Below are 144179 nucleotides of genomic sequence, written 5' to 3'. Positions count from 1 at the left end.
GTCAATAAATTTGGAATTAAATTGTAGATAACTCAAAATTTAATATTATATGAGTGAATTCTTAATTTAAAAGTAAATATTAAAAGAACACATACAAATATACATTTCGGTGAGTCACGTGGTATGTTGAATGCAGCACTTTAAAATTAAATGTTTATGATGTCAAAACACTAGGTCTATATTTTTGTACAAATTAGGAACTCAAATTACTAATACTGGCAAGCTAGCATATAAAATAGGAATCTCATATCTTTTTACTCTAATAAAATATGGCTTATTCACTTAATCAAACACAGTGGCCCCACTCCACTCTTTCGATCTTTGGAAATGGTCCCTTACATACACTTACTTCAATATATAACATATGATAACCAATCTACAGCTTAAAATATTTCCAGAGTGGTTTTCTCATACATGTTAACCTTTTAAAAGGCTACCATGTTCTTTCAATCCAAGATTTCAATGAGGTAAGTTGAATCTTTAGTCTGCTTAAAGTTTTATATTTTGTTATATATAAATACATCTTAATTACTATGCTTAATAAATTACAGTAGAATTCTATAGTATCAGTGTAGTTATTTATAATTGTTTGATTATTCAATTGTATACAGAAAATCTAAAAAAAAAAAAAAGTTTTCTATCCTCCACATGCAAAATTTAGAAAGGCTCAGCAACCTATGTCCAGCAGCAACTGAATTCAAAGGTCCTGGTAAAAAGAGATAATTATTTGCTGTACTTCTTCATTTATTATTAAACTTATTTTTCTTAAAATACAGAACAACTTATTCTAAATAGTAATAATTTATATACATATATATAATGTATAATAATTGAAATGTGATTATATTACAAAATACTAGTCCACTAAAACACTGCCAAGACAGGAAAGACTAAAGGTCAGTTTTATATGTTTTATATTATTGGATGCGTATGTGTATCGTGTCAGTGCAAATTATGTAATGTTGGTTAGGCATGACTGGAAGGTCAGTATAACAAAAATATAATAAATATACACATAAATATATAGTGTTACAACAAGAATTATGCTACTCAGACTAAACATTTGTATTTTCATGTTATAATAGGTAGTCATTTTAGTGTGAAAAAAGTATAATTTTTTCCTAATTTTTTTTATTACATTTACGAGGTTAGTCAAGTGACAGACCCCACATAGTTTGAGTATAAAATAGCATAAAATATAGTTTCACTGCAAACAAACATTTGAAATATATTTAAGAGTTTTAGAGATTATGCAAATATTTGATATTTTGGAGAAGAAAAGCATTTTTTTTTAATCACAATATAAAATCATTCTTTTTTCAGACTAGTGATAAAACAGACTATTTTCAGTAACATATCTTTAGTAAAAATATTTCATTAAAAAAATGACTTTTTTGATACACTAAAAGTCTACTAAATTTTGTGAAGATACACAAGCTGCATCAAAAATTATGGTGCAATTTTGAATATCACATATATCTGATGCTTAACAAATGTACAAATATGCAGACAAACTCGTGAATAGTTTTCCAAGTCTATAGTAAAAGGGTTAACTGGTCTTTCTCCTGTCAATGCAATTTGCTTAGATAATCTTTTATGTGATACCTTATCAGAAGCATTTGCAAACACAAAGTGCACCAAGTCCACACACTTTCCTTCATCTTGATAACAAGTACCCTCAAAAATATATGAGAGGTGAGTAATGCAAGATCTCTCTTTGGTCCATCCCTTTTGAATTTCATTTATTATATAATATTTCATTAAATTATAAGATTAATAATTTTTTCATTGTAGAAGTAAAACTGACTTGTCAATAACTCCCAAGTCAACTTTTATCATTCTCTTAAAACAGGAGTAATTTAGCATCTCTTACATCTTCAGAAATTATCTTAATATTTGTTGACCTTCCTAAAATAAAACAGAAAAGTGTGCATGTGTGTGTGATCTTTGACCAACTTTAAAACCATGGTGAAAACACTGTTCAGCTTTGATGCTTTATTTTTAATCTCTCATCCTTCTGCTTACTACCAAGTACTTATTTTTTACATAATTTTGATCAATTCCAAAATATCCTAAGGAAAACTTAGGGTCTGAAATATTACAAATATCTTCTCTTGTAAAAACAGAATATTTAAAAATTCAACCATCTCATGGTCTTCAACAACAGCCTAAACATCAGCATCCTTTAAGAGCTCAATATATATTTTAATATGTGCAAGCTGTTTTTAGTTGCTATTTACTCACCACAGTGAAACAATACATATAAACATTTGAAGAATATGTAACACTAATGTTAGTAACTTACTCTTCTGAATTATGTACTAAAAATTCTGTTTACTTTCATTTGCTTTTACCAATTTTATTAATTTACTTACTATTAACTTCTTTAGAAAAAAAAATCTCATTCACAACTTCCCCTAAAACAACATTTACCATAATTCTTTCCAAAAATCTACCATGTCTCCAAAGCCTTTCTTTCTAGCAAATGGATGTCAAATTATTTTACTGTATTCTCAAATCCTAACCTTTCCAAATTTGAAACTGAATGTGAAAAGCTATAATGGCTTTTCTCTTAACATTTATCAACTGAAACAAAACTCTAGAAATTACTATTGACAGTGGTAATTGATATAGCTAAAATGTTACCTGGTCATGCAACTCTTTATCCAATAAGTTTATTCCTGCAATCAACTTAGCTAGTTGTTCAGCTATGGCCACTTCTTGAACAGCATTGGATGCCACATTCTTAACATCAAAATTATCAATTAAAAATTGTCTGTAGAAATCTGTACAGAAAATGAAAAATACAGTTTAGTCTACCACAGATGTTTATAACTGGTGTATGTGTTTTGAATAACAAATTTTGTTTGAAAACTAAATATCTAAAATGATTTAAAAAGCATCTCACAAACTTAGAGCATTAGTAAAATTATCATTTTCTCCATTTCTTAACTTTTATGAAAGTAACCTCAAATCATATTTGGATATTAATATTAAACTGTAATGTGATTGCATTAAAAACATATAATTTGACTTATTAATTAATAACAGGCTATTTATAATAATGCAAATATTGATATGGAAGGATTTCAAAGGTTACATAATAATAGAATTAATATGATTTTCTGAAGAAAAATAATCTATACAGATCAAAACTAAAGATGAACTTAAAATTCTATCATTAAGGCAATTTTATGTAATTGTAACATGAAATATATCACATATATAAAACCAGTGATTAAATTAAGGATAAAACTAAGAAATCACTATAAAGAACTTCCATAACTTTACGGAACACAAGGTGAAGAGAAGCTAAAACACTATTGAAAGTTTATACAAATATATGCAATACCATGCCTTCACTGGCCAACACAGGAACTCTAGCGAACCATCTACAATTAGAAGTGATGACCGGATAAAATATTTTACCTTGATATGCAAAGTCATCTCACTTTATTCTTAAATCGCACAACCTTCATTGATGTTAAAACTGATGTTAAATATTTCTTCTCTAATGCTCAGTATATAAAATGTACTGGATTACCACTTTTTCCTAGTTTTCTTGAGTGAGTATGAGTATACTCATAACTTTAGTAACAGAGAACTTTAAAATACAAAAATAAACGTTCAACTCTAAATTTAAAAACACTTATCCCTAAATATTCAAAATTTAATTATGTAAATTTTTAAATCATATCAAAAACACTGTAACTGCATTTCTCTGCAAAGGCTTACCGTCTTCTGAAAATTCAGCAAAAACAGAAACACTATCTTCGGCCATATTTTTATAAAAAAAAAACAATTGGTTTTGTAAAACTTATGTTGACACGATATACTAAGATGCGTCACACACCATGATGTAGCGGTTGTTGTAAAAAGAATCCTGTTTATAGTTTCATATTGAGCCAGCAGATGAAGTATATCCAATTTGACTTTCCTGTCAGTTTATTATGGACGAATAGGTAGATTCCGGCTCTAGAGAAAAATTGCACATTTGGTTTGAAAATGCTATACAAAATATTTATTTATTTATATACATAAACTTAAAATAAAGTCGCTCTTCTTGATATTGAGTTGATTTGAGCTCGCCCCAAACAAAACAGTTTCTTTGCAATTATACTTATCATTTTACAATATTATGTTTTAAAACACTATATTATTTACTTAATCCTTTGGATTAATTAGAAAAGTTATCAACAATTTGGTGTTCTACGATGAGCGGCCGCATGACAACCAAACCAATGCCACACTTCATTATTCCGGTCGCGTACACCGTGAGTAGTGAAGGTCCGGTATGGGCTGGGCGTTAGGGCATTCAACAATTAATCTGAGGGTCGCGGTTTGAAATCCCTGTCCTTAACTTGTAAGCTGTATACTACATATGCAAATAACGTTTTACAAAGTCTTTAGTCTTTTGTCGAAATTGGGTGATCTATATTTTTCATCCCCTCTACAAATGGACACTGATTCATTATCAAGTCTCTTGTTTTTCTTGCTATATAAATTCCAAGTTTTATTTAGCTCATTCGTTATTTTTTTGAAATTATCTAAATGCTTTCTTCATGTTGATAATTCATAAACAATATTCTCGCATAGCGAAATTACTGTAAAATCATTAACTTTCTATGTTACATTATAATATGCAACAAGCTTAGAATATGTATTAAAAAGCAACAGCCTACATGTGGTCGTGTCCTACTACTTTCATCCGTGGTGAATCCCTTTGCCCTTTACTGAGAAAGAAGTCATTTTCAATTTGAAGAAAGATGGCACAACTGCTCAACATATGACTTGTACTGAAATCTCACAGCCTAATATATATGGTGTAATGGTGTTGCTGATTATCTCCTCCAGCATAGTGTATATATTTATAAACAAAGACATCAAGTAGATGCTTCGAGGTCATTGCCTCCTCAACCACTTCACTGTAAAAAAATATCTCATCTACAATGCTCATCCAACTTTTAAATATCGTTATAAGTTCATTTGTACAGATTGTAGAGACCTTAATCTTGTTAGATCGTGGGATAAATTGGATTCTACACCTGCTTGTAATAGTTATCTCAGAAATCACCATGCCTATTGCTGTTGATTTCTGCCAGGTTTTGTAAGGCCTAATTCTATATGGTAAGCATCTGTAACTTGTTGGCGATAAATTTCAATAATAAATGGACAGCACACAATCTATTTGTTTTCAAATATATCAAAAAACTAGTCAAACGTACGTACAAAACTTTATTACATTATTAATAATCACACTTATATTCAGGATTTAAAATAATCGTCTCTTTTCTCGTCAAAATCTACATAGTATGGTTCAGTTACTTTAGAAAACAATTGACAAGATGAATTATTTTTCTATACTCCATTAGTGCAATATAGTATGTGATAATTTCACTTTAAAATTTACCAATATGCACTCTTTATCGCTAAATTCATAATTACGCAGACTCGAATAAGATCTAAATAACGATTTTTTGACTATATTTGATTTATGCCCCTACAAAAGTATAGAACATCCCACACAATGCCAGATGTTCTGTCGTAATAATACTATATTAAATTAACGAGAAACTAAAAATTTCTAGCCAAATGAAGCATAATTTCACAACTGTATTAAACTTAAACTGAAACAATCATGTATATATAACAAATTCCAGGGAAACCTTTACCAAATTCTAATTATCTTACTATAGTTTCTCCTACTGGTATCGTACATCTAGTGGCACTACCTAATAATTCTATTACTCAATTTCCCGCCATTTAACACATTCTAGGTATCATATATATATTACTAAGTATAATATTTATTCACATTAACGTGCATTTGTTATGAACAACATTTATCGTGCATCTAAGCCTGTTTTTGAAATTAACTTACAGACAAACTATCCTGGAGTTAATACCCATTTTCATTTCAGAGTTTTATGAGAACTACGATGACCAAGTCGATTGAAGACGGATTATTAAAATTCATTTTCATCAACATCCATTTATTACTCAATAATTGACTATTGTTCAAGTACTTCTGTCTACCAAACAACGCTGTTTGCTTACTTAACAATGAAACTTTCCTTAAACCATATCAGAACACAAGGTTAGTTATTTCTTACTTTGCATTGACAATCCCATGGGTATTAGTAGAGTTGAAGTACATAGTAGCACTATTTAATTTCTAATGCAGATAGGCTACGACCGTCAACAATTCATATATACTGTTTACTTGACTTCTAGGGTCATATCACTTTCTACTATCTAATTCAACATCGATATTCTTTGCCTCATTATTTTATCCTTTAATTGTGTCATAATTTCTAAACATATGTTTTTATAGCTGATATTTATTATTGTTGTACATATTATTCTAAAGTATATCATTTTCATTCCAAACTGTGAAATATCGACATATGTCTTTTGTTTCTTTTATCCCATGCTTTACCTAAATGTAATACAATTATTGATGTTGTTGCTATGTTGACATATGTGGTTGCACTAGTAAAGGTTTACACCATTCCTCCAGTTGCTATTCATCATTTTCCAATTGTAATTAAGATATATCTATTAATTTATGTAAAAAAATCAAAGTGCTTTTTGAATTACTTTGGTACACACTACCATGCTTACCAGATCCATGTAAACAGTTCTTTGTAGCATACAACTGTAGATATATCCTCACATGAACCTGTTAAATCCTTTGCTCAAAAACGTTAAACTATAAATGCTTTAGCCAGCTACATGCATATCCCAACTATTTATTATAAACTACATAAATCACCATCATCCCATCAATAAATGTTATTACTTCACTTTTCCACATCCTTAATTCACAAATATTCCTGATCCACAAACCCAGTCATTATCCAGCATCATACGAGTGATTGATGATAATGATGGTTATTGTTTGTGAGTAATATCATTTTCTTTAATGGATGTGTAGAGGACTGATAAGGCTGATCCGAAATCTACATATTTTGTTGCAATGGGGACAAGTGTTTACAGATGAAATGAGTGGATTATGGTTGTTTAGTCAGGCTATTGCTCGCCTCTTTCCTATTTTGATTTCTCACTAAGTTGTCAATGAGTCTCAAAGTAACCAGATACCTGCCACAAGGTACTTCTCCACTGAGAATGATTGGAACCAAAGGTCTCTTAGGTATTGGTCACAATATTGGACGTCTTTGAAATGTTTCATCTCTTATCTTCGTGTCTGCTGGCTTTCACTTAGCAGATAAAAGAAAACTTACTTTGGAAAACAGGAACCAAGCTTATGGATGATGTGACCAGCCCATTGAAGTTGATGGCAAATTATCATGGGCTCAGTATTGTAGTGTAACTTCAGAGAATATGCTAATATTGGTTTGTCTTTCTATCCACTTGATTCAAGGAATCTTGAGAGAACAGCATTGGTAATATTTCTCTAGTGCCTTGAAGTACATTCGACATGTTATCCAAGCCTCTAATCCATACATCATGGTTAAAATTACGATGGTCTGGTATACAAGAAGTTTTGTCTGATCCAGAATCTCAAAGTCCTTGAATAATTTTTTTAGAAGTTCTAAACTATGATTGAGCATTTGAGATGAAAAGTGACTGTGAAGATATGGAAAAGTGGTTTAAGTTCTGAAGAGTCTACACTCTTATTTGGATTACTGGAGCTTGTATGTTTGAAGCTGCCTCTTGGGAGACTTGATTTTTCTTGGTGTTCAAAGAGAGACCTATCCTTTTATAAGCTTTACAAAAAAAATGTTAATGATGATCTAGCCTTCTTCAGAATGAACAAAAACAATAGCCTACCCGTATATGAAAGTTCAGCAACTGGTTTGGTAGCGCTATTTCTCTTAGATCAAAATTGGCTGGGGTTAAATAGTTTGCAATATATCTTATAAATGATTCCAACCTATTTTGAAAGCTTTTCACTCACAAGAAATAGGATACTAGCAATGAAGATGGAAAAAAAAAAGTAGTGATGACAACAGTTTTACTCCCGTCTTGACCTCAAAGGAATTTTTTTTACTTCCATTGATGATGACAGCTGCTGTCATGTTGATCGTAAAAATGTCTCAAGATGGTGATAAATTTCTGTAGAAATTGATTTTTGACATGATTTTTCACAAGGCCTTGCAGTTGCCTTCATGAGGTTGATAACTGCTATGAAGAGTGGACAGTATCGAGAAATTTCTCTTGTAGCTGTAGTTTATACATTTCATTTTATATGTTTATTATTTAAACTAACAACAATATAGGCTATACTTTTGTTACTAACAATACATTCCAACATGACATAAAAGCCAACTATGTGTGTGTCTGTTTGTTTGTTTTAGATTTATCTTTGTAATATGAGAAATCACTTCTTTTGTGTGTTTTTCTTAGCTTGTCTCATTATAAAAATACACGCATGCACGTGGATAAGTAATATTATCCAGGAGCAAGCTCTCAGGATCCACTTAGCATGAATTGAAAAATTTGGGTTACTAGGTTTCTTCCTGTTGGAGCTACGATGGCCACATATTCTTTTCTATGTGGTTTTTTTGCTTGTTTACCTCACAGACAGATGCTCACACACGCACACACGCACGTGGATAAGTAATAATACCCAGATGCACACCATCAGTGTCCAGTTAATATAAGCTCTTTTATCTTGAAATTATGGTGGTCGTGAGGCATCGCTCGATATTTTAATGCCTCGTATAATTATGCGTAATAAGAAGAAATGCGATACATTGATACAATGAAGTATAGGTACAGAAGTATGTAAAAAATGATGATTATATAATGACGATGAATCAAAGGAAACATGTTAAGAAACTTCCCACTGTATGTTTAGACTATAACGAGCTGACGCTATCAAGGTCAGTAAAAGGGTTATGCAAATTATGGACGCTGCATTAACGAAACAAAACCAGGAAAAAAATCTTTGACAACTTGACAACGTAGCTAATGCTGGGAATTATTGATAATTATTGAGCTTAAAACTCCCAAAAAGAAAACCAGGTTGCACTTTGATAAAGTATCGCTAACAAGAATATGATTATAGATACAAGAGAAGAGGCTGGCGATTCACCGTCTCTAGTTGTGACCAATAGATAATCAGAATTGTTTTTGTTGTTAGTTGTTTCTCACGATTATAATAGAATTGACCAATTAAGTATCAGATCTATTTATGTGTAGTTATGCATACTATTTAATAGATCGTGAAAATCGGTGATGACGAGAAAACCCACTTGTAGAGAAAAATATATGTTTCGCTCCTCTACATAAAAAAAAAAAATTGTGAATCCAAACCAGCCGTTTTTACATATATAGATCGTGAAAATACAAAGGAAATTTCGAATAAAACCTCATGTAACAGCCAAAAAGGCAGCTCTCCAGCAACAAAAGAAGTTGCTTCTAGACTCCACACAAGCTCTCTACACTTCTTTAACATGTCCACTGCTATAATGAGACAACCAATTGTTTCTCGTCTGAACTCTTTGTAAGTATTTCAATACCAGTATTCATAAGCATCAGCTATTATATTAATTACTGTTACTATATAGTTAAATGGATGTTTAATAAAAGTGTTAATTAAAGTAAAAGAGTCAATATATTGGAAAAAATGTATGCTTTATATAGCCATTAAGTATATGAAAAGTTGATAAAAGAAGTATTCTTGAAAACTTAATCTCAGGCTTCTTTGCTTTAACTGCAAAGCCTCGAGTTAGTAGTGCCTGTGTTTTCCATTCGCCCACTGCATCCTCACTTAAAATAAATAAATTGTGTAACAGGTAGTAGTAGCCGAAGCTCCAACATTTAAACCGAACCAACAACTCGGCCTGCTTAACCTTACAATCGCATAGACACAGACACATCCTTTTACCAGTATAGATGACAAAGCTAACTGCATGAATTCGTCACTTTGCTCTGCTTTTCCTTTCTAAAAGAATGTGTACCTTCCAAATATTTGGGTTGTTCTTTTGCTTTATAGGTTTCACTCAGCGTAATATTATTAATGTGAAATATCCTAAGCTCCTGAGCAATGATGAGAGGTGAGAGTAAATCATTGGTTAAATTGTCAAATATAGTTTTTTCATTTCAAAAACGATTTTATAATTGTAACTACAAACTAGATTTATCCTTCTGGACACAATTATCCACTTAGAGGTTTGGTAAAACAGTGGATACTGCAGCTAAAACACCTTTCTTCCTCTGTCCAAGAGTGAGATAACCTCCAAATAAAGTAAATGAGCACAACGTGTCTTAGTGGGAAGATGCTGTAGAATATCCGCAGCCACATGCTACTTAACAGAATGAGATCCTTGACACGATGACAAAGGTTTAAAACGATCAAAGATCCCTGTTCTGCTGCAGCTTTCTTCTATCGTCACAGTCACTGGGGAATAGGAAATTTTTCATCTGACCCACCAATGAGAACTTATGGTTTTAAATCTGAGTTTTCTCATTCTCCTAAGTATGTAATCCTACTAGGGTGGTGAGCTTTACTTGCCTGAAGTAGCTGGTTTGAAGGCACCAGAACTTACTTTTGACTCAGTATCAGTCAGCAGAAAACAAAACAGCTCCACCATGAGAAGTTCAGGAAGGGATTAGACTGAGAGATTACTTGATACGATCTGCCATATGGAGTATTGGATAGGAAATTATAGTATATCCTCGTCTAAACCCTGGCATAACAGTCCCATTACAGGAGTGTTCAATGTACAGTATGCAATTATATTCTCATAGTTAAAAGACTCAATTGGGGAAGAACCTGTAATAGTCTTTGAAATTCGTCCAGTTCCTCTCAATACTACTATCATTTTGAATTACTACCAGCTAATTACGCTCTCTTGTTTACCTGATCATAAATTACGACTTATCTTGATAAAGCCAATTTTTTCTTAATATTTTATGAGGCAAACTTTGAAACTTAACAGCAGCAACGTCCCTAGATTTTGATATTTGAAACGTTTCCACATTATATGCTATCTGTTTACGTAAACTAATCCCGATTTAACCCTACTCTATCGAACAACTACATGGATTCCCAATAAATATAGTTGCTACTTCTCTAACTCTACCAAATAAGCATGATACTGTGATACGTCTTGGTGAAATTACATACATATATTTCTGCTCTGCCATGCTCTGTCATAGTTTCTTTTGCTTCTAGTAGTGCTCCTAACAGTTCTTCTTCAGAATGGATTTCCTCACAATCTTAGAAATTCTCAGTTTGAAACCTAATAATCCTCTTTCAGTTATTAGCTGCTATAAATCAAACAACTTCACCAGAGTATTTAGTAAAATATTTTAGTGTATCCTGATTAAGCATTTACCTAGAGTTCTTGTAGACCATAAAAGGTTTCTTGTCCCAAATATACAGGCTGAATTTCATTTTTCCTGTCTACATGAGATCAACATTAACTTCACTACCTCTCGAACGCCATTACCAATTATGTATGTAAAAATGGCTCGTTTGAGTTGAGAAAATTTTTACGTCATCGAAGAAGATCGAAACGTTGTTCGCTCCTCTACGTAAAAAAATTTTTCAACCCAAACGAGCCGTTTTTTACATATATATTTTTTCTCTAAAAGTGGGTTTTCTCGACATCACTGATCACCATTACCAATTATTTAAATCGAAACATACGTTTTCGTATGACTGTTTTCAGTTTTGAGGAAGCTTTTTATTTGATCTGGTATAGTGGTTTGATATTCAAGCTCTTTTTTATAGTTATCATATTATCTTAGGTTCATGTCATAAATGTGTTTCTTCATGGAATATCAGGAATGTAAGTTGTATTTTCAAGACACTTTCCCTTACACAAGGTGCAGTTCTCTTACTTTTTCTCTGTATCCTGTATGTTTAGAATACACTGTTCAGAATTTTCAGTATAATATTGTCATATCGGCTATCTGTTTAACCATGGTCGCCTTAAAGATGGTTCTACAAACAACAGTCAATCATTTTTAATGGTACAGACACGGGAAATTACACTTAATATACATGAAGAAAATATCAGTTTTCTATAAATGCTGTTGTCGTTACCTTTTACGTAATTTTATCCACATACACCTATCTATTACAGTTAAAAATTCAGTGTCACCTTAAATAAACATCTGACATCGAAAGCTCACTTCGAAATAGTCAACTTTAACGTCACGTAACAACAAACTCAATGTTTTGCTCTTTCTAAGAACACTTACAATTTGATTTTCTTTATTCTTATAAGGACTTTATTCATCCTTGTATTATTTATGGTCATACCTCATGAATATCTGTCTCTTTTTCCTTTTACAAAAGACTTATGATGCTAGAATTCCATATATTCCATCTAGCTTTCAGTCGTACCCATATCTATTCAGGAGTTGTATGATTACATCACAATTTCCAATATTTTCCATCGTATTCAAAAGCTTTATATCATATATATATATCACATGTGAACTCCTGACGTAAAATTTTATCCTTGTCAACTTGTTAAACTCTGCTACATCCTCTCTGAAAGATGCTTCTTCCAGATGAAAATCTCTCCAAAAACATTAACTAGATGTCTATTCCAGAAATTAATGGAGGGCATGTTGCAGCCCATATTTAAAATCTGCCTTCACATATTTATCTAGCCTGAATATGATCATCATTTCATACCTTTCAGTTGGCATGTTAAATCTTTTTCACTACAATAACATTCATGCTTCCTCATCCATTATCCATAACAATTATGCCCCAAAGTTTTACCTCGTGGTCAAAGAGCAGGTGCAGTCCTCTTTTGGCCCAATAGTCTTACGGGTTGAAATAAAATGACAGTGGAATAAAATGTCTTTTGTCTTTCATCATTTAGACCAACTGATAGGTCCTAGTATTGTGTAAAAATCTTTTTAGTGATTTGTAAAAAACAAAAGAAAGAGTTGAAGTGTTATTTTATTTTTATACACTTGTGATTTTGAGTCGCACCTGCACATTAAGTGGAATTTGAAAAAAAATTCTGCAGTCAACTTGATCCATACTCGCAAAGTTGAGTACAAAAATCAGGGTACAAGCGTTCTTCACGTTTGTACTGTACATATCATGCAGCAACAATGTAGTAAGTGTCCAAAAAAATAAAAACTTTCTGTCTCTTCTAGATGCATCTCCTCCTAAACAAGTAGACCAACCTAGACCAAATTTATCTTGCCAACTTAGTAGTCCAAAGACAAATCAGGTTCATATTATTCCTTCCATGTACAAAAAAAATAATGATATTTTAAAGATAAATTTATACATCATTACTGCAGCAGCTATTGTAAATACCTGAATTTGAAGAAAACTCGGACCACAACGAAATTCTAGAAGATAAAGATTGTAAATAAAATGTTCAGTATTTTGGCTTATTTCCCATAATATATAAAATATACAGTAATTGAATATCCAGATACAGTGCAGAGAATGAAGATATTGCTGCTGTTTAATTCTTCTGCTTTTTGTCTGATTCAGTACTAAAGCTTGAATTAGAAAAGTGTTTAAAAATTAAAATGTATTGAACATATTTCTTATTCCTTGATTTAGAATACAGTTTTAGAAATAAGCAATTTTGAAGAATATTATTAAATTTGACACATTAAATGTTCCAGCTTCAGACAGCAAAAATCCTAACTACATCATTACTGAAGTGATGCAAATGCTTTGTCATTTTTGCTAAGGTTCTCGAGTCGATTTCTACACCTCCTCATTTCCCATCCACTTCCAATGCCTCATAACAGTTTCCTTGGAGAATGAACGCTACTGAAAATCCTCACAGAGATTTTGTTTCGCGTTTTTTAAGAGAGAAAATGAAAGGCAGTATCCTTAAAATAATTTGCAAAAGTCCATTATGAAGAGTTAACTTTTATTTGTAGACTTTCACCAAATATGTTGGGCTTTCACCGAGGGCAGAGCTGGGTATGCAGATTTACTCTAAAAATTAACTGAGTTGCAGAGCTACTCAAGTTTTAATAACAATTTTTAGGACAACTAGTTTCCAATATTTTGTCAGCTTCCAGTATTTAAACTATGAGTATATGTAAAATAACAGCTGAATTATTAATATCATACGACTTAGAAGAGGATATATTGTATGTATGATGTATATTTGTATACTTGTATCAAGCATATTTAAAATATCTGTACTATTCCGCCCTATTATATATCAATAGATCCACATTATCTATCAAAAAATATATATTAGACATCGTGAAAGTGTGAACAAACGTTTTCAAAATTCAAAGAAATTATTATCTCAAGAATACTGTTAGTATCTGAACCAGAGGTCAATCTTCATATTTGTTAATTTAGACTTATTTTTGTTATTAAAACGAAGATATATTAATTTAGATAACTACAAGTTTTAGATAATATCTTAATATTCGTTAAGATATTATCTTCTTGTGGTATCCCAAGTTATTTACTATAATGCTCAACAATAAAAGTATTAGCTTTCAAGATTTGGATGCCATGTACACTCTTGCTCAAAAAGGTTATTACATGTGATATTTTGAGCTTGTTTTTCCCTTATTTGTTATTTTTGTTGTGTTTTTAATGTATGCAATGTCCTTCCTTTGGTAATTATTGGTATGTTTATAACATCAACATTCGTATAATATTTCATGATTACGTTTTTTTATAGACATTTCTGTAGAACTTAAGATGTATACCATCAGAAATGGACTTTTATTTCCCACTTCTAAGTCAAAACAAATAAGACACTCATTTTGTGGAAATATTTAGTATCAATCGGAAACTTTTAGTAAAAGTGCGACAATTACATTCACATCAAAATATTCAACTCAATAAGGTGTGTGTCCCTCACGTGCAGCAATAATGTCCGCTAGGCAACGTGGCATACTCTCAACTAACATTACGAGTCTTTGATTTGGAACTCTGTTCCACTCTTCAAACTGTGGTTGGCGTAACTACTGTAGGGTTGTAGGAGGATCGTGCCTATTCCCGACTGCATGGCCAAGTTCATCCCAGAAATGCTCTATCGATTTGGTATCTGGGCTTACAGGTGGTTGCTCAAAAACTAACACACCACATTGTTGCAAGAAATCTTGCACATTGCGAGCATTATAAGCCGGTGCATTGTCCTGCTGCAGCCGAAAATTGTCCTGGGCAAATGGCAGTAAGTGGCGATACAGGATATCCTGACACACAGCACAAGTGACGTTTTGATCCAGAATGACCAACTGGCTGACAGCTGCAGAACAAAATATACTCCAGATGTGCATTGAACCTCCGCCTCCTGCGACGTTCGGTCGAACAATTTCATCATTCAGCTGTTCTCCAGGAAGCCTGCGTACTTGTATCCGTCCATCAGTCGGGCAGAGAAGAAATCTGGATTCGTCAGCAAAAACTTCATGATTCCAGTGTGCAATCGTGATATTACGGTATCGCTGATCCAACTGCAGCCTGTTGTTGCGATGTCTAGCTGTCATTTTAGGTTTCTTGATCATCTGACGTGAAACCCGGATCTGTTGTTGCACATGTAATTCAGAAGCAATTAACCTGGAGGACATCATACAGTTTCGACAAGCAATAGTGAGGATCCGGCGATTATCGCGTACTGTAGAGGCACGTGGACGGTCCGTCAGTCTTCTGGGACTCACACCTCTTCTTCTGAAAACTCTGTTTACGGTCTGCCTGGATACACATGTAGTTTTGCAGTATCGCCCTGTTTCAACCCAGCGTCGTAGGCAACCATCTGATTTCTCAAACCTACGTTAGTAGGGCCTGGCATAATGTCTAAAATATTTCCAGAGTTGAAAACTCGTCGCCAACAGGTAGGGAACAAAAGTAACACCAAAATGACTGGTTTTTATACCTCACCCCAGACACTGCGTTTGGGAAAAGTCTCAGAATACTGCCATGTTTAAGGGTTTAAACCGACTCAAAATAAACTCAGTTAATGCAGAATAGTAGAGAAATAAAACTTGAAAGTTTAAAGGCAATACGCAAAGTGAATTTAGTTTTAAAATGATATAAATGATCAAAAATCACATTTTCGAACATGTAACAACCTTTTGAGCAGGGCCTGGCAAGGCCTAGAGCGTTAAGGCGTGCGCTTCGTAATCTGAGGGTCGCGGGTTCGGGCCCGAGTCGCGCCAAACCTGCTCGCCCTCCCAGCCGTGGGGGCGTTATAATGTGACGGTCAATCCCACTATTCGTTGATAAAAGAGTAGTCCAAGAGTTGGCGGTGGGTGGTGATGACTAGCTGCCTTCCCTCTAGTCTTACACTGCTAAATTAGGGACGGCTAGCACAGATAGCCCTCGAGTAGCTTTGTGTGAAATTCCCAAAACCAAACCAAACCTTTTTGAGCAAGAATGTACATGTTTAGATACTCTTTTAAGGACAGATCGATATGTTTCTTTCATAAATGTACAAACACATCTGCTTCACGCTACCAACAAACAACGTTTTTTTATAATGATATGAATAATTTAGTTCATATTTAGCGGTTATGTACTTATCGCTAAGTGTGTTAAAGCGTTAGACTCGTAATTTAAGGGTCGCGGGTTCGAATCCCGGTCGCACCAAACATGCTCGTCCTTTCAGACGTGGGAGCGTTATAATGTGACGGTCAATCCCACTATTCGTTGGTAAAAGAGTAGCCCAAGAGTTGGCGGTGGGTGGTAATGACTTACATTGCTAAATCAGGGACGGCTAGCGCAGATAGCCCTCGAGTAGCTTTGCGCGAAATTCAAAACAAACAAACAAACATACTTTTTCACACACTATATTTATTTTTATACACTGATATTGTTGTTAAGGCTAAAAGTAGATAGATACCTGAGTTTTGTACTATTTTGCTAGGTAAGGCTGATTTATTTTACTTATTCACTTCAGTTTCGTTGTGATATTGTAAGTTATATCACACAAGTAACCAAAGTTTCAAGTCAGCATTCATTATTCCTATGGTTAAAGGGAACTGGTTTGTTTTGTTTTTCTATCAAAACTCCTCATGATATGTTTTCTTGTAAGTAAGTATTTTATCGTAAGACATAAATGATTAAAAACGTTATCAGTACTTTAGACAATTATAGTTACATATTTTTATTTTAAGGATAGGGATGGTGAGGAAATGGAAACAAAAGGACTTCAGTTCGTGATTTGATAAGTTTCTGTCTGGTATGGCGCACGTAAGTGCAAATTTTATGAGCTTGAGGAATTTACTCAATAATTTATGAAAAAATAAGTGAATGCACATTATTCTTTAATCACGACACTAAAGCAGTTACTGTAGCTGAGTTGCAGTACTTTCCAATGTCAAATTGGGATTAAATCACGGTGGATTACACCAATAACCACATCGATAACATGCTACGCCGCTTTGCAGAGATCATAAGAATACGAAAAGGACCAACTAAGTACTGAATTTTAATACGAACAGACGCTGTTTATAACAATTTGATGTTATATTTTGTCAATACATTTGTTTGGTAAGTTTCTGTTGTGTTGGGTGAAATGCTGAATTACACATCTTTTTACAGGCATCTGATAAAATATTTTGCTGTTCTAATAAATCATTCATGCTGTCCATAAAAATGTCTTATTATATAAATTACATTATGTAGATTTTTAATATAACATGCATTTCTCAGTTTAACAGTGATAAGTGGATCTGTATTTCACCTTAATAATAATGGTCTGATTTGTTACAAAATATGGAAATATTTTGTCTAAGACTGTACATATTGAAGTTTCCATGTAACAGTATATTAGCACATTCAGAGGGTTGAGTACGTTACATTAAAATATTGTTGAATTTGCAAATTATCAAACAATCTGATAACGACAATGATATAGAGTTGTTATGAAACAAATGTATGAAAATTACATTTTGATATTATTTCGTGCGGCGGAGATAGAGTGATGACACCAGAGACCAATTACTTTTTGGAAGGATATGTAACATAACAACATATAACAGCAACATTTGTAGATTTCGTTTGATTAAAGATTTTTTTTATATCGAAAACGTTGGTAATATAACAGAAAATAGTTTAATTTAGAAACAATTTAAATTTAAAACTGGATAAATATTTTCACTTTCATGTACTAAGTGATCCTACATCTTTACTTGATGCTTATTATTCCAACATCCACTACACATATAAGGTTTCATGTGCCCCACCATGATTGCCTTGCTTCCCGTCGTTAAAACTGTAACAGTAAACAGCCTAACTATTCTACATAGATAAATGCATTTTGATTTTTATGATTCATTCTATTTCCAGAAACGAAGCGTGACGTGACACACATTGGCTTTTGTTTAAGTTAGATGATTCAAGAATAAATGCTTCATTGTAATGGTTTTTCAAATCGGAGAGTTGTGTTTCATAAATATAGTCTTTACTTTGTAAATGAGGGCATTGCACCTAATTGACTTGGCGAGTGTTTCCAGAATTATTTGTTCTCTTAAATCTGCCGTACGAGTTTTTTCCACATCCATTAGAACCATTAAATGCCTATTTCCTTGAACTGCTGTGTTGTCCCTTGCTTCTTTGACAATTAACATACTATATGAAAATCATTACTTTTAAAGAGTTGCAACATATATTACTCTAGCTATGAGAAAAGCTCAGTGGTAGTGCAGAAGTGAATTGTTGGAAACCTGCCATGAAGGAAAAAGATATATACTAAATAAATCACATGTGACATTACTTCCCACAGTGACAGCAACATGTCACTGCCTAAGTCTGTGCAAATTGCTTTTATAAAGTCTAATTAACCTTTTATTTCTTCCAGCTATGACTGAGTTTGTTAAGAAGAAAAAGTCGAAACACAGAAGGTTCACATCAACAATCATATTGAGAAAACACAATTCTGAATCATAATACTGAAAACAAAAAGCAAATATTCGTGTTGTGTGTGCATTGAACTTGTAAGAGAGAAGTGGAGAAACGTTTGATAGATTTCTCTCTCCTTTCTGTACGTTATATTAAATGAAAACAGAAAATGTAAGAATTAACTCTATTCAGTTAACAATGAACCAAACATTGTAACTTTAAACAAAGAAAAAAATCTAAGAAACGAAGAAATAATAAAGAGTTAAAAACTAAACGTTTCAAAACTTATTCTAACTGGGAGTGAAACGCAATAAAATTAACAAAGCCAATTTTAAACATGAATGCACCTCACACACACGACCTTCGCACACTGCAATCCAAGTGCAAAAGTGTGATAGTCCCTAACTATTATTCAATTAATTGACAGAAAAAAAAACTGTCCTTTATCAGCAGGTGTCACATACTATCCTTGTGTAAGAAATATGCTAAGTGCCAGTTACTAGGTGCTCATCTTATTTATATCAAAAAAGAAAAGTTAAGTTGTTTACTTAATCGACTTTTAATATCCCAACTGAACTTTTAAAAAATCATAAATTCGTAAAGTTAAGGGGCTGCTACAGTCGTGCGTCACATTTATTTATTAATATAATTACTAACAATACATGTTGTTTGATATGGATAAATATTCGATTTATTTGTATTTTATCTGATTTAATATACATGCCATTTAATATACATAGCTTTTCCCCTTTCCAAGTATAACTTTCTGTAGTGCACAGTCAAGATAGAGTGGCACAATCTGTAATTCCAAACCACCAGTCATTTTTCTTTCTTTGCCATTATCAGTTTCTGTGTACCTTTTTGTTTAATAGGAAGTGCCCATGTAAATAAGATAATTTGAATATTATTACTTCTGCTGTTATTATATGGTAGAGGAATTTTTAGCAATGGTACAAGTTCTCCCCCTTCCAATACATCTTTCTAGGTTCTGTTGGTAATATTGTTCAATTCAGTTTTATTTAAACAGCATTTTTCCTTTCCACAAGTCTAGTTTCTTGCTGTTTCTAATTCATGTGTAATAATATACATCAAATATTACATTATATATTAAATATATATTATATGATATAATAATACTGTAATAAATAAATTAGGTCTATATTATACATTAGATATTTAAGCATTTTCCAGTTGTTAATATAACTAGAAGTACAAAACGTGGAAGCGTATATTCACTGCCAGGCGTAATATTACCACTTTACGCCTAGCTGTATCTACAGCAATAAGTCTGAAAGCCTAAAACTAATACAGTGGTATCTCGGTTCTCGAACTTAATCCGTTCCAGAAAGCTGTTCGAAAACCGAATCAATTTTTCCCATAAGAAATACTGTAAATTAAATTAATCCGTTACAGACCTCCAAAAATTTTGCATTATGAAGCATTTTAAGTAAAAATATTGCTTATTTATACCTGTATAATAATACTTACATGCATAAAGTCAACAACAAAACTATAAATACAATAAAAAAACAATAAATAAAAATTTAACTGCACTTTAACTGTGCTGAAGAGAGCTGATGGCGTAAGTGAAAGGTGGTGAGAAACGTGGAGAGTTATTATTGTTTTGAAGGGGAGTCACCTTCCATAAAGACGTCAGGTAACTCTCCTTCTGGAGTTCTTTCTCTTGCACCGCTACAACTCGCTTGAGACTCACTGGACCTACTTCACTAAAAACTTGTCTAATGAGAGTAAAGAGTTTTTTATTTGAAGTGGAGTGGATGTTTTATTATTTTCACCTCATAACTTAAAATAATCAAGAAGAATGAATAATTTTACAAAAAGTACGTGTCAGAAGTGGGAATATTTGGTGAAAGTGAAGTAGTACTTTGACTAAATGTCAACTACTGAAGGTGGTCCAAACGATGTCAAATAACACTGTTATTTATTAAAACTCTGGAAACATGCTATAGTTGTTTTGCTTTGCTGTGATACCGTTTTCCAAAATACTTTTTTACTTTTTTACCTGTTCATGTAAGTTTCTTTGTCTTTTTCAGTGACTTACTTTTTTTTGTCATACAAATAATTAAACTACAGTTTTATTACTAATCACATGAAGTGACCTGGCATTGATGACGATAGTATTATTTTAGTATAATCAAATACAGAACATGTGTCTATAGTCATCTGATGAAGTGTAATATTAAATGCAATAAAAATGCACAAAATAATTTTATTATCGTTAAACGAAAATAATATTACAATAAAGGTATTTATTTATTTATTATAACGTACAAAGCTACTCAACTGGCTATCCGTGCTCTGCCTGTACGGGTATCGAGACACGATTTTAGCTCAGAAACTCCGCTGATTTACACTACGCAAATAACTTTATAATCAGCATGTCACTAATACCACTATATCACATTGTGGCGGGACTTTGGTTATTTTTGTCACACCTAACTGGCACCGTGAAACATCACCATGCCCACTGGTGGCACCCTGGTAAACTATCATGCCCATGGTAACAATATGGTACACTATTGGGCCCTCTATCGGTAACATTGCCTATATTTTCTAGAAGTAAACACTGGTATTGACTTGTTTAGCACTTTCTGTCTCTAAATACGATCTCTGAATTATACTGTTGGTACGTATTTTGTTTTTATGTTGCTCATTGACTGTTTTTGTTTTATTTTGTTTTTATTTTCCCTCTGTAAACATCGCTATCGTCTACTTTTTGTCTGTCTTTTACTTTCTGTAAAGCCTAATCTTGAATTCTGTATTACGTAAATTTGCTTATGAATGGCTGTAAACTTTCACTTTCAACGTGTAAACACTGCTAATGATTGGTGTTTGTCGTTTTTTATTTTGTTTTTTCCTTTAGTGCATCCAGTTGCTGTGTCTAAATGCATGTAAATAGTTCGTATGTGACTCGTTTTATAATTTCTACGTATGAGCATTGCCAAACACGGGTCTCTGGTCTTTCAAATTAAGTTTTCAGTTTTATATATCTTAGACTGTGGTTTTGGAGATGATGTATGTTTATTTTTTCTTAAGAAAAGTTAATTTAGTTTCTTTTGTATATCACAAAAATAGTTATCTGTTTTGGAATTTCGCACAAAGATACTCGAGGGCTATCTGTGCAGGCCGTCCCTAATTCAGCAGTGTAAGACCAGTCATCACCACCCACCGCCAACTCTTGGGCTACTCTTTTACCAACGAATAGTGGGATTGACCGTAACATTATCTCTTTGCACCGCTACAACTCGCTTGAGACTCACTGGACCTACTTCTCACTAAAAACTTGTCTAATGAGGTCAATCCTCGTTTTCGCTGGTAAAAAATTAACCCAAGAATAGCAATGGATAGTGATAACTAGCTGCCTTCTCTCTATTATTTAATTACTAAATTAGTGACGGCTAGCGTAGAGAGCACTCATGTAACTTTGTTTGAAATGCAAACCATTTGTCCGTTATAAAGACAAAATACATGGACGTGACCCTTAAGAGGAAGAAAGCACTAAAACTCCAAACAAACAACATCAACATAAGATAGTAAAAATTAAATAATCAAGAAGAATTAAACTTACAGTAGTAGAGGAGAAAAAGAGAGGTAGAAATAGAATACGACCGTTTCCAATACCTAATATTCGATGCAGAGACAATGACGTTACGAAAATTGTCCAATTTCCTTCACTCCAGTAACCCTGTTAACGAATTTTACAAGCATACGCTGTATCGCTATCCCCATTTATGCAATAAAATAAATGCCCAGCACTGTAAGAGTACCTTTGTTGGTCATAATAAAGATATTTACCTTGGTTTGTTGGGAAGTTCGTGCAAATCTGCACGAGGTCTATCTGCGCTAGCCGTCCCTAATTTAGCTATGAAAGAATAGAGGGAATGTAGCTAGTCAATGCCACCCATCGCTAACACTTGATCTACTCTTTTACCGACGAATAGTGGAAGTGACTGTCATGGCTGAAAGGGTGAGCATGTTTGGTGGATGGGGACTCGAACCCGCAACCCTCAAACTGCGAGTAAAGCACCTGTTCATACCGGGCCCAGATTTTACTTAATTAAGTTCATGGCCCCATATTATATATGAGTATATATTTGTCTTTTCTTATTTCCTAGCTTCGGATGTTTTAGCTTTCTTTTGATTTTGTTCTTTAAATGTAAATAATTAATAATTTATGCTGTTTTAATATTTTAAGTAATAGTGTGCAAAAAGAGAAAAACTTTTCTAAAGTAATATACTCTAATATTAGGAAATAAAGCTCATAACTAGGTCTAGATGCTTTTTTTCACTACACACATAAAATTATTTTTTCCCTTTAACAAAAAATAAAAGGAAATTATGAGCAGATTAGAAGAAAATCCAAAGAAAGTCAAGATCCGCTAGAGCTTTACAATTCAGAATAAACAGAAACTGCAAGAGGTTCAAAATCTCTCAAGACTGGCTCCGGAGAAACAAACGGCTCAAAAAATATCCAAGATTTGCTGGTATTTTTTAAGTTGATCATAAAAAATTAATTAAAGACGTTTACTTTGAAGAAATAGAATTAGGAACTAAAGAAAACAGAATGGATATTCCAAACGGTGTGTCGCCTGTGTTACAGAACCCTTCTTCCACTGAAAAGTAACAGGTAATTCTTTCCACTTGTTTATTTTTATCTCTAGTAATAAAGAAATATAAACGTTTTGTAAAATATACCACACAGATTTAAGATGACTTTAGTTTACTTTAATATACAACACTTACTAATATTAAAGCAAAAAGAAGTTTACCTATTTTCAAATTAAAATACCATGAAAAATAATTATTGAGAACATTTCTGCTCTTTTTTTCAATGGTTGTAATTTGTAAGTTTAAAAGACAGCTCCTACATCGAACCACAGAATTCCAAAAGAGGCCCGGCATGGCCAGGTGGGTTAAGGCGTTCGACTCTTAATCTGAGGGTTGCGGTTTCGAATCCCCGTAGCACCAAACATGCTCGCCCTTTCAGCCGTGGGGGCGTTATAATGTGACGGTCAATCCCACTATTCGTTGGTAAAAGAGTAGCCCAAGAGTTGGCGGTGGATGGTGATGATTAGCTACCTTCCCTCTACTCTAACATTGCTAAATTAGGGATAGCTAACGCAGATAGCCCTTGAGTAGCTTTGCGCGAAATTCAAAACAAAAAACCAGTTCCAAAAGATAATAAAACTACCTTCTTACATCACATATGATACTAGAGAGTTTTTTTTATTTTAGACTAGATTTTTTATGTGAATTTGTAAAAGACCAAACTCCATGATATAACAATTCAACTCTTTCGAGAGAATTACTATCAATCTTAAACGTGTCATAATTAATGTGGTTTTCCCAGTTTCAGGCTTCTAAGATTTTTTTCATGTTCAAACAATTTTTAAAAATTAGGTCTGATTTACGTTTCTCTATTAGAAAGGTGGTTAACAAGTAGCGAGAAGTTATAAATCCAGTTAAGAGAGTAAGGAATTGCTAATTAGCAAAAAAGGTTTTGACACTTTTTTGTTTCTTCGAATCTTTTTGTCTCTATAGTTTATTTTCTTTCGCCATGAGAATTAAAATTTGAATCCATGTCTTTTATCTTAATATCTTCCCTTGATTTGAATTTCGCATGACAAGGGAAGTTTCAGTATTTCTTCTATCACACACTTAGTATGTTTAATACTGAATGGTCTGCTTTTTTCTTACAGCCACATAATGAGACTGATTCGGGAATAGTTCCCAGTGTTTTCAAGAGAAGGGTTCCCATATCTGGTGTTTTTCTCGTCATAACTTTTTTTACTATAAACTGTAACAAGCTAAAGTTTGCTATAGACTTTGGATCAACATATGAATATTACTCCGTTGTAGCTAGCCAGTTAGTAGTTTCAGTGGTTCTTCAGGTTTGTCTATCGCATTGTGAACTTGTAGTGATGTTTATTTGATCAGACTCTTATTGTTTACTTAACACCATCTGTTGTTTTTCTGTTTAATGTTGTCTTACCAATATAATTTAAAGGTTTTATAATGAGAAACTGGCAATATCAGAAGGAAAAAATTATGTTTCTATATATTTTGTGCTGTACGGTTACAAACCGATAGGTAATCATATGCCCACTACGGGTATCGAAACCCGGTTTTTCGTATGTAAGTCCGCACACATACCACTGGGTTTCGATACCCGTAGGTGGGCAGAGCAGATGATATCCCACACACAGTAGCTTTATATTTACATAAATATAATAACTCAAACACTGAACCTTTACGTCTACTATAATTAATGATTAACATTCCTAAAATATAAAATAGACAAACCTTAACTTTGACAGCCAGTTTATTTTTATTTGTTTCTTTAGATGTTGAGTCGATATTAAAATAGAAACATCTAAAGAAACAAATAAAAATAAACTGGCTGTCAAAGTTTGATTATTACGTTAATTAAGATGTTTCTATTTTAATATCGACTCTTTGTGCGTTAAGGTTTGTCTATTTTATATTTTAGGAATGTTAATCATTAATTATAGTAGACGTAAAGGTTCAGTGTTTGAGTTATTATATTTATGTAAATATAATAGTACTGTGTGTGTGTTTTCATACAGCAAAGCCACCTCGGGCTATCTGCTGATGTCACATAACTACTTCGCAGGGTGTGGACGGATCTTTGCCAAAGTTGTTATGAAGGTTCGTCAAGTCCATGAGGGGATGCATACAGATTTTCAGTTTTACAGTTTTTATTGGCGTTTTTTACCACTACCTCACCTCCTGTGGATGAATCTTCAAATTTGGCATGGAGGTTTGTTGGGTCCATGCGGAGATACACCCACATTTGGGGTTTCACATTTTGCGTATTTTACAGTAACATATAGGAGAATCAACTTTTCATGACCTAAGATGACCTTTCATTGATCATGAATTTACATATCGTACATCCATGGGACGAGTACTCCATCTAGTTTTTAATAATACTTGTAGTATATTACAAATATAATTTATTATAATTAGGCTTCGCTAACATTGGAAAGGCGTTCACACCATAATAAATATCTTACACAACTATTTTTATGAACACTTGTGTTTATGTTTGTTGTTTTCCAGCTGATTTGATGAGTGATGTACTGGATGGAACACGTTTTCGGCAATCAGTATACTTGAAATGTCGTGGTAATTTTATTTTCACGATATATTTCAGACCTGAACCTAAAACAAATGCTCTACTAACTGAGCTGAAAGAATATCCAAAGTTCTCACTAGTGAGGGACAATTCAATAAATCAAACACTCACAATACTCTGATGCATTCTCCTTCACTTTCGTGAAAAATCCTAAGGGACTGAATAAAGGACGTAATCTTAAGAACATAATAAGCTTACTGAAAGGTATAATTAATTAAATTAATTAGAATCATCCTTCTCCAGCTTAAAAAAGGCCCTTCACTCCATAACAGTTATGCTGACCATTATCATTGTAGTTCATTTTTTATTCATATGTTAATGTTGTCTGTGTTGTTGCATCACACAGTAGGAGAGTGGCATGTTTACGGACTTACAACGATAAAATCCGAGGTTTAATTTCCCGCGGTGAACACATCAGACAGCCCTAGCTATAAAACAAACCTCACTGTTGCCATACGTAATATAATCAATTGCTAGTATTTTTTATCTTTATGGTAATATTCTTATCGTACTCTTCTGTGTTTTATTTTATCTGCATCGCTGAAGTGCTTATGAGAAGCATGCTTTGCTTGTACTTCTGTTATCATATTTGCATTCTTCGTAGTTAACGTATTTATGATCGTGATTTGTTTAATATTATATGACAGACATTATATGTATAGATTCTGATATTGATGGTTTATGACAGTATTAAATACTATAAAGCATTGCATATTTTATGATGTTAAGAAAACACATAAATTCAAGAAATCGGTTTAATACAAAAATATGAAACTCTACAGTTCGAGTGCTTTCGAAATGTCGACCGTTCTTCTCCAGGGACAAACTGAGGAAGAAAGTTCCTTCTAATTCATAGATGATCACAACATAGCCTTCCTGAATGACGACACGTCTACGCGTATAACGTATGCCACTAATACTAGTGACATACTAGACGTATGTCTATGCTCGTACAACATGGGCTAAAAATCAGTTAAATTTCATGTGGGAAAAGATGTAGACAGCGATCATTATGGTGTGTCTTCAATCTCATCCCCCATAAGAATACAATATATAAAAAATAATAATTTGATTACAAAAAAGAAAATTGAAAGGAATACCAAAAAGAATTAAATCATTGGTTACCAAACAAAAGTATAAAAACAGCTAAAAATAAAATAGATATTGATAATTACTGTCAAATAATCACAGAGTGCCTTCAAACCGCTGTAAACAAAGCAATACCAAAACAACACCTCAAAACTATAAATAATACATGGAAAGTACACAAACAACTAATAACACTAATCAAGTATAGATGCCAATTAAGAAGACAATACATGGAGACAAGAGACAGAGAAGTAAAAACACAAATAAACAAAATAAGAAACCAAATCAGAGCAGAAGTAAAATTATTAAAACAAGAAAAATGGGATGATTTCTGTTCCCAACTTAATGAAAAAACAGATCCGAAACAATTTTGGACACACCTAAAAAACTCACAAATGGAAACACAGTCACAAAAAAATTCCCATCGCTAGAACACAATAATACTACAGCACATACAAATAAAAAAAAAGCCGAAACATTCAAAAAACTTAAAAACACGTTTAAAACACACAAAGACCCAGACATGAACGTATATTTTTATAACAAAGTAAACAACTTTATAACAAATAACAGTGAACTATTTGAACCACTTTTCCCAATCAACTCAAATAACTGTCAAATCAAGAACATAAACGAACACACAAAGCTAACAAACACAATTTTCGCACAAGAACTCCAAGAAACAATAACTAACACAAAAAATAAATCTCCAGGAGAAGATGGTATACAAGCCATACTTCTTAAAAAAGACACTCCGAAATTATTTGAACATCTCACAGCAAATTTAATTTATCATTATACTCTGGTTATAACCCGGTTTATTGGAAGCATGCAAATGTATTAATGTTCCATAAGGAAGGAAAGCCAGCTAATAACTAAAATAGCTACCGACCAATCAGCCTGACCAGCTGTGTAGGCAAGATTCTTGAGAAAATAATCAGTAACAGACTCTCCACATTCCTGGAGATAACATCAAAATTACCAGAAGAACAAATGGTTTCAGAAAATTCAGACAAACTAAGGACTATTTAGTTAGATTAACCGAAACACTTGTTGATAGCTTTAATAAACGAGAATGCACTGTCGCTTGCTTTCTCGATATTGAGAAGGCATTTGACACTATGGCATAACGGTCTTCGGTTCCGAATGCAAGAAATGGGGTTACCGCGGGACTATCTAACTTTCTGGAAAACAGAATATGTAGAGTTAATGTTGAAGAGACCTTCTCAGAGTGTTTCACTCCAGAAGCTGGTGTCCCTCAAGTAGGGGTGGTTAGCCCTATCCTATTCATCATGTACGTGAATAATATGCCTCTAAAAGATCCAAATAATGGATACTTTTTACAGTTCGCAGACGATGTGGCAGTCTGGAAAAGTGCACCAACACCAGCAATAGTAGCCACAAATATACAACCAGTTAAATAGAATAAGTGAATATTGTTAAAAATATAGAATCAAAATAAACACAACTAAAACAAAAGTAGTAGTATTTGCAAAGTTAGCTAAACATAAAAAAGCACAACCTATATGAATGGAGCACTCCTTCAGACTGCTACATCTGCAACATTTCTAGGACTTACATTTGACTCAGAACTAACGTGGATAAACCACATAAATAATATTAGAACAAAAATTTGACGAAGAACAAACTATGCTAGGAGTCTAACTAGTGAAAATAGTGGAGCAACGGCAGATAATATCATAAAAATATATAAAACGTAGTTAGACCCGTAATTAACTACACAGCCCCTGCATGGATAAACGTAAGTAAAAAACTACTTCAAACAAAACTACAAACAATACAAAATACCCTACTCACAACAGCTTATAAAGTACCTAGAACAACATCATCAGAATTTGTGCATAAATACGCACACATAGAAACAATAGCAGATAGACTCCTACATAGTACAATGAATTATTTTGACAAACATTTGAGATAAAATGAGCTAGTAGGCGAACTTTACAGGTACTGTATAAATGATGAGAATAGACCTAAACACCTTTCCCCAGTGAAAATATATTTTCTAAATAAATAAATTTAAGAAAAGCTACCTATAAACTAGACTCCACATTGAAAAGGTTTTTTAATGTAAATGCTTTATAATTAATGCCTAACAAATGAAAGTGTAAATAATTATGGAACTATAAAGAGAAATTATTTATTTACACCAAGTGTATGTGTAGATAGTGCACGAACATTGCCCTGAAAAGGGCCTGAGTAAGTGCGGGTTACTCTGGCCCTCGTGTGCAATGTATAAATACACTTGACAGATGCTACAATAAATTTAAAGGAAGGAGGAAGAGGTGGACGAAACCTGACCCTTCCGGGCATATAAACATCAATACCCAAATACCCATACAAGAAAGAGAGATAGAAAAAGCAATTATTATATTACTGATTTTTATATTTTATCTGATAATATATTTTCAAAGAAAGTAGATTGTTTCTAGAGAAAGAGAATAATTAGCTCTATTTCTAAATTTTCCTAACATCATAAACCATTGAAAACTAAAACAATCTAAACATCATTACCTAATGGTATACTAATTCAAATAATCATAAACTTCACCATTCCATAAATATTAAATAATATATCTTTATTCAGGTATATTCTTGTAATATTTTTTCTAAACTTTCGTGCAGTTTCTAGATGTAGTTTCAACATTTCCGTTGACTGAATGTCTGTAAGTCGTAAATATGTTCTAAAGACAATATATTGCAACCTTTGCTTCTGAAAATTCATGCTAGCATACATGTATCGTTAAGAAGTCTATTTAAAAAGATCATACAGAAAACACGAGAACAAATACATAATAAATCAAGTTTTAGTATTTATTATTCTCTCATCGATAATAGTAAAGAAACAAGTAAAATACAAAAGTGATATATTGTTATTTATTATGGAATATTTATTTATTTAAGCGTGTGAAGGGCATTAATTATTTTTGTTTTAAAATTTGACATCAGTGCATGCACATCTTGTTAACAATAGACAATTATTTCTGTTGACCATAAAAAATAACCCAGAATGCTTGTGAAGAAAAAACTAAGTGATAAAAAAAATAAAGCATTATGAAAGAAAAACATTTACTGAAACATCTTCTAGATTAGAAGATGTTGAATGGCCTTTTTCAAGAGTGTTTTCAGTAAAAGAAGAAATTAGTATTTTGTACATACATAATATTTATGTTCATCAAGACGATATTTCAAATTTTTAAATGTTATCAGCTTTTTTATACTTATATGGACAGAGCATTTAACCTTTCTCTGAATTTCATAACTTGGAAAAAGAAATGGTGTCAACGGCAGACGTGGATATAGTTAAACGTATAATACAAAGAAAATGCGATTAAATATTCACCAAACATTGTACTAGATTAAACAGTGTAGATGATAATAAAATTAAAAGTACATTACTAGTACCAAATATAACAGGTACAACTAAACATAGTTAATGTAATCGGAAAGTGGTATTTTTACGAACCTAATATAGCTATAAGCCGCATTCGAAATCCGTGGTTGGTAGAGCACGGATAGTTCAGTGTATAATTTTGTGTTTAACTTGAAACAAACTAACCGTATTTAGAAAATATAATTTTATTCATATTTTTAAACTATTTAACAAAAAAAGTAAACAATGTTCCTAAGTATAAAAGATAAAAAAAGACATTTTAGAGAAAAAAGTATATGTCAAATTAGGTGCGAATACAACAAAACATACATTGGTCAAACTAAACGTAATTTGAAATATCGTTTTAATGAACGTAAAAGTTATACAAGTAACTAAAAAAATACTAATTTCGCTTGCTGAACAAGTCATTCAATGCAATGGCTCGAAACAATAATTTTAAATGAAACTAATATTCAAAGTGAATTAAATATTAGAAAATCAATAGAAATTTTGTGCTATAAAATGAATAATTATTTGTTAAATAGATATGGAGGGTTAATGCACTTGAAATTCTGTTGTTAATAAAAAAAAAAGACAAACATGGAATATCAATGATAAAATTATATATTAATGTATAAATGGAAGAACTTTCATATGCGCGTATATATATCAGTGGTTGAGGTATGAATAATTACTTAATATTTGAAAGCATTAAAGATAATTTGTTGAACGTTAGTGTGGATAACTATCATAAAAACCCTCGGTACAGAAACATTTCTATAAAAAGATATATTACAAGTTCCATGGTACGAAAATTAACATGAGGTGATTTATTACTTAGAGTTTAATAAAACAAACATAAAACTACTATAACTGTTTATACTATTAATTCTATAGTTAGATTACTAGAGACGTTAAACGCAAATTCTACGATTTCCAAGGTTTATGTACATGTATCTAGGTATGTTTTTTAGATCGGTTGCTTTCATGCTGAATATCGTAATGAAAAAGTTCGTGATTGTAATGACACACATAGTAATCAAAGTTGCATTATTTAAAATAGCAGTTTGACGTGTTTCTCGCGAACTTCTGAAATTGTGACATCCAAGTAGAAACAACAACATGCTAGCAGAAATCTAAAAATGATATTTTAAAACTTGTCTTTCGTTGTGTAAATTATTGAAAAGGTGAGAAATTAGTAATTTTTAATATAAAAATTAAGTGTGTCTTGAACACCTTTGAAATAAAAATACATGTATTTGAAACAAAACGTTCAATGACTCTCTGAGTTTGTTGGTGGCACTTTTTATTTATTTATTTTGTATTCATTTTATGTGTATATATACGAGGTCTGTTCAAAAAATACGCGGACTGTTTGAATTGCGCAGCTCCAGTTGGTTCCAGGGGAATCCGCTTGGTGTCGCTAGGTTCGCACAGATCAGCTGATTACGACGCCATTTCCCGATTGCAGATATCTTCATTTGTGTATTAGCTACGCAGTTTTAAGTGAAGTGCGATTTTTTCGTTTGGCGGATTTCAGAATGAATGACCTGAAGGAGCAACGACTTGCTGTGAAATTTTGTGTTAAACTTGGAAAATCTGCGACTGAAACTTTTGCTATGCTTAACACGGCTTACGGTGATGTTGCTATGAAGCGTACGGCATGTTTCAAGTAACATGAACGTTTTAAGGATGGTCGACAGTCCACTGAAGATGATGAGCGTCCTGGACGTCCTTCCACGTCAACTGACGACCCACACGTCGACAAAATCAACACCCTAGTGCGGGCAAATCGACGTCTGACTGTCAGGGAGCTTGCTGAAGAGTGTGGGATATCAGTTGGATCTTGTTACGAGATTTTGACCGAAAAATTGAAGATGCACCGCGTTGCTGCGAAATTCAGCCTCAGAACTCGTGAGTTTTTGGCCAAACACTCGATCACTGTTCTTCCCCACCCCCCTACTCACCTGACCTTGCTCCTTGCGATTTTTTCTTGTTCCCCAAACTCAAAAGACCCTTGAAAGGAAGAAGATTTGAGACGATTCCCGAGATTAAGGCAAATGCGACGAAGGAGCTGGAGGACATTACAAAAAGAAGCGTACCAGGACTGTTTCAACAAGTGGAAACACCGTTGGGATAAGTGTGCGCGTTGGGGAGGAGAGTACTTTGAAGGAGTCCCAGACCTGTAACTTCTAAATAAAGTATATTTTGTTTTATGACGTCAGTCCGCGTATTTTTTGAACAGCCCTCGTACATACATTTGTTATTATATATTTATTATTTAGTTTCATTTCATTCTTTCGGAACCTTAAACCATCGTGCCATACAGTGTCGAATGCTTTCTCGATATTCAAGGAAGCAAGCGATAGTGCATTCTTTTTTATTGAAGCTATTTATTGTAGTTTCAGTTCATCTAATTAAATGATCTGTCGTTTGTCTAAATTTCCTGAATACATTTTATTCTCTTAGCAAATTTGATGTTATCTCCAAGAATATGGGGAGTTTATTACTGATTATTCTTTCGAGAATTTTGCCTATACAGCTGGTCAACGTTCAATGACGTTTCTGAATAGTGGTTTGATTTAAATTTCGCGCAAAGTTACTCAAGGACTATGTACGATAACCGTCCCTAATTTAGCAGAGGGAAGGCAGCTAGTCTTCATCACCCACCGCCAACTCTTGGGCTGTTCTTTTACTAACGAATAGTGGGATTGACCGACACATTATAACGTCCCGAGCGAGCATGTTTGGTGTGATGTGGGATTCGAACCCGCGAACCTCAGATTACGAGGCGAGTGCTTTAACCACCTGGCCATGCCGTGCTTCTAAACACCGAATAAAGTAAAAATAAATAATGAAAACCAAGTTAGCAAACATTTCAATTTACACTGATGTGTTACCATTTGCAAGGTTATTTAACGAAACTACTTAACCTGTCCTACAGCCTGAAGTAAAAAAATAATGTTTATACAACAAAGAAGGTGATGATAGTCTTTACCTGGCCATGTAATAAAGTATTTTAAAAGTAATTTTCTACATGTTAAATTTGTTAATTTTTATATCAATGCTTTAAGCATATTTAGTGAAGATAAGCCCATGGTACGTTTTACTAAGAAATATGCTCTACGACTTTGGCACAATTTATCTAAAAACAGAGCTATATACCCAAAAGGTGAGGAAAAAATTATTTCACGGAAAACACACTGTATCGTTCGTTCATCCAAAGCGTTTGTGTAAGCATATCCCAAACTTTCTCGGTTCACGACGCCCCTAGGCAAAAAGAAAAACCTAACAGTTCCGTTTAAGTAGTTAGGTCAAAACAACTTAATACTTAATAATTATTTATGTCCTAACAACTTAGTAGCCGTTTGAAAGAATAATGCACGTAAATTGAAAGTAAAAACAATATTTTTATTTCATTTTTAAATAATCACAATTACTAATGGGATGTGAGCATTGCGCAGCTTCTCAAACTTTGGAATCAGATTGAACACCGCCACAATCATTTCCTGTTCCACGTTGATTTTCACGCGGCACCTGCTTTTTATCACAGTAACCGCCGAAAATCCAGTTTCGCAGATATTTGATGTGGCAAAGTGAAATATGATTCGCTAAAGTTTATCACTTAGCAGGGATATTCATCTTCTACTGGTATCCAAAACTCAGTTAGTTTCATGCTGCCAAATTTTGTTTTTAATTAGTCTTGTCACAAAACAGCTGAATAAGATTTTTTTCTTCTGCGAAGGTAAATCCAGATGAGGTCTCAGTCTTGAATGGGTGTTGGTCTTGTAGCACTTTTCCGTACTGCCACATCATCAGTTTGTGTAATTGCTTTTGTGTTATGTTTATCCAGGCTGGACATGCATATTCTATAATGGGTCTAATGTATGTTTTGTAGATTTTTATTATATTTTCAGGTGATGTGCCTTGATTTTAACCCGATAGGCTTATGCCGATCTCTCTCTCTTGTATGGGTATTTGGGTAATGATGTTCTTTTCTTGTCTTCCAGGTCGGGAAGTCGGAGGAGTTTCAAGGAGAGCGGACGTACAATGAGGAGCTGCGAGAATAGTACAGCGAACTAGAGTTAATTTGATTTTGTGTTAAGTTTAGTTTTACTAAAAAAGTCAAACCCTTAGTCCTTATAAGGACTAATAAAACTATGAGGAGCAGATTGAAGAACAATGTTGTAACAAGATCCAATGGAGAAGCCATGTCTAATGAAGAAATAATTGAAATGTTGAGCGAGGCGATCGAAGGACCAACCTCAGATATTTCAAGCTCTTCTACAGACAGTGATAATTCGGACTCGGCACCTGAAGAAACAACCAGCCAAGCGTCTAATGAAAGTGAACCAACCCCGGAGAAATGAAGACAAAAGAAGAAAAAGGCTACGGTAAGTATGGTTTTGAATAACTCTGCTAACTCTAACTCTACTGGTTTTAAGAAACACGAAATTAATAACACAACCATTGACACAGACAATACTAAAACTAACAACACTCCCACGGTTTCAAACACTCAAACACACGCTGATCCTGAATACAGAATCACAACTCTGTTTATTGAAGAAATACAGGATATGCATTCCTGAGATTTTTAAACAATTGAGGTTATATTTCTCAGGCATCCAATTTAAAGATATTAGATGACTTCCCAACGGAAGAATCATGATTAAATGTACAGAACCTCACGACTTCGCGCACATTTTGGCTCACTGGCCCAAGGATGCCTTCGGAGTCAAAGCCACGATTCACACACCCAAAAACAACACTGCTCAACCAATAGTAGTTATCAGAGGTGTCGACTTTGACATCGAAGATAATGAAATCACTGAGGAACGCAAAACACAAGGTTATGACATAACAAAAACAGAACTTATCATATCGTTTAGAACGAAACAAAACTCCTCTTGTCAAGGTAACCATGAACACTAAAAACGATCAAAATAAACTACTAAAAGACTGTTGCTTCTTATTCTTCAAAAAATACACGACCAAACTGGAGAAACCACATCAGAAATCAATTTTACAATGTTATAAATGCCAAAGGTTCGGACACACTAAAGTCAGTTGTATGGCCAAACACAGATGTGCGACATGCAGCGGACCTCACGAGGTTGCTCATTGCCCTAATGAGCGAAACCAAGTTACATGCGCAAACTGTCGAGGCCCACATGCAGCCAGTTACAAAGGCTGTCCTAAATAAACACAGATACGTAACAGAATCATATCCAAAGCCACTCACTCAACAACTCACACCACGAAACAACCATTACTAGAAACTTCAACAGCTTCTCTCATCACTAACACAACTATTCAACCACAAACAACACGCACATACGCCAAAGCCACACGCACTAAGACAACATACACCTTCAACCCCACGGAATCACTACAAACTTATTAGTCATGTTAATTCAATTAAGTGAATTCTCCACTTTTGAGTCAAGACAGATTCACTCAAGACTCTCTGTAGCCAAACATTACTTTCACCTTCCCAATCTCAAACCACATCACTTATCACTCAAAATTTATGCAACGGAAATAGCACAGCGCAATGATCCAACACATTAAAATTCTACACATCAACTGCCAAGGAAACCTCAAAGATAAAAGAATTGAACTTTACAACATACACAAACATATACATGCCAACATCCTCATAATTTCGGAAACACTTTGCACAGAGAAACAAAACACCACAATCCCTGGATTCATTACATACAGTATACCCTACTCTGAAAACGGTAGTCATAATAGCTTACTTTGATATACAAATATCACACCTTATCTCTACAGAAGATTCTTTTAAATCAAACATAAACAAAACAATTTGCAACATACACTTTAACAATCCCTATCCCAACTATATATTGTTCCCTTACAAAAGATATCGACATTAACTTCTTACAAAAATATGTTAATTGTAATCCAAAACCAATTATCATAGGGAGCTTTAATTCCCCACACACAGAAGTAAGAGGAAACAGAAACGCGCACAGAGGTCAATTATAAAAACAAAAATCTTTCTACCAACAACATGCACCTAATAAACGACCATACACCTACATACTTTTCAGTTGCCAACGGCTCATAAGACGTACAAGGGCACAGTAAACAGAATCTCTAACTTTAGTGCACATGAAGAAATCACCAGTGACCATTTCTCCATTTCCTGCAGATTCACCCGCGCCACCCTGTTGCGAGGTACGTGACTCCTTCAGTGTACACGTACACCAAAACAGATTGGCTCATTTCCAACGCTTCACTAGATTCCTATTTACCACATTCAATTGAACATGCTAACAATAAAACAGAATTAGACAACTATGTTAAGCAAGTTACTGAAGCAAAACACATATAGCCATTAAAAACACAGTTCCAAAAACAAAGAAAAAACACTCATATAATCAATGGACTCTAACACCGGAAATTCACATACTAATAATCAAACGCAGGCAGTTAAGGCGAACACACTTTATAACACGCGACCTGGCCATCAAATCACAGATCAACAGAACAAATGCAAAAATTAAAATAGCAAAAGAAATAAGTTGGCATAACTTTTAAAAAAAAACTTAGAAAAAACCAAAAACAATCCAAAAGAATTTTGGAAGAATTTTAAGAGTATTTCTTCCGACAAAAACACAAATTACTTACTACAACACATCGCACACAACTTAATCGCGAGGACGGACTCGGAGAAAGCCGACTACTACGAATCCTGTTTCAGTGATCTAAACTCTGCCGACTTTGACACACAACACCGACAACTACATACATACAAATCAATCTTCTTTCACACCACAATTCCCCAGTAGGACACTAGAAAGCTATTCAAGTTCCATCAATAGAAACATCACCATCACTGAACTCAAATTTAACATTAAAAACCTGAAAAACACTATCCCCAGACATGATTAAATACCAAATATACTCTTCAAAAAAAGAAACGCAAAAGGGATATTTTTGTTATTTTAAAGAGAAATATATTTAATAACGTTACAAGCTCAGGGTATGTGATGTTACACGTGTTAAGGCACTGATTGTCAGACAAAAATGACAATAAAAGCAGAGGAAAACATCGAATTTTTCGCCAAAACGCATTCGTGTCCAATAAGTTTGTTTGAGAGATCTGCAAGTGCAACATGTGCAAAATCCCTATAAAAGTGACGGGTTCTCGGTTTCCATAGCTCAGTGTTAAGCCACGGACACTCAATACAGTTACGCCAAGACTGACTGAAGCACAACGCAACAACGCCATTGGTTGCTTGGAAGCAGGCAAATCTCGATCAGATGTTGCCAAAGCTGTGAATGTCCACCCAAGCACCATCACAAGGCTATGAAATCGTCACCAACAACATGGATCAACTTGTGACCGTCCACGATCTGGCAGACCTCGTGTGACCACGCCCGCACAAGATCGCTACATCCGGTTACGTCACCTTCGGGATAGGACCACCACTGTGACGTCTACTCCCTCAACCATACCAGAGCTGCATAGGATTTCCGATCAGACCATACGCAACCGTCGACGAAATTCTTAGGCCCCATGTGCAACCTATCATGGTGAATGTCAACGACGTTTTTTAACATGACAATGCCCGTCCTCACACAGCCCGACTCACCACTGTCTTCTTGAGACACCACAACATCAACGTTCTTCCCTGGCCCTCCAGATCACCAGATTTAAACCCCATCAAACATATTTGGGACGAGTTGGACTGACGTCTGCAACGGCGACAATCTCAACTGCAGACTCTACCTCAGCTTGCAGCAGCTTTGCAGGCTAAGTGGACAGCCATTCCACAGGATGTGATTCGTCATCGTCATCTCATCGCTTCCATGGGCAGGAGATGCCAAGCAGTTATTGATGCTCACGGGGGGCATACTCGTTATTGACGTTGAGTGACGTAAAACTTCAACTAGTGAGTATGGACTTCGCCTTTGGATGTTCAGCAGTGAATGTGCAAGGTTTCACACATGTCAAACTACCCGGAATAAACTTGTTTACAATATGTCTCAAATTTTGCCTTTTGCATTTCTTTTTTTTGAAGAGTATATTATTCTCAAAAAAGGTTCCAGTCTTCTATTACAACACCTCACAAATATCATGAATATCTCATTAACAACTGGTTATTACCCTACACATGGAAAAAGTCATTATCACCACGATACTAAAGAAACAAACAAACAGGACAAATCCTGATAATTTCCGACCCATCAGCCTGTTGTCTTGGCAAACCGATGGAGAAATTCATTTCAAATCGCCTCCTCCATTTCTCTGAAATAAGTAACATCCTACCTGAATCTCAAAATGCTTCCAGGAAAAACAGACAAATAACAGATCACCTCACACGACTCACTAAATCAGTTTACAAAGCACTTAATAACAATCAGGTAACCATAGGTGTATTTTTAGATGTTAAAAAAGCATTTTACAGTGTTTGGCATAACGCCATTAAATATAAATTAACTCATCTGAAAATAAATCACACTGTTATTAAATGGATATCAAACTTCTTAACAGATAGAACAGCAAAAGTAAAAGCCAATAAAACCTTATAAAAATATTTCAAAATAACTGCAGGAGTGCCCCAAGGATCCGTACTCTCGCCACTCCTGTACATTATTTTTGTTAGTGATATACATTTTCCTAGTTTAAAGTACACTTACAATTCACAATACACAGACGACATTGCTATCTGGATATCTCCAGAAACCCACTAATGGACATGTCTCGCTTTCAAAAAACATTAAATAATGTCTCGAGCTGGAGCAACAAATGGAGAGTGGTTTTAAATCTAACAAAAACACAAACAATCACTTTTTATAGGAAATTAAAAGACACAGAAAATCTCTGGAAAAAGTAAACATCTCACTTGGCAATACGCCTATCATCATGAGCAAGCACATCACATTCCATGGCATCACTTTCGGCTCAAGATTAACATGGAAAAACATGTTAACAACATACAATTATCCATCAAAAATGCATTTCACATTTAATGACCATATCTAGCAACCATCAAACTGCTCACCAGAGACCATCATCCAAATATACAAGGCTTACATCCGTCCGTTAATAGAATATGGATCTCAAGTCACATATAATATGTCTAACAACACTATACAGAAGATCCAAGTACAACAAAAAAATATAACATACTAAGAGCAGCAAACACACTACCGTTATACACACCAGTAAACTATGTACACCAAATCAGTAACCTACCAACTCTTAGAAACAGGCTCACAGAAATAGCATGCAAATATTCCTCGACAGCAGAACATGGAAACCAACTAACTGCATCATTATGTAAAATAGTTAGTGCACCTACAAAATACATTTCACCATATAACATATTTAAACAATCACAAATCACTCAACAAAATACATAATCACAGATAAGGTAAGTTCATGTTTATATTTATTTGTATTTCTTTTTCAGATTCGGGCACAGGACAGGTAAAACTTTCGGCGCCTGTCCTGTGAAAGTGAGTTTTCTCGGGGCACTCCCGTTTCCCCCACATCCAGATCTCAAGCATTGGATCTTTAGATCCTAGCCAAGGCAAAACTATTGCCTAGCCCTGAATCGTCTCATTTTACATTGATACCTGCTTGTCGGGCTCTGGCCTGGCTCACTTCTCCGGTGCCACCTTTGTTTCGCTCTTTCTCACCCGTTAATTTTATAATGCCCCATCACACTTCATCACCTTAAACAAGTAAAAATTAAATACAGGCAAAGTTTCAAGTACAGTTAAACAATCTTTCACGCGAGAAGACGAAAAGGAACCACAACGTTCCTGATCACCCCTGCTGGGGAGTGCATTCTTAAGATTTCTCTCTCTGTAAACTAAACCCCTGCCAAATTCGTTTGTGTTTGCACATACTGATCTGAAGACTTTCGAAACGTCGTCCTCTACACTTGTGTCTCCACAACAGACAGTTGCCGTCTATTCTACAAAGTTTCATCGTCTATATACTTAGAGAAATTTGAAGAATGCTCGATAATAAGTCTATATTTAGCTTATACAATCAAAGTATAATTCTCGTGATACACATTGGCTCGCTGTTAAGATCAAACCTGTCTTTCTTCGAGAAATCACCACAATTTTGCGTTTGTGTAAGTTCCCCAAAATCTCTATCTTCCATCACTCAGTAACAGTCTGAGCACCACCTTCTCAACTGTACCCATAAAACATCGACACAGACGACTTCTACACCAGAATTACGGCCTTCATCCCCAGAGTTCTACACATTTCCACAGAAGTACCAACTTTAATGGCAGCTTCTATCTAGTAAAGAAAATTTGTACAGCAGCAACACACTACTTCAAAACAGAAACAGCAAACTTATCAGTAGTCACGTGCTGCCCTAACAATTAGCAAACGCAAACTAACGTGGCAGGGGTTTAGTTTAGAGAGAGAGAAATCTGACGAATTCTCTCTCCACCTGGGGTGGTCAGAAACGTTGTGGTTGCTCTTCGTTCCCTCAGTGAAAAATTATTGAAATTTACATGAGGTTTTTGTCTTTATTTTATTTTGACTTTTTTTAAGGTGAAGAAGTGAGGTTGGTCATAATATAATTAACTGGTGAGCGAAACAAAGGCGGCACCGGAGAAGCCAGCCAGGCCTGAACCCAACCAGCAGACGTCAAAGTAAATATAAACGCAAGACTGGGCTGGGAATTACATTAGCATCACAGGAGACATCTTTATACACCCCTCTCTTCTCTGAAGTAGCCAATGAGCGTGAAGTAGCCCTCAGCACTATTACTTACTACTTGTAACTTAGGTTTACTTCATGCTGTAAAATTAATTTCTGCAACATACTTCACCACAGTAAACATGTAAGACGCTTTTATTTTGTATCGTATAGTTCTTACATGCATGTTTTCAAGGTTTATATAATAAGATGTTTGAACTACTCAATTTATGTAATTCAATTAATTAAAGCAGATATTACAAGCATAAATGGGACTCTAGTCAACGAAAATAATTTTTACTTACCCAATAACAAAATTATGCAAAAATCGAGAACGCTCAATAATAGAAGCAGTGCCTTGCTATATCGAAAAACTCTAACTTCCAATAAATCCCCTCAACCTGTAACAACGAATCAATACTAAGTTAAATCCACACCCCTAACAAATCTACAATAAGACTTTGTAGCAAAATAACATTTAAACATTTACCCAACCAGACACAACTTTTCTGCAATCAGTAGTAAACCAGTGTCCGAAAAATTGCAGAACAACCAACTCAAATGGCAAAAAATTACATTATTGAATAGAAAACAACAATTTCCCCACAATCAATAGAAATGCTGTGACTCATAGATACGTAAACAAAACAATATGTATTTGATCTGGAAACTGTACCTACGGCTCTAACTGCTCACACTTTTAACTTCCACCTTCACAACATAGTCGAAAATTATTCCCAGCAAAGTATTCAACCAGGATATCAAATCCTGAAAATTAACTTCAGAAATTAATAAATTAATCCTACATAAAAGGCTGTTGTTGTTTTGAATTAAGCACAAAGCTACACAATGGGCTATCTGTGCTCTGCCCACCAAGGGTATCAAAACCAGGTTTTTAGCGTTGTAAGTACGCAGACATACCGCTGAACCACTGGGGGCACACCATGAAAGACAACTCAAATGCAACTTTCAGATCCCGCAATAAAACTACCAAATTAAAACAACATTCGTACACCAACAATAGTAAGAAAATTAGGGCAATTGGAAATCATTAGACTATTATAAACCAAGCCCTTCCTTATTTTGGAAGAAACAACAAATCCTCTAATTCTATAACTAATACTCACTAGAATTATTTATTTACTGCAACCGATGGCATGACGAACGAGTTAATTTATTTACTCAGTTCTATGAAACTACATTCACGATCCACAACCTCGCGTCACTTCACAAACTACAGTCTATACACATAAATAATTATTTTAAAACAACAGAGGCCTTTTCACCCCGATCTTACCAACTACAATCTCGTAGGTCCTAGAAAATAACCACCCTTACACATGCCACATTTCTGTAACAGAAATAAAAATCAATTTAAAAACAATAAAATGCGTAATATTAGGAGAAGACGGGACTAGTAACACGATACTTTTGTCCAAGCTTTACTCATACACAACTTACAACTTCCTACAATCGTGATACTACCCATCAACCTTTAAATCCGAAGTAATTAAAGGGAGACCCCAAAATTAGCAAACCAAGTAATCCTACTTGTTACAGACCCATTAGCCTACTAAATACTTTCGATAAACTAATGGAAAAATTCAATGCTAATACATTAATTATGTATCTTGAATACAATAACATCTTGAATGATATTCATAATACAGGTAGGAAAAAAAAGCATACATACCATGGTCCATTTGATTAGATTAACTGAATCAATTTTCAAGGATACAACACAAAGCATACTACGAAAGCCGATAGCAACTTTCCTCGACTCTGTATGGTATAATGAACTGAGATACAAACTACACACAAACTATATCAATGTTCCTATTATACAATGGATATTGGACTTCCTCACTGACAGATTTGTTAAGGTTACAATCAGTAACTCACTATAAAGACCCTTTTCATCAGAGTCAGGTGTACTACAAAGTTTTGTATTAAGCCTGCTACTGTAATACTTTTTTTTTGTTAACGACATACCATTCCCCACTTTGACATACAAGCTAGCATTTCACTGTGCTGGTGATACCACGGTCTGATCTGGATGTAGTATATCACTGATACGACAAGTGTCGAGCAGCCCTCATCCCCTGTAAAACTTGGCCCATTGCCATTCTCAGAAAAATAAATATGCAGAGGGGAAAAAAACACTTGGCCCATTGCCTTTCTCAGAAAAATAAATATACGGAGGGAAAAATCATGTAATGCCGAACTCAAAGGTCTTACAATTTTTGGGTACGACGCTCAGTCAAACTCTCTCTTGGACCAACCACATCAGTAAAATAAGGAATAACACCAGTAACATAATTGCATGCCTTCATCACATAGGGACCATGAGCAATGGATTCAATAGCCAAAGAATTCTCACAATATATATAAAACCCATATCATGCAGATTTTTAATACAGTTGTGATGCATCATGTAATATATTAAACAATCATTTCAAAACAAATTCTGAGACAAGAAACAAAAAAACTACAACAAAAACAGAGCAGCCAAAATGGCTTACAGATTTTCAAGTTACGCTCCTCAGGTATAGTTTGACAAATTACAAGATATACCTCTTATCAAAAAATGATTCTTTGAAGTAGTTTCCATTATTACAAGCACACATTCACCTGTAATTACCAAACCCAACAGTTACCTAAATTAGTCGCTACTCCTGCTTCGTAGCAAAAATATTTATCTGTGATAGATCTGTTAAACCACTTAAAAATCATGTCTCCTTAAACCAGCTTCATTGTTTATTATTCCATCTTTCATTCGGATACGGATACGTATGCTATTACTCAAAAACATGTTAACTAATCAGTGTTTTTATCCTACTCTAGCCACACTGCTCACGTAAAATATGTGGCACTTGGATAGTAAAAGCGAGTTTTCTTGGGGTATTCCCATTTATTGTCTACGTCTAATTCTCGGTTATCCTCATATCCTAACTCAGACATAAGACTTTTAGACCAACTCCTCCCTTTAACGAATCTTTTTCGTTCATTATACCATAATGCTTTCTTTCTTTCTTTTATTCATTCACTGGTATTTGGTTTGTTTTAAATTTTCTGCAAAGTTACCCGAGGGCTATCTGTGCTTCATTGAAGTATATACACGTGTGTGTTTATATATATATATTTATATACTGTGTACTTTCAGAATTGGTGTACTTTAATGATCTTAGATTGTGGATCCTACTACTTTTCACAGTTTTTCCTGGGGCAGCATCGCAAGCTGCAGAACAATATACTTTCAATTATTCAACTAGCAACACGTTAATTCCTTCTTCTCGATCTAGCTAACATGAAGTTCTCGTGTTTTCTCATTTAACCCTATTGTTAACTTAAACCCAACGTAAATGGGATGAAGAGAAACAGTTTCTAAATATTCCTGGTTGCATTTTTCATACTGAAAATGGTTTGAAACTGAAATAAAAACAGAGGATTGATGTGACTAGTTTGTTTGTTGTATTATAGTCAGATTAATGATTCTTGAAATTGACATAAAGGCTTCATTGGCACTGGTAGATATAGTATGATTGACATACTGGTTACATATAGGGGAAACGAGGGGTATTGAGACTAGGCTGGTGGGGCACCTGTGGACAGCCCTCCACGCCTCCCAGCCCCTGTTCTATCATCAGATGTACCCATAAAAAGTGTTCAGAAAGAACAGCAAAAGCGAGGAGAGCCCTAGGGTCTTTCACCCTCGCCAGCTTGGGCTCTACAATGCCAAAAAGACCTATAAGAGGGGTTGCACACAGACCAGCTCCCCACACCTCGTCATGCCTTCCAGAAATTGGAAAAAGAATATGCCCCTGGGGACAGTCCTGAAGCAGCTGTTCGAAGTTTATTAGACTTGCGGGCTGAGAATCACCAGAGTACGTGAATCAACCAGTAGTTTAGGCTGAGAGTATTCTCGGCTGTCAACCGTCCATTTTCATTGCAAATAACCCAAGCCCGTGCCAGAAAGACAGCCCGACATTGACAGTTACAGTGCTGCATGTAATCTTTGTATCATGTGTCTCCAAAGTGAATCCAGACATTATGATAGAGGATGGCCCTGTTTTTGTTTTTGCCAAGAAAGGCCGAGTTCTGTGGTGCCAAAAGAAAAGGTTCACTTGCATAAATTCATAGTTTCTTGAGAGCATGCAAGCTGCAGGAGCAAATTATTGTGCATTCAACTTTTTATAAATCTGGCCTGAGCCTCGTTCCTGCCCCCTGGATGAGGGAGGTTTTCTCTTCTCATCAAGCACCTGAGGTACACATGCACCATGCCCTTTTTGTGACCCAACCCAGATCTTGTTTTTCATCTGGTGGTACTTAGATACCTCTTTGAGAATTAGCCTGAATTCGTCATTTGAGATCTGCCCATCCATCAAGGCAGTGGACACATGGTCAGCAATTGTGTTCAGTTTGCTGTTGGCCAGGACTCTGATCTTGTCATGCTTTTTGGTTTTGACTGTCAGGTGGCGACTTACAAATTTGCCAGTCACTCTGAGAACTCCACAGGCTAGGACTGCAATATCAAGGCACAAGACGACTGGGGCTGAAATAACAGTGGACAGGAGGCCCTCGTTTCCAATGCTCATCCTCTTGCTGGCCATGAGCAATGCTGTGTCAATGTCATCCAGATAATTAACATCACAGTGGTACTTCTTGTACAAAGCTGCCCTTTTATCCTTCTCGTCCTTAAGCTACTTTTCTAGCTGTGAAATCTCCTGGAGCTGGTAGGAATGGCCAGTCTCTTGCAGCTCTGCTGCAGACAGCATGTCTATGGCTGTCATATCAAGTTGTTTTTGTGAAGCAATAATGCTACTACTTACAGGTCCATATCAATTAGGAGATAAACAACCACCTGAAGTTGATTCTGTCCCTTTGAGTCAGCTACAGTGGGGTAGCAAATGTGTTAGTGCCAGAGTACTGACTACCAGGCTTGGTCACCCCATACAATGTATTTTCTGTCCCATTAACAACAACAATTACCAGTCAACCCCATTTGAAGAACTCATGTTCCACACTGGTTATGATTGGTGCCTGAAGCACCATTGCCAAAGGATCACTGATATGCATTACTGCCAATTTGTTCTGCCCACATGGTGATGAGAGGTTTGCAATTAGTAGTTATAGTATCCACGTAATTTTTGGTAGCTTTGTATTGTGCCATCAATGGCTTGGCCAGTGCTGTGATTTTGTGGTTACCTCATCTAATTTCCTGCATGGGGTTTGCCATCCCATCTAGGAAAAGAACCTTGCTTTTGATCAGGGACATCGTTGCTTGTGACAGGGTATCCATGTAATTCTTTGTGGATGCATCTTGAAGGGCAGTGGGGTTTGCAATGTTTTGGATAGGGTTCCTGGTCTTGTACAATGTTCCAGTTATGCTTAAAACCTGCAGGTCGTCTTTGGCGTCTACATAGTTTTTAGTAGCCATGTTTTGTGGGTCTGTGGTGTCGGCAAGGTTGCCCACTGCATCTTGTGCTAGGCTGACTGCCTGGGACCAGCTAGTGACTTCATTGCTCATATACAAGGGTGGATAGGTGGCGGGCATCCCACAGACTAGATTACCGTCCATGTTGAGCTCGCCAGTTACAGTGTCCTCTGCCTTTAGCACCTACCTGCAGGTCATCCTGGGTATCCACATATACCTTTTTTGCAAACTCTGTCAGATCCTTGGGGCTGATGTCTGCACAGGCTTCAGACCTGTAAATGCTCATGTTTTAGCAAATCTTCAGCACTAGAGAGATCGGCAGATCGTAGTTCACTGGAACTTTTCCAGTGTTGTCTTTGATCATTATCTTCAACTCGTTCACCATTCCATTGTGGAGATGCTTAAACCCAGGATGCTCGACTTGGATGATGTTGATGTCACTGAATGAGTGAAAACCAAACTCAACCATTGTCAAAAGCATCAATGGGGCTCCATCCACAACATTTTCAGTGGTGTTCATCTGCTCCATGTACAGATAAAGCATTTTGTAAATGTAAAGTTGATGGGGTGGTCCCCACATATACATCAAGCCACTGCCTCCAAACCACTGTACAGCCCAGGGGTAAAGTTGGTGGTGTTAATGAGGCTGTCAGTGCTTATCCACAAGAATGATTCCCCGTGAAGCTGCAAGTAATAGAGCATAGGCCAACTTGCAGATTACCACTTCAGCTGTCAATGTATTGCTGAAGGCCCACTGCCTCCCCTCTTGAATGTTTGAGTGTGTGTGAAACATAATCAATAATATGGACACCCAAGCATTCAGCTTTAATAGTGAGGTGAAATACCAGATGGGTGGGGCCTTTTCTGTCCATGTTGACATGTCAATGCAGCTAACCCACCCCAAAATCTAGGTTTCAGCAGAGCTGTTGGCAAACACAGGGCATTCCAAACCCAGTTTCCCAACATGTTCCAGAAGTACTGGCTGCCATTTGTCAAGTCTGATAAGCTAGTACAGGCATGGAACAGCAGCAAAATGCAATTCTGGCAGAACCAAATAAATCGTCATCTGGTGTGCCAGCACAAGACCATACGAGTGCAGCTGACCCTTTGATGCAGTCTGTGCACCTCTTTTATATGTATTATCAGGTCTGCAGGATCCTCAACAAGTTGCAGGAATCACTACCCTATGACCAAGTCTGAGATGCTTTCAGCAACCCATATGATCAGAGAGCATATGAACGTATTTGTGGCGAGATTAGGGTGTCCCACACACTGACTGGCACTTTAAAGGCCTGAAACATGGTCTGGGCCAAGTGTACTTCTCTGTGACCCATGTGGGGTACAGCCCTGTTTATGGCACCAGAGACCCTAACCATTATGACATGTGGACTTTATTATGCAGGATACCCTAAACAAGGAGGATGTCTGGACTACATTTGTCTTTGACTAGTCAAGGGGATTGATGCAGCCCAGTGTAGAGCAGATAAATGAAAGTATCAGGACCTGCATGTGGGCAATATTGGGGCACAGGCCCAGATACAACCATATTCTCGGGTAAGGAATGGCATTCGATGTGCAAAAGCAATTCTTAGTCAAGATGGAAGATACCATCTCATCCCCCATGGATCTCCCATTAGCAATCAAGATGTGTTGCAGTATGCTGGTTTTGAGATCAACTTTGTCTTTGTAATTGGGCTCTACATGGCCCCAAGTGACATGCTGCTCTGTATAGGTCAAGTAGCAGGGTACAATAAAATTGTTATTGCCACAGGAGCCCAAACTCTGGATGTGAATGCAAATGTAAATGACAGCTCTGCTATACCACCGAATGCTGCTGGTGACACAAGCGAGATGGTCTCATTAAGCTAGAAGACCCATCAAGCAGGTACCTGGGAACATCACCTGCATATGTATCAACCAGCATTGAGCCACTGTCTGCATTAATATGAAGGCAAAAAGATTGCTCTCATTGTGGTTGGGGTTGCAATTAGCCTAGTGGTGCTTCAGCTTCTCATGCATTAGCCAGTCATGAGCCACCACAAGTAGCAGGTGACAAGGGAGTTTATAATCACAGCTGCTGGACAGCTTTGCAAGGGCATGCCTGAAAGCCTGCAGGTGTTTTTCACCCACTCTTTAATGCCACCCATATCAGATGGTGTTGGGGTGGGTGAATTCCTGCCTCCACCAGTCAGTGCAAGCACCAGGGTCAAAATTGGCATTCCAATTGCCATGAGGATAGATGCAACCATGATCCCTTGCTCCCAGAAGAGGGTGCTAATTCGTTCAGCTAGCGTCGTGTTCTTGTGGAGGATTCAGATTATCGTTTCTCTGATGTGGTTTAGGAGTTTGGGAGTTGAGAGTCTCTCTATTTGCTGTAACTGCCTCCAAGTTGTGCAAATGCTCTGCGACTCAGCATCTGGAGAACTCATCATTTGCCTCATCTAGTTTGCACTTCTCCAGGGCAATGTGGTCATCCAGCTTGGGCAATCTGGCCAAGTTGTTGAGCAGCTTGCCTCGAATGGTCTGCAGTGTTTTGTCCAACACCCTGAGCTCACAGAGGTTTAGTGGAGGGTCGTCCATGTTTTCAAAAATCTCACCAATCTTGGCATCTGTGAATGTGGTCTCCATTTTGTGGACCAAATCTGAGCCCTCCTTTGTAGTTTGCCCCAGGTCCTACAGTTCCACACTACCCACCCAGTTTTTACTCGTCTGTAGGACCGTGATTGCCTTTGAGAGTAGCTGCTTTCTGGAATGTGACAAATCCACAAACCCTAACTCATTTTGGATGGTGTTAGTCCCTTTCTGGCAAGGACATTGTAATAGTAATCAACAGTTGTCTGCAGGAGCTCTTGTAATGACGCCTGTGTTGCAGATGAAGTGTTGTCAACATTACTAGTGAACACTGGGTCACAAGTAGTATTACTGAAGCTGGTCCCTTTGTTGTCATCAACATCATGCCTCTCTATAATATTGGGATCAAATGTGGGATTATCAAAGTCAAAGTCTGCCATGTGGTACTTACGTACTGAAGGCTTGTGGGGGATGGTTCAGTATGCTGCCAGCAGTAACACAGCATGGCTACAAGTCATTATGAATGCAAATTAAATCCTTATCACTGGCTGCACAAATTTCTTGGATTCAAGGCATATGCCAATTGGTGGTCGTGATAAAAAATCCCATCATGATTGATCAGAACCAGCTGCTGGTCTGGTTCCCCACCTCAGCACACATGATGCCATTGTCTCAGGGACTGCCTCCATGACCTTCAAAATCATGTTAAACTCGACAGATGCCAACAGAACCATTGTCCAGAATATGGGTTGTGCTATCGTGGAGAAGACGATGATCAAGATAAGTGGAAACAAGGTCATGTACATTGATGACAGTGATGTCTACCACTACAATGACCTCTGTAAAACAACCCAAAAGAAAGAGTGCCCAGTGTTAGAGCATCGACACCTCAGCACTGTACCTTGTCTCCCAGCTGTGAGTTGGTACTGGAAACAGAACACCCAACATTGTGGACAGTGTGATAGCAGATACCTACAGCAACAGCTATTACATTCCATTGGCCTTTGAGCTGCTCGAGATCTACATACCATTCTACCTGAGCATGCTGGGTGACTAGCTCAAGTACAAACTCACGTTCAATGGCTGTAGCTGGATGATCCGAGCCACAGGCAATGCTCGTGCCTCTTACAGCATCAATAACATCAGTCTGGTGTATAACATGGTCACTCAGCCAGAACTGGTCTGCATGATCTGCAACCAGTATGTAAGCTGCCTTGTGATCTTGTTTGACTACATCTTACATCACTGCAAGATCAGCAGACACAAGAGAAACACCCTCTGGAACATTAATCTGAATGTGCCTGTTACAGCATGAAGGGCATCCTGATGCTCTTCGAGGATCCAGCAACTGGTGGTGTGGCTTTGCCCGGGAGTCAGAGGCCTTCTACGTGCCAAAAATCACAGGGCATGCATACCTACTAGCAGTGGGATGAGGTGAAGAAGTTCTTTGCAGCATTGCCTTCCAGTAAATGACATCCAGAGGTGGCAATAGTCACAAAAGACCTGACCTTGACAGGTGTTTCTCTGGAAACGTTCTTGACCACTACATACACCCTGTGGCTTGACCTCACGACAACTGATGATGACCAGCTCCATGGCAGTGGGCATTGCATGAACACCAGCTGAGGCCGTCAGCATCTACCTCTACATTATCATGGATGCACAGCTGAACATTGAAGATGGCAGGTTCATCAGCAAATACTACTGATCAGCTCCTATCACATAATAACCACTCGACTATCATCTACAGGCAGACTGGATGTGGAAAAACAGTTTTCATCCTCGATCTGCTGGACGGCTACTAATGGGGCATCTTCCAGCACACTGTGATCCTGTATCTCACCAAATGCACCCTTGGGTCTGGGCTGACCCTGAAATATTCATTACTGATCCTGGAGAGCAGTTGCATGATTACATCAAAGATTTCGATGCAGTTTTTGAAGGCAAGCCCACTCTGTATGTCACTGATGACTGCTCAGCCACCAAGGCTTTGACAAAAAAGGACCATGCTAGTCTTCTTGGGCCACCATTCAGAACAAAGAGTCTGGGTCCTCATCCAGAAGTACAACTCTGTCCTGAAGATTTTACGTGAACAGACACACTGGTTGACCCTCTTCCACTGTAAATACCATGGCTCCTTTGAGGATTGCCTCTGAGAAAAGAATATGATCCCAACACAGGATGAGCAGGCTACCAGCTGTTGGTAAAGATAAAACATGCTAAGAGTTTGTTAAAGACTAATCAGCCGACTACCTATAAGGTGCTGTGATATGAGAAGCACTCCTATTGATTACCCAGGCCCTCGTTTTGGGCATCCTTTTGTGGGGGCATATGAGTATATTAGACTTTGGTGGCAACTAGCTATACCCTGCAATATTGTGATAAAGCTACAAGGTTGTTTGTTATTGCAAAGCAACAACATGAACTGTGATGAAATCACTGAGCAGCTTCTAGATGCTCCCGTCACGCTTACTGACTCCACTACCATTCCAACGACTGGCAAGACCACACCATGCAACAAAACTGCAGACACAGCCAAAGGGGTGAGCATAGGAACTGCTGGCAAGAGAGATAGGTTAGTTGCACTGGCTGCTGGGGGCAGGCCAGACAGTATCTGAAAAGAGCCCTAATGGCTGACCAGATTGACTCCATGGGCAATGACAAGATTGAAAAGCTCTATCCTCATTATGAGGAACAGCTATGATGAAGACTCTTGGGTAAGCTGTACTGTAACAGTACTCAGGGATAGCCAGCATGTTCCTTCCAATCCCTCCCAAAAACCAACCTAAGCTGGTTGCTGACCTGGAGGCTGACCAGTTTGTTGGGCACAGACTGAGCAGTGCTACTTGTGAGCTATACCACCACAATGGCATGTTTCTTGCCCCACTTACCATGGCCTTGACCACTGTTAAGTATTGCCAATTTGGATACACACGCCCATGCACCATAGGTTCACAAGAGGATGAACAGGTTGATGATGTCAGAGAACAAGCCACAATTGACCTTGATAAAGAAAGTGACTGCAACTTCCCTCTCAGAGGGGAGTGCTGATGCTGTCCCTCTGGAACAACTACCCAAATCTATGGGGCACCAAAAAAACCCAAAAGGTTGCTGCATGGCAGGCAGGGGAGCTGCCAAAAAGACAAGACAAGAAAAACTCCTGGCTGAGCTCTGAGGCTAAGGCCTTTTTGCAGAGGCCATTTGGCAATAGTAGCAGCAGTACTGTGGCAGCAGAGAATGGAAATGCCCTACTGATAGCAAAGGTGCATGCAAGTTATAAAACCAACTGGGCCCCTTGGATTATAGAAGGGCTTGACCTGGCAGGCATTTTTTGATGGCTAGGCCAATGTTGCAATGTCGTTGCACCTGAGGGAACCATTGTGTAAATAGACCCTGTGGCAGCAACAAAGCCAAAAGGTGCTGTTTTGGCTGCAAAAGAACCAGCAGGCACCAAGCACTTTGCCAGATCCATTCTATATGAAGTGAGTTTCATTATATGCAGCACAACACAGCAGCAAGATGTATATCCTAAGTATTGATGGAAAAATGCTCCTCAATGCACTGTACCCCAGTCTTTGGCCTTGTCATGGGCTACTCCCACCTGGGTAAAATGGTTATCAGAGGTACTCCCCTTAAACTTGCCTTCATGACCTGTGATATGGGCATGGTCATTGTTGATGTAGCTCTCGCTATGGCAACAAAGAACATGCTAACTAAACGGGACCATCCCAGCCAATATCATAAAGATGGCTTTGATTGCAATGCTCTAAAGCTTAGGCATTGAGGAGGTGCATAAGTACCATGATCACTATAGAACAACTTCAGGCCACACAAGCTGAATGGTCTCAAAAATGGACTTAATGCCTGGACTGGATCAACGAGCATCTTTGATGTCAAGGCCATGCTGCGCACACGTTCCAGGACGTCAATGCTGCAATCTGCTAGTATGCACAGGACACAGGTAAAGCACTCGAACAACTGGGCCCAAAGCTACAGATTTCAGACTTCTACATGACCAAAAAGACTGTGCAATTGCCTTCATTATCATCAGAATGGCTGTGACAGGCCTTATCACCTAGAAACTCGTCAAGTAATTGGAAAAACTGTTTTATCTGTTGCAGAAGTTCAAGGCAAAGTATCAATACAACCCAAGCAGTGAGGCTTTAGTTTTGTTTTTTGGCTGTTTTGCATGTTGTTGCATATATTGACATGGGTTTACCTAAAAAGCAGTACTTTGCAATGCTTGAGGTGGGGTACTGTGTTCGTAGGTTCAATATTCCTAATCCACTATTGCACTCACTGATTGATGTGGCCCACATCACTGGAGATGTGGCAACAAGATGAGGAGGCAGCTGCCCACCTTGCTGAGATTGTGCTGTCAGGCTCCACTAACCAGCACATAACCATTGGACAGCTCCTAAAGGGCTGCACGCAAGCCTGCTGGAATACACAGCCTCCCATTTAAATAGCCACCCCTAGCAGCCATCAATCCTGGTGGATGTGTAAACACTGGGATGATAAGTAAAGAGTGATGCCCATAGTGATGCAAAGCTTCCCAAGGGTTCAGCCTCTAAAGCTAGTGAGGAAATGTGTAACATTTCAGCTGTGGAGTGATATACTCAAGCAGTGCCCCCACTGACCATTTATGCACGCTTCTTGGAGATAGTTTCCAACCACATTTATCAGGCAGACCTCTTCCTCCCAAGTATGCCCTCTGTGTGATTGATGTGGCCAATCGTGAGAAAGCAGCAAGGCCACTGAAAAGCAAATCCACCAAAAGTGTTATGCACTAGTTGGCCAGCATCTATGAAACTGGTCCACTTACCTGGCCAAACACGATGGAACCGAGTTCATAAGGGAAGTCACCACCCTCCTAAAGAAGCATGAAGTAAAGATCTGGCAGGCTCAAACTGGGCACTATCAAAACCAGGCATTCATTGAGTCATTTCACTGGTGCTGGCAGAGAGGCTGTTTCGAGCTCAATATGAAAAAGAGCTGATAACCAGCATGGATAACAAGGAATGGGTGGCAGCACCACAAATGTCTGAAGAAGATATGAACTCCACTAAGACGTGCATCACTGGGTGAGGCCATAAAGAAGATTGTGAAGAACTGCTGGGCTGGAAAATCCACAATAAACTCCCACTCCCAGTCGGCACGCACCTTCTTGTGGGGGTTCTCTACGTCGCTGAGTAGGGCTGGGAAGTTTCCCAATCTTTTTGCCTGCCTAAGTCTGTCAATAAACTCTGGGAAGTAGACCATGGCAATTCGATACAAAAAGTCAGCTTTTTTTTCCTGCCTTTCGGCAGACCATATCGTGCTGCTAGGGTATGCATCTTCTTGGTAGTTGCCATTTGTGAGGTGAGTATACTTGTGATCAGAAGCAGCTCTAAATGGGCACTCGAACCTGCTGCAGCTGAACAAGGACTGCAGCAAAGCTTCTTCTGGCTCGCTTTTGGGCCACATGATGGCAACCGCATCATGTACAAAGCTTGAAGCAGACCTGACACCAAACCCGCAATTGCAACAAGGTATATGCCTGGTGGCACCCTTTTTGATCTGGACACGGTGCTGTTTACAATACTCAAAGATACATGACTTACTGCATATGCATGAGTCACTGGCACTGATTTTTGCCCTTCATTGCGACTCGTATACCTCAGCATACCCCTTGCCAGAAGTAACTTTAATAGGCCACCACCAGCCAAGTATAAATGCCCCTGGTCCCTCTATATACTTCTTTGCTTTCACTTAAATGTTCTCAGAATTGTTAAGCTGGATGAGGTCCAGCTCTGTCATAAAATAATCATATAGGAATGATGATCAGTAGAAAAAAAGTGTTCCTGAAACATTTTAAGTGTGAAGCTATACAAGATGTGCCAATTACAAGTCTTTCACCCTGATTTTTAAGAGTTAGAATTGCTCAAGCATGTCACTAATCCACTGGAGGTATATTTCAATATATCAAACCTCGTGAACACTATACCACACAAACTTAAATACTTTAACTGAAAGAGGTGATAACAATGTACAAAAAAAGCCGAAATTAACATAGCATGAGAGTTAGTGGGATTCCTCACAAATTATTGGAGAGTGTTTTAGCACTCTCTTTTCACTCATACTGACAAACACAAAAGTTATCTAAATTTTCTTCTCAAGAGCTAATTTGAAGCTAAATATGAATTAATACTTGACACAGTTACTTTATTTCTGGTATACATGTCGGGTTTTAAGTAACCAGAGCATCCCAAAGTCAAAATCTAGTGAATAGCTAAAACCAAGATTTCTCATTTTTGTTCATCATCATCTTTCTTTAACAGGCCGAGTGCCTGCTTAGTTCCAGCAGTAATTTTATCATTTGATAGAGCAAAACAGTCTTCACGATCTTCGACTACCTATTTGATTTGAAAAAAACAAATTAAAATCTTGATGCAAATGATGGTATTACCCCTTTAAGTCAGCTTTCCTTGAGAAATATGATATTCCTTTTTAAAAACTCATGTACAGACTGGAACAGAAGTAACCAAACAATAATGGATGAACATTAGGTGAATGTACGTTGAATACTCACCGCTATGTATATTCAGTGTCTTTAGGGAGCCAACCCCTATATTATGCATGAAGTAGTGAAAAAAAAATCAGTACATATATAGGTCATCAGAATCAAAATATAAAGAGCGACTTGGCATACTCGCTCTGTTTCCAGTGTATATGCTATTCAGAGCATCCAAAAGCCAAAAACAAATATCAAACAATGATAGTTTTTCATTTTCATTCATCATTTTCCTCAAAAGGCCTAGTGTCTAACTAGTTTTATAACTTAGTAACCTATGTACACCATCTAATACAGAAGTAAACAAACCAGTATTATGTATATTTATTACAAAAGGAAAAAGCTCTGTAGGGTAGCCTACTGAACTTGAAAAATAAACCAAACGAGATAGGGACGAAAGTAGACACATCACTTGATTTGGTTAATGCTCATGTACCAGACTTTACATGGATAATAAAAATCTCTGCATACTGATTTTTTCACTGGCAAAAAAAGAGAAGGCTCAGAATTTTCCATCATAAAATGTTATCCTTTTGTAAAATAATCATAAAATTAGTATTCTAATGTTCACAAAAACAAAGGTTTGATGAAAGCTAAGATTTTATTCAAATACCAAGCTTTTGATAGACAAACTGGAGAATACAGTAATTTCGGGATTTTATTCTTTATGCGAATCTGGAACGAGACGGCTTACTCTGCTACGTGATCATTAATTGAATCAAGTGAAATGTCCATTTCCATCCTTCTCTTGGTTGGTTCCTTTTTTAAGTTCAGTAATATGTTCTGCAAGGTTTTTGAACAAATTTTTTCTTAACACTTGTTTTATAAAATAAAATGTACAAGTAACTTCAAGGAAAATTATTTCAAAATTAAATTACTTTTAATCCAGATAGGCTCATTTTTAATAAGCTACTACTGTTTCTTATTTTGTGTCACTGATGACAAATATCATTTGTCAATCCACAGCTCCATGTTAGGATCTCCTCTTTGTGATTTATATAATAACAAAGAGAAGGAATGGTGACCAAGCTGGTTAATATGCTGATTATACTGTCTTTGATGTTGCTGGTTGTCATTGACATGTTACTTCTTTACCAAAACATCTAGACTATTTAAATAGATGGTTAACAATGGTTAAAAGTCATCTTCCCTTTTATTAATGCAAAATATTCCACGTGGATTATCATAATGTAAATAAGTACAGTTTTTGTAGGAATAATCTTAACTGTTACAGAGGAGAAAAACCTTGGTACGTGATTAATTTGTCTTTTAATCCATCCAAGCAATGCTTCTCCCATGAATGCTCATGGTTGGATGAACAGTAGTTTAGATTGTATTTAACGAAATAATGAACACAAGTTTTAAAATGTTACAATTTTGTTACATGTACTGGTCAAAATCTCAAGGCCAATGAACATAAAGAAAAAATACACATTTTGCATTGTTAGACTCAACCACTTATTTGAGTAGAGCTTCAAAAGATGAAAATAGGAAAAATTAAAATAAAAAACTTTCTTTAGAATTTAATAGGGAAAATTAGCCTAAATACTGGTTGGTCAAAAGTTCAAGACCATACTGAAACGAAGCATTAATCGGTAAACACGTAGCAAAATGTAATTGTGTTCAAGCATTAGCGTTGTCAACATCGTCCACTGACATCTCCTGTGTTACATTGGGTAAAAACATGACAAAGACTAAAAAGCTGACAGAGTTTGAACGTGGCAGAATTGTCAAGCTGCAAAAGCAAGGTCTCTCTCAATGTTCCATTACTGGTGAGATTGGGCGTAGTAAAACTGCTGTTACAAATTTCTTAAAAGACCTTGATGGATACTGAACCAGAATTTCAAATGGTCGACCCAAGAAAATTTTGCCGGCGTTGAACAGGATTTTATGACGGGTTCTCCAACAAGACACCACCCAATCGTCAAACCAGATTAAGGCTCTTACAGGCACAGAATTCAGCTCAAGAACAATAAGACGGCATCTATGAGAGAAAGGCTTTAAAAACCGTAAACGTCTTCAAAGGCCACGCCTCCTTCCACACCCCGAAACAGCTCCGTTAGACTTTGCTGAGGAGCACCAAACATGGAATGTAGAAAAGTTTTGTTCTCTGATGAAAAAAAATAACTTGGATGGTCCAGATAATTTCCAATGTTACTGGCACGATAAGGATATCCCACCAGAGACATTTTGTACACGACACAGTGGAGGAGGTTCCATCATAATCTGTAGTGCTTTCTCCTTCCATGGAACAATGGAGCTTCAGGTTATACAGAGGCATCAAACAGCAGCTGGCTACAATGGCATGTTAGAGAGAGCATCCTTATTGACTGAAGGCCCTCGCTTATGTGAAAATGAATCTTTCAGCAGGACAAAGCTACAATCCACAATGCCCGAAGGACTTTTTCATGGCAAATAACGTGTTTCTTTTGGACCATCCAGGGTGTTCGCCCGAATTGAACCCCATTGAAAATGTTTGGGGGTGGGCGACAAGGGAAATCTGTAGAAATGGACGTTAATTCCAAACAGTGCATGATCTTCATAAAGCCATCTTCACCACTTGGAATGACATTACAGCCAGCCTTCTGCAAACGCTTATATCGACCATGCCAAAGGAATGTTTAAAGTTATTCACAATGACGGCCACGCAACTCACTACTGAGACTTCTAATTGGGCATTTCCTATCCTGTTTGGGACTTCTTTTTGGTATGGTCTTAAACTTTTGACCAGCTAGTATCTAGGCCAATTCTACAGTGTTCACATTTTCCATTAAATGCTGAAAAAGTTTAGTTTTATTTTCCCTTTTCTTGTTTTCATCTTTCAAAGTTCAACTCAAATAAGTGGTCAAGTCTAACAATGCAAAATGCATATTTTGTTTTGTGTTCATTGGCCTTAAGATTTTGGCCAGCAGTGTATTTATATCACTGGTTAGAAGAATTGCTCCAAGAAGGGTAAATAGGATGATAATACCTTGAACGGAAAGGTCTTGCAACAGGTTAATGAAGATCTCCAAGATTTTCTCTTGCAAAAAGAGCAGTTACAGCAAATCTGATTAAGGCATTTAAAATTATAAATAAAACTGATAATGTTGACTTCCCAATGCATAATTTTTTCTTAACGGTAAAATGTCTCACAAATACTGCTGATCAGTGCTTAACTCAGTGTTTCCTAAGTGCTGTGGTAGATCAACTGGAATTGGAACAAATTTTACAATAAAGTGCTGTCTGTAATTAGATATTGCTTTGACCGTTTCTCCCATGAATAAATTTGTCCACGTGTGCAAACATCAAGATCTTTCCTGGTGAAGAAGTTTATTCTTGTGCAACACATACAATCTGTTTTAGAAACCTTGCCAAATGGTTTTCTAAAAGTCCATGCATATCACCTCTACGTTCAATATTTATTACTGTACAATTAGTGCTAAGAATGTTTGTATTAACACCACCTTCATCAAGGAATGATATCAGTAAATCAAATGTGTCAAATCTGCGTTATGTTGAAATACACTGGCAAACAGCAATACCAAACAATTTGATTGTTTCCTTGACAAAGTTCTGCCACTTCAAATCAAACATAGGTGCTCCATTTCTCTTACTTGATTTCATTAAATCCCAATATTTATCATAGTATTTTAGCATTTTCCTCAGCTAGCTATTATAAGTGATCATAAGTGAATCTTTTTCTGTAGCTCTTTTCAAATGGAAGTAACTTTCTCAGCAATTGATGATAATGACTTCAATTGTTTTATATGCTGATAGTGTAAAATTACCATATATCTGCAATTGTTGATAGAACACTGATTTTATACAGTCAGGCATCAATGTGGACACCTGTAAAAATGCCTACAGATGTTTATTTTTAACTTATCTTGTTAAACCCATGATGAATGCTGTACTAAAAGAAAATTGGTTGGTGTTTACTGGCGCAAATCATATAGGCTATCTGCACCAACCAACTGGTAAAAAAGTAAAATTATTAAAATACGTAAAAAGGAATAATGTTAAACCAAGACACTACAATTTTCGATTAAAAACTTAAATAGATCTAAAAAGCCAATGACCCTTAAAAATTTATAAACACCCCTAAGATGGACAGTGTCACCATTGCCAATGACACTGTCCAACATCAAGTGTGAACCCATGGTAAAAATATGTCTAAAATGGTTCCATCACTCACGATCATAATGCCAGCATGACAGTAAAATGTGGGCTATTTTAATGTGAATGTCACACAGACCACACAATGATGCATCAGTACCAGATAAAAGAAAACAATGAGTTAGAAACTGTGATCAATGCATAACCTGTCCAGAACAACTTTCTCCTTGCAATACTTACAGAAACAAGGTGGACAAAGAGCAACAGAAGGTTTGATCTAGAAAACTTATCAAGTCGATTACCAACTGGCATAGAGTCAAGCCTTGAATACAGGGCCATAGTCCATGTATGGGACCAGACATGGCCTTGAGAGTACCAGATTGATTGATTGATTTAGTGTTTTATGGCACAAAGCAGCTAGGCTATCTGCGCCAAACGTTCGGTAAAAAGGTAAAAACAAATTAAATACAGTAAAATACAGAAAAGTAAATGAAGGTAAAACAAAACATCATTGAAAAACAGAAAAAAGTATAAAACCAATGTTGACACCTAGTTTACAATGTTAAGAGAGAAAGCAGAGTAAAAGAAGTTGTAAAGTACTTACTCTAGCAAAATGGTAATGATCATAACCCGCCAGGAAGACTAACAGGTAAGTTTAAGAACCACCGTCAGTCACCTGAAGTTGGCCTTTCTGGTCCTGGTTCCTGGTTATGTGTCATAGCAGCCATTATCAAAATGTAAAATAATAGAAGTTTTATAAGATATATAGCAAAATTGTAATGAGAGCACTAGAGCAGACAGATTTAGCTGAAATGTCAGGGAGTTCATTCCTGCAAATATAATGTTTTTCTGGTATCCAGAAAAACTGGAAAGAAGTAGATGATAGAAAAAATAGGCCAGTCAGTTTTGAATATTGACGAGAACAGGGTGAGAACTAACATGAAGAAATTCTAGAGCTAAGCAAGTTGGTATAAATAGTACAGTTTGTGTACTTAATAGCTTCTACGTGATCCATGGCAAGAGATATGACATACAATTCAGCAGTAAACACAAACTGTATTGGAATTGTGTGCAATCACTGAACCACAAAAAAAAATGGCAGAACCTACAGAGTCAACTGGTTTCGAAAAATCTGTATAAATGGGAATGGAGTGATGGTTCGAAAGATGTTTGGCAAAGAGAAGGTGGTTCTACCACATCGAGAGTATCCACCTTATTCAGATGACTCAAAGAAATGTCCCATTTGGAGATAATAATAAGCCATGGTTTGATGGGCTGATCAGTGGATACAGCAATGTTATCCAAGGACAGACCCAATTCATCCAACTGTGTCTGGATACAAAGTCCAAAAGGAACAATGGCAGTCTATTCTGAAAAAGCATGGTCCACAAAAGAAAGAAAACAACCCCAGGTAGGATGATATGGTAAGGATAGAGGTTTTGAAGCATACAATAGGCAGTTGCAAATGGCATAGGCATAGAGAAGGTTCATGAGATTCAGTGTACAAACTATGAACTGGAGAAGTGTGGATGGTCTCTGTGCATAAGTGATGGTGAACAGGGTCCAACATCTTCAAGGCTGAAGTCCTGGCAGATCAGAGACCCATAATCCAGTTTTGATCGAATGAGGGCACAATAGATTTTTAACAAAAAACATTGATCCACTCTCCAAGAGGTGGAAGAGCAGATATGAAGAATGTTCAGTGATCTTGTACACTTGACCTGTAGCTGTTTGATGTGTGGAAAAAAGGTCAAAGATAAGCCCCAAGAACTTTGCCTCAGCAACCACAGGATATACAACTTTTCCATGACAGAGCTCAGAACAGGGATGAATACTCCATTGACAGCAGAAGTGCATGCAAACGGTTTTAGAGTGAGAAAAGATAAAACTGCTGTGGTCCACACTTCAGTAAATAATTGAGAGCAGTCTATAAGTGTCATTCAATAAACCTCATGTTCGACAACTGACATGAGATGTAGATGTCATCAACATAGAGGCCATTTGCAAGAGTAGGGGAGTTGTCCACTGGTCCACTGATGGCACTAATCTTTATAACAAACAGTGTGACACTCAAGACAGTCCTGAGGGACTTCACGTTCCTGTGGGGAAGGAACAAGAATGTGTCAACTCCACACAGATTGGAAATGCCAGTCCCTTTAAAAATGTTTAATAAAAATGGATAAATGGCAATGCAACCCGTACGAGTGGAAGTCTCATAGGATGCCATACCTTCATGTAGTATCATAAGCTTTCTCAAAATAAAAACATACAGAAATAAGATGTTATCACTTCAAAAAGACTTCCCTGCTTGATACTTCAAGTCGAATTAGGTTGTCAATGGTTCATTAGAACCCACACAACCAAACGAGATAAGCATTAACTTTCTTCTCAAAGATTTTACAGAGATAACTCGTCAAAGTAACTGGACGGTAATTTAAAGGAATTTTGAAATTTTTTCCCGGCTCAGAAAAATAGAGGACAATAGCATGGTGCCAAGCATCAGGAAAACATTCACCTGCCAGATACAGTTAAAGAACCAGAAGATTAGCAAGAGAAAAAAGAAGAGAAATAGCACATCTTGTAGTGCATAACATCAGGAGCAACTGATGTACTACCAAACCAATAAAGAGCAAGCTCCAGTTCCACAAGTGTAAAGAGGCTATTATAGTCATAGAGACAATCAGTCCAAAAAAAAAAAAGAGAGAATTGCTCTATCTGTGTCTTGATGGCTAAGAAGATGAGGAATGAAGCAGAAGTTGTAGATGCACGAGAAAAACTTTCTCCAAGAGTATCGGCAATGACCTAGGCATTAGCAACTTCTTGGCCATCAGAGATAAATTTGAAAGGAAGCAGAAGTATACTGTCCACAAACCTTTTGAATTTTGTCCCATATGAGTTTGGAAGTGTTGGTAGAAGAGATGCTAGATGTGTATATAATCCAAGATTCCTTGTGGGTTTGACATTTGACCTGAAAAGCAATGCAATTGAAAAGTGTAACATCCTACAAAAGGTTTCCTAAGACTGTTCTTGAGTCTTCTGTGCTATATGGAATGCAAAAGTCCATGATGGAGAAAAATACTGTGGAAAATGTTTTGAGGTGTTAGGAATACACTGAGTAGCTGGTCAAAAAATTACAGTTACTCACTGCTTCAATTCAGGCATAGTTTCTAGACAATGGCAGGATCAAGTTCTAAGAGAGCAGTGAAAGAGGGCCAGTTGGACTGGTCCAACTTCCATTGAGGCATATGGGTTGGATGGCACAGGTTAGAGCTAGTTTCTCTCAAAAAGTGAGAGAAAAGTGAAAGGTAGCAGCTAGAGATCAATAGCATTAAAAGACTGACTAGATGCAGAAAATAGGTACAAGAACGAGTAATGAAGAGGGAAAGGTTGTAATCCGAAAGCATACATTCTATGGAACGATCCTACCCATCAATATCAGCACCATCTCAGAGGGGATTATGTCCATTAAAATCCCCCAGGATTAAAAGGAGATGGTAACTGTTCAATGAAGGCATCAAGGTCTAACTGATCATAGGGTTCTTCAGGAGCCAGGAAGAGAGAACTAATAATGATGGTATGAACCAAGGAAACACGAATGGTTACAGTTTCCAAGGGTGTATCAAGTGGCAGAGACAAGGTGGGCACATGCTGGTTGATCAGCAGTGCCACACCTCCATGCACTTGTTCATCCTACAACCTGTCATTTGTATACAAAGAAAACTGCTAAAGGATAACTGCATCAGATTTCAGAAACTTTTCCTCTAAGGAGAGCCACACAAGATGGTTAGAATCAAATTCTTAACGTCATCTATATTTGATCGAAAGCCCCGACCATTCCACTGTGTCAAAGTAGCCATTTCTATTTATGTAGAGAACAGGACAGGGCTACCTTCTGTTTTTAACCACGTTTTTTTTCTCTTTTGGGCAGAAATCTATCAATTTCTATGGATTATGCCCTGGGTAGAGTAGGCAGGTCTCTGTCTATGGACAAAGGTTCCAGCAACTGAGGGCGTGAATAATAATTTTGAATCTAGGTGCAGCTGAAGACGATGGATCCAAAAAACACCCAAAGACAAAAGAAGTGAATCAAGGCACTCAGTGGAAGGAATGGCGGGGGCCAAAATTGGAATAGACAGACAAGTCTTTTAACCATTAATTACAAAAGACTCTATGGATGTTTTTAAAATAAATTTGCTGAAGGCACAGAGAGATCTGTCTACACTTCCACTGTGGCAGTAGAATGGAGTGCAGCAGCATATGTTCAAGATGGAGTGGAGGACAATAACTTCCAAGCTACTGGGTAAAAGATATTGTTTAGTTTCAAGTGTTGCACCTCTTTCTTTTCCACCCACTTAGGGTAAGAAATAGAGTAAGAGATATGGGAACCTCTACAGTTAACACACGTGCTTCCAGTTCACACTCGTAAGTGTCGTGGTCTTTGCCACCACAACAAGCACGTTAAAGGACCATGACATGATGTCTTTGGGTGACCAAACCACTGACACTGGAAACATCTTAAGAGTTCAAACAACTTTCTTTGTCCATGGCAGGAGGATTTGGTGATGTAAACATAAATATGAGAACATTAGCAGGCATCATAATTTCATCTCTGTGAGTGGAGATTTGAGTGCACTGTAGAAATGCCTTGGCTGAAGAAACCTGTTCATTTTTGTTGTAACAGTTTTATCTGCATCTTAATTTTTGTGAAATAATTATGTAGAACACTTGTTCCAATTAATTTCAGATTTATTCACAGTTTCTGGCATATAGAAACAACTCCTGAATTATTAAATCATTATTCTTGTGTATAAACACAATAGACACAATTTAAAGGCTTTTCACTTTCATTTTTGAAGATCACTGTTGCAGTATCAACTTACTACTACTAAGTTTCTTGCATAATTTAAAACTTCCTTCACTTTCCCTTTGCACTAGAAACATCAAGTATTTAATAAGGATAAAAGTATTTGTGGGGTTTGAACCAAAATCTATTTCTATGTTATATTTGTTAACAGTTCTGGTGAAATTTTAGTTCTGAAAGAATAAATATTACTCACCTGATGACTATTTTTTAAACACTGTCATCTAAGAGAACTACATTGATATGCATCTAATCAAAAAGTATCTAAAGGTGAACATTCAACCTGTTTGTGTTTATAAATAAATCTTATATAGACAAGTGTGTATGTATAAACCAATACTTTAAACAAAGTTTTGTATTAAAAAAATAAAGAAATGAATGACAAGACTAAAAAACTTTTTAAGCATAATGTGTATAAAATCCATAACAGTTTAAAAATAGTACTGTATCAACAATAGAAACCTTCAATACCATGTCTAAAAGAACTATTCAAATATAATGTGTAGAGAGACCAAAACAGTTTATATACAGTCCTGTAATAAGAAAGGAAGCCTTGAACATGGTACCTAAAATAACTTTGAAAATAGTACTATGCCAACTAAATTAGTTTAAATGGAAGCCTTTGATGTTGCAGTTACAAAAACCATATGAATATAATGTGAGTATAAAGATGAAAAAGGTTTAAGCACAGCATCATTCCAACAAGGGAAGCACTGAATGTTGTCTGCAACTATATGAACATTTGTTTGGACAATAATATTCTACATATAACCATTACTTTTTCTATAATGAAAGCTTTATTTGAACACCAAAAATACAGAAAAAGTAGACAGTTTAGAAATATTGAAATTGAGAGTAAACATCAATATTGTATCTTCAAGAAGAAATTTACTTATTACCTCTAGTTTATGTATTGTGTATACATAAAGCAAATTACTTGAAGAATACCAGTAAATGGAAATACAATTATCTTGACATATCTATATCAAGAAGACTTTATTATAAATTTTTCTATAAAATGTATGCACAAGAAAAATTTCATTTAAACTCTTACTCTATTTTTGAAAACCTTTAGCTGAATAAGATCAACAAATGGACAGACAAATGGTTAGGCATGTGAACTTACCCACCCAAATTACACTACATGGTCAAGTAAACAAGAACAACAAGCACACAACAGACACTGTATAACAAGACCTAACCAAATGATGCACCCCCACAACCATGCAGGATGAACAAGTTTATCAAATAGAACTGACCTTCCTGATATGCACTGATATAACATCTACATATATATATATCCTCTGTCAAATAAAAATCAAAATTTTGATACAAAGTTTACATTTTTTTTTACAAAACCAAAAGTTAATTGCAACAGTTTTAAAACATTCAACTTAAGATGAAAAAAAATGTACCGATTTTAAAGTTGGGATATCGTAGCAGATTCTGCAAGTGGAGGTTTACTTTTCTGATGGAAGCAGCCATAGACAACTGAGCATGGTTGGTTACTAGGCAATATTCACAAAAGCACACATTTTGTTCTTTTTTTCCTTCTCACCTGCAAAAATAATTTTAACTTGCAGTTTAGTGTTCCTATCATAAGTTAAAATTGGAATTCAATGAAGAAAATTTTTGTAAAAACTATGTTTGTAAATGTAATTACTATACATGCATACACAGCAATAACTTTTTATAATGTGATATGATAAATCCAGTTACAACATTAGGATAAAGTATAATGAAACAAAATTGAAGAAATAATTTCCTTTTAAAGATTTAAAAATTAACCTTTCCATGGACACAATATAAAATATTGTAATATAACCAAAATTTGAATAATGTAACAACTTGAAAAAAGAAAATTAGAAAAATTAAGTTAAAGTTGGACTGTGTAGGTGATTTACCAACATTACCACAACAATGCTGTAAGATTATGCATTAACCCTATTGCAACAGATCATGTCAAAAGACTTCACATTTGTTGGCTCATACACAAAATTTTATTGAACTACTATTTTGAGAACTTGTGTCATTAAGTTTGGTATCAACCTGCAGATTGTAATTCATATCCATATTATAAATTTAGTTTCTTAATTCCAAAATAAATATTAAAAATCACAAACCTAAACATTGATTTTTGTGTATCACATTATGGTGAATGCAGCACTGGTTCAAATTAGATGTTTGTAATGTCAAAATACTAAGTCTGTAGTTTTGTAAGAATTAAGAATTCAAATCACCAATACATAAAAGCTAGAACATAAAATAAGCCTTTTTTCTATATAATGAGATCACTAACAAACTGAATCAAACATAAGGGCACAACTTGCTTCCTTCAAATTTTGGAAACAGTCACTAATATAGTTATTTCTATATGACATGTGAATAACCAATCAAAAGCAAAGAATGTTCCACAAGTGGTTTTTCCAGCCATTTTAAAATATAACATCATCATCTTTTTCTTTTGAGACAAATCTTCATACAGATAAGTTGAGTCTTTAGCCTTTTCAAAAATTCATTTTTTTTAACCCAAATACAGTTTGGTTTCTAAACTTTATAAATCACAATGGAATTCTATGATACTGATACAGTAATTTATGATTTTGTTATTTAAATGAATATATAAAACTTAAACATTTTGTTTTACATTCTTGATGTGCAAAATTTCTTAAGGCTTAGCAACCAACAAAACTGAAACCAAGTACAAAGGTCATAACTATATTAAAATTGTTTTCTGTATTTTTTTTATTAACTGTTCTATGTTTAAAAAATAATAATAAAAACTTGTTTGTAAATAGTAGTAATGTATGAACATATATAATGTATAAATAAGATGCAACTACTCCACTAAAATACAGCCACAACAGATCACTTTGTAAAGAATACAGGTTAGTTTTGTATTCTCGGATACAGTAACAACATCATTGTAACTTCTATTAAATCACTCAACAATAGCTGAAAGGTCAAAATAATAAACACACACAAATGTATAATGTTAAGATATTTAAGCTATTTAGATCAAACATTTGTGTTTTTGAATTATAATCAGTGATCATTCCAGAAATAAAAAAGCATAATATATATTTCCCTTTTTTATGGCAATTATGAGATTGGTCAACTCTATCAAACATGTATAAAGATTCCAATTCTATAGTTGAAATAACAGATAAAATAATTTTCCTTGAAAAATATTTTAGTTATCTGATGGATAGAAGTATTTCTTATCTTAAAATGAAAATTACATGCATGTTGCATAGTCAACATTCTTGAATAAAGTTTGAGAAAATCTTTAATTAAAATATCTTAATACTTAATTCAGAAACCTTATATTCTGTGTTAGAAAGCCTTGTAATGTTTACCAATAATAGGCAAAATTTTGTAAACATATGCACAGACTGTCAAAAGTCATAGTATAATTACTCTCATGGATACTTTTGTAGTTATTAGCTTGGTGGATTCCACCCAATCCATAATTAAAAGATAAGGTTAACTTAATATCAATTTGTAGTTAAAGTATCTGAGAATAATGATAAAAATATTAATTCTTACAGTTGTAAACATTAAATCCTTTGATATTGTCAGCCATATGAAGATGAGTTTGTGTCAAATGTTTTTTACATTTTACAAAAAACATACATTTGCTTTTTTATACTCACACAAAGTTACATTTTCTCAAATATTCAAAATCTTAAATGTGTATCTTGTAATTAATGGTTATGGTGAAGTTTAAATAATTTTAGAGGAATAAACAATACTCAGCTGATAATTCTTTTAAACACTTATGTCACACCATGTTTTTCTGAGAGAGAAATATGTAGATAAGAGTAAAAAAAAAGCTATTACAGGGTAACTACCTAAAACCACTTTCTACATTTTATGATCCATCAACCTTAATATAATGTATAATTCAAACAATGTATCTTTGAATCTTCAGCTTTTTTCTAATCAATGAAATTCTTAATAATGAATTGTATACTCAAAACAAACAATTCAAACTTAATTAAAAGGCATTTTAATTTGATGGTAATGATTTAACACAGTCCTTAGGTTACTTTGTTTATATAAAGTGTTAAGAAAAAGTAATCAGAAAGCAAACAAAGCTTTGTAAAGACGAAGCAGTAATTTGTATTTGTCTTATTGTTCTGGCTCTTATAATTTTATATCCCAAAGACAGGAAACCAAACTTTCTTTTATAAGAGTTATAACTTTTCTTATTATCTAATATTACTTGTTCAATGATCTTTCCCAGCCAGTATTTTGTACATTTTCATGCCATTTTATTAAAAAAAAACATTTACTGAATGAACAGCCAAATAACTGCTAAGCAATAGTCACTGCCACACTCACATATATACATATAAATAATATCAACTGATGATATAATTCTTTCAGTATTCAACAACTTAGAAATTACAAGACAGAACATTTGTAAATATCTGATCAGGTGAGATCAACACAGCAACAATTTAGACAACTTGCAAGCCTCACATAATAAACAATTTAAAAAAATAAATGTATTTGCATGCTTGGAAACAGCCTTGGTAGAAAGATAATCCCTGCCCAATAGGTTGTGTTCCTGACCACTTGAGGGGATGCATCCCACACCTTCATTGTTCCACTCAGCACACTTCACTATGAATAACATTCTACTCTCTGTCATTAAATCAACTATTGATTATCATTCTAAAATACGTTGAAGTTAAATTTCATCAGTGAAGAGCACCCTCTTCCAATTTCTCTTATCACAATGTTTGACTTCTGATTCTAATTCTAGCCTTTGATTGGTTTTATCTCCTAAACAGTGATTTTTGTACAGCTATATAAATCAAATGTGGTCATTTCATGCTAATAAAAATCTCATTTTCTTGTAGACAGCACTTACATCATTGAAAAATCTCATTGGAGTTTTGTATATCATGTGAATAACACATACTGAGGTATGTTGGTCGGTTGGCATTTTATGGTGCAAAGCAACTAAGCTATTTATGCAGAACTGATAAAAAATTAAACAAAGTAAAATTGTTAAAATTTGTAAAAAAGAATAAAGTTAAAACAAAACAAAGTTTAATTTTTGAGTTAAAAACCTAAACAGCATTAAATCCAATTTTTAAATCTAGTTTACAGCACTAGGAGAGAAAGTAATACAAGTTTTTAAAGACTTTCTGTTGCATAATTTTAATTACTATAATGCACCAGAATGATTAATGGGTAAGTTCAAACATTAGCATTAGTCACCAGAAGTTGGCCTTTCCAGTCCTGGTTTTCAGTTATTTGACATCATGGCCATTTTCTAATTTCTTATCAACTAATTTTACTTTAATTTGTGAAAAGGAATCATGTTTAAAAAACAAAGTCTAATTTATGAATTAAAAACATTTGTAAGATGGACAAGTGTCACCCTCACCAATGACACTGTCCAACATCAGGGATAAACCTTGGGACAAAACATGTTTAAAATGATGCCATCGTTGAGAGTTGTAATGACAGCATGACAGTAAAATGTGAAGTATTGTGACCCAAGTGTCAAACAGACCACACAGTGGTGCATCCGTCCCAGATTAAAAAAACAAACAAAAAATGACCAATGTGTAGTCTAGTTAGGACAACTTCTTCCTTCTGATCCTTACAAAAACAAAATGGCCAAAGACCAACAGAAATTTTATCTGGAAAATCTTGTTTTCACATTGCTCAATCCAAGTCCACTGCCAACTGGCATGGAGCTGAGCCTTGAATATAGGACTACAGTCATGTATGGAACAGGTGCAGAAATGATAGCACCAGAGCAGACAGACTTAGCTGCGTTGTCGGAGAACTCATTCCATGAATACCAACATAGCCTGGGATCCAGAAGAACTGAATAGAAGTATATGTTAAAGAGAATTGGGCCAATCAGATTAGAATATCAGGAAGAACAAGGTGGAAACTAATCTGGAGTGATTCCAGGGCCAGTAGAGAACTAAGAGAGTCAGTATAAATAGTGCAGTTTGAGTACTGCTTAGCTTCTATGTGATCCATAGAAACAGAAATGGCATACAGTTCAGCAGTGAACACAGAAGGTGTAGAAAGGATTCTGCATGCAACCACCAAACCATGGCAGAGCCTTCCGAGCTACCTGATTTCGAACCATCCGTATAAATGGGAATGGAAGGATGGTTTGAAAGATGCTTGGGAAACAGAAGGTGGTTCTTCTAATCGGGAGTATCTATCTTATTCAGGTAACTCAAAGAAATTTCACATTTGGGGATGATAATAAGACATGGTTGGATGGGCTGTTCAGTGGATACAGCAATGTTATCCAAGGACAGACCCAATTCATCCAACTGCACCTGGATACAAAGGCCAAAAGGAACAATGACAGATCATCTGTTCTGAAAAAGCATGGCCCACTGAGGAAGAAAAACCAGGTGGGATGATGAGGTAAGTATCAAAGTTTCAAAGCATAAAGTAAAAACAGTTGCAAATGGTGAAGGTATAGAGGTGGTTCATGAGACTCTGTGTACAAGCTCTGGATTGGCAAAGTGCATAAAGCCCCGGTGCAAAGCCAAAGTCCTTGATGATGAACGGGATCTAGCATCTTCAAGACTGAAATCCTGGCAGAGCCATAGACCAGTTTTGATCGAATAACATCACAATATATCTTTCGCACAGACCATCAATCTGCTCCCCAAGTAGTAGAAGAGAGGACACGGAAGATGTTCAGTGCTCTTGTACATTTAACTCAAAGCTGTTTTATGTGTGGTATAAAGGTCAGTTTATGGTTAAAGTTAAGCCCCAAGAACTTTATCTCAGGAACCATTGGAAGTACAACGTCACTAACATGGTGTTCAGAAAGATATCCCAGGCCCGTTTTTGAACCTTCCGTGCCATGTAGCAGGCAGGATTCCATCACGAATGAGGATATCATGGAAAATGTATCAAAGTTTTAGGAATACATCAAGCAGCTGCCTGGATAACACAGTCAGTCACTGCTGCTACACAGTCGTCTATCGGTGGCTTACAAACAATGGCAGGATCAAGTTCCATAAGAACAGTGAAAGAGAATCACGCTTGTTTGATCCAGCTTCCACCAGGGTATACGGGTCAGTTGGCATCGACCATGGCCAGTCTCTCTCTCAAAATAATAGGATAATGATCACTGCCTCTTGGGTTACTCTCAACCCTCCATGAAAACTGGGAGTATAGTGAAGGGGAGAAAATTGAGAGATCAATAGCAATAAAAGACTGACTAGGAGCATGAAAATAAGTATAAGAACCAGCATTGAGAGAAAGGTTGTAATCTGAGAGCATACACTCCATGGAGTGACACCTCCCAAGAGGGGATTATGTTCATTAAAGTCCCCTATGATTAAAGAGAGAGACAGCAACTGTTTAATTAGAGCATCAAAGTCTGATTGATCATAGGTCTCTCCAGGAGACAAGTAGAGAGAGCAAACAGTGATGGTATGACCCGAAGAAACATGGATGGCTATGGCCTCCAAGAGTGTGACAAGTGGCAAAGATAGGGTGGGCACATGCTGATCGACAAACAGTGTCACCCTTCCATGCACTCATCCATCACACAACTTGTCATTTCTGTACAAAGAAAACTGTTGAAAGGTGACTGTATCAGCAGGTTTCAGAAATGTTTCCTGTAAGAAAAGACGTACAAGATGGTAAAAATAAACCAGTGCTTTGATGTCATCCAGAATAGAACATAAACCTTGTTAGTTCCATTGTACCAAGGTGGCTATTTCTATTCAGTTATAGGTCAATTGGATGGAGATCCCTTCTGTTTTCCACCATGTCTTTTTCTTTACTGTCTTTATTAAAGTGAGGTCTATCAACCTCCATGTATCCTGCCCTGGGTTGAATGGGCAGGTCTCTGTCATTGGAAGAAGATTCCAGCAACTGAAGATGTGAAAAAATGATTGTTTTGTATCCTGGGGCTAGAGAAGACATACCCAAGGAAATGCCCATACCCATACCTGCCCTGGGTTGAATGGGCAGGTCTGTCATTGGAAGAAGATTCCAGCAACTGAAGATGTGAAAAAATGATTGTTTTGTATCCTGGGGCTAGAGAAGACATACCCAAGGAAATGCCCATACCCAGAAACAAAAGAAATGGATCTGGGGGATTGCTGAAATGAATGGTAAGAACAGAGATGGGTGCTGAAGTTGATTCATCAACTTTCTTAACCATGGAGGTCAAAAGACTTTTCATATGGTTTGAGAATGATTATTTCAGAGGCACAGAGAAATCCATCTGTACTCCCACTGTTGCAGTGGAATGAAGTGCAGCAGCATACATTAGACATGAAGTGGTGGAAAGTAACTTTTGAACCTCAGGGTAAGAAATGCTTAAAATAATTTTCAAATGCTGTACGTCTTTCTTCCACCCATTTAGGGTAAGAACAAAAATTGGATGGGTGAGAGCCTTTACAATTAATCCAATGAGGAACTGTTTCACACTCATAGGCATCGTGGCCCTTGACAACACAATGAGCACATATCAAGGAACCATAACATGATGTCTTCGGGTGACTAAACAGCTAACATTTGAAACATCTTAGAGGGTTTGGAATTTATGACTACCTTGCAATTAATATAACATGCCTTTATGATGGAAGGTGGACGTGGTGATGTAAACGTGGTCAAAATTAGGACATTGGTTGGCATTTAATTACATCTTTGCAAATGGAGATACACCTCACTGCAGAAACTCCTTGGGTAGAAAAACCAGTGAGGATCTCCAACTAGTGGATGTTCTTCAAATCCCTCTCCACAACCACTTCTTATGACAAATTATAAGTAGCATGGGGAGTAACCTCAATGGGTATATACTCAATGGCCTTCAAATGCAAGAGTTCACTGTACTTAGGAGTGGATGTTTCCACCAATATATCACCAGATTGAAGCTTCTTTACTGACTTAGGAGAGCCAGCAAGTTCCTCTAGTCCCTTCTGAATGAAAATGGGAGACATTTACCCTGAAGGTTTGTATGAAGGAGAATGTAGTATAAGAAAATGAGATATAGGTGTTACAGATGTTAAAGGTTGCTGCTCAGATTCTTCACAACATGGTCATTTACCTGTGGACTGTTTTTCACTATTTTATTTAAGTTTTTGGAGGATCTATAATAAAAAAAAAAGGAATATTTTGGCACCCACTGGCCTTACTCACCATGAAGCCCTAAGAGGGGATGCACTACAATGCCAAACAAGGACACTGCAGCAATGCCGTGGTTCCTAAAGCACTATACCCAAACATTAGCATCAGATACAATGTCTACAACACCTGTTGAGAACATCCAACAGTAGTACTTGGCTGACCTTGCCCAAGTGGACCAGCCATTTGACCATGGAGGGTCAACTCAAAGGCTGCCCATCTACAGGAATTCAAGGCCATAATGGCACATTAGGGTTGGACTCCTCAACCACCAGAATCCTCTCTTCTCCTTCACAAGTCCCCATGCATGACAAACACGTGGGTGGATGTTTAGATCCCAGAGGAGGTAAACTGAAAGAATAGAACTTTCACTGGGAGGACCCCTCACCAGGTACAGGAATCCACACTAAGGGGATTGATGTATGTAACACTTTTGAAGCACTTGAGTTTTACATCTCAACTGTTTCTACCACCAACAGAACTCGTTCACATACCTCATTCAGCTTCTATATGCAGATCCCACTTAAACATGAAATTTTACCTCAATCAGACAAAAATCACTAAAATTTTGATTTCTACATATTTCTGATGTAACTCACAGGACAAAAATGCTACAAGTGTATAATTTTTCCAATATAATATTATCACAAAATGAGACTTGACTGTTCAGTAATAACATGCAACAAAATAAACATCACCTGTTATCTACATTAGAAAGATAAATGAATGAGCATGAAAGATAACAGCCTTGAAAACATTTATATACTGGAAATAAAAGCATTTTAAATGTAGAGAGAAATTTGTTTTGATGCATAATTCAAAAGCATAATACTAAAATTGTAGATTTCATGCAATTAAGAATGGAATAACTTCATTATTTTGCATTATTAAACAAAAGGTTTTATACAGACACACATGCACACATTAACTTAAAAAAAAAGATTAATTTTTACTTTCAGTATAGCAAATGAAAGTACACAATATTAAAAGTTTCTACAAAACATTGTTACTGTAAAGAAAAGCATACTGACCATCATTAAACTGCAAGATTTTTTTCACATCAGTGCAATACAACTATTGTTTCATTTATTATGGTTTTAACCTCTTTCAATTATTAAAAAAATGTTAAAACCAAAAGATATACCTGCAATGCTGCTCGTGTAGCTGTTTCAAACACTTCCCTAACTCCATCCTTAGTTTTTGCAGAACATTCTAAATATCCATAAGCATTTATTTTCTCTGCCATTCCTCGACCCTCTTCAGATGCAACTGGTTTTTGTTTCATCTTTGCTAATTCTTTTATTGTGTGAGGATCATTCCTGAGGTCCTGTGAAAGATTAATTAAAAAATTTGGAAGCTGAATAATGCAGTGTTTTCCAATATTTTTTTAAATGTTGCATTATTAATTCTATGCAATGCCATAAACTTATTTCTTTAAAATCTCATGAGAGTTCATAAAAATCTATTATGTTGATTGTGTATTTTCATCCTTAAAAAAAAAAAGAGTATACATCATATCTAGTGCAAATTGTTTCCATTTTTAATACATTTCAGTCTCTACAACTTAAGGATTTTCAAAGGAACTTTTTACAATTTGTTTTCTTAAACTTTTTTAAATGTGTTGAATGAGCCAACAAGAAAAGGGTGTTTTTACTATGGTGTTGTTGGTTACCAAAATTTTAAAAATGCAGAAACTATTGAAAACAGTGTTTTTAAACATATCTTGAACCAAAAACTGTTTTGAATCAAAGTTTTTCAAAGTTATGGCACTTTGTTTTCAAGTAGATGTGCACAGTAAATAACATAGGCATGGTAATACAATTACTATGAGAAAATAGCTATTTGACTATTCATTTGCTTGATAGTATTTGAAAAACTTGACTTCAGTTGATAAACTCTGAGGAAATTGTCATTGTGTCATTTTTATGTTGTACCTTAAGCTCTCAGTTGGCATTTTTAGGTGTAATGGCATAGTTAAATTCAGACACATTTGGCAAAGGTTGATGTGTTTCTTTGAATGAAATAATGTCATGGGTATCATGTTTTTTGTACTTTGCTGTTAAGGCTGTGATACAATGAAGAGTTTCTGAATTGGATGGTATAATGAATTCATCACAATATGAAGGTCACTATTCTTTAGGCATTGTTTTGGGGTCCCAATTTATTGTGCTGACCCTCAAGACCTTTTTGAACATTTCAAAAACATCATACTTGAATTCTTTGATAGACTATTTAGGCAGAGTATTCATGATGAAACTTTGCAAAATGGACGACAACTGCCTGTTGTGGAGACATGTGCAGAGGACAATGTTTTGAAAGCTTTGTGCCTTTCATCCTCTACACTTGTGTCTCCACAACAGGCAGTTGCTGTCCATTCTACAAAGTTCCATCATACTTGAATCATTCTATGTGTTTCTGGCCATAAATTTTACTATATGGTAAATGTAACAACCAATCAAGAGTTAACTTTTCCAAAAAGGAGCTGGAATTAGATTCACTTCTCATGTCTGTTTCTGAATTACTAGTAGATTTATTGTCTGCTTCCCATTGTGCTTTTGAGATATTATTATTGCAGTGTACATGAACAATCACAATGACTGCATTTAAAACATAAAACTGCAGATGCTTGCATTTACATCAACTCTTGATGACAGTTCTATTACTGCTTCCTACTACTTTTTATCCTGCCCATCATCAGTATTGTTGATTGAGTAAAAGCAGTCCCAAATAGCCACATTTCACCCAAAGCATCATCACAAAATTATAGCAAAAACAAACAAATGAAAAAAAGGGGATCAGCATTTTTTGATGCTCTCCCTCCAGTACAAATGAGCAATCATTTAGTAGTGGTTTATCTACTTTTGTCCTTTATTCTTATTACACTAAACCTATTTCTTAACTTTAAAGACAATAATGTGCCTGCTAAGTTTACACATTACAGGTCTTATTTAGTAATTCAATTTCCTGTTATAGGCAAATATTTCTCTAATGCAACTTCTTAACTCTCTCACTACAGAGTCAGACGGGTAATATAACTTGTGTCTTGTATATATTCATGAAATTTCACAAGCTTTCAATAATCACTAAGTTACTACTAATGAAAGAAAATTAGAATTTTTAATAACTCTACACAAGATTGGTAAATTTGACTGACCTTGTAACCACCAAAAGAAAAAACAACAACAAAAAAACGAAGTCTAAATTATCCTTTTTTCTTTTTAGAATTACTTCAAACTGTAACATGAATCCACATTTGTTAATCTTAAATGGCTTTAAACATAACAGTATACATCTGTGTATATTTGAATTGCTTTATTACCCCTCTAAGCTGTATCTGACTAATAATCACATTACAAAATGTGAATACTAAAAAAAAATGAGTGTAGTTCATATTATGCTATTGAATTACATAATGTACGAGTTACTCATGAGTGTATCTCATGAAAATTTATCATTACTTTTATTTTACCTAATCTAATCTTATCCAACCTAAAAATTTAATTTTTACACTTTTATAATAAGTAAAGAATACACATAAAAGCAAGAAACAAAATACTTACTAGTTTTTTTTCTTTTTGCTGTTAACTGTCAATGATGTGTAAACATACTTTTTATTTATACACACACACACACACACTAATGGCACTATTGTACTAAGAATACAGAATAACAAGCAAAAAACAAAGTCCTATAAATATCACAATTTGCTTTCTAAATATTCATCAATAGCTGTCAAGAATTCAGCTAAGCCCATTCACGTCATGTCATTTGACAAATTGCAACTTTGAATTTCTATTGGATATAAGTAATATAGCAAGAAAATCAGACAATTACTGACAACTTTTGAAAGAAGGGCGATTGGAAAGGTAGGTGTGGCAAAAGGGGTCTGGGTTTCCCTTTTATGGCTCTATAACTGAATAAGATTGATGGCTATGAAAATTATGCTTAATAAATTTGCCTAAACAGTGATAAAATTACACTGAGTAACTTGCTTTAAATTTTGTACTTCTCGGACGAACGGTAAACGATTTATAGAAGAGAGAAGACCTAAAGAGAATATGTCACAATCCTCATAATGGGGGAAAACTAAGGATTCAGAAATATTTCCTTGTAAAATGACAAAAATATAAACTTGTATAATATTAAAATTTGAATTATTAGCTATGTTTTGTCACATTTATTTGTACAGAATTGAGGCATCTCTAGATATCTGGATGCCTCAAATAATTATTTTAATAAACAGAAGTAATAAATTACAAGAAAATATTGGTGTGTAAAGCAATGATGTTTATAGAATAATGACAGCTCCAAGATGATACCAAGCTGTTACTGTTTGATCAAACAATATCTAGTTAATGAAGAACTGACATTATCAAGGACAACAGAGAAGTTATTTAAAACAGAGATTCAGAGAAAGCCACTGAAAATCATCTGCTATTTGTTCATATTGGAACATACTGATACCAGCAAGGTTAAAAAAGATCATTCAAGCTATAAACAAAAGATAAGAAACTGTCCATTGTATGTTTGAGTTGAATTGAACTGAAACTATCAAGGTTAAAAAGAGTTAAGCATACTTGGAAGTTGAAATCAAGAAGAACCTTGGATAATGGACCGACACTACAGTATGGGCTACTGTTTCAAGAGATTGATTAACTAACAAACTTAGAAGTTCATAAACAAGAAAGAAACCTTGACCATTTCATGATGTGTCAGAATGAACTATTATTAAACGACTGCTTATGATAAACATGAATAATGATGTGTGTGTGTAAATATTAAGTATTTGATGACTTAAATAAAAAGTGTTATTGGAAGTCCTAGTCTCAAGTCTTTTCGCTTTGTTTTAACTATAAACCCTCAAGTTAATGCTCGTGTGCTCCACTTGCTCACAACATCCTAACTTCAAATAAATATTTCATGTAACAACAGGTTGTATTATTCAAACTCCAATGGCTACATGGAGAGAATCCACTCGGTCTGCTTGCAAGTCAGCCCATGACTGTGTTACATGATTGGCACAGTCTGGAGGATTCTTGGAGTAACTAACAACAGGTTGGTTAAAACAAAAAAAGAAGTTCAAATTGATAAGTTAGTTTAAGGTACAATAAGTAATGTAAGTAGAAAATAAGATGAAATAAGTCACTTTGGCTATTGCTAGCATACACACTGATATTGTAGATACTACAAGCAAGTTTCTCTTATATATGTTGCAGTCCTATGCATACATTATTTACAAGTCAAAGCTCAAATAATAGCTTTAAAATTCTAAATTATAAAATATTTATTTTATTTACCTTTTTGTTCCCTACTAAAATTATAGGCACATTAGGACAAAAATGTCTAACTTCTGGTGTCCATTTCTCAGGAATATTCTCCAAGCTGTCTGGACTGTCAATGCTAAAGCACATGAGAATAACATCAGTGTCGGGATATGACAGAGGTCGAAGACGGTCATAATCTTCCTGTCCTGCTGTATCCCAAAGTGCTAATTCAACCTAACAAAAAATACATAAAATAGCATCCCTTTCATGTAATGTAATTATATATCCTGCTTACTCATAACAGCTGCTAATACAGCAATAAATCTGTGAAAAATACAGTAGCAACAAAACTCTTACTACTGTATAATGCAGTATGACAATTTCTGAAAATAATACTATCTCAAGATTAGCAAAACAATTTTTTTCCTTATTTCATGTTTGATAAAATGTTTAAATATGCTTATATTCTTGATGGAAGTTTAAAATAAAGCTATGTTCCCACAGTTATATCTTATACTTTTCTCATGGCCCTCAATTGATATAATACTCATAAAAGGTTTGTGTTTAACTTACCTGGAATTAAGACTACTATTAATACATTGGATTAGTGACTAAGAAAGTTCAACACAATATTGACTTATGTGGATTTACTTGTATCATATAACCACCTATCAGAAACTAACTACAGAATTTTGTACAAGTATACATAACTGTAAAATATCATCAGATAAATGGATAAGAAGAAAAGATGCACCAAGAAACATACAATGGACTACGAGTCCTGTAAAAGTCCTAGGTATTTGATTTAATCCTTATGGTTTAACTCAAGATAAGTAGAAAATCAAAATACTAGAAGTTACAAAAACAATAAATAAATGGGTAGAAATGGAGCTATCATTATCATCAAAACCATAAATAATAAAACATGTTATTTACCCTAAATTAACTTGTATTAGTCTAGTTTTACCTCCAAAGATGAAATTAAAAAAAAATACAAAGTTTAGTTTTTAAGTTCATGTGGAATAATACATCTGAAAAACTGGCTAGAAATATTAAAACCTTACCGAAAGAATTAGGAAGTCTTAGTCTTCCAAATTTTAAAAATCATTTAATAGCCTTGCTGATATATTTAACATGTAAAATATTATACTCAGAACATACTGCACTCTCTTTTATCAGTATACTCTAAGAGATGTTAAATTTTTAGTGAATCATACAATCACTAAGCATTTATGTTATTTAATCCACCATTTTAGTTACACTTCTTTACAGAACCATTAGTAAAAAATGTAAAAACAACAATCAAATAAAATTATATAAAATGAAAGTCTAAAAGATATGATACATTAACACCAAGAGTAACAACAAAAATAAACTAGCAAAACCATAAAATCAACTGGACACAAACATGAAATGATTTAAGTTATAAAAAAATAAAAAGTAAAAGAAGAGATCTAAACTTTAAGATTTTTTATAATACACTATATGCTAGAGAAGGTTACATAGATCCAAATTAACTAAGACAAATAAGTGTCCATATTGTCCAAACACACACACACACACACACACACAGTGAAACATTTCTTATTTGATGTCTAAATGTCTAAACTATCTTTAAGGTCATACTTTTCCATTATATAAATTTAAGCTAATAATCCATTGCATGTTCTTGAAAAACATACATTTCACTTTATCTTATTTGTGAGTGAACTGAAATAACTGATTTGGGCATCCTGATGTACAGCAGTGATATGTACCACAACTTAATAAAAAGTGTGCCAGTAGTAAGAATAAGAGTGACTCATGACTAAAGATGGTTCATGGAAGCAGAATTCAGTAAAAGATTGATACCAGAAGAATCAATGCTGTTCACAAAAAGATGAGGTCTACTGAAATTCAAGTCCTGGTATGTTCATAATATCCAACGAACAATATGTTTTATTTCAAGCAGCTAGAAAAAAGGGAGGGCTGAGGCAAGCCAACAAAAGTTGGAGATGTTAATCTGGTAGGATGCGAGATGGTTGTATACTTGATTTTCTTATGAGTAAGTCTGCGAGGAAAGAACACGATGGTATATATAAATTTTCTGATGTACCTGTTCATTATTCTGGTATCGTCAATGAACGTTAAACTTAAATTCAAATTTACTGATGAGAGTCATGGTAGCTGAATCTTTACTACTCTCCATACCTTTATACAGCAATTAATTAATTTTAAACAAGTATTTTATATATATAGTTTAGTTTTACCTTAAAGAATTAATTTAATTATGCTATTAAGTGGTGAGAGGTGAATTTTTACCTTTATTCAGTATTTAATTATCCTGGTGCACCGAGTAAAAATATGTGGAAAACTAATATTATGGTACTAGTTATTATATCCAAAGTTATAAAAGTATTTGTTTTTTGCCACAAAACCATGATACAGTTTGACTATGAAAGAAAACACAAATAACCAGTCGTATGAGCAAAATCAAATGTAACAAAAGATACTGAAGGAAAAAAAATGACTAGACTAAGTAAGCTTTATGTCAAAGGTACACTGCAGTGCTTGTCAGTTTTCCATACTTTGCAGCAACAAACAGTTAAACTATATAAGAGAAAAGTTACATCACACTTTCAAAATGCTCTTACAAATGGAATCTCTCAGGCAATTAATAGTAGCAACCCTGTAGCTATTTCCATACCCTAAATATTTCTTGATAAAATCTATTATAAATAAAGGTGAAATGAGCAGCAGTTGCCCAGTTTAGAGTAACACTTGTAGGGAAAGCCTTTCAAAACTAATCTACAATAGTGGCACAGATGAAAAGTCTCAGCTTATACTAATTCTTACAGAGTCTGATATTTATTTGGGAAGATTGAGATGAACATGACCTAGTTGAATGGTGAAATGTGGTTGGGAAACAATGACTTAACCAATGATAACCATAAACTGATGACTTCTAGGCCTCCTACATAAGAGAAACTGAAATACACTTTAGAGCAAGAATAAAAGAGCATGAGGATTATGAGAGTAATGAAAACATGAAATTCTGCCCTGGGAGACCAAGTTATGTTAAATAGATTGGAACAATAAGACACATTAACTAAGATAATTCAGGAAAACAGAAAAAACTAAAATCTTCCTGCATCAACACAATAAAACCATCATTTAACAAAGACTCAGACCTGGAAAACAGCATTTCGTGGTTACCATTGGTCAAATCTTCACCTGTTTCCCCATCAACCATGTTATAAGAATCAACCAATGACATCAAATGCATCTCAATTCTTCTATACAGCATACAAGTCCCCTCAAACTGGTGCAAAATGACCAGATGATGAAAGATGAAAGACTCTCAACAATAATCCTTTCCACCTATGCTATTTCTTTAAATTAGTCTTTGAACAATTTCTCCACAAATGTGATGCTGAACTAGGTAGTTGATGCTTATTTCATCATTTGTTCATTAAAAATATAGGTGTTACTATCAATACATTTTAATGTTTATAATACAACAAATTATACTATTTATGCAAAAGTCACTCTCTCTGACAAAAAAAAACTAATTAAGGAAAAAAAATAACTTCAATAAATTCATGCAGCTTTTGCGTAATTCTATATTATCAATGTGGTACATACTTGTTTTCCATCAACTTCAATATCTGCAACATAGTTTTCAAATACTGTAGGCACATAGACCTCTGGAAACTGGTCTTTACTGAACACAATCAAAAGGCAGGTTTTACCACATGCTCCATCTCCAACAATAACTAATTTTTTTCGGATGGTTGCCATTTTCTGGGTGCAGTCTAAAGCCAATGAAACAAAAAAGTCAATAAAAACAAGAAAAAATACTATAGATCTGTTATAAAATCAGCCTATGTCAAAAAGAAAAAAGAATTATAAATGTACATTTTTCTTTTCTAGGATTACCATGCAAAGCATTGCACACACATTAAAACCAAGTTAGCTGTCATTACATGATATGTCTGAAGTATTTTCTAATGTAGTGAAGTTTCAGAGCACAATAATACGGATTAAGCTACAGCAGGCAATGCACATACATGATGAAACTAATATTAGCTACTTAAGCTGTACAAAAAGATATCTTAAACTAAATATCCATTTATATTATTATACCTTTCCAATTTGATTTTTAAATTTATATGTAATTATAAGATGTGAATATAATTAAATATATATGTGCTCTGATCATCACAGAAAATTTAACCACAGATTCTACTTTTGTTAGTCTGTAAATTTACCACTAGCTCATTAGAGACCAATAAAACTGAAAATCAATTTTGTGAGAAAATTGTACGTATACACTTGTATTCTAACATTTAAACAATTTATAAAAACTAAAAATTTAGACTAATAATATATACAATATGTAGTGTTGTTCTATTTGTGATACAATTCTCACTAATCAATGGGATTATTTCTATGTTTGTGGCTCTAGACAGAAAATTGAAAAGAACTTGTGATAAAAAAAAAATTAAAAGTTTAAGGTTTCAAATCTACTTTGGAACTTTACAAGTGAGAGGATAATTTTTCTTCTAAATACAGTGAACACATTTATTAAGACTATTTTCTAGCTATAAACACATGTACACATTTATATTACATGAGTAACACAGAGCTACACATTCAGTATGCCAAAATTGAAAATACATTAAAATAATCAAACAATTAACATTGTATAATACCCAATTAAAATATTTATTTAAAGACTGATCAATAGTTGTAAAAGGCACTCTACGTATTGACATCGAATCAAATCATCTTCAGATGTGCAAAAAACAAATACTGTGCAGCCACATAAATACAAAAAGCCACAATCACGTGACTACAAGTTTACACATTTAAAAAAGATCATGGCATCTATATGCTTTGATTTTTTAAACCCTTGATCCTTATTTAAGATGAAATTATTTTTCCTGTATTTAATTATTTCGATAGTTTCTCTATTTTCTAACAATCATATTATTCAGGTGAGCCAAAATAAATTTTTCTCCCCACTGGAAATGATGTAGAATCTTTTGTAACTGTTGATTGATATTTACAGAAATATTTTAAATATGTATTTGGTAACATTTATTATTTGAATATTTTAATACATTTTAAATATTTACACAAGTTCTTTAAACTATAACCTCTTCTTACCAAAATGTTTCAATGCAAGTAATTGTAAAAACCAAAACAAACAAAACAGGGAGTATCCATCCTATTTTATGCCAACCACAACTGAGTGTGCTTTTGGAATAAACAAACAGGTTCAGCAGAGAAAATTATGTATTTTGAATCTAGCTGTAAAACTGTATGATAACAAAATTGGTGAAATTCTTATATTTTTTTTATTCAAAAGTATATAGTATATCTCCTATATGGCTGAGTGGATGAAATGTTCATACTGTTCATCAAAAACAGAAAAGCCTAAATGACATACTAGAAGGTTATAAGAAAACAAATTAAGAACTTCAACACTATAGAAAAGTAATAAAACTAATAAGCATTTTTTAATATTAAAAGTCAAAATTAATAACTATATACACATACAGATTTGATCATCTGGACCAACCATGTAACTACCATGAAACTATAAATACTCTAAATGTATCTTCATCAACTGTGGCAAACTACTGATCTGTTGCACAAAAAATGATTTTAAAAAGTTTTTACCAAAGATTTGTAAGTGAACTTATGAATCCCTCACCGTTTAAATTCTCAGTGAAATACAAGTTCTACACTAAGAATAATAATATCTACAATCTCCTAATTGAATATCAAATTTTTTTCATGAAAACTTTATACTTCATTATTTTCTTTACCTTAACACTAACTTTAGTTAAAACAACAACTTAAAATGAAATGGGGATTTAAAAATTATCATTTTTGTTTCTTTGAATACATCATTTGTTGCTATATTGCATATCTTCCCTTTATAATAACCATAATTTGAACTTTTTACATCAATTTTATTGTACCAAGTAATCATTTTCTTTTCTGAAAATCAATATATTAGCATAAAGACAGAAGTAACACATCAGCAGATTCTTATATACTGATAATACTGCACAGCATGAAACTGTACACTCAAACATATAGCTAAATAGGTCTAGTTCTTTTTCTAAGTAAACTGTTTAAACAAAAATTTATGCATCTTTAAAATATATATTTGAGAGCACAAAAAAACATATCAGTGACTAGAAGAAAAAGTCCCAAGACTACTAGAGTTTAAATGTTTTCTAACAAAGCTATAAACAAGTAAAAAAAAAAACCTTTCTGGTAATGATATAAGCAACAACAACACTTTCAAATTAATTGCTTCCTCTGGAATGACACCTATTACTTATGTTCAAAACAATAATAATTACAAGATTGAAACAGCAAAAAATTTCTTCTTATTAGCTATGAGCTTGTATATTAAATAAGAACACATGGTTTTGAAAAGTGTGTTAAAAGTTATAGATACAAGGCTTTTGTCAAAATGGAAAATATATTAATATTTGAAAAGATGGTGAAATTAGAACAAAATTTAGATTTCACAATATCATTATTAATACCTTGTATTTATAGACACTGTAGAAGTTATAATTTTGACATCATACATGCTAAAATGGAAAATTTAGAGTGCACAAATGCAATGTGAAAAAATTTAAAATTATTTTTAAACACTTCCTTCAGAAATAACATCTGACTTACAAAATAAGCTACATTACCAAATTTAAATATAATAAAGTTGTTTAATCACATTCTTAATGTAGATTTATAAAACATGGTTACATGCACAGGTAATTAATGCCTGTGCAGAATCTGTTAATGAGGCTGTCACTCATGTTATTAGTAAATCACTAAATTGCTCAGCTCCATTTAATATTCCAAATATTTTACAAAATCCCACTAGCCAAAATCAAGTTGGCATAACTGGAGTCATATACATAATTTTGTTTGAACAAAGGAGAGGGTTTAATCTCCTTTACTGGATGCAAATAGTTCATTTTATTGCATTGTTGCAACCCACAATATAATTTTATTTCACAGCTAATTCCCATGTACAAATTTCTCAACCATAAGCAGCTACTAGATAACTTTTCAACACTGATAATTCTGGCAATAAGCAAAAATTAAAAGCTGTAATTAAGGAGATCTCCTGTTTCTCTTGTCAATAATGAGCTAGGATTATTTTTCAGAATGGAGTATATACTTTATGGTAACCATCCCAGTCAGTTCATTATTTATTCAGCAGCACTGATGAATCTTTGCATGATGCAAAGTAAATCACAGATCAATTGCAAAACACTATTACTGAGTTGGGACTATAAATTTAAAAAAAAATGTTTTCCAGTGTGATAGATAATTTATCCAGTATGAAGACTGCTTGTAAAATGTTAGTGAATAATCCACACTCTTAATGTAAGAGGTATATAGTTAATACTGCACATTTATTCATAGATGATATAGAGAACTTGAAAACACTTAACACAGCACAAACATATGTAGAATTAAGTTCTAAAAAATGAGTTATAGGCCACTGGAACCACCAAGTAGTTTAGTACTCCATTCAATTAATAACAAGAGTAAGCCATGTGAAACTAAACAGATTTCATCCAATAAGTACCTCATGGACAACAAAGCAATTTTCATACTGATATTTTCAAAGAATTGTTTGGTTCATTGTAAAGCAACCAAGTTATCTGCACAAAACAGGTAAAAAATGTAAAAATAAATCAAATTAAAATATTCAAAATTCAGATAAAAAATTTAAATAGAATTAAAAAGGCCAATGACTCAGAAAAAGTTAAAAACATGAAAACAGTGCCACCATCACCAATAACAGTGTCTAATATCAGGTGTAAACCCTTAGAAAAGATATATCCACAATGGTGCCTCTGTTCATGGTCATACAGCACAGTGGTAAAATGTGGACTGTTGTGACACTTAAGTCATATTTGGTTTAAAAACTGAGACCAATGCATAACCTAGCCAGGGAAGCAAAATGGCTAAAGAATAGCAGAAGGTTTAATCTGGAAAAATTATTGTATTGCTCACTCCAAGTGGACTGTCAACTGGCATGAGGCTGAAACTTCAATTGAGGACTGTAGTCCATAGTCCCTTCATGGAACAGGCACAGCTGTAATAGCATTAGAATAGACAGACTTACCTATAGTGTCATTGAGCTCATTCCCATGAATACTGATGTGTCCAGGTATCCAGAAAAGCCAGATAAAAACAGAAAATAGAGAAAAATGGGCCAATTGATTTTGTACATTGACAAGAATAGAGTTTAAACTAAAATGAAGCAATTCCAGAGCCAGTAGAGTTAAGAGTCAGACTAAATTGTATAATTGGTGCACTCCATAGCTTCTATGTGATTTAAGGCAAGAGAAATTGGCATACAGTTTAGCAGTGAACACAAACCGTTGAGGGGATCCTGTTAATAACCAATGAGTCACAAAACATTATGGCAGAGCTCACAGTCACCTGATTTTGAACCATCTGTATAAAAGGGTATAAAAGAATAGTTTGATGTTTGGCAAATGTAAAGTACTTCCAACTGGGAGTATTCACCTCCCTCAGATGAATCAAAGAAAGGTCACAAATGGCTATGGTAATAAGTCATGGCAGGATGGGCTGACCAGTGGAGACAGCAACGTCATCCTAGGATAGGCCCAATTTAGTCAAATGCACCTGAATATGAAGGCCAAAAGGAAGAATAGCAGACCCTCTATTTCAAAAGAGCACATCCCACTGATGAAGGAAGGATCAAGGTTTAGAAGCATACTGCAAAGAAAGTTGGAAGTGGCTGAGATTAAGAGGAAGTTCATGGGACAAAGTGTACAAACCCTGAACTGGAGAAGTATAGAAAATCCCTGTGAAGAGCTAAAGGCTCATATGGTGAATAGGGTTCAGAATCTTCAAGGCCAAGGTCCTGGCAGAACCAGAAACCCATAGCCCAGTTTGAATTAAATGAGGGCATAATAGATCTTGAACACAGAACATTGATCCACTCCCTAAGAGCAGGAGGTTGAAGAGGGGACACTGAAGATGTTCAGTGCCTACATACATTTGACACATAGCTGCTTGACATGAGGAATTAAAGCCAGCTTACACTAAAAAATCAGTCCCAAGAACTTTGCCTTGGAGACCACAGAAATAATTTCACTAAGATCGAGCTCTGAATCAGAGTGTATATTCAACTGATGGCAAAAGTGCATGAAATACTTTTGGAGAAAGAAAAGATAAAAACTGTTTGGTGTAGTCCACTTCAACAAGTGACTGAGAGGTCTGAAGTTGCTTCCTAATAATGACTGACATGACATGTGGAATTCATCAATACAGAGCCTGTCTACAACAGTAGGAGGAAGTTCTACGGTGACAGCATTATTCTTGATACTTAAAAGTGTGACATGCAAGACACAGCTATGAGATGCTCTAAGTTCCTGCAGAAAAGACAAGTGTCAAACCCAAACAGACTTAAAATTGCCTTTCTAATAAAATGTTCCTAATAAAAATTTGGGTGGCCCTGTAACCCAAATGAGTGGAAGTCCTATAATATGCCACATCTCCACATAGTGTTGTAAACCTTCTGATGGTCAAAGAACGCAGAAACAAGATGTTCCCTCTTGAGGTAGGCTTCCCTGATTGATGTTTCAAGTCGGTTCAGGTAGTCCACAGAAAAGCTCTGTGAACAGAATCTACATTGGCAAAATGTTTGATTTGAGGAACCAAACAGGAAGAGTATTAACCATCCTCTCCAAGATCTTACAAAGCTAGTCAAAGCAATTGCATGATAATTAGATGGAATCTTGAAATCCTTTTCAGGCTTAGAGAAAGAGAGGTTTGTTTGTTTTTTGAATTTCGCACAAAGCTACTCAAGGGCTATCTGCACCAGCCATCCCTAATTTAGCAGTGTAAGACTAGAGCAGGGGTTCTTAACCAGGGGTGCGAAGATGATTCCCAAGGGGTGCGAGGATGCCCATGAATAATTAAAGCAAATCTATATTTTTACATAAGAGTATGCTTTATATTTTTAGCTTTTTTTATATTTAAGTTTCCAGGGGGTGCGAGAAATGATTACTGATTTGAAAGGGGTGCAAACACTGAAAAAGGTTAAGAACCACTGGACTAGAGGGAAGGCAGCTAGTCATCACCACCCACTGTCAACTCTTGGGCTACTCTTTTACCAATGAACAGTGGGATTGACCATCACATTATAATGTCCCCATGGCTGAAAGGGCGAGCATGTTTGATGCGACAGGGATTCGAACCCGGGACTCTCAGATTACGAGTCGAATGCCTTAACAAACTTGGCCATGCCGGGCCCAAAATTATTTCAAATCTAGAAGTTGTTGTTGTTTTGAATTAAGCAAAAAGCAACACAATGGGCTATCTGTGCTCTGCCCACCACAGGTATCGAAACCCGCATTTTAGTGTTGTAAGTCCTTAAACATACCGCTGATCCACTGGAGGACTGAGAAAGAGAGGACAATAGCCTGGCATCAAGCATCAGGAAAAACATTCTACTGCTTGATCTGGTTAAAAACAACCAGAAGAATAGCAAGAGAGGCAGAAGAGAGATGATGCAGCATCTCAAAGTGAACATCATCCTGTCTAACCGATGTACTACAAGACTGAGGAAGAGCTTGGAATTCAAAATAGCATGGAGAATAACCTAATGGAGTTCAATGCTTTGGTGTAAATGTTTTTAGCAAGATATCTTCAGCACAAAGCTTCTTGATGGCCTATGAAAGCAACACAATGGGCTATCTGTGCTCTGCCCACCACAGGTATCGAAACTCACATTTTAGTGTTGTAAGTCCGCAAACATACCGCTGAGCCACTGGGGGACTGAGAAAGAGAGAACAATAGCCTGGCACCAAGCATCAGGAAAAACATTCTGCTGCTTGATCTGGTTAAAAACAACCAGAAGAATAGCAAGAGAGGCAGAAGAGAGATGATGCAGCATCTCAAAGTGAACATCATCCTGTCTAACCAATGTACCACAAGATTGAAGAAGAGCTAAGAATTCAAAATAGCATGGAGAATAACCTGATGGAGTTCAATGCTTTGATGTAAATGTTTTTACCAAGATATCTTCAGCACAAAGCTTCTTGATGGATTATGAAAGGCTAGAAAGCTGCTATAATCTCTTTTGAATAAAAAAAGAGAGACATCTGAACTAAAGTTCTGTCAAAGAATGGAGTATGAGAAAACAGGGTACAGGTATGGAATGATTTGGAGACTAGTGTTCAGATTTATCAAGTCATCATTGTTTACCAATGAGCTGTATTTTTATTACTTAGATTTTACTGGTACTTTGGGGATCCATAATAGAAAGAGAAAAATTCATTGACCCCATCCACCATGGAGTCCTATGAGAAGACATGCTACAAGCAAAAAAAAACAAGAAGGCTGCAACAATGCCAGGTTTTCATGAGTAGTATATCAAACACCAACATCAGACACAATGTCCACAACACCTCTAAGAATTCCCAACACAGCTACAGGAAAAACACATTGCTTAAGCATGGAAAATCAACAAATATGGTCTGTTCCAGCAGAAGACATCTAGGGTAAGCACTTTGTGATACGTTGGGTTATACCAAGCATGGTCCATCTGGGCAGAAAACATCTAGTAGGAGTGCCTTGCATAAAATATAAAAATCAGTATATGTAACCCATCCTTATTAACCTATTGTTTAATATTGTTGCTTCTTACCAAGTCTCACTTGTTCATAGACTGCAAACAGTACCTTGGATATACAGCATCAGGTCAAGTTCTATTTATTAGGATACTATTTAGTACGTCAAGTGCTGTCCATCCACAAAGAAAACATCAGTGAAAGCACACTGAATAATAAATTTATCTTGTGATCAACAAGTGCAGTCAGCCTCCCCAAAAACATCTGGGGAAAGCACCTTCAACCCAGAAAATTATGTTATTGCATAATCCTAAATACAACAGTAACTATTCTCTCCTCACTGAATGGGGATATATGAACTATGGTGTTTAATTTAGTTGATTGAACAGACCCAGTCATGGTCCACCACTTCAGCAACGTGGAACCAGAAGCAGCAAAAGCTCCTGTGTTCTACTAAAAAAAGAAATGGGTATATGCAAAGGGGAGTCTTGAAGAAGATGCACAGAAGACAGTGCAATGGGTGTCTAATTTCCTATTTAGAAAAGAAATACCTAACTGTAAGAACCACAAGTCAATAGGGAAGGAGAAAAGTCTGCACCTCCTTTACTCAGGAAGTCTTTTATACACAACATAGTGATAGTAACAATAATACACACACACACACACACACACCAGACAAACACAAGTGGCCAGTGGTCTTACAGAAACACACCATCTCCACAGTGAGCATTATAACTATACACATTTAGTAAGAAGATACAATATTCAGCATACCTCACCATGCATTACCCATTATCACCACCAGGATCCAGAAATATGATGCATATCAACAAACTAAAAAATAATATGCTGACATACCATACTCAAAAGGAAAGACATATAGAATCACTAAAGGAGGAATACACAGATATATTGTGCAGATATTGTGCAACAAAGATACTGGGAGATATCCATATACCAACCTAAATGATCTCCTCCAGAAAACAGTGATTACAAGCAGTCAAAAGGCATGGATGACAAAGTTGTTGCAAAGAAACATTATGTACATAACTTTCCACAGACACATCAGAATATGTCAATCGTATGAGTTGATGAACCCAACCAATGAGCATAACAGGTGATAGATAACAGGAAACAGGGCAGTTTCATTGAACAAATAGGCAAGAACAATAACTATAAAAGAAAGCAATATCAACCAAATAACATAGCAGGGAACATAATAAGGGAGTTTGGTGGCATTGAGAGGAAAAACGTCCAAACGCAGTTGTCAGAGAAGCAATCGGGACAGATGTAAGGGAAAAGAACTTGCTGGTCCCATAAGAATCAGAACAGATAGAGCATCATACACAGCCAATATGGAGCAACAAGCAGAACATGACGAGGAGTGTTCTGGATAAGGAAAACTACCCTGGAGAGACATGAGTATGATCAGAGGATAGGGCTTACAGATGAAAACCCTTTCAATTTTTGGTGGAAGTACCCATTTTCAGAGCTGAGGAGTGAGAAGCTGGAAACCAAAAGGAAGGAAGTTTAATATTCCAGTAAGTAGCACATATAATAAATATGAAAAACACACTTCATGGGGAAAACTGGTTGGAATGGAATAAGCAATCAACCACAAGATTCATAACTCTGAAAATAATCACCAAAACTATTATATCATGCTTATTGGCCTAAGACACAGAGTCTGTAAACACAAAGATCAAGACTTGTAATTTATATGCAAAAACGGCTCGTTTGGGTTGAGAAAATATTTTACATAGAAGAGCGAACAACGTTTCGACCTTCTTCGGTCATCGTCAGGTTCACAAAGAAAGAGGTAACTGACCGGAAGCTGACCACATGTTTGAAAGGGATTGTGTAACTGAGTGTCGGAATGTAGAGGACGGTATTAGATGTTTGAATATATAATTTTATTATATTAATATAGGTATAAAGGCGTTCCTTTATATTGGTTTATTTTGGGTTTAAGTTGTCGTATAAGTAAGGCTTCTTTAATTTTGCGTTTGTTTATGTTTGTTTCCTTATTTAGTATTTGAGTGTTTTCTATGGTTATGTTGTGTTTATTTGACTTGCAGTGTTCGAAAACGTGTGAAGGTGACTTTTTTGAGTTATTTGAATCTGGTTTCCATTTTTCTACTTGTTTCTCCAATATAAAAGTAGACTCCAATATATAAATACAAGTTATCACATTGTATTTTATAAATAATGTTGGTGTGGTGTTTGTCAGTGTAGTTTTTTACATAGTATAGACCTCAGTTTTGTGCCTGGTTTTTGAATAAATTTGGTATTAACTGGAATGTCATATTTTGTTACTAGTTTTTGCCAAATGTTGCTCATTTGTTTGCTGATGTCAGGAATATATGGTATACAGCAGTATATGGTTTCGTGATTTTTTGATTCGTGAGATATATTTACTTTAGTTGGTTGATTTTGCTTTGTGTCTAGGTGTGTGCGTATAATGTTTTCTACGGTTTGTGGAGGAAACTTATTAATGTTGATGAAGTATTGTTTTATTTTGTCTAATTCATCGTTAATTTTATCTGGTGAGCATAGTTGTATGGCTGTTTATTTGGTTTCTTAGTATGTTGAGTTTTTGTTTTGTTTCATGTGCTGAGTACCAAGGAATGTATAGTCCAGTATGGGTGATTTTTCGGTGGATTTCTGTTTTGAATTGTGTGTCGGTTCTTGTAATTTTGAGGTTAAGAAATGATATTTGATTGCTTTCTTCCTGTTCATGTGTGAAGTTAATGTTGGGATGTATAGAGTTAATGTGATTGAAAAAATTAAATGTGTTCTGTAGATTTGAATCCTGCAACCATGTCATCTACATATCTGTACCAGTATAGTGGTGGATGTAATGCTGTGTTAATTGCTTGTGTTTCAACTTGTGTCATAAAAATATTGGCTAAAACTGGTGATACTGGGTTGCCCATGCTTAGGCTATTTGTTTATATATAGTTTTGGTTGTTGAACATGAAGTTTGTCTTTATCGTGGTGAATTCCATGAGGGTTGCTAACTGGTTACTGGGAATGTCTATAGTTGGGTTAGGGTCTCAATATAGAGTTCTAAGGCTATCTTGCAGGCTTCAGTGGTTGGAACTTCTGTAAAGAGGGATATAACATCGAAACTGGCCATTAAGGCTTTATGATTAAGTTGATTTAGATTAGACTTGATTAGACTCAGCACATGAAACAAAACAAAACTCAACATACTAAGAAACCAAATAAACAGCCATACAACTATGCTCACCAGATAAAATTAACGATGAATTAGACAAAATAAAACAATACTTCATCAACATTAATAAGTTTCCTCCACAAACCGTAGAAAACATTATACGCACACACCTAGACACAAAGCAAAATCAACCAACTAAAGTAAATATATCTCACGAATCAAAAAATCATCGAAACCATATACTGCTGTATACCATATATTCCTGACATCAGCAAACAAATAACCAACATTTGGCAAAAACTAGTAACAAAATATGACATTCCAGTTAATACCAAATTTATTCAAAACCAGGCACAAAACTGAGGTCTACACTATGTAAAACTACACTGACAAACACCACACCAACATTATTTACAAAATACAATGTGATAACTGCCACGACTTCTATATTGGAGAAACAAGTAGAAAAATGGAAACCAGATTCAAAGAACATAAAAAGTCACCTTCACACGTTTTCGAACACTGCAAGTCAAATAAACACAACATAACCATAGAAAACACTCAAATACTAAATAAGGAAACAAACATAAACAAACGCAAAATTAAAGAAGCCTTACTTATACAACAACTTAAACCCAAAATAAACCAATATAAAGGAACGCCTTTATACCTATATTAATATAATAAAATTATATATTCAAACATCTAATACCGTCCTCTACATTCCGACACTCAGTTACACAATCCCTTTCAAACATGTGGTCAGCTTCCGGTCAGTTACCTCTTTCTTTGTGAACCTGACGATGACCGAAGAAGGTCGAAACGTTGTTCGCTCTTCTATGTAAAATATTTTCTCAACCCAAACGAGCCGATTTTGCATATAAATTTCTCAACAAGTGGGTTACTCGACATCACTGATGAGATCAAGACTTGGTTCTATCTCACTTGACGATATTGCTAACACCAGTGAAAGTGTCAGAATGAATGAACCATAACTACCAACCTTTGCAGGAACAGAAGAAAATGACAGAAAACCCAATAAACTTCCAAAGGTTTCAGGATGTGGTTACAGAGAGTAACCTCCTTGACTTACCACTGACCCCAAAATCTCTTGAGAATGAAGGAAAACCGTGCAACCCCAAAAAGAAAGTATCTGTGAACAGATGATACTTGGTAAGAAGCAACAGTATTAAACAATACGTTGAAACGGCATATGGTGGTTATTTAACAAATACTTTCATCATTCATGAACAAAAATGATAAATTAGTTCCATGGATATAACTACAGAAAGCAAAAAAAAAAACCAACAAAAAACGAAGTAGGTTGAATGAACCAAATATTCAATACAATTTAGAAAGCAGATTATCTCATTTTTTAAAATTCTATATTACAATTAGTTATTTTTCAATTTTTTAATTGCTGTACATCACAAACAGAAAAAAGTGAGAAAACTTCAAGTTATAACATAGCATAATGAATAGTTAGTTTGGTCATAATATAATAATAGCAGTAATATCAAATTAGGTTAAAACCAAAAGTATGAACACAAATTAGAAATAGAAACTACTGATACTGAGCGGAACAATCAAAAAGTACTAAGTCAAAGTCATTATGAGAGAAAAAGATACCAATTAACTGCAATTAAAACTGACAGATTTATTACTATTAATGATACAGATAGGTCAAGTCAACCAAATAACATTCTCATTTCCAAAAATTTAGAAAGATATTAAATTCTGAAACAGTGGGTTGGAAAAATAACTTATGGCTGAAATATACTCAGAGTACATACAGAGTCCTGACTGTATTGTTGTACTTTTATAGTAAACAAAAGTATTAACAATATTTAATTTTTTGAAAAGATACTGTAAGGATGAATGAATGATTTAGAAAATGAGGACTAGGTGTCCATTAACTTTGAATGGGTGGGGAGACCAAACAAACTGGGAAATCCATTTTCTTTAAAAACATTTTACTATCACAGATAATTCTTTGTACTTTATTTATGTATTAAGTAAAACTTAATATGCATTCAGTGTTTGTTTTAATTGAAGCAAAAAGCTACACAAAGGGCTATCTGTGCTCTGCCTACCATGGATATCAAAACCTGGTTTCTAGTGGTGTGTGTCTATAAACATACTGACATTCACAGTGAACACAGTTTTATTGGTGTGTGTGTGTGTGTGTAATGCACATGAATACACACAAATATGTAAGGCCTATGAAAGCTAATGTAAAAATGCACTTGTGTGTCTTGCATATTATATATTTGATCTGCGTATAGATAAAGCCTATAAAATTAATGTAAAAATGCATTTGAAGGTGCATTACATATTATATATATGATCTGTGTATGGGTAAAGCCTATAAAGCTAATGTAAAAATGCAGGCTGAACTCTAACAATCCAAAGAAATATACATATTTATGGATAAATTTAGGGATATTCACATGTAGGTGAAAATTCAGAAAAATCTATAATTTTTCACAAATGTTTTACAGAGAATAGAGGTACAAATTCAGTTTAATGTGATGACTGGCACCAATGTAATTTTCCATCAACATTTTAAACAGCACATAACCATAAAAGTATCCATACTATAACTTTTAATCTGCCATATGCATCTTCCTAAAATATGGCAGGCTTTCAGCAAACTTTAGGAGTATTTTGTATTCTAAAAATCAGATTTTGAAATCAAGTAGTTTTACTAAAAATTTGTGTTTGTGTTTGCAAAATTTTCTGTATTAGAAATACCTTCAAATTTCATTTCTGTAATTTCTAAAACATCCTAAACAAACCATTTTCTCTCAGATAATCTATTATATTTTATCTGTAAATGGACTTAGTCAATTTGACTAACATTACAACCATTATAAAAAAAATAAATTTAAATCTAAAACTTTTTATTGTCCTTTGAAATAATGTAACTACTAATCCTACTATACAAGTTGTAAGTCACTCAGTGAACACATAGCTTAAGTTACTATACTGAACAATGTTATATGATGCATGAACTACTTCACAAGTTTACCTAATCTATGCTAATAAATATATAATTTTTTATACTTTAATTACTTTTATGGTAATAAATAATAAATGTACATAAACAAAAAATAGTACATCGTTTGATCTTGTGAGTTGCTGATGAAATTATAGTACTAGTACATTGAATAATTTTTATTTAAAGAGTACACATAAACACAAAACAAGCACAAAGCAAATAATAAAAAATTAGTGTAATTTAATTGGCTTTCTAACAAAAGCATCACTCTCACAGCATAAGTAATTCCATTAGCTGCTCAATATGAATGCTGCAAAATACTTTCAAACTGTTTATGAAATTGATAATGTCCTAACATTATAACAATGCTCAGGGACAACAAGGTACCTGCCATGTATCTCAGAATGGCTGGTATGGGTATTAACACTTTTACTGATAAGGAGAGAACAATGTTTCAACCCTCCTAGGTCGTCTTCAGGTTAAGAAGGTACCTGTTAGTCCATTTTGGCTGTCCTATCCTCTAAGCCAAACTAAAACTATTAAATAAAGTTTCAAAAAATTGAAAACCAATCCTTATCATTCATATATCTATTAAGCTTTCTTTAAAACTCACTCAAGTTTACTGCCTTCCACAACATTTGAAGACAATTCATTCCATAGGCCAACTACCAATATGAAAATTAAACCTTTTAGCTGATGATGGTTAATACCTTGTCTAAATCTATACTTGTGTCTCCTAGTTCTACAATTCTCACTGTCAAGTATAAGAAATGTTGATGCATCAACATTATCAATTCCCTTTACAATTTTAAACACTTCAATCAGATCTCCTCTAACTCTTTGTTTAAAAAAAAATCATTTCAAGAATCTTAATCTCTCTTCATACAGCAATCTCTCAATCCCAGAAACCATTCTACTAATTCTCCTCTGAACCCTGTCCAACAATTCAATGTCTTTCCTAAGATAAAGAGCCCAAGACTGAACACAATACTCTAAATATGGGCTAACCAATGGCCTATACAGTGAAACTATAACCTCTATAGAATTGTATTCAATATTTCTGAAGATATAACCTAAAATCCTATTTGCCCCACCACAAGTAACAGCACGCTGCTTGGACCGCTTAAGAGACTTGTTAGCCATCACACCAAGATGCTTTTTTTTCCAAGACACTTTTAACATTATTCCCATCCAAAATATTCTTATAACTCAAATTATGACAACTCAAATGCAATATCTTGCATTTATCATAATTAAAACCCATCTGCCATTTGTTTGTCCAACTCACTAAATGATCGAAATCCTTTTGTAAAGCAGCAGCATCCTGCTGATATCATATGCAAATTTAACCAATTTACTGACTATTCCTTCATCTATATCAGGGGTCTTCAAACCTTTTTGGACAAGGGCTGGGAGGTAGATAATTTTAGGTTTTGTGGGTTGGAGGAGTCTTGGTAAAATTAAGTAGGAATGCATGGATGATCAGAATGCATCACCACCAATTTATTTCTCATAAGATTATATACTGAAAATATTTAAGATAACACAATCGTCTTTTTTTAGCATTAGTGAGAAGCATGAACCTGATGTTATTCTGAGAAAATTACACTTAACTGAGATTCAAAGTTATTGCTCCCTATCACCAAAAATGATTCAAATGCTCATCGGATAAGACTGATCTGTAACCAGATTTCACATACTTCATCTTTGAAAATGTATTTTCACAGAAATAGGTAGCACCAAAAACTGAAATATGGATTTGAGCAAAGTTTATAAAATGAACATGAATAATTTGGAAGGTATTTATAGAGCTCTATCAGCTTCCCTTTTTTGTATTTGTCGTTAAACGTGTCATTGCATTGCATATCAATCACTTCCATTTGAACTTCAGGTGGCAGTTCAACAATAACACAATCAAATGGGTTTTGGAAGATCCATATTTCTGTTGCACTCATGTTAATATCAGAAAAATGTTTCTTGAACTGCAGTTTCAGGTTAGAAAGGATATCTTGTGCAAACCTGCATGGGAATGGGGATCCCGTTTCTTGCTTGAACTTTTCACGACATGGAAATGTGTGAAGCAACTCCTCATCAATCGAGATTAAAAATTAATTTTTGTTGAAATGCTTTCACCTCAGTGTACATATTGCAGATAAGCACAATTTTGCCTTGTTACCTAAGATTGAATTAATTCAACATGGTCAGGTCTGCAGAAAGAGCTAATTTCCAAAGCCATTCACTGTTTGTGAGTAACAGTTGAGGGCAGTTCTTTTTATTTAAGAAAATTTCAATCATAATTCTAAGCTCAAAAGATCATGACATAACCTCTACAGCTAAGCCATCGAAGTGAAGTGTGGTAGGACAATTCGGGATGTGTTGTTTCTATTTCTGCCAAAAATTCAAGTAACTGACCATGGTCAAGTCCATAAGAGTGAATGAAGTTTATTGTTCAAACTACAAGTTCTATGATACATTACAGATTCAGATATTTTCCACACAGTGCCTGCTGATAAATAATGTAGTGAAGAACCATACATTTGGAACCTGCACTTTCAACAACTTTGTAAATTTGCCCAACTAAACCTTTTCCTGCACCATACATATTTTTACTACTATCTGTTGTAACACATTTCAGCTGCTTCCAAGTTGTACTTACTAATTTTTCTACCTCTTTGAAAATGTCTCCACTTGTGGTTGTTCCATGCAATCTGCGTACAAAAGCTAATTCTTCAACCACTTGAAAATTAATATAGAATCTGCAAATAAATAGCAACTGTGAAGTATCACACACATTTGTTGACTCGTCAAGTGTGATGGAAAAGCACTTGAACTCTTTGACCCTATCTTTCAACTGAGACAATATTACTTCCAATGTCCTCAAAATGGCTGAAATGCTAAGTCTTAAATAAGTCTACATTTTCTGGGCACATTTCTTCAGCTGCTTCAATCATACATAATTTAATTAGCTCACCAACAGAAAATAGTTTTCCTTACTTGGCTAACAGGTGTGTCACTCGTAAACTTGCTCTTGTTATAGCTCCATTCTCGGTTTTCTTCCTCTTAAACAAACTGTTGTGACAATAAGTTATGTTTCAGCTTTTCAAATCATTTTAACATATCTTTCCCATGAACTGAGAATAGTTTGATGAGTGCTTGATTTGATAATTCTACAAATGTATTCTATTAGCAATGCAACAGTCTCATTGCATATTAAGCACAATGCTTTATTAGGTGATTCAATAATGAAGTAGTCACACTCCACTCTTTAAGAACATGACATTCAGAGTTAATTTTTCTCTTCTTCCCTTGTCCTGACATAACTAGGAATAGCTATGAACTCAAACATAAAGAAAACAGCAGAATTCACTGACACATACTGTGGTACATGGGTCAGGCATGGGACAAAACACTGTTTCAGGGCACTGGGATAAATAAGTATTATGATGCAATACTAAGTACCATGACATTTTTCCAACAAATAGAAAAGTGTATCATGCCTAGATTGGCTTTTGTTCAATTACATTTTATTTTTATATCATTAAAACTGAAAATGATTTAATTGTATCATTTTATTATTTTAATGAACTGTTAGCAGACCATGTCACAACTGGATTAGCTTTTGCTCAATTACTTATTTTTTGTTTCTTTAATATTAAAAAAAAATATTACTTTAATAAACTGTTGCCAGGCCAGATAAACCAAAGATGTAGGTCACATCTGGTCCATGGTCATAGTATGGAGACCCCTGATCTATATCATTAATGTAAATCAAAAAGTACAATGGTTGTAAGACTGAGCCCTAAGGTGTGCCACTTACAACATTAATCCAGTTTGACTGAACTTCATTTATAACAACCCTCTGTTTTCTTCCATCAAACCACTCTTTATCCAATTAGTTCACTTACCCCACATACTTCTAGACAAATTTTTTTTACAAGCCTTTTATTTGGTATTTTGTTAAATGCTTTCAAAAATCCAGATCTACACTTTAAATGATTTTGCAATGTATCTTTTATCAGACCTCTAAGACCTTTCCTCCACAGCTGATATGAAACTGATAGCCCTATGACTGCTGGAACAACTTCTATTACCTCCTTAGAAGACAGGAATAACATTAGTTAATTTCTAATCTGTTGGTACTTGTCCACTATTTAAGGACTTATAAAACAAATTATGGCAAGTGGCTCACATATTCAATCCTTGACCTCCTTTAAAACCCTCAGGAAAATATCTGGCCCAAGAGTCTTATCATTCCTTAATCTTTCCAATTTTATTTTAACAAGTTCAGAATTTATGCAATTGTCTTGTTCAACTTTTTCACCTATCAATTGCTTAAGATGAGAAATACTGCTTAAGTCTTCATTAGTTGTTAGTTGACATATTAAAACTGTCTTTCTATTGGTTATAAATGATATAAAATCTGAGAGAGTTTTAATGGCAATTTGTGAAAGAGAGGATGTGACAGGTGGGCATAGCAAGCGAGTTTAGCCTTTTAGATAATGTTTTTATACACAAAAGATTGAAAACTATGAAAATTAGACTGTTTCAGTAACATGTATATTATAATGTCTAAATTACATTAAACTCCATACCACAGAGATGAATGGTAAACAAGAGAATTGGCAAGACCTAGAGAACAAATGTCACAATGTTCATATAAGAAAATTGAGGGTTTAAGTAAATTTTTTGTTCAAAATTAAGAAATTAAAACTTATATAATATTATAATTTGATTCATTAGTATGTTTTGATGCCAAGTTTATTCACACAGATTGAAAATAAAATAGTAAAATTAAATTATAAATGTAATCCACTAAAACATGGCATGTACCCTTCACCTACCTATAGAGAGAGAGGGTTAACAGCAATGAAGATATTTCATAAAAAATCTACTTGCTAGTAATAAGCATATTATTATAATATACTTACTACTTTAACACCATAAAATCTTCCTTGCCTGATAATACTGGATTAGTTATCATCTGTCTATAAAAGAAAACCCTGATGATGTCTTCACATTACATTTAGTGGATTTCTGAAATATAATACAAAACATCAATTTTATTTAAATGATTTCCTGTTCAATTCACACACATAAAACCACCAGTTGTAGACATGATGTCAAAGTCAACATCATCATCAGCTAGACACCAGAAACAGATAAGTTTTTCCATTTTAGGGCTAAAAAGTTAAAAAGAACTACTTAAAAATCTATAAACATTTATGCAAAGGGTTGGAAAAACACTAACCTTAAAGCCACTAGATACTGTGCATATTTTAATTAGAGTTAAATCCACATCTGATAAGTCATAGGAGTTCTAATGGGAGCTAACTATTCAAATTGTACAGTGAATTTATACTTATACTATTATGAAAATATATTTATTGAAACTATGCATATCCAGATATTTTTACAATTTAATTTGCATAAATAATTCTAAAATATACAATGTTATTGACACCATTTATCCAACAATTAAAACCTGAAAATACTTCAATTCCTAACACACATACTCATTACTTAGATTTAAAATTAAAGTAACTGATAAAAAGGTACCAATATAAATATTTTTATAAAATATTTTGATTTTCTAATTTATGGTTTACCCTCCTTACACAGTAATGTGTCATATCCATCTGTTATAATCATTATAACTTTGCAGTTATTCAGATACTGTAAAATTTCTAATTACAATATTGTATTAATAATGTTGATATACTGATAGAAGAATTAATAGTTAATGGATTTAATAAAGGAATATTAAATAAAATTATTAAATTATTCTGTAATAAATACAAAGAAAGTAAAATCAGAGAAATTTTTATGAAAAATTACTACTAATTTTTGGTTAAAAATAAGGTAGTTTAAGATCTTGGCACTACTTTATGCAAATGTACACTTTGAGCTACATATAAATGCACAACAGCATTAGCATACTGATATGGTTCAATGGCATGTTAATTAGTGCCTCTACCATATTGGGGGAAGGAATGTTAACTTTAAAGAGGCAAGTTTTATCTTACTTACCCCCAAATGGTTTTACCTTATTTTCCCTATTTTTTATTTCATTTATTTATTTTTCATCTTTTTATGTTCATCTTCTTATTTTAACTTGAGAGAGCAGTCACCTTCCCACAACTGTCTGCAGGCAGTGAAGGGTGATATAGATCTCACTCCTAATTTCTAATCTTATGCAAAGCTAGCAAATTAGAGGTTAAGACTGATAGATAGTGCATCTCAACCACAATGTGAGTCCTACTTCTGCAGTCACCTCCAAAACCTAGAATATATTTTATAGCCCCATGTTATAGCTTGTATCCTAGGATCTTTTTAAAAATATGCAGCATATTTTGTTTAATTTTAATGTGTTTTGTTTATGGCTTAAAAATTTATGGTTATAATCTAAATATAGAGAGTCAGATAAAGAATGCCCAACCAAGACCTAAGACTTAAACAATACTCTCTTAAAGCAACAAGAAAAATTTAGAAGGTTCAAGTAACATGATGTTAACTTGCAACTGAACTACACAGCAAATGATTTGTAAGCATTTAAGCAAACCTACAACAAATTGTCACTTCTAAAAAAAATACTCACTTTAACAATCACACTCTACGACTATTTAAATCATAACCCTCTTATTAAATTTAAAGAAAACAGTTGTGTACATCTAACATACAATATATTTACTTGTACATTTCAGGAACATCAATTAAGTTTTAGATTTAATGATCCAAATGACAACTCAAAACAAATTATTAACAAAATAACACTTCACTTTTCATATATGTTGTTCCATACACCTGTATATGAATTTTATCAAAGTATAAAAAAGAAGCCAACCACCCTGTTAAAAAATCAAACTGTCTTAGCTGAAGATGACTCCTACCCTGCCAAAATGTAGTGTCTCCTAGTTCTGCTTTTCTCATTGTTAAGTATGAAAAAAGATGATGCATCAACACTATCAATTTCCCCTACAATCTTAAATATCAAAAACACACACCCTTTAATTCTTCCAAGAAAAAAAATTCAGAAATCTTAATCTTTCCTCATATGACAATCCCTACATCCCAGACACTATTATAATAACCTTTCTCTGAACCCTTTCCAACAATTCTATATTTTTCCTAAGGTAAAAAGGCCAGGACATAACACAATACTCCAAATGTGGCCTTATAAGTATTGTATACAGTGAAATTATAAGCTATTCAATATTTGCCCTACAACAAATAACAGCACTTTGCTTGGATTGTATAAGAGACTGATCAACCATTACAACAAAATCCTTTTCTTTAATCACATTTTTTAGTTATTTCCATCAAATTTATACTTATAATTTAAATTATAATAACCCAAGTGCATTATTTTGCATTAATTATAATTAAAAGTCATCTGTAATTTATTTGCTAAACTCACTAAATGACCTAAATCCTTTTGTAAAGCAGCAGCATCCTCTTCACAGCTAACAACCAAGGCCTTAATATTGTATGCAAATGTAACTAATTTATTAATCTATCCTTCATCAACATCACTGATGTAAATCAAAAAGGTCCTGAAGCTTATCACTGAGATACTCTACTTGTTACATTAATCCAGTTTAATTAAACTCCAATTGTAACAACCCTCTGCTTCCTTCCATTCAGCTACTCTTCTATCCAATTACCTAACTTATTCCTCACATCTTCTATTTGGTACCTTGTCAAATGTTCTCTGAAAATCCAGATATTCCAAATCTACATTCTTATTCTTATCTACTTAAGCAGTAACCTTTTCAAAGAATGTCAAAAAATTTGTAAGCCAAGACTTTCTTAGTGAAACAATGTTGTCTATACAATAAAATTGAAACTTTCTTAAATAACTTTGCAAAGCACCTTTTATCAGACTTTCCAAAATTTTTCCCACATCTGATGTAAGACAAAAATAATAGCATTGCTCATTTTAATAAAATTTCCAAGTTGTCCTTCAAACAACCTGGCCTGTTGTTTATTTAAAGCTGTATTGGTCATCCCCAAAAAAATACACAAGTCATCATAAAAGATCCAGTTAGATGACAATCCAAGAGTTTGATGTTTTTATGCATTAATTATTTCCAAAAAATACAATTAATGCTTAGTTAGCAATTTTACATGTTGATGCAACTAATTTTTCACATCTACTGTATTTCCTGGTGTCAGAGACAATATTTTTGTCAAAAAAAATTTACCCTGTGTTTTCCAGGCTGAAGGTGAAATTGCTCACAGGCCAAAACCTAAGCCTATAGAAAGCATTTCAATACTAGACAGTAATTCAAGCCCTTCCATATGACTCAGAATGAAATGTATATGTTACTTAGTATTATATAACAAATAAACAAACAAGAACAGGTTGCCATACATATGGTGCTGTAATACTGGCACTCTTTTTAACTCCTCAGGCTTAAAATAACATTACCACTGGTAATAATACAGACATTCCAGTGGTAATATAAGGTATATACTTTCAAAGGTAAATATGATGAGCATATACCTCACAAAAATGAGAAGTGGGCAAGAGGATTTTTGTACTGCAAGCCACTAAACAATCGACAAAACATCTTGGTAAGATTGATGGAAGTGCTGCAACCTTATTCTTACATTTTTTTCAAAATTTAGTTTATCAAAAGGAGATGTGTTTTTGACACTGGGAACATGGTAGTTCCCCAAAAACTTTCATTACATTGGAAAAAATAAGTCCAGACCACACCAATGTTACATAATACCATAAGGAAACAAACCGTCAGTGACATGTAAAACTTTCAAACAGAACAACAATCTTGACCAATCACATTCAATGTTTTCATTCCAACCAGTTAGGCCTGCCCAAGTATAGTACAGTAAATCTACATTTGAATTGGAACTCTCATTTTGAAATCAGCAACAGAAAAGATCAGACGTCTACAGCCCAATTCCAAAAATGTTTAACCTATAACTTTATTTTATCCTTCCTTTCTAGTCAATTTGAAAAAAACAAGAACACTATGGCTCTTTATTCAACAATGGCTGTATGCTATTTTTCAATAAGTATAAAATGAGGCTCCTAAACCCCCAAAGGTGGTCCCTACAGTGCTTCAAATGCCAAAGAAACCCAAATGTGCTGCTAACCTGAGCTGTGTTGGATGCTCTAGCCCACACACAGTTGAGAATTGCCCCAATCAGCAAAATGCAATAAAATGTGCAAGTTGCCAAGGCCCACAATACTGTGAAATACATGGCATGTCCCAAATATCAGGTGATGAGAAACAGACTCGACCAACTCACTATAAGCTATAACTGCACAAGCCCCAGCACCTACTGACTTCCACTCGCACATATACAACACCGACCACAAGAAACAAAAACCTCACTCCTTCTAACACCAACACAATCTTTTCAACCATCTACACAGTTCAACCTATTCTCTGTTACAACTGCAAAGACAACAAACAGTAAACAAAACACAAACACAACCACTCACTTTCACAACTAACACCATGTCAACAACCCACATCAAACACCTAAGAAACTGCTGTAGCTAACACACTCAGCAATACACAACACATATGAATATTAATTTTAGCAACTTCACAGTGAATTTATAACTGCCCTTTCTCACTGACTTATGCACACTTCCAACAACACACATCATCCCCTCTGTAGCATACATCCTCTCCTCATTAATCACATATACAACTCAGCCAGAAACTACTTTTCACTATCCACCTTAAAGTCACACCACATTACACTATAAACTAAAGACTAAGCATAAGGCACAAGATTCTATAACACATTAACATCTTTACACATAAGTTACATAAGGTTAGATCAGTGGTTCCCAACTTCTTGTGATCAAGTGTCTGTGAAGTCTAGCATCAATTGATGATGCTACCTACAACATTTCTGCTGTTTAAGGGTTAAAGACATTTTATTTATTATACTTCTTGCATTATAGTCATAACAACCAAGTCTTTTCTTAGAACTACTTCTACATTCAGTTTCAATGCTAAATTTTCTGTACAATATCAATGGTGACATAAAATGTTTTAAAACATCTACACAGCTAAACCCTAATCAAATTCATTGTTATTACTTTCAAAGAACATGTTTTACCCTGCTATTACTAAAACATCACATAGTAATCAAGTTTTTTAAATAAACTACACACCTTACACAGCAATAGAAACTACACTGAACAGACTTTAGTCATGTTGACTGCATACAGGTCTTCATTTTTTACATACAAAAAGAACACATTTGTTATACAGATAGTTCATACTCTACAAAAGCCCCAAAACATCATGATGCAATAAAACTTTAGCTTACAGATCAAAACTTTTATTATAGCTTAGCATATTTTACCATTAAAACTATACTTTGTTAATTTTTATAACATGCATATATGTGATAAAAAATAAGAAGCAAATAAAAACAAATGTTATGTATTACCATTTCAAAGAGAAGAACCACATTTCCATTAATTTATAACACTTAAGCTTTAATTTGTGTACAATTATGTAGACTTTGTATATAAACACTGATTATTAAAACTTGCAATTGTTTTATAAATTCTGCTTTTTGCCAAACTGAATTCTAAAGACAGCTGATATTGGTATTAAATCTTTAAAATAAAATACAAAAGAACATTTTGATCCTTCTTAAGTCATCTTTGGGTTAACAAAGAGTTTGCAAATGACCAATACTGGGCACATCTTAGAAACAAAGACGCAAATGGTTACACGACTGTGGAAGACATTGGAATCAGATATTAGGGTATTAATAAATAGAGATATGAAGATGTTCCATTGTATTGGTTCAATTTTGGTTTGAGTTCTTGAAAAAGTAGGGCTTCTTTGACTTTGCGTTTGTTTGTATTTATTTCCATACTTAGCATGTTAGTGTTTTCTATGGCTATGTTGTGCTTATTTGATTTGCAGTTTTCAAAACTGTGCAAAAATGTTCCCTTGTGTTCTTTAAATCTGGTTTCCATTTTTCTGCTTGTTTGTCACATATAGAAGTCATGGCTGTTGTTGCATTGTATTTTATAAATAATATTGGTGTTACACCCTTGTGCAAATTAATTGAAACAAGATGGAAAATTATGATTTTTTCAATTTTTTGCATTTTATTTCTGAGAATCCAAAAATTACTCACAAATTAATACGATATGACCACTTTTATTTTTCAGAAGATCATTAATCCGCTTTAGTATTGAGTCCACGAGTTGACTGCAATCTTTACTAATTTTTGGATTGCAGTACCACACCTCAATTATGGCCTCCATTAGCTTCTTTCATAGTACAGTCTTTTCCCTGAAGTCTTTTCTTTACAAATTGCCCAAAGATTTTCAATAGGATTTAAGTCTGGAGAGTTTCCAGGCCACTCCACCACCTTTATTGTCGTTGTGGTCATAAAATTCTTCACAAGTTTCGATGTGTGGCACAGAGCCAGATCTTGCTGGAAAATGCCAGATGCATCTGGAAACCTCTTTCAATTCTGGAATGACTCTTCTCTGCTAAACTTCGATGTACTGTGGTCCTCGCATCATACCTTCCATGAAATGTAAGCCTCTGATGCCAGAGTAGCTGAAAAAGCTCCAAAACATCTTCAAAAGATGTTTTACGAACTGATTAATGTGAGATTCTTGAAGTTTCTCACCTGGAGATCTGCGAACATGCAGACTTCTTTGACCCTGTATGAAGAAATGAGTCTCGACACTGAATAACATCTTCCTCCATTGTTCTTGCGTCCAGTTCTTGTATTTCAGACCCCACTGATACCGTTTTTTCTTCATTGAGTTGGTAAGAAGTTAATTTTTGACTGGTCTCCTTGCCCTTCTTATGCAATTTTGAATGATGTAATATTCCTCAAAATTTAGTCACATATCCCAAAAACTGATGGACCATACTGGAAAACACAGCTAATGATGCTGTCTGTGTGAAAAAATGACTATTAAAGAAAATCAGCAGGTCCAACGAGCCTACAGCGGCCACCATGCTGAAAATATTGTAAAATGACCATTTGTTTCAATTAATTTGCGCAAGGGTGTATGTTTGTCAGTGTAGTTTTTCCATAGTACTTATTTGTTTTGTACCTGGTTTTTAAATAAATTTAGCATTTATTGGAATGTTTAGTTTTATTTAGAAAAAAATTAAAATATTTGTTATTTTTTCACTAATACTGGGAATACATGGTATGCAGCAGTGTAAGATTTTAGTTTGTTGTTTCTTTGAATTGATTATTGTTTGTTGTTAATTGTACTGTTCATCTAGGCACGTGTGTATGCTTTTTTCAACAGTTTTCAAAGGAAATTTGTTGATGTTGATGAAGTGTTTTATTTGGTTGATTTCATCATTAATTTTATCTGTTGAACACAGTTTTGAGGTTGTGTTTATTTGGTTTCTTAATATACTGAGTTTTTGTTATTTTATGTGCTGAACCCCAGAGAATGTATAGTCAAGTATAAGTGATTTTATTTCTGTTTTAAACTGTGTATTGATTCTTGTGATCAATTGTGAGGTTGAGAAATGTTATTTGGTTAGTTTTTTCACAGGTGAACTTAATGTTGGGGTGTATGGAGTCAATGTGGTTGAAAACCAAGTGTGTGTTCTGTAGATGTGAATCCAGCAACTGCATCATCAAGATGTCTGGATCAGTACAGTAGTGGGTGCAAGGTTGAATTGATTGCTTGAGATTCAGTGTTAGTCATAAAAATGTTGGCTAGAACTGGTGACACTGGACTGTCCATAATTAAGCTATTCATTTGTATGTATTTTTGTTCATTGAACATAAAATTAGTTTTGGTGGTAGTAAATTCTATGAGAGTTGCTAATTTGTTGCTGGGAATGTGTATCAATGAGTTGGAATCTTGGATATAAAGTTCTAAAGCTATCTTGCAGGCTTCTAAAAGCTATGTTAAACTCAAAATACAAAGAACTGAATGACTTCCAGAAACAAAAACTCTTTTAAATTGTCCAACATGCATTGGACAGTGTATTGGTCCCCCACCTACTGATAATTTTTATCAAGCTTTCTCTGAAACTTCAACCCTTTTCATTATGGGTTGGGTAGAATCCATCCAGCTCATAACCATGAATGTATCTATGGAAGTAACTGTATTATGATATTTAATCATATATGCACATTTACAAAATTTTGCAGGTAATTACTAAACATTACAGGAGTTTTGTACATAAAATATCAGGTTTTAAAATTAAGTATTAAGATACTTCAATTAAAATTTTTTCATAAGTCTTTTTTTCAGAATGTTGACAATGCAACATGCAGAGTAACCTTAAGATTAAAAATACATTTTACATCAAATATTTTTATATTTTACATGTGAAATTTTTATAACCTACAGAATTGTTTTTCTCTATATATATTCTCGTAACCTCCATAAAAAAATTGGGAAATAAATGATTTTTTGTTCTAAAATGACTACAAATTTTTAATCTAAATAGCATAAATGTTATAACAGTATACATTTATGTATATATATTTCTTTTTTTCTACACTGACATTTCAGCCATTGCTAGCTAACTTTATAGAAGTTCCAATGATATAGTGCATGTACATTCATCTTACAGTATATAAAAGAATATAAAACTGACCTGTCTTAGTTGTGTTTTAGTTGACTAATATCTTGTAAAATACAATAATCTAAGCTATAATACATTGCTATATAAGTTTTTAAAACTTGTTTTTCATAAAACATAGCACAGAAAATAAAGTAAAGCAAACAATTCCCTTCTAGTTATGACCTTTATACTTGGTTGCTCCTTCTTGTAGCTTGCTAAGCCTTAAGAAATTTCACACATGCAGAATGTGAAACTTTTTTCTTAGGTTTTATATATAGATTTGAATAACCAAAAATATCATAAAATTACTATACCAATACCACAGAATTCCATTATAGCTTATGAAGTTTACTAACAGAGCTGTATTTGTGAGGAAAAATATGAATTTTCGATCAGGCAAAATACTCAACAGAAAGAGACACTACAGTCATATTTGAAAAGGGCTGAGAAATCTCCTTCTGAGGTTCTGATTGGTTATGCACATGTCATATACAGTATATAAGGAACCATTTTCAAAAATTGAAAGAGGTAAGAAGGGCCACAGTGTTTGATTTAATACATTAAGAAATATAAAGAAAGGATAGGAGGTATTTATTTTATATTCTAGCTATTAGATATTCATTATCAGAGTTCCTGATTTGTAACAAACTATAGATTTGTTATTTTGACAACATATGTAATTTGAACCAATGTGGCATTCGACATACTATGTGACACAAAAATTAATGCTTAGGTGTTTTTTTTAATATTTACTTTTAAATTAAGAAATTAAATCATGTGTAGCATGAAAATTCTAATTATAATCTAAAGTTTGTTACCAAACTTAATGACATAATTCATAAATTAGTAGTTCAATAAAACTTTGAATGCAAGTAAACAAATATGATGACATGGCCCTTAACCCATCACAATGGGGTTGAATGAACTGCACCCACCACATTCAAAGACAATCTTTTTAAAGAGTCAACCATCTTGTTAGAAAAATAAAGTTCTTTTGGTTGAAGACCATTTCAACAGTGCCAAAAATTTGTGTCTTATCTTACCATTTTCACAATTAAATACAAAATGAATTATCAATATTATCAATTCCTTTGATACTCATACACCATCTGATCCCAACGTTTTTCAAGAGAAATGTTCAGAAATCTTAACCTATCTTTATAAGATAACCTTTCTATCACAGCTATTATCCTAGTAGCTCTCATTTGAACTCTTTCCAAAAATTCAATGTCCTTTTTTGAGGTAAGTAGCCCAACACTGAAAACAGTATTCCAAACATGGCTTAACCAATGACTTATTTAATGACAATTACTTACAATATACTAAAAATAAATTATTAAAAGTTGCCATTTAAATGTCACAGGCTGGTTAAGAATTAGAAGCCATTAAGCCTAATATTTGTGTTATCCATGAAAAAATTACAAAGAATGTATAAAAAATAAATATGTAATTTCAGTAACTTGTATTTCATAATTTTCCATTATAAGCAAGAAAATGAGTATAGCATTTCTATCCATGTTGCTAGCATTACTCCTATGTAGGTAATCAAATGAGCCAAAGATGAAACCAGTATAGTACTGGCAAGTGAAACAACTTTGTTTTTTAAATCACAATTATAGTGACCTATACTCAAAACTCATGCAATGTAAATGACCGAAATGTAGTAATTGACATTTAACAGTAAATTTGAAACTCTTCTGAAGTGTGAACTAGCAACTGTTTTTGGTGCCTTCCACATTTCACTAGTGAAGCTGAAATATAATGCAGCAATTTCTTAGGTTGCTGGTGTTAATTTTAAACCCTGGATTTCCTTAAACACTCTACCTGTAGAGAGGGTTGCTGCTTGAACAGCTTTTTATATAAGAAACATCTGTTCACATTTGATAATTTCAGCATTTTCATCAAGTTACAAACTAAATATTAAAAAAAATAAGTGATGCAACCAAATCAAAGAAACATATGTTCCATTCTAAACATTTCAATTTCCATTAATAAAATTTGGCTAAGTCATGACTTACTGGTTATTTCTTAGTTCTGTCCTAACATTTGGATTAGTTGCTAAAGATAATTGTTTTTGCTACTTCTGGTTTTAATCTAAAACCACTTGTATAACATTTATACATTAAATGATATAACAATGTATTTACATTACTGAATATTAATCTAATACAGGAATTGTAGTATGTACAATTTCACTGTTTACATAGTGATATAATGTCAATTTTGAATCAAACCCAAGAACTCTTATATGCAAAATGAATGCTTTACAAAGTGAACTAAAGGATTAACCCACCAACATCTGCTAATAAAGAAGTTTAATATCTCAAACTACCAAAAGTAAAATAAGCACAACATACACACACAGGATAAAAACTAAACACAGAATACTTAAATGTAAAATTTTAAAATCAGACCAGAATCTTACAGTGGTATCCATAATATTCAGATTCTCTGAGTCAATAAAGAACTGAAAGAAATTTATTTAACCCAAACTGCTACCAGCATACATAAGTTACTTCACAATTCCAGGAAGGCATGACAGACAAATAGAACCAATACCTTTGTTTCAGCTAAATGATTAGAGTAAGTTTATGATCTTCATAAATCCAATATACAAAGACATTATTAACTAAATGCTGAACACTTGAATAAAAATATAGAAAAAAAAAACACCTACATATACCTCAATATGTTTTATACTAGTTAAGAAAGTACAAGTTTCATATTTTCTATTATTACAAAATGAGATGCTGAATACTATATACAACAATCACTAATTCATTTGTTCTACTGTGCAGTTTTTGCTCTTATCTATAAAAAGAATACTGACTTACTGGACTACTAGGATAATTCCACAGATGGATTATCTTTGGGGGTTAGGTTAAAACAATTTATTTTCTCTTAAAGAAAAAAGATAAATGATGCTCTCATTAAAGTTTGCAAGATCATCCAAGTCTCCATAACATATATGCCTTCGATTTCTTTACACTATATTCAGGAAACAAGATTAGAGGGCAGAAATTTATGACTTGAAACAGAAAGGCTAAAGTAGTTATAACAAGTTTATTTTTTTTATAGAATGATTTATCAGTATAAGTAATAGAGAATCATACTTTACAAGTTTAACCCTATGTCAATGGCTTGGTAAAAGAGTGCATGCTATAACCTGTTAACACTACTAATAGGGGCTAGGTGAAATACTCTTACCTCATAACCATGAAATAAATCCATGAAAACAAATACACTCTGATTTTGTTGATAATGTATGCATATCTTAACAAAACTTTGCAGATTCATACTAAACATTACAAGATTTTCTTACACAAAATATCAGATTTTGTTATTTAAGTTTAAAATTCAAGTAGTGTTTTCATCATGTCTTTTTCTTCTGTTTTGAATATTGACTATCTAATACACAAAGTTTGATTCTAAGATTAAAAATTTTAAGTTTACATACAAAATCTTTATAGCCTCCATATAACTATCAAATGTTTTTTTTTTTTTGTTTTTTTTTTGGGGATTTGTTCTTTTCACTACTGTATCTGTAATAAAAATTGTTTTGACTAAACTTGTAACCAATTTAAAAGATCAGGAAATAAATATGAATTATGCTTTTTTTCATTCTAGAATGACTACAAATTATAATACAAAACCACAAATGATTAGTTTAAACCTCCAACATTAGACCTTTATATATATATATGTGTGTGTGTGTCTGTAAAGGTCTAATGTTGAAGGTTTAAGCTATTTAGACTAATTATGATGTTACAGAAGTTGCATATGAAACAGCACATGTGCACTCATGTTACCATATCCAAGAATGTAAGACTAGCCCCTTTACTAAGTGACCTGTCTTTACCGTTTTCAGTAACTACTATTTTGTAAAATAGTCCCATTTCAGTTATATTTGCATGTATCATTATTATTTACAAATAAGTCCTTATTTTTCTTAAAAAAACAGAACATTAAATAAAGTATCACAAACAATTATCTTTTCTACTAAAAAATTTTGTACTTATTTGCAATTTGCTGCACATTGGCTACTAAGCCTCAATAAATGTCACATGTGAAAGATGTGAAACAAAACTTTTAGGTTTTGTGCATACACTTTGAAATAACCAACAATCACAACATAGTTTACCAAGGTTAGTAACTAAGTTGGATGTGGGTCTAAAAACATTTGAGATCACTAGTCTTATCTTAATGCTTAGAATCCAATGTTAAATGAAAAAATTTGTCTATTAAATACTTCAAGTAGACTAGGAAAACCACTATGTGACATTCTGAGCTTTTGATTGGTTATTCATGTGCCAAAAAGGCATACACAAGCATTTTCAAAACTAGAAAGATGTGGGTGAGGCCAATATGGTTGATTCAGAAAATGTAGCAATACCTTAGCAAAGAGAAAAAAAACATTCTTATTTTAGATTCTAGCTTGTTAATATTGGTAAATTAAGTTACTACTTCACAATAAACTATATATGGATGTCATAAACATCAAATGTGAACCAACGATGTATTCAATATGCCACATAACACACAAAAATCAAAATTATCAAAATCTAGAATTTCTATTTTGGTATTTACTTTTAAATTAAGAAATTAACAAATGTATAATAATAAAATTTGAATTATAATATAGTTTGATATTAAAGCTTACTGACAGACATTCATAACCATTGGCATACTGAGGGGGGTTAGTCTGCTTCAAGTGACAGCCAGAAGGGAGGGGTCCAATGGGAGTTGAAATACAAGTTAAGCCAAATGAAAAATCTGTCAAAGAAAGAAAAGAGTTCAAAATGTTCAAACTATTACAACAGCTTAATGTTAATTTCCACTATATATATATTTATTGGCAATACAAAATTTACAAACAAATAATTAAGTGTTTGATACAAACTACATCAAAAGGCAAATGTCTGCTGATATTTGTTGAGCATAGCCAGCTGGCTGCAACTGACATTCCAAGTCTTGTTCATTTGACACTGACTCCACATACACAAGGTATGTTTCATTAAATAATTATGATAGAGCATATGACTGTTATCATAGTGATGTTTAAGTGTTCACAAATGCATTTTCATGATTTTATAGAAATTCATTTTATGAATGTTGGTCCCTGTGACTACTGATGATCAGTAAAAAGACACAAAGTTTGTACTAAACTTTAGACTTCACTTTTTTCCTACAACCATGCCTATATGATCTTCCTTTGCATGGTCACAAAGAAAACACCATCAGCAAATGAAAGAAACTTCAGGGAATTGGTAAAGATGCTTTAAAATTATGATCCAGTTTTGACAGAATGATTTGTAAGGATTAAGCATTCTATCCCATCTTTGAAGAGAGTAGCTTCATATTTATCTCCAAAGATTCAGAATGAGTTTATTTGCCTTTAGGAGAATTACATTAAAGAGAAAATAGTAACTGATGTCAAGAAGCAAAGTATTTTGGGATTGTTTTCAACAGCAATCCTGATATGTATCACACTGATCAGGTGTTTGATCAGATACATCCATACAGAATGTGAAGTTGAAATAAAGGAATCATTCTTGGGCTCCTTCTCTACTGCTGAGCTCAGTGTTAGAGGCAAAGAAATGGACAGCATTAGTGTTTCTGGAGTTTATTGTTAAATGGGAATTTTGTGAATCTCTGCCAAGCTTATCACAATGTTTGAGATTCTTTTTGACTATCTGTGTATCTCCTGCTTCATGTGAAAGAAACTTTTCCAAATTGAAATTGATAAAATATTCATTTCACTCAACCATGAGTTAAACAAGATTGACACATCTAGCTCTACTTTCAGTTTAACATGAATATGCAAAGAAGGTGAATTTGATAAAGTCATTGATCAATTTGCAGAAATTAAGGTTCAAAAGCAGAGACTGTTAATCCTCTTGATTTATTTTTGAAAAACAAGCTGAGCATTTAGACTAGATTTCCCTATAATTTTTGTATAAAATAATATGCTGTATTGCCTGTTCACTGAATTTTTAATGTGCTGCATTTTTCATAATTCCATGTTGCTTTTGACAGTAATGTTTAAAAATCTATTTGCAAACATTTTTCTGTGTGTTTAAATTTTAAAATTATTTATGGCAGGATGCCAAGGGAAGGATCCATCCTGAGTGCCAAATACTTAAGGTATGCCCCTGTTCATAACATTGTAGTTCACTAACATTTTTAATGCAAGTCAACAAACATGACACCCTTTGACCTATCATTCATGTCAACAGAATTGAGTTATGATCAAAATTAAACTACTTTATTATCATTACATGTCAATAAGCTTTGACTTAATCACACAATACAGCTTTTTATACTCTAAGTTTTGATTTCTTAAATTGAATAAGAAATTGTTTAAATTAATTCTTTGGCTTCACTTCTGTATGCCATGTGAATGACTTTACACTCTGAATTGTTCATTTTAGATTTTCACTAAAGATCTGTGTGCAAAAAGTCTTTCATTACCAGTCTAGTACAAAGTGATTTCATGATATGATTAAAAAAACTATTCTCCATCCCTAAAATATCAAATATTATTACATAATCTCAAAACCTCCAAAATATACATTTTAAACATTTGTTTTCAGTAACACTATATTTTATTATTTTCTATACCCTAACTATGAAGGGTCTGTCACTTGACCAATCTCATAACAACCATAAATGAAATTAGAAAACAAATTATGCTTTATATAAGCAGGGATGATTACATATTATAACAGAAAAATACAACTGTTTAGTTTAAGTCTCATAACACTATGTTTATTATTTTTTATTATACTGACCTTACAGTCATACATAACTAGCATTACATAACTTGCACTGACAGTCCACATGCACTGATGTTATGTATCTAATAACATAAAACTGACCTTTATCCTTCCCTTCTTGACTGTTTTAGTGAACTAGTATTTTGTAATGTATAGTCACCTTTCTATTATTATACATTATATATACACTGCTGCTTAAAATCTTAAGACCAATGAACAAAGAAAAAATGTGCATTTTGCATTATTAGACTCAACCATTTATTTGAGTAGAGCTTCAAAAGATGACAATAAGAAAAGGGAAAATCAAAATAAATTTTTTAGCAATTAATAGGGAAACTGTAAACACTGAAATTAGTCTAAATACTAGCTGGTCAAAAGTTTAAGACCATGCTGAAACGAAGCGTTAATCGGTAAACATGTAACAAAAGTTAGTCATTTGTTCTCAAGCATTAGCATTATCAACATCTCCCATTGGCATCTTCTGTGTTACATTGGGTAAAAACATTGCAAATGCTAAAAAGTTGACAGAGTCTGAACGTGGTAGAATTGTCAAGCTGCAAAAGTAAGGTCTCTCTCAATGTGCCATCACTGGTGAGATTGGGTGTAGTAAAACTGCTGTTACAAATTTCTTAAAAGACCCTGATGGATATGGAACGAGAATTTCAAGTGGTCGGCCCAAGAAAATTTCACCAGCATTGAGCTGGAGGATTCAACGGGTTGTCCGGCAAGACACCAGCCGATCATCAAACCAGATTAAGGCCCTTATAGATGCAGAATGTAGCTCAAGAACAATAAGACGGAATCTACAAAAGAAAGGTTTTAAAAACCATAAACTTCTTCAAAGGCCACGCCTTCTTCTACACCACAAAACATCTTGGTTAAACTTTGCTGAGAAGCACCAAACATGGGGCGTAGAAAAGTGGACAAAGGTTTTGTTCTCTGATAATAAAAAATTTAACCTGGATGGTCCAGAGAGCTTCCAACGTTACTAGCACGATAAGGATATCCCACTGGAAACATTTTCTACATGACACAGTGGAGGAGGTTCCATCATGATCTGGGATGCTTTCTCCTTCCATGGAACAATGGAGCTTTAGGTTATACAGGGACATCAAACAGCAGCTGACTACATTGGCATGTTGGAGAGAGCATTGTTATTGACTGAAGGTCCCCGCTTGTGTGGAAATGACTGGATCTTTCAGCAGTACCATGCTGCAATCCACAATGCCTGCAGGGCAAAGGACTTTTTCATGGCAAATAACATGATTCTTTTGTACTATCCAGTGTGTTCGCCCAAACTAAACCCCATTAAAAATGTTTGAGGGTGGATGGCAAGGGAAGTCTATAGAAATGGGCATCAATTCCAAACAGTGCATGATCTTCATGAAGCCATCTTTACCACTTGGAATAACATTCTAGCCAGCCTTCTGCAAACGCTTATATTGACCATGTCAAAGCAATTATTTAAAGTTATTTACAATAACAGCCGTTCAACTCACTACTGAGACCTCTTGTGCATTTCCTACCCTGTTTAAGACTTCTTTTTGGTATAGTCTTAAACTTTTGACCAGCTAGCATTTAGGCTAATTTCATACTATTCACATTTTCCCTATTAAATGTTAAAAAAATTTTTTATTTTCCCTTTTCTTATTTATCTTTCAAAGCTCTACTCAAATAAGTGGTTGAGTCTAACAATGCAAAATGCATATATTTTCTTTATATTCATTGGCCTTAAAATTCTGGCAAGCAGTGTGTGTACATAGATTATTACTATTTAGAAAGAGATTATTAAACTTATAATTATTAAAATATAGAACAATAAATTAAGTAAAGCAAACAATTATTTCATTTAGCTATGACCTTTGCCTTTGAACTCAGTTGCTGCTGGACATTGGTTGATAAGCATTTCAAAATTTCACACATGGAAGATATCAAACTTATTTAGGTTTTATATATATAGCTGAATAACAAAAAAAAAAAAAAAAAAAAAACAAACACCATAAATAACTATAGTGATACCACAGAATTCCACTGTAATTTATTAAGCTTATTAACTAACAGGTATTTAGATTTTAATAAATAAGAAACTTCAAGCTGACTAATGATACAACCAACCTCATTGAAATCTTGGATCAAAAGAATGTGGTAACCTTTTCAAAGTATAAAATGTCTGAGAAAACATCTCTGGGAATATTCTGAGCTGTCGATTGGTTATTCGAGTAATATATTGTAGTAAGAATATATAAGGAGCCTTTGCAAAAAATGGAAAAAACTTGAATGGGGCAACTATGTTTGTTCCAGTACACATAGACCATAACTCAGCAAAATAAAAAGATGCGTGGTTCTTACTTTATATTCTAGCTTGTCAATATTAGTATGTTGAGTTCCTAATTTGTACAAAACTATAAACATGGTATTTTGACATCACAAACATCTAATTTCAATCAGTACTGCATTCAACATACCATATGACTCACTGAAATCTATATATGTCTTCTTTTAATATTCACTTTTAAATTAAGCAATTAACTTATATATGTTATCAAAGTTTGAATTATAATCTACAATACAATTCCAAATTTATTAACTTAAATTCATAAAATAGTGGTTCAATAAAATTTTGAACACAAGATAAACACAATGACATCCTTTTACCCATGACCTGTCACAAAAGTTAAAAGTGTGATCCATATTACAATAATTCAAATGCATATCTTTACACTTAACTTAATTAGTCATATCCATATGACAAATTGTCAATTTCAATATTCTGAATAGTCATAAGTACTGAGGTTCAATGTCATTAACAAACTCTACTAATTAATAATTTGTCTCTACAACTGTCAGTTTATATAAATGTATTAAAAAAAATTAATATTCACAATGTTTCCAGCTAGGACACCCTTGCTCTGGTGATTTTAAACTGTAACTGCAAGAAGGGCATCTTAGCCAAAATGTTGTGAATGTTGAAACTTCTTCATAGTATAATTTTTTCCTTTATTTTTATTTCATCATACCACAACAGTTCTTTTAGCTTATTAGTAAGAATGATTCAATGTGATAACACACTATGAATGACTTGAAGCACTTCAGTTAACTGGTCTTTTTCCATAACATTCTCCATTGCGATCGTTTTGGTTTTTTTTGGTACCTTATCAAAAAAAAAACATTTTCTACTGTTCAGATAAAGTAACTCACTCATATAAAATTTATGGATAAATAATTTAAGTGATTTAAATTCATAAAATAGTGGTTCAATAAAATTTTGAATGCAAGTCAACAAATGTGATAACATGGCCTTTGACCCATGATCCGTCACAAAAGGGTTAACAATGAACATTAACTTCCTATCAGATCAAGTGACCTAGTTAATGTGAGACTTAAAATGAACCTGATAATGAGTGTAGCTAATTAAGTATACTTTTTTCCCTACATTATTATAAAGATGAAATACATTGTTTCACCAGACTGCACTTAAAACAATCTGGTTACAGATCTGAAGAAAGAATGTTTAAAGAAATATGCCAAAGACAGTGTTAAGTGACAGCAGCAACTACACAAACTGTCAGTGTTTCATCATGTAATAAATATTGTGAACACCCAGTAGCTAAATCTGGATATATCACACCAGTTACCCTCTCTCTCTAGCACTACTCAAACATGTTGGGTATCTTAATTGATGTTTAAGATTCGGAAAAGACAGGCTAGGCTTCAATTACAAAATTTTAATTTTTCTCAGAGAATAACTGGCATAAAGAATGAATTGCCATCAACAGCAGTAGAAGCTGGCACACTAAATGGGGTAACTGATAACTTTCTGAAAAATACAAGGGAAATAAAAGTATGCATGAATAGTCTTGTCTGAAGAACAGTTTGATGCTATAACATATGGAAAACAATAGACCATTTGTCCATCAAGCTATCCTTCAGACAAGACTATTAAAATATCCTTCTATTATTCAAATAAATTATGCTATGTTTCAGTTTTCATTGGGCAGGAGAGTGGGTGCAAAAAAGGGCCTTGACAGTTGAAAATGAATGTAGCTTGGTCTCTTGTTGTCCATTTTCTAAAGATCTCTCACCTATTTCCTTTTGAAGCCCTAAATTTATATTTACAAAAAACAATCTTTATTAGTAATTAATCCAAAGTGGTTCTCATAGTTAAAAAGTAAAAAAAAAGAGATGACATGTGCCAATTTCTTTTCAAGACCAATATATTTATTGTGAAATTTAAGGGGTTAAGATTATTTTGGACCACTTCTTTCTTTGCATATTCTTGAAGGACTACATCATCTCTACAAAAATAAGTATCATTTAACCTTGCCCTAAGTTGATTTCATAAGTAGAAAAAAAGCAAAGATAGCATATGTGCCAACTTCTTTCTGAAAGCTATATATCTACTGCAGAAATTTTACAATGCTCAACAAAAATGCAAGAAAGTTAATGTTTGTTTAAATATTAACTAGATATGTAATCATATCAAAAGCTCAATTTTAATAAAATGAAGTTGATTCTATGATTATAATACACAACTGAACATAAATGTGTTATTTGAATAGTCTTTTTCTATTCTCTGTAGGTGTAATGTCTTGAAATCCATGAAATAATGGATGTTTGGCTATCGACCCAATCAGGACATATTCTTCATTGTAAAAGAAAACAGTAAAAGTTGTAAATTAATGTAACAGTAGCATTAAGTCAGAAAAGAGAATAACTCACTGTATAAATAAAACAGATCAGTGTTAAATGCAAAGAAAAAGTAGCCTAAAACAATTTAATCCTTTAAGTTTCACAACAAATATATAGCTTTTAAAAAGACGTTGGTACATGTGCAATCTTTGCCTTTTTTTACCTATGAAACCCATTTTAAGACACATTAAAGCATATTAATTTTTGTCAAGATGTACCTCTATAAATATGCAGAAAGAGGTAGCTCAGAACAATTCCTTAAATTTTGCAATAAATATATAGCTTTTAGACACAAGTTGGGATATGTCTATTTTTTTAACCTATGAAACCTACACTAAGTCAGCAAAACAGTTAAGTTTCTGTAGAAGATATTTTTCCCCTTGAATACTATGCAGAGAAAAAGTATCCTAAAGTAATTGAACCCTTTATATTCACAGGGTAATGATTACTCTAAACAGATGTGAATAAGATGCTACATGAGTAAGATGTTGTGAACTAGAAGCCAACTTCAGTCTTGTTCCTTTAACCTTAAATTTACTACCTCCACATCTGTAGGCAATCCATTTCAAAGACCAACTAATCTGTGTCAGCTAAAGATGATTTCTGCCCTGTCAAAATTGATATTTTTGTCCCCTGATTGTACCATTCTTATCATTAAGTGTTGTGGCAAGTTCCTTAGGATACCAAGAGTTTTACCAAATGTAGAACAAAAAAAAATGTAAAAATTAACTACAAAAAATATTGCATGAGGGAGTAGGAATGTCACAAAAATCTTAGCAAGAGGGTTAGGAAAAGTTTGGAAAGTACTGCTTTAATCCCTTCATTCAGATCTCTAATTTTTCAAACAATTTCAAAGACCTTAACCTATCCTTTTTTGACAATGTTTCCATCACAAAGACTTACTCTTGAAATATTTCAAATAATTTAACTTCTTCCTAATGTCTGAACACAAAATAAAATTAGGATGTCCTACAAGATTGATCAACAAGAACATTTAAAGATGCATAACACTCAAGGTTATTGCCATCAAAATTATATTTAAAATTCAAATTCAGAAAACCCACATGCATTACCTTGCATTTACTGTAATCAGAAGGCACCTGCCATTTATTTGCCCAGCTTGCCAAATGATCCAAGTTCTTTTGCAAAGCATCCTCCTCCTCCTCACAATCAGCAATATACAAGACCCTTAATGTCATAAGCAAATTTAAGTAATTTATTGGCTATTTCTTCATCTATGTCACTTATATAAATCAAAAACAAAAAAGGTCCCAAGAATGAGCACTGAGGTACTCACTTGTGACGTTGATCTAGTTTGACTGAATTCTATTTATAATAACCTGCTGCTTTCTTCCATCCAACAACTTTCCTATTCAATGACCCTCTCTAAATCAACAGAGATTAGTGTTTTAACACTTTTTTTAAGTGGCACCTCATCAGATGCTTTAATATCTATATAAGCCAAATTCACACACTTACCCTCATTTACATAAGTAATGACCTCTTCAAAGATTGTCGAAAGACTAGTATTGTAAGATTTACCCTCTTTAAGCTATGATAACTATTCAAAACATATTTAAACTTTGTTAAATGGCTTTTCAAAGCATCTTTTAACAGAATTTCCAACATGAGTTTAATAAGCTTATAATTACTAGGATGAATTATATTACCATTCTTAAAAATAGAAGTAACATTAGATAACTTTCAACCCTCTGGCACCTTACCACTAGTTAATAACTTACAAAAGTACAGTAGTAAATGGCTCACGTATTTGATCTTTAATCTCTTTGAAAACCCCTGAAGAAATATCTGGCTTAGGAGCTATTATTAATCAAACTTCCTAACCTTCTTCCCAACAACTCATAATTAACAGGATTTTTTTTTTTTACTTTGTTTCCACCCAGCAACTGTTTTTGATGAAGAATCCATAAATCTTCATCAGTTAAATTTCAAAAAAGAATATAAAGTTATTATGAAGCAAGCTTGCAACTATCATATACAAGCACTCCTCTATCATCCCACAAAAGCTTGCTCTCATTTTACACATTGTAATTTTGAAAAAAATATAGTTAATTCCTATCTACAGCCCAATTTTTTCTTATACCCCTTTTCCATCTCTAAATTTCCTGTCTGACCAACGTTTTTCTACAATCCTCCAGGTCCATTGTATCAGCTAAGTGACACAGTAGCACAAGCACTAACAGTCAATTTAAACTTGTATTGATTAGTCTTCTTGTTAACTTTAACTCGTACTTTTTATAAACCAACTTGTTTTGTTTTTTATTATTTGCAACCAACCCTTTTTTTGTCCACTTCAAATTCTGAATTTCCATTATATTACTAAATTCACACTCCCAGAGATTCGTCACGCCTAATCATAAGCCTAGATATAAAGCATATGGTACGACGATGAACAGTAAGTCCATGTGCATACGCGGTTATACTATCTCACAGACTTCTTACTAAAACCAAACTTTATTGAAGTTAAAACATTGTATCTTCTATTCACGAGTAACGGCATAAACTATCTAAAGTAGCATGTAGTATGAGAATTACTTATTATTCGGCTATCAACTTAAGCTTGCTATTAATACAAAAATAAACACAATCACAAATTAAATACTGTTGGTTTGACATTATAATTTATTAACTTAAACTATTAAAAATTTGAATTTGAATCATATTGATAAATGTATGGTCTGAAGCCGTGAAGACCGAAATGGAGTTGAAACTTTATTTGAAATCCCAATTGATTTCTGTTATATTGTATTGATTATAAAATTTTAACAAAAGATGTGATGAACTTGCATTAACTGTCTTTAAAATAAAATTTTTACATCACATATCACATTAATAGTTATATAATTATCTATTTTATACTTAATTCATAACTTACCAATATATGATACTTCTATTTCTAAAACGTCGACTATCTCGATGACAGCATCAACCGTTAGGTTACCACACCTCATTCTCACAAATAACTCGTGATACGTGATATTACGAAGCGGAAGTAATAATTACAAATAAAATGGCAAATTGTTTTTAAAGTAAACTTTCCCCTTTAAATATTAATATATTTAACTAAGAAATGTAGATTTACTATAAAGTATAATTAAAAAGACCCTGTACCAGACACTCAAGTTTGTATAAGAATTAGTTTGATGAACCAACGGACTTGTCTGGCAATTCATTAAGTAACACACAATAATAATTTTATTTTATCAGAAGATACAACTTTTACAGTACGGAAGAATACTTTTAAAACGGGTACGACAATTCCATAATTGGTGCGATCATCCTCAAGTACTCAAGTTTTGACGGAAAAACGTTTTGGTATTGAAATCAACACTCAACAATTGGTAGTGATCACTGACGCGTCTATATCAATCAGAGTGAACTGACATGTTATTATTCATGAATGACCAGGAAAACAAACCAAAAGATGAATAATTATGAAAATGTCCATAAAATTAGAAATGACTTGATATATGACGATTAAAGACCTGGTTCAGTTTGTTTTGAATTTCGCACAAAGCTACAAGAGAGCTATCTGTTCTAACCGTCCCTAATTTAGTAGTGTAAGACTAGAGGGAAGGCAGTTAGTCATCATCACCCACCACCAACTCTTGGGCTACTCTTTTACCAACGAATAATGGGATTGACTGTAAAATTATAACGTCCCCACGGCTAAGAGAGCGAGTATGTATGGTGTGACGGGGATTTGAACCCGCGACTCTCAAATTACGAATCGAGTGTCTTAACCACCTGGCCAGTTCAGTGCCTATAATAATAATGTTTGATTTTATTTATAAGACTTTTATTAGTTTCATTCTATTAATATCATGTTATGGTTTTAATATCATAATACTCTATTCAGAAAAAAAACTATATTTATTTTTTGTTCCTATATTCATGGATTTGAGAAGAAAGTTTCTGATGTTCTTTAAACCTGATGTTCAAGTTACTTCCTGTTTCACATACGTAAATGGCTGGGGATTTTTTACACTTTATTTGTCCCCTACTGATACAGCGTGTATTACAATGCTAAAATCAGGGGTTCGATTCCCCTCGGTGGACTCAGCAGATAGTCCGATGTGGCTTTGCTATTCGAAAACACAAAACATTTTATTTTGTAAATGTTTCCCAGTTGAGTGGGTTTCTTATAAAATTTATTTAAAAGTAGTTACACAAATTATTGTTTGTTTTGGAATTTCGCACAAAGCTACTCGAGGGCTATCTTTGCTAGCCGTCCATAATTTAGCAGTATAAGACTAGAGGGAAGGCAGCTAGTCATCACCACTCACCGCCAACTCTTGGGCTACTTTTTTTACCAACGAATAGTGGGATTGACCGTCACATTATACGCCCCCACGGCTGGAAGGGCGAGCATGTTTAGCACAAATTATTAAACAATTGAAAAAAAAGACAAGATACATTCAATAAACAAACGAACTAAAAATTCCACAAAATAAAAGAAATATTCAGTAAAGGAATACATGATACTAATATAACAACAGATAAGCAAATAACGATTTATAAGACACTATCATGATATCAGTAAGACATTCGCATGCCATGAATCACGGGAAGAATTATGCACTCCGTGGTCTACAGCACAGTATGACTACAAAATCAAGACATGAAAATATTTGTTTCTCTTAATTTCGGTTTTATTTACTCTTAAAACAAAATACTTTCGTAGCCACCCTGTGTAAATACAATCACGAAGATCATGCATTGTTCGGAATGGACGTCTATTTCTATAGACTTTCCTTGCCATCCAAGCCCAAACATTTTCAATAGGGTTCAGTTCGGGCAAACACGCTGGATGGTCCAAAAGATTCACGTTATTCGCCTAAAAAAGTCCCTTGTTCTGCAAGCATTGTGAATTGCAACGTTGTTCTGCTGAAAATCCAATCATTTCCACACAAGCGATGGCCTTCAGTCAATAAGGATGCTCTCTCCAATGCCAATGTAGCCAGCAGTTGTTTGACGCCCCTGTATAACCTGAAGCTCCATTGTTCCATGGAAGAAGAAAGCACCCCAGATTATGATGGAACTTTCTCCACTGTGTTGTGTAGAAAATGTCTCCAGTGGGATATCCTTATCGTGCCAGTAACGTTGGAAACCATCTGAATCATCTAGGTTAATTTTTTTCTTCAGAGATCAAAATCTTCGTCTACTTTTCTATGTCTAATGTTTGGTGCTTCTCAGCAAAGTGTAACCGAGCTGTTTCGGGATGTAGGAGGAGACGTGGCCTTTGAAGACGTTTACGGTTTTTAAAGCCTTTCTCTTGTAGATGCCGTCTTATTATTCTTGAGCTGCATTCTGTGCCTGTAAGGGCTTTAATCTGGTTCGACGATCGGGTGGTGTCTTGCTGGAGAACCCGTCGAATCCTCCTGCTCAACGCCGGCGAAAATTTCTTGGGCCGACCACTTGAAATTCTCGTTCCGTATCCATCAGGGTCTTTTAAGAAATTTGCAACAGCAGTTTTACTACACCCAATCTCACCATCGATAGCACGTTGAGAGAGACCTTGCATTTGCAGTTCGACAATTCTGCCACGTTTAAACTCTGTCAACTTTTTAGCCTTTGCCATGTTTTTACCTAATGTAACACAGGAGATGCCAGTAGGCGGTGTTTACAACGCTAATGCTTGAGCACAAATGACTAAATTTCGTTACGTGTTTACCGATTAACGCTTCGTTTCAGTATGGTCTTTAACTTTTGACCAGCTAGTATTTAGGCTAATTTCATAGTGTTCACATTTTCTCTATTAAATGGTAATAAAGTTTTTTATTTATTTCCCCTTTTCCTATTTTCATCTTTCGAAGCTCTACTCAAATAAGTGGGTGAGTCTAACAACGCAAAATGTATATTTTTTCTTTATGTTCATTGGCCTTAAGGTTTTGGCCAGCAGTGTATCTGTATGAAAAACATAAAAAAGACACGTCAAATTTTTGCCTGGGAGCTACTGCTATTCACTTTTAAAATTATAAACTTTTTTTTTATTATCTTAATTCTGTCCTACAAAAAAGGAGTGGCTAGATTAAAAGACCTCTAAAAAGGTATAATTAAGTTTCTTTTTATTTCAATTTATGAGACATATTCTTTCGTATTAATTTTGTTTAAATGTATTTTCAAAATCATGTAACATTAAGTGATTTTTTTATAACTGCATTGAATATACTTTCACTGTATGGGTTGATAAATATTTGTATTATTATATTTTAGCATTAATTATGCAAGTAAGAAGACTAAAGTGAAGGCACTTTCAGAAAAAACAATTAACTGGAAATTTATATTATTGTTTTATTAATGCAAAGCGACATAATGGATCTTCTACATTCTGTTCACTGTTGTTATTCGAACCATTCATTTTAGCATTCTAAACATGTAAATATACAGCTGATATGCCGGTATCACACGAAAACTGAAAGTTATTGTGAAGTATGCTTGATTTCCTACAGTGTCAGTCTTCCATCTATTCATCTGAAAAGCAGAGCCATTGATATGTTTGCTTTCGATGCTCATTTGTCTCTTTTTTCAAGTAATGATGACAAATTGAATCACTTTGTTATCTTAATTAAAATTGCCTCATCTCCTACATTTTTGTAGACAAAAAATCTCAACGATAATGTGACTTCTTCGAGTAAGCCCACTATCAACGCTTTGTCCTGATGCTCTTTTTTCAGCTTTACAGAGACTAAAATGATGGTTATGATCAAGTGTTACGTCTATAACGCTAAATGCTTTAGATGTCCTTAATTTTCACAAAGAGCATGATACCTAAATTGGAAATGGTCACCACTGTAAGCAAATTTACGTAATGCAATGAAAAGTTGTCTAACTTATTTTGAACGATTTGAATAGTGATCAGTGATGATTGTTCTCTGAAGGTGTCCTGACGTATCTCTTACTAAAACTATATTGTAATGCACATTATTCTCTTTATTACATATTTCTTTTGGCTTTTAATAAATAAATCTCACACTGCTTGCTAACCTCATTAACAACAGCATTATGAGAGTGACTAGTAATTCCCAACAAAATGTAAGAGGAGTCATTACTTCAAGAGATAATCTTACTGCTAGGGGATATGACAACTTTCTAACTGCAGATGTCTTTACTACCGGAAGATAAAAGGTGCTATTCTAGAAAAATAACAGAGTAAAGCTAGAGCATAAGTACCTGAATGCCTTTATTTTTCAACGTCTAATGTAGAAGCAACACATATCTGCACAAATGAATAATATTGAAAATTTCTTACGTTAATATGAGGAAGTAAAAAATATATACTTTTTCACCTCCACTTTACTCCAGTCTTGTCCTCAAGCCAACTTTAATCTTAATTTTAAAGCCAATAAGCTTAAACACGTGTTAGCCAAGGAGTGGTAAAACTTTCTTTTCCCCAATAGAAACACTTATGTGTAACACGGACAAAATAACTCTTCAATAAAGAAAATAAATGCACTGAAATAAACTTAAAGAATGATAATTTATTTTGGTTATCTAATACTTTAAACAAAATCAAAAACATAAATTAAAAAAGCCCTTCATGTAATATACTGCTAGAACACACTAGAAAAATAAATAAACCCCTTAAAAGAGACTATTATGCAAATTTTACGAGAGAAAACTAGACATATTATTTTATAATCCACAATAATACCAACCCAAAGTATGAGCTCTCATCTCAATTTAGGTCTGACAATTGATCTTCCATTGCTATTATAGATCTTCTAGTGACAGCAATGGTCTGTAATATGATATCTTTGGCTTTTAACGAGACCTTACAGGTATGTACACTTTTTCTTAACCAGAATGAAACGACAGACTATCAGGTATAGAGAACCAAGGTCTTGTCCACTTTGTGTCTTAGTGCTTTATCAGCAATCATATTCGGTCTATTGGTGGTCAGATAGTTATCGTCGTAGGTGGATCGCTCTGACCTCAGCTATGCATGAAAAAACACAAGAGTCACTTTGGTGCTCGTAGTTTATTTATTGTGGGTGTCGAAACACTCACATTCACTGTCAAGAATCTCACCACTAGTATTGTGATATTGTGCAAGCTATTGATCCCTTGGTTCTAGCTTGACAAGACTAGTTCAGTACCTGGTTGACACTCTGGAAGTGAACAATTCTGGAAAGTTTTTTTCTTTAGAAATCCAGTTGTTTCATCATAAGTGGTTATACATTCTACATCTATTCCTGCACCATATCTGTTGGAACTAACATCCTACTAGCAGCTTATTCATCTCCTCTATAACTTCTACCAAAGTTACCTGTGAAGTGGTGACTTGAGTTAAACCACTTAAAGCCTGGACTTAACTAGAATAACAGGCACTGATGCCATAGGATCTGCTGCAACTGGAGCTATTTTTGGTAACTTTGCCTTGAGAAACTAAAAAACAACTAGAGAGGAATTTTCAGCCCTAAAACACTTAAGAGCCAGTCTATAAGTGAGATCTCAAACCTCTGATGCATCACCCAAAAATATCATACATCTTCATGCATTGGCTGTGTTGATCTAAAGTTATAATGGCTCTGGGTGTCTTGGCATAACCATTAGGTCCACGTCTTTTACATTACTAAATATGAAATTCTAGGTGTATTGGTATTTGTAGTTTTCTCCATCCATAATACAGTACTAAATATAAATTCAAGAATTCAGTGACAGAATGAAATCATTATTAGCTAGCTCAAAATAAAGATATTCAGAAGAGGTAAGAATGTAATCTTAAATAACAAAAGCTGGAAATAAAATCTAAGATCAAGTGAATTCCAATTTGTATCTCAGAACGGCTGGTATGAGTATTAACACTTTTAATGATAAGGAGTGAATGATGTTTCGACCTTCCTTGGTCTTTATCTGAAAATGATCTATGAAGGTCGAAACGTTGTTCTCTCCTTATCAGTAAAAGTGTTAATACCCACACTAGCCGTCCTGAGATACATTTTCAATTCAAGTGGGTTTCTGTTCATCAAGAATGAATTCCAATTTGTCAGGATTTGAGTTAAGTGCGTAGCTTGTAAAATATTGTAACTATTTACCTGCAAACATGCTCTTTTCTAAAATCGCATTTCAGACACAAGGTAATAAGCATATTTCCTTGGTCAAGTTATATTTCTACAGGCTTTGTTTTTTCCCATTCCACATTTTGCACTAAGAACATGTATCTATAGCACCCGTAAAAGCCTTATTCCATACAATTAACAGTTTAACCAACTATTGGAGCTGTCTTTCACCTTTAGGTTCAATGATTCCTCATCTGATTTATTATGAAGAGTCAAACAAATATTTATTTTCAGTTCCTTCCTCCTTATCCATTGGATTCATCTTGATGCTATCCTCCTCCACTGACTTATTAATCTCTTAATTTGATTCCTGGTCACATTAGTGTACCAAAGGTTCTTTGGTAATGTGCAGAAACAACTACTCAGCAAGTATTATACAGTTTCATGTATCTCTTGGTTGCAGCTCATACATTAGGGAAACAACTTGTTGGAACTTAAGAAAACGTCTTGTCTAATCAGAACCGAGTTCCTCCCATGTTTCTGGTATATATCAAATCCATATTCACTTTTCATGTTGATATATCTATTCTTTCACTGTTTTATCATAGCAACTCTTCTGTCACTTAGTGGCCTTTCCTGTCTGTTCACATTTAAACTCATGCAATCAACTCGTACAAACATTGAACATTACACATGTACTTTAAAATGTTGTGAAACATACTGTAGCTGTAAAATCGTACAATATATCTACAAAAAGCAGGACCTCGCACCTAGACATGTTTAATCATTAACAAATAAAATATGTATCAACCTAGGATATAAGGACCATCCAGAAAAAGACCTGTAACAAGTCATACAAAGTTGTGTTAAGGAAACGGTGACATCTTGTAGCAAGTGAGAATTCGTGAATATGTAGATCACTGGCAAAAGTCATCAACATGCCTTAAGTAATAGTATTCAATATAATAAAAAATTATATTCACCTGGAAAAGAATTACGAATCACATTTACACAAGTTGCTTTTATGACATAAACAGAAAAGACCAACTATGTAAAACTGTGCAAATGGTATAATCTTGTTCAAAATGTTTGCATACTGTTTTAATATTGTTTACGATTTTTATGTGCAAAGCTACACAAAGACCTATCTGTGTTTTACCCACTACAGGTGTTAAAACCTGGCTTCTAGCAGTACAGATCTGTCACTGGAGGATGTATACTGTTCTATATTTACATTATTACCTACATGCACAGAATAGCTACAAAATAAATATTCGAGTAGTAATAAAATAAGATAGTATATAATTAAACAAACATGTGAAAGTTGCTATTCTGGTTTGTTTAAGTTGTTTTGAGCATTTTCTCGTCAAAACACACATACACAACTGTTTTGTATAAAAGGTTGTGTTTTAATATAGTCGTTTCTGAAATTGATTAACAATTTTTCAGACAATTTATTTGCACTTGTTTTAAACAAATGGACATTGCAAGAACAGTAAGGTAACACTAGTTTACTGTATCCAGATTATTTAAACATCATTAGACTACAGGAAACATTGTTCCATCAAGGTATACTGGTAGATGCTAAAGTACTACTTACCGAGATCAGTGGATAGGAGACTAACTGAACTACGTGGTTAGGAAGCCACATCAGAACGGAAGTGGCGTCACGCCATGACATATAAAGACGGAGGTTGTGTGATATAATAAAAAATGACGAATAGTCCCAATTGTTAACGCCACACCTGTGTATGTATGTGTGGTTTGATTAACGATTACAGGGTAATAGTTCAAATTTCCGTCAGAGACGTGGTGTTATGCCACCATAACAGACGACCATGATGACAAAAGTTGTCACCAGAAGGCGTCCCATTACAGATGCTCTTCTGGGCCGTCGTGATGGATGATTAAGTCATAAAATAGAAAACGTGTTTCTGTATGATATTATAGTACACAAAGTTATCACCAAGAGTATATTGTTGCCGACATATTGAGCGATTACGTAATAATACCATGATGTATAATTTTAAAACATGCCTCAACAAAAATGTATCAATTCATTAACATCATTATAATAAAGAATCTGTACACTGTAATTCTATTTAATAACTTATTTTCTTACAATAAAGTTTTTGCAGTCTGATCTACAAAAAAAGGCACATCTGGTAAGGTTGTATTTACATGAAAACGCTTTACAAGAAAATCATGAACAAAAATATCATTGCTATCTCTATAAGATCCAAATGTAGAAAAGAGCTTTTGTGTTGATATATATTGACAATGATAATAAGCATAATATATACAATATTGTCCACACACAGATGGATATGGTCCTTGAGTACTTTTTGATTGTAAGTCCATGTTCGATAATTTTTCTTGGTGAATTTTCTTATACTGAGATAATCTTGATTAATCAAAATATTCTTCTTTTTTCATTTCGACTAAAACAAATACAAACCAAATAGCTACCAGATTTATGAGTAGGACTCAGGTTGACAGCTAATAATTATTTTTCTGCATGTTCATGTAGTTGATCACTGGCAAACATACCTCCAAAAGTTTTTCTTGTGTACAAATCCTGCGAGAGTACTGAATAAATTTCTAACGTATTCGTATATTCTTAGATACTTGTTATGGTGCTTCTAGACTGATCAATTCTAAAACTGATTGAAATTCTGGTGCTGTAGAAATCTTTACGTTTGATGCTGTCACAATCCTTTCTTACGTTTGAAGTAATGTTAAACAGACATCAGTTCGTTTGTCTTGTAAATGTATAATAGACACATTTAAAAATTTGTATGCACGTTTCGGATAGACAATCTAAAAGTTGAGATATTTTAAATAATACTAATCAGTTAGTCGTTCATTTAGCTGTAAGGCGATTATTAGTTATGTATGATTTGTGATAAATTGTCTTGCAGTTAGAAAGAAGCTGAAAGATATAAACAGTTCAGATTTGTATTCTATACTTTCACATATTTTACGTGCTTTTGAAAGTGATGAATGGTTATTTAAAAAGGGACGAAGTAACTCAATCGTTTATCATTTTATCACAGATAATAATTTTTAACATAATTTAATCCAGATGCTTATGACTTGTACGTCAGAGAATATTTGTTAAAATTCTAAGGTAACAATAGTGATTAAACATATGTGAATCTGCCTTTGTAAAACATGTGTAAATTACTTTGCCACGAATTAGTGAAAGCGTTATTGCACATTAAACGTTTTGTTGACGATGTAGAATGTTCCATAAAGTCGAAGATTTAAATATTGTACGATATCGCCCTTCTTAGGGCGATTTAAACCCAGTGTATTGTGTGGGTTATAAAATGTATATAATTGTAATTATGTTACATTAACTATTGGATTAACATGAATTAATTATAAATGAATCAGTGTTTTCCATTCTTTATAGAATGTTTGAGCATGAATGATTCAAACAACTAACGTTAAACTTCCTCTTTAAGACTAGTAATTAATTACTCAAATAAGTAATCATAAGTAAATTAACGTTAAGCATACTTTTTAGGATGAATTAATTATTAATAAATCAGAATTAAACGTCCTTTCTAGGACGAGCTAATTACAAATGAATTAGTGTTAAGCCTCGTTTTAGGACGATTGAATTAATTAATTTTCGATCAGATAAGACTTGTATTGGACGTCTCTCATGGCGATCCAAATTGATCTTCTTCTCTTCATGACGAAATCATTCATCATGGTTTCCTGTGTCATGGTGGTTTAGGAACGTCTCCCTAATATCGCGCTATCTAGTGACAATGTTTGGCATCATGGCCAACTGTCTAATTATTTAAATTAGATATTCTTAGTTTGGCATTGCTGTATGTATTTGTATTCTATATTAATAATGATTATGTTATTTGTTACAAAATACGTAAATATTTTGCCCAATAATGTATTCATCTCGGGGTAAAAAGTCAGTATGTGGTAGTACTCGACCAAACATACGCGTACCTCAATAAATAAAAGATATCTCATGCAGCTTTCTACAGGGTAATGGGCGGAGAAAGAAGTTCTAAAGTGACACTTGGTATGTCGTGAAACGTTTTGAGGAAATCTGTGATCACCACTGCATACTCCACTACTGGCAAGTTATGAATCAAAGAAGAATAAAACATAAATACAAATATCAAAATGGTTATTACAGACCAATGTTCTGGACCCTTTGGACCACACAAATATACTAGTTTTGTATGTATGCGAAGCCAATTGGGTATGAATGGGCCAAAACAAGGCCTCCAATTATACGTTTTGTTCAACCACAGTAAATCTCAAACAGTTGGAGAATGGGATTGATAATTTCGTATAAAGACAGGTTGTAGTGTTAAAAACAGAGATGAGTGGTATGCTTTGGGCAAAAAAGTCTCATGAGAAAACCTTTTGCAATGAAAACTATTACCAGTAAGCTCGATTATCAGATGAAGTACGCAATGAGACTTCAAAAACAGTTAAACACAACTTACCCTACATTTTATATACCACTAGAAAAAAAATTTAGTAAAAAGTTGCTTATCTTGTTTGTACTTCAAGAAAGACGTTTGCTCCAATACTTCTCAGTAGTTCTACCATTTTTTGCACGATATAGTGTTCGAGTGCAATAAGAAGCGTTTCTAAATAATTTAATAAAGCCTACAAGAAAACTTTATAAATGCCAAATACATTCAACTGTGAAAAAATTAAAATGTTTTCGTTTAGTAACAACAGAAATGTTTAATTCTCGTTTAACGATTTAATTCTTTAACTTCAGTGAAATTAGATTTTGTATACAATTGATGTCAGATGGTGCTGGGATGTAAATTCAAATATAACATGTGTACAGAGTAGGTTAAGTGAACAGAACAATGGTGGTGAAAGGTTTTAAAACACATTTTAAAGTGGACAGAGTTACTTAAAAAGTGAAACACAAGTTTATTAGCTGTAAAAATTTCACTTATGCAACAGGCACAATTATTATGTCAAAAATTATAAACAAAATGTTGGACTTAATTTTCAAGATTAAATAATGCTTTATTTGTTGGTGTTTGTAGCTGATCACGTATCAAATGAGTTACAACTCAAAACTTTCAGGGCCGGCATGGCTAGGTGGTTAAGGCACTGGACTCGTAATTTAAGGGTCGCGGGTTCGAATCCCTGTCACACTAAACATGCTCGCCCTTTCAACCGTGGCGTTATTGTAATGTGACGGTCAATCCCACTATTCGTTGGTAAAACAGTAGTCCAAGAGTTGGCGGTGGGTAGTGATGACTAGCTACCTTCCTTCTAGTCTTACACTGCTAAATTAGGGATGGCTAGCGCAGACATCCCTCGTGTAGCTTAACTCAGCTGGAGTTTCTGTGTATAATGAATGCTCAGTTTTTGAATCTCTTTTAATAAGCATTGAACAGAATAAAAATATCAAATTGCTGGCCAGGTTATTTGTTACTCAGTTTTAACTGCATCTGGGACATAGCCCTCAAAGCCTGTGGTGACTTTCTGAGGTCAGTCACTTCTCATACTTTGTTGTTGACATGACTCAATACTGACAGTAATGACCTATAGTTTTGCCACTTAGTAGACACAAGTCTAATGGCAGAACTCATCAATTAAACAAAAAATACTGATACGAAGCAGTAGCTGTCTTAAATGCACCATCCATGTATACTTAGATGTAGCTTTATGTCATCACTCTTGTATCGTGATACTTCATTTTTGAAAACTCGGGAAGTCTTCCCCCTTTCATCCATTGCCACCTTCTTTCTATTTGAATGTCTTCTACAGTCTGAGAAGTTGGTGGAAAGAGCACAGTGCAGACACGAGTTAGTACTGATTGAAACCTATGAATGTTGTGATTTCTACTAACTGTCAAAACAGCTTCATTATGAACCCTTTTTGTTGGTATGTTGAATTTTCTGACAGGCACCCAATCATTGTTATTCAGTATATTGCAATTCACTGTGGTTACATTCATTTTTCTCTATGAATACAATGTTAACATTACTATTGCCAATTTTTGTTTTGAAGTTTTCGCAAAGCTACTCGAGGACTATCTGCACTAGTCATCCCTAATTTAGCAGTGAAGACTAGAGAGAAGGAAACTAGTCATCACCCACTGCCAAATATTGGAATACTCGTTTACCAATGATTGACTGTACATTATAACGCCCACACGGCTGAAAGTGCGAACACGTTTGGTGTGACGGGGATTCGAACCAACAACTCTCAGATCACAAGTCGAGTGCCTTAACCAACTGGCCATGCCAGGCCGTATTGTCAATACTGAACCAGTTCGTATGAAGACATGCCGTGCACTCTTTTCTCCAACAATGTAAGTCTTCTCATTGGATTAATTGTTTATATATATATTGATACAGTATATTAACACTCTTCCTTCAATGTTCTCTCTTTCTATACTTGCCATAGTACAACTGAAGTTTTATGCATAATTTACAATAAATGTTTTGTATGATAGCATGTATAATGAACAAATGGCAGTCCTGCTAAAATACACTGTAGTTACCCCCATACTACTTTGAGTTACTCAAGAGGTGTTATCATTGAGAAGGAACTGATTAACATCTCCAAGTCAGAGTTTGTTGTTGGTTTCTCAAGATTAAGCTGTCCATTTCCACTCAAAAAGATGGAATAATACAGCCTACAGATGCTCTGAATTTGATATTTACATCACCATATCCACCTGCCACCATCAAAGCAGGTTATCTTAACTGTAAGGTATGGCCTTATATTTCTCACCCTCTGAGATATTTCAAGTACCAGTGGTTTGGACAATCAGACATCTTGACACAGTTCTTTGATGTATGCCCCTTGTGATAGCAAAGACCGTGACAATTATGAGTGTCAATACAACCCACACTGAATTACTTATAATGGTTTCAACCCTAAATACTTTCCTTCTTGCCCTACATGGATGGAAGGAGTTACATCAATAATAAAAGCTGTTATCCCCTCTTCCACCTCAGATGAAAGCTACTCTACTCCATTTGACTGCTAAGGTGGGGATTCAAACAGATCTCTGTTCTTCCTAAATTTCTTTCATCATTTTAAGTATCGTGCCATTCACGGATATAAGTTGATAAATTCACATATATTCTAGTCTTTGTCACCATCACAGCATCCACTGAATACTTGAACCCTTCTCCATTGTTCCTGAGGTGCAAGATCAAAATTCAATCACACACTTAGCCGCTAGAATATCTTTCATATAACAAATGTCTTACACTCAACTTTGTAAAGGATCTATGGAGGTCTAGAGACCCTTCTCTAACAAACATAAACGTCATGGTTACAAACAAAAACTCTTTATCCAGTCTTATTACTACTAAATAAAACAGGCTACTTGAATATAATGGAAATGTCAATATTTCTGTTCAGAATTGGATTATTCTTGATGATGAGAAACCCACTTGAAGCAAAAATGTATCTCAGGACAGCTAGTATAGATATTAACATTTACCAAAATAAAGCAGAGAACAACATTTTGACCTTATTAAGCCATATTTAAGTTAACTCTCCTGTTATGAACAGACATCAAAATCAGGAAAAACCACATATCTCTTTCGTCATCAGTTCTAAGGTTGTTTGGGACAAAATTCAGGAAGTCAATAGAAGTATGCTTCCAATCCCCCTTTGAGTCTGCTTCTTAAAGACTAGAAAGTTGTTAATTTACAGAGGATTAATGATTCTTTTGGAAACTGCATATCTTGCTATTCTGGTGCTTTTACATCATTCCTTGTCTTCTTGGCCCTCAAATTACAAGTCAGAAAATTATCACCCTGTTTTCAAGATGACAATTTCTATGATTATAACTGAACTCTCACAGTTGTAAAACAAAAGATCACCTTCCATTGGTTAGACAGTACATCAGTTAGACCAGAAGATATTCAATTCAAGACATTAAGCCAGTCATTTTCTCCTTTTTTGATTGTTCTTTTACCAGATTTTGAAAGGATAATAACTTTTCAGATACATGACATAAGGATATCATCTTCTCTTTTCCTAAATCTTGGACTGATCCCAAAATTACTTCTAATTAATGCCATACTGCTTTGACTAGCGGTCTCTGAAGAGGATGTCAATTAGTTGCATGAATCAAGAAACATGCACTTATTCTCCCAATGCAGTTTTCATAGACATCTCTCCCCCAAGAACCATCTGATTAATCTTAAAACCTCAATCAGAGAAACCTTCCTTAAGATGGAACATTTTCTTTCTTCTTGAGAAGGTTTATGACATTACAATTAGGTTTGACATTTTACAGGGTCTCCAATCCCATTAATTACACCACCATTCACCCATTTTCATTTGTAACTTTTAAATGATAGTCCAAGTCCATATGGACAAAACATTGTAATGATTCTTTGCACAGAAACTACAAATTCCTTTGGGCTGTCATAATTCACACACTTTTTAGTATTAAAATTAATGCTCTCACTGAACAAGCTTCTCCCACTCTTTCAGGGAGGACACTCTATGTCGACGATTTTCAAATTTTCTGTTGGCAATTTAATATAATGTTTATTGAACAAAAGTACCATACTAGTCTCACTTGCTTCTTCCGATAGACCACAGTAAATGGCTTTTCCTTGTCATCATCTAAAACGATTTGTATGCATTTTTGGTGTCAGTGATGTTGTTATTTGCTTGAAAGATCCTCTTTTTCATTTCTTGGGGAGTGGAAAGGTATTCCATGCTGAAAGTCTATTGTGCCTCAGAGGATCAAAACTGGACCACAGATTTATTACTCAGCCACAGACTCTGCCTTAAAAATGTTGGAAATTGTAAATCATTGTAGAGAATTGGCTTGGCATGGGGCTTTCCACATTTTACAACTTCAGAGTTCTATACAGAGTCATATGAACATTATCTTCACCTTAGGCATTTGCAACTTTCCTTGCTATGTGATGAGAACCTTTAATCTTTACCACCACATTCTACTTGGAATTGCATCTTTATGCCTTTGTGAGCTATACTTTCTGGCAGTTGCAGATCTGCCATAACTACATTCAGCCTTTCTATCCAGACATGGCTGAGTAAAGTGGGTTTCACACTGGACAATGTGAAAGAGTTTTATGATCAGGCTACCCTACTGTGGATCATTACAATTTAAATCTAACGAATTTTGAGTCATGTGAGTATGGATACTCGTGACTGGAAATACCATCTTTTCTTTACTAAAAATCTGTTAAACCATTCTTATGTTTCCATTTTAATGGGTCGTTTAAAATCAGGCGACTCTGGACTTTGCCAAGGTTTGAAGAGACTCTGTAGTGCTCACAGATCCTGTGTTCTTTGCTAAGTTGTACGGATTTCACTGCATTTGATCATATAAGTACTAAGCAGTACACTAACTGTACTATACATTTATACTGACCCACTTAGCTCTTTCTTGGCCCAGGAATCACTGTAAGCTCTTACCCAATTTTCATAAATATTCTGAATCAACTGGCCCACTACTCTTTATTATCTATTTCTATTCACTCTTTTCTGGACTCCTGGCAATGTAAGTATTCGTAGAAATGAGCCTACTAACACTGTAGCAATGTCTGTATGTTCTGGCATTGTCACAGTCATGCCCATCCCTTATGTGGACTACAGACTTGTAATTAAGGCCTGGCTTTACCCCAGCTGCAAGTCAATTTGGAGTGAGCAACATAATAAATCAAATGTACTGTTGCTGTTTGGTTGTCCAGCTTATATAAAGATTTATGTTTTTCAATGGTTATAATTATGTAGCTTGTCACTTTTACAATTGTATGATGTGCAAATGTGTAGCCTTTTTGAAACACAAGTCACAATTCTCCTCTCACTGATGATTCTGTACATGAGGAGGGGACCTCCAAGAGAATGTTCTATCTGTAGAGTTCACCTCCTTTAGAATCCAAACATCCATCATATGTTTGCTATTTCCAGCAAAACACACAAACAAATATTTTAGGTGATGAGGTGAAATTATTTGCTGTAACTCGCATCAACAAACATATGAGGGTAGTTTAAAGCTGCCATTCAATAAGCCTCATATTTAATAACTGACAGATTTTTTGCAACAGCAAAAGGAAGTTTCTCAATGATAATATTAATATGGAAAAATGTTTTATTCGAGACACAGCCCCAAGGAACTCTGTGGTTTTGTGTGAAGGATTAGGAGAATACAGAGAAACACAAAAACATGGAAAAAAGTATTAAACAAAAATATACAAATGGGCAAATAGCCATATAACCAACAGGAATGAATGTCCTGGATAATGCAAAACTTTCACATAGTTTCATAAGACTTCTATAAACCAAAGAAGACCAATATAATTTGCTCCCTTTTGTGAAAGATTTACACGATTGAGGTTTTAAAGCAAATTAAGTTGTGCATAATTGAGAGCAGTCTACAAAAACCACATTGAGTAGGAAAAAGGAAGAGATTGTTCAAGAAACCAAACAAGACAAGTATTAACCATCTTCTTCAAAATATTAAGTCAGCTAGTCAAAACAACAGGGCAGTAATTAGATGGAATTATTAGATCTTTCACAGACTTAAGAAGAAAGATGCATCTAAAAAAATCATCCTCAACTAAAGTTGATTAAAAACAAGAAAAGCAAGAGAGACAGGAGACAGACAGCATATAATGAATATCAAATCCAATTGACATATTGCCAGACTTATTTGTAAAACAACTGTAAGTTCCACTAGCCATTTCTTCAGCCTATGACTTGATAGCCAAGAAAACAAGGGAAGAAACAGAATTGCTGGAATAATGAGAAAAGCACTTTTCAAGAGTGTCAGCAATACCCATTATATCTGCAACTTCTTGGCCATTAAAGAGCAAGATAAAATGGTATAGAAAGTGTACTTCAAGTTCACATCTCAAGTCCTGTCCCAAATGACCTTAAAACTGGTGAATCTGTATATCTGCTTCCAAGATTCTTTCTAAATTTTGCCTCTAACTTACTGGATATAGCATAAGCCTATTAAAAAGCCCTACTGTTGTGAAAAGTGGGATATATGTAGAAGATATGCAAAGTCTGTTTTGTGCCTTTCAGATCCATTGGCATTCACTACTTACGAGAAACCTATGGGACATGTGTTAATGTTTTGGGGATAGTAGTCATCATAGAATATACAGCTGATTGGACAATATGGTCAGTAACTGCCTGTACCTGTTCATCAAGAGACAGGATAGTAACAACAGTTGAATCAATTTTTGACAGTACTGAAAGAAAACCAGCTAGCCTGCTCCTACTTTCACCATGGCACACAAGTGTGGCTGTCCTCCCTCAAAACAATATAAAATTATCACTGCTACATATGTTATTGTCCACCCACTAAAAACAGAAGGATCATAAAATTATGAATGAGAATCAGTATTGAAGATAAAAATGTTATGATCTATGATCAAGCCCTTCCTATCTAAACTGACATCAGTGTGGGCTGTGCCCATTAAAGGCTTCCAACATGAAGAAGGGGAATGGCAAATGATCAATGAGATAATCAAAATATGCTTGATCACAATCTTCTCCTGACAACAGGTAAAAAGATAATTGTAATAGCACAACTAAACTCGTATTGAGACAGCCTCTGGTGGCATATGGAGTGGCACAGAAATGGTGGGTTCATGCAGTTTAATAGTTTTTGAGGTTGCCCTCCTCAACTCCACCAACACGATCACCACACAACCTATTTTTTCTATACAAGAAAACTGCCAACAGGTGACAGACTTAACAGGAGTTAGAAAAGATTCCTGAAAGAAAAGACACAAATGGTAGATAGATAGATAGAAATGAATCAAGCCTTAATGTCATCTAAATCAGAATGAAAACCCCAACACTTCCAATACAACAAAGTGGTCAACATAACATAGGAGGAGTATGGTAACTAAATGGGGGAGCATTCCTGTTTCTGTTTAAAAACCAATAATTTTTTTAGAAGAAACAACACTGATCCTGCATTGGATTGATGTGGCAAGTCTCTCTCTCAGAAAATAGAATCCAGGGATTGAATGCATGACTGAATAATGGTCCTGCACTTTGAGATCAATGGGGAAGTCCTGAGCATCCACTAAATATTCAGGAGGGACAGAAACATGAGTAGATGCGAGTACATAGAGGGAGAATACCTTTGAAATGGTGTGAGAAAGAATTTGTGGAATAAATGGAAATACCTGTTTGTATACAGAAGTGGAATGGAGTGTAACAGCACACATCTGAAAAGAATCAAAACTTCCATGCTTCAGAAAATGAAATATTGTTAACTGTCATTAAATGATGTACCTCTTTCTCTTCTACCCATTTTGGACAAAGATAAAAGTGAATAGGGTTGCAGCCACAACATTTAAAACAATGTGATTCCAAATTACCCTTGTAACTATTGTAGCTCTTTCCACACCACTGACAATGGAAAGATCTGAGGGTTAAGATTATAGATCCATACCTACCTTACGAATGAGATAATCCAACTTGACAGTGGCAGGCAGATATGACAATGCAAAAGTGAAGATCAAAATGCTTGTACCCTACATTACTCTTTATCTTTTGAAGTGAAGATACACCAAACAGTCAATACATCATATCATGACTGGAGAAGCCAATGAGAATCTTTTACTTAAGAATGCTAAGTACATCCCTTTCAATGATTACTCCTGTTAAAGAATTCAAGGAAGCATCAGGAGTAACCAGGCAGCAGTGTCTTGACTGATTTAGAAAAACCAGTAAACCTTTTTGACTGAAAAAAGGATAAATATGCCCTAGTAATTTGTCAGACAATGAATGTAGAATGAGAAGTCAAGGTGCAGTAACATTAGGAGATCATGGTTGTAGATAGCTGTTTCACTGCTGGTCACTTTCAATATATTTTTTTTGTATTTTAATTTGGTTATTATTTTTTAGAGTATCTATGATAAGAGAAAAAAAGTGTTATCCAATCACCTCATGCAGCATGAAGTTCTACTTCAGGATACTACACTGTCAAATTAGTACACAACACCTTTGAGAAAATCCAACACTAGCACTCAGTTGACTGGCCCTACAGGGCTAGTTGAATAACAACTCACATTAAGCAATTCTAGGGCTATCAAAGAGCAAAAGGAGTCAATATAAAAAATGCAGTACAATTAGTGTACTGCTTATTTTCTATAAGATCAAAAAACTGAAACTGCACAGAACTCATCTGTGATTGTTTGTTATTTTATTGTACACACATCAGGTCTACCTGTGCAAAACAGTCAGTAGTAAAACTA

General features: G+C 34.4%; 2 protein-coding genes across 22 annotated transcripts in view; both read right to left on the bottom strand.

The window, feature by feature from the left end:
• The window catches only part of LOC143253045 (conserved oligomeric Golgi complex subunit 5-like), a 94232-nt gene extending 90144 nt beyond the window's left edge, over positions 1-4088 (bottom strand). For 2 of the 5 annotated variants that reach the window (XM_076506152.1, XM_076506155.1), the window contains exons 1-2: positions 3736-3969; positions 2647-2786 (exon numbers count right to left, since the gene is read on the bottom strand). In XM_076506152.1, the coding sequence (XP_076362267.1) occupies positions 2647-2786; positions 3736-3781 (186 nt within the window). In that variant the 5' untranslated portion in view covers positions 3782-3969. Of the gene's footprint in view, positions 1-2646; positions 2787-3735 lie in introns of all 5 variants that reach the window. The other 3 variants (XM_076506151.1, XM_076506154.1, XM_076506153.1) reach the window with 3 other exon arrangements.
• A 61352-nt stretch (positions 4089-65440) lies between these two features.
• On the bottom strand, positions 65441-124944 carry LOC143253043 (ras-like GTP-binding protein Rho1). 17 transcript variants are annotated; one of them, XM_076506134.1, is made up of 8 exons: positions 124812-124921; positions 115111-115223; positions 107039-107097; positions 101839-101916; positions 82695-82864; positions 79104-79304; positions 74951-75133; positions 65441-66220 (listed from the first exon to the last, which is right to left on the bottom strand). In XM_076506134.1, exons 4-8 carry the CDS (start codon positions 101861-101863, stop codon positions 66182-66184), a joined length of 618 nt encoding a protein of 205 aa, XP_076362249.1. In that variant the 5' UTR covers positions 101864-101916; positions 107039-107097; positions 115111-115223; positions 124812-124921; the 3' UTR covers positions 65441-66181. The 17 variants fall into 17 exon arrangements, with proteins under 17 accessions (XP_076362249.1, XP_076362253.1, XP_076362260.1 ...); XM_076506138.1 differs by having other exon boundaries at positions 115115-115223; XM_076506145.1 differs by having other exon boundaries at positions 101811-101916; positions 124812-124918.
• Positions 124945-144179: the final 19235 nt, after the last annotated feature.

The sequence above is a fragment of the Tachypleus tridentatus genome, chromosome 6, assembly GCF_004210375.1.
Source record: "Tachypleus tridentatus isolate NWPU-2018 chromosome 6, ASM421037v1, whole genome shotgun sequence".
In the NCBI taxonomy this organism is placed as follows: Eukaryota; Metazoa; Arthropoda; class Merostomata; order Xiphosura; family Limulidae; genus Tachypleus; species Tachypleus tridentatus.
Note: the sequence above shows the minus strand (reverse complement) of the source record. Positions and strands in the feature narration are given on the sequence as shown.

Coding starts and splice junctions, on each gene's coding strand:
- LOC143253043 (XM_076506140.1), bottom strand. CDS start 101,863: ATGATAACTAATCCAGTATTATCAG. Junction 79,305..82,694: donor TTGAAGTTGATGGAAAACAA/GTATGTACCACA, acceptor ATTTTTTGTTAG/GTTGAATTAGCACTTTGGGA. Junction 66,221..74,950: donor CTACACGAGCAGCATTGCAG/GTATATCTTTTG, acceptor TTATTTTTGCAG/GTGAGAAGGAAAAAAAGAAC.